The sequence below is a fragment of the Polyodon spathula genome, chromosome 6 (assembly GCF_017654505.1).
Source record: "Polyodon spathula isolate WHYD16114869_AA chromosome 6, ASM1765450v1, whole genome shotgun sequence".
NCBI lineage: Eukaryota > Metazoa > Chordata > Actinopteri > Acipenseriformes > Polyodontidae > Polyodon > Polyodon spathula.
The window spans coordinates 37,494,869-37,639,047 of NC_054539.1; the positions used below are offsets into that span (position 1 = coordinate 37,494,869).

The following is a 144,179-nucleotide window of genomic DNA, read 5'->3' on the forward strand; positions in this document are numbered from 1 at the left end:
CAGTGACCATCTCTCTTCCCCTGAAAAGCGCCTGCGCCTCTGCACTGGTGGTGGAGAAGGGGAGGGTGACCCAGGTGTGCGGGGGAGCTCCCTGGTCACTGTGGCGGGGGGGGGAGTGTGTCTCCTAGAGGACCTCTGTGGAGGACCTTGGACCATGGACCTCATTCTTCCCTGGCTCTGGGAAGGACACTCCATTGGGGATAGGGCTGCTCTCCTGCATTTAGTTCTATTGGAGAACTTTCTGCATGGAGAGCAGTCCAACTCACCCGCCAGTGCTTTGGCTGCGTGTTCTGGCCCCAAGCATCTGGCACAGTACAAGTGCTTGTCCTGTCTAGGCAGCTTCGCCTTGCACTGGTCGCACTGGTGAAAGCCAGTGGAGGACCCAGTCGATTGCACTGACATGGCATCTCTGTGCCAAGATCGAGTGGTTGGTATCGATTCAATCAGCGCCAAGGTTGGTGCTGATAGTAGCATGTTCGGTGCCGGTTTGTAGACAGCTCCGAAGTGATTCACCGGTGCCGAATCAGTCAGTGCCGGGATCGGCGTAAAGGGGTGCGCTGTCGAAGCCGAGCGTCGGTGGGTCGGGGCCGAATCAAGAATTGGGAGTCAATTCTTACAACCAAGAATCATTGTTTTTCTGTCACATGGTCACAATCAGTTTAAATAACATCTTAAGCCTTTTCTTATTCAACCAGACAGAGTAACTTAGTTCCTCAGGGTGGATATTGCCTGGAACTTCCTTTAAAAGCTCTTGGGAATTACAGCATACATAATTACAGAAAGTCTGTTATTCTATCAAGGACTATGTAATTAACTATATTGAAATAAATGTTATTATATTGTTTGTCAAAGAGCTCAAAATAGTGCTGGCAGAGGTCACAATTACAGCTGCTCAATCAAATGATAACAACTCTCAGACATTGCTCAGTCTGTGACCTATGCGTTTAGATCGTGCTGAAACAATAACAGAAACACGTTAGTTTAGTTACATTATAAACCTTCCTCTCATGAAACATAATAAGAAACATAACAAGAGCCTGCCTACATTTGGCTTACAAAACCGTCACAGGTACTGATAGGCCGTGCAAAGCATGTTACATGTCTCACAGGAGATTATTCTCAGTGATTTAGTGTTTTACTTCTAGAGGGGACACACTGAAACAGAGTACTGTTGTATTGTTAATTACTCACAACTTACCATTTTTTGTTTTGTTTTACTGCAATAGGAATCAAAATCTGGAACCTGTGGACAATCAGATAGTTCATAACAACAAGTCTACTAATAGGAAGTGTTTCCTGCCTGTGTTCTATAACTTTTAGAAGCAGGGACACACAAGTGATTCAACTTGAAGATAATGAATTTTACTGGCAATGGCTGTCTTTGTGGTTGGAAAGAATATTTAAGCAATAACTAGAGGGCACACTGAGTGTAGATATCAGTCTTCAAAGTGGATACCATACAAGCTAAAGTGAAGAAGGTTATACTAGCTAGGAAGACCCTTGCATCCTCCAGTTATAGCTATTATATGACATGAGTCCCTTCTTCTTTGACTTCAGCTGAATCAGTCACTAGGCTCAGCATGAGACAACTGTTACTATGCTGTCAATGGACTCTATAATTTTTGTTTATCCAGACTGTATTGTATTGTTTTATCGTGGGATAACAGAATTTGGAACAACAGGATTTTCAAAGTGAATGGCAGATACATTTAAATATATTGTATATTGGCTATTCACGTATTATTCTCAAAAAATGAAACCTGGAAGTTGGCCATAATGGAAGTCCAGTGTATGTTTTGTTGATCTGAAGTACTTAAGTAGATAAGCTTATAACCTGTTTTTGCCTCTGTCATTTTTTTTAGGCTTGCCACATGCATGGTATCAGGGAACATGAACATAAAGACCCAAACATTTGAGAAATGAGAAATCATGTTTTTGTATTTAGTGCATAGGTTTGTTAACTGACTGATAACTTAAAAGGGTTTGCCTCCAGCATAATGTCACCCTTTGTCTCAAATGGGTGCATGAATATGTGTGCATCCGCATTGTCCAAAAGCTTGCAGTACAAGAAAAGACAGTTTGCCTCGGTAAAGTAATTGTGACTAGATTAGACAGGAAGGGAGGGGCACATAAGGATCTGTCCTACTTCTTAGCACTTTTAGGTGGTTAACAGTTAGGTGGGCTCCTTAACCAAACCATTAATAGGAATGCTACAACAAACTTTGTATAGGTTAAAGGTCAGACTGTCAACTACTCAAAACATTGTGTAAATGTGTAAAACACATGGCAAATAATAGGTAAAAAAAAAAAAAAACTTACAGAGCTACTGTATAAGGTTGTGGGCTTTTCAATGTCTTGCTGGTGCTGGTTCAACAGCGATGTATATTAAAGAATTCCTCTGTTTAACGGTTTTTGACATCATTTCAAACATTGCTGTCATTTCACAACTGAGACTAGCCAGCACCTCGGACCGAGGCACAGCAGGTGCAAGAATCCCGAGGTCATTTCTACCTGCTGAGCATGATTAGATTGAGGGTTAGACATCTCTGTACAGGTAGGAAATCCTTAATGTAACTTATTGTATTACTTTAAAAAGAAAAAGAAAGAAAGGGGGAGCAGATTACTTTATTAAATGCAAAGATCTATCGGAGCTGTTCCACTGCATGTCTCTACAGCATAGTCATCTGAGAATTCCTCTCTATAACCACAGAGCCCAAGCAGCTCAAGAAGTGACTACCGTCCAGATTCACAGAATGTTTTTATTGGCATTAGTACCATTTCTGTTTTAATGTCAGTGCTAACACCCTTCTTCAACAAATGATTGAATCCACATTTCAGGCCTTGTTTTTAAAAACCCAGCTTTTAAAAAAAGAAAAATATAAACTCATCTTATAATGGAGCAGAAGGAAGAGGTCTGCCATTCTTTGATTACGTAGAAGGCATCAGAGAGTAAGAACTAAGCAGGGGAAATCCCATCTGCCCCATATCAGACCCTGAACAAATTTACAGTTTCCCAGAAGACATGTTTGTTAAAAGGTTTCAATCCACTTATTAGAATTATGTGAGGAGCATTGACCTGAACTGGAATTTATACCAGGAGATCACAGACAATACCTGTTGAGGTTAAGGTTTAATCAGCACGTTTAGTAGAGGTTACAGTGCTGCATTTTCTGTCATTTTACAGCATTTCTTTTAAAAGTGTATGTTATTTCCTATAACAATTTTTACAATTGTTAAGAGTTATACACCAAAATACTACACATTCCTATAAAAGAATATCCTATAGGAATCTTACTGAAGGTTTACAAACCACAAAAACTGACCTGATTTAAATGTTTGGTCTGGGTATCAGATCAGCCAATGTATAATGGGAAGGGTTGCATATGGCTGGACTCATGACCTGTTACAGAAAGTTACATATTGTTACCCTACTACATTCCAATATTGCAAATACACACCCAATGGGCCTCATTTACTAAAGGGCACTACATTTGGAGCTAGTGCACATATAAAGTAGTGAGTTTAACATGCATGATAAATTTAAATTTACTGACCCATTTAGTAACAGAAAAAGTATTAATTTACATGCACAGTATTTGGCTAATTTGCATACCGGTACCATACCATGCACACTACATATATAGTGAGCAATAATTTCATATGCACGATAATGTCAGAGACTGACCCATGACCACTGTTATATCAAAAGCCGCAGCAGTCCAGGTGTATCTTTTGGTCAGTAGCATATTGTGAAGGTGGAGGTGGCTAACATTGACTGAAAATAAGCGATCAACAAACACAGCAGCACTCAGCAGCAGGACAGGCAGAGAAAACGTAAAGTGAAACTGCACTGCTCACATTTTAATTACAACATGTACTCCTTGTCTGATGTAAAAAAAAATAAATAAATGTCTCTTTCCTTTCTCCTTTAATGCATATACAATAAAAGTCATGTTGTGGAAGGCATATTTTTCTTTTTGTTCTGCTTACTCGAGAATTATTGATTGATGAGACGTAGCCTCAATTCTCTTCCTTGTCGGCATTGCCATCCAGGCTCCATGGATCGGGGTGACAGTGCTATGTGAGTGTAGCACACGTCCTGTAAATCTGTCTTCTGTGGGAAATGTAATAGAACTGTAAGCTTTAGTAGGGATTTTTTTTGTGTAAATCGAAGTTTATTGAATAGTGAAGATGATCTCAAAGTAGTGAGTAGTATTTTCTTGATTTTCTAGATGTAAATAAATTTTCTTCAGATATTAGTTTGGTTTTCCCAGTATAGAGAAAAGCAAATTTAAAAATGCGGACAGAAACAAGCTCTTTAATACCCATTTGCACCTGGGTTTTTCCCCTCCTGTTCCTTTGTAGGTCCAATCACCACGGGACAACACCCTGTGGGTTACACCTGCGGAGGGTCCCATGTGCAGAGAAAATGGCGTGTTGTGTGTTAAAGTTATCTAAAGGTTGCTATTGAAGAAAGCAAACTGGTTCTGGCTTGATTGTGTTTATGTTTTGAACTTGTTCTTTTGTTCTTTTGTATTCTCACACTGCCTAAACTATGCTACCTTGGGCGTATCTGTCCCTCCAGCACTTGGTGATTGTAGTTTCTTCAGCTGCTAAACTGCTGCTGTTGTTTTATGCACAGACTTGTGGGTTTGGCCGATTTCTGCCGTCAGCACTATTTCATGCAATCTTGTCCTTATCAGTCAAACGTACGGCCCGCGGGGCAATTTTTGGCAGCCCGCCCATTACTTTATAAAATTGCATTGATATACTGTATCATTTTAAAACAACCTGCTTCTTTAATATAACATGCTTATTCAACATGTGGAGTCTACATTGTATGAGTGACATTTTCATTAAGCCAATCACAGCTCACAGAGGTAGTAAAATAGCCAATCAAATAGCACACAGGATCCATTTCCTCACACACATAAACACAGAAGATTAAAAAATTAATAGCCAAATGATAATTTTTTCACTGAATCATTTTGAATGTATTTTGAGTTTGCTGGAATTTAAAGAAACTACGGAATCTCAATGAAAGGAACTTTTTTAACTTCAAGAAGCCATGGAAAGTGCAGAATTTGGAAGAAACAAACCCTTGGGATTACAACAGAGGATGCGCCATATATGACAGAGCAAGATTGGATTGGCTAGCAGAGTGCTGGAAAAAATTTTAAAAAGAAATGCAAAAGTACCCATTTTCTTACACTGGATTCTGCATCAACAGGCACTATGTGGAAAAGTTGCAGAATTATAACACATAATAAGCATTGTTATCAAGTGTCTGAACAGAAGGTCTAAAAAGGTACATTTCATAGTGGTACTGTTTACTATTTCACATTTTCACAGCTTGCCAGTATCTTTTTTCAGTGCTGTTAAAAATGTTATATTTTGGAATATAATTTAAATATGGGGACTTAGCATTGTATACTCTGACATGCTGTTTGAGATTTCCATTGAAAGTAAAATACTCTACTTCCTCCATTATATTACATTTGTGATATTGAGTTTTTTTGTCAGTGTTCTAGGAAAACTGCTTCTAGTTAATGTGTTTTGTAGAAAGTAGCATATATGAGTATATTGGCCTACATACAATTTAAATAGACATTTTCACCTACATTATAATGCAATATATGTATATATTTTTTACAGTGCGGCCCACCAAGTGAACAATCTAAATTTAAATGGCCCTTGCTGCCAGATCCATTCAAACTAATTTTCATAACCAAGTAATTCAGCAAGATGTATTTATTTCGTACTAGTGAATCAGTGAATCAAATTAACAAATCTGTTTAATTAATTCACTAAACTGAATGAATAAAACAAATCGTCAGTAAAAAGAATCGACTGCACATCACTAGTTTTCAGTAAAATAGGTTTAAATTGTATCTATCAGTGGTTAAAGCCTGGTATCCAAACAAACTAATTATCGCTCACTTTAATGTGCACAATACAATTAACCCTTTAGAAAATAACTAAACGTTATATGTAGACTATTTAAATAAATGTAGAGGTACAGTGCATGCCATTAGTGGCTGTCCAAGGACTGAAGGCCTGGTCTGTTCCCTCAATTCCTTCTATGCTTTCCATATTCATAGTTGATTGAACTCTTATGTCCAGTATCCAGAGGCGGTCCACTACCCAACACATATTATTATTTATTTTTTTTGCCAATGCAATTTTCTTTAGTTTTTCGCATTGTCAGACCATTTTTTCTTGTTTCTAACATCTTGATTTCCAAACGATGTCTCTCCCTGATTGCCAGTGTTTTGTTCCTTGACTTCTAAATACCATTTTATAGTTAATAATCTCTTCAACTAAAAGCAATTCAGCTGAGGCAGCACATATGTTTTAATGGGAGTGCATAGAGGCTTGACCAAGGCAAAACTGCCTGGACAGGACACTAAAAGAAATATGAAACTGTGAAGGTGAAGATATTGCTGAAAGATGGCTATAGATGTTTTTATACACCTTTTGTGTTTTTTGTGTCTGTCATTTACAATCTGTTGAAGCTTATCTTCACTAAGCTGTAAAATGGATGTAAAAGGTGACCACATTAGCCAAGGTCAGAGAGGTTGCAATGAAAATATATACCGTTGCTATGAATATAGACCATTGTTACGGACCATGTGGGTTACAATGCAAACTCAAATCTGCCAGGTGAAAATTATTTTAAAACCAAGGTTTAATATGTATATATCTCTGATAGAAAAGGGTCTTTTGTTGTTATTCAGCCTCCCGACAACGGAGGGCGCTGGGCCAAGCCAAGGATCCCCTCCCAAAGATCATGTGACCGTGACGGAAGTCACGTTTTTCCAGGATGCCACCTTTGTGTGGGGCAAGTGTAGGTACTCTAAACCCGGCCACTCAGGTCAAGTGTTTATTAAAAGCAACTACCATTCATGATGATTGTTTCAACGGTCTCAGGGTGAAAAAAACAGAAAAGGACATTATTTAGTACAACATATTATTAGAACTGTTGTTTGTCCCTGAATGACATATAATTACAGTAAAACCCATCTCAAATTATTGGCTTAATTAGTCAAGATTAACATTTTTTTACATAATTTTTTTTAATTTTCCTACACTAATTGTAATGTAAAATTACTATTTCAAATTAAAACACACATTTACAAAAATGTGTGTGCCTTTAATGTGTCTGACACCTACAAAGTAATCATAATACATGTTAGGTAAGATATATTGTAATTATTACCGGTTTACATCCTCTAAAAATCCAGGTGTTATATCAACATTACAGTAAGCAGAATTATGAACAAGTTTATTGGGTAAAAAGGGAGACCGAGATACGTAGACAGAGATAGATAAATAGCTTAAGTTCAAAGTATGTGTGCAATTCACTGTATTCACAATTTTCATGTCACTGCTGATATTCCATGAACCCAAACAAATGTCCAACATAAAACCTAGTCAGTGTTTACAGTCAGGTACTTCCTGTTCCATTAGTCATCATCTGACTTTATTTCTTAACCCTTTAAGGCAGGTGCTGCATTTACTTACCCAGTCATACTGCAACACAAGAAGGGTTACTGTATCTAATACAACCAATAAAGTTTATTGAAAACTCAATAAAAACATTTTACAATATTTGAGTTACCAGTATGTATAAATGTTGAGGTCATTGTATAAACAAATATGTAGACAAAATTGTATTCTTAAGTGTTTATATGCTGTGTTTGGATGTGTGTGTATATATATATAATATATATATATATATATATATATATATATATATATATATATATATATATGCCATATGACATACTGCAAATATGCTGAAGATAAAAATAGTTTTCTAATAATTTCTAAGATCAGCCATGTTACAAGTGTGTGAACTAAGTTTGAGATTAGTGCAAGGAGTAAAACAAATACATTTTGTGGTAGCTGTGGACGCAGAAAAAAAGTGGATGGAATGTTTAAAATTATGTGGTAACACCCTTTTTTAAACATATTGTTATGCAAAAGGTAGAGATTTCTTCATCCTGCTGTTGAGTGTTGCCTTATATTTAGTTATTTGTTCACAATTACATACAAGACAAGCTGCTGTACATAAGAAAAGACAAATAGTATGTGATGGTAATTAGTTGTTTTACACAAGCTTTCATTAAAAAAGCATTGCTTGGAAATGTATTGGTGAGCAAAAATATAGCATTGCAAAAAATGACAAGATGATTCACTTGTGAAACCCAAAGTGTAATAGACATGTTTTGTTTAAGTTGGTTCATATAAACTACTTTATTGATAGTATGCAGGGTATACTTTCTCACATAAAAACACAAAAAGTGAGTGATATTGGCTTTTACTGCAGGTGAAACCATTTGTAGTAACATGGGATTAATAGGTATCAATTAGGTGATCTATATAAAGTAAAATGGCACAAGTTCAACCCTAAAATACATATATACTGTATTTCCCTTGTACATCTCAAGATTTATATGTAATAAAGTCAAGTCTGTGTTTGAATGCATTAGGGATATCCTGTTTGGGTATAATATCTACTGTCAGTGACACAGTACAATTAAACAAGGAGAGCTTGGTTTAATTCTGAATCTGATTGTCAACAGGAACATGAACACTGAAATGAATCGTATTGATCTATCTCTCTATAGTACACTATAAAACCAAGAGAACTACAGCAACCAAAAGCTTTCCAAAAGTTTTCTTGCCAAGTAAACAAGATTTATAAAAAATGGTTGTTTGACCAAAAAAAGTGTGTTTTTTTTAACTTGGCCAGTGTTTCAAAATTAACAAATTTTTATCAGACTAAAGCATATGTAACTGAAAAACAATTAAACTGTCAAAAACCTTCTCAAGTGCCATACATGGAAAGCTGCTGTATATAAAAATGACTATCTATCAGAGTATAGCTTAATCACAGTGGTGCCTGGAGCTCTTAGCACAGATTGCAGGGCAGTGTTTACATTTTGGTGGACAAAGAGCAATACATTTGAGAGCTACTGCAGAACATGTTTGGGCGTATCCCTACCAGAGAGCAATTTAACCACTTGCCTAGCAGTCCTGCTTACTGGCTGCGGATTGGAGAGATTTGGCAGCCTGCAGCAGTCTGAGCAATTCCGCAATTAGTGTTGGCATTTTGAGCATGAGATGCCACAGCTGATGTTAAAGGCTACAGTGATATCTCGTGACAGAGACAATGGAAAGGCACATGAGAAGGAAACATTGTTTTCATTTAAGATTGCTCAAAGAAAACTAATTATCACTAATACTTTGTTGCTGTGCAGAACACAATTAGAGATTTAAAACATTGTAAAGGTTGCATGGTTACAGAATGTAGTTACAGTAATTGCCAGAGAAAATGGCCTTGACAGAGATTGTCAAAAAAAGTTGATATTTGTTAGAATCATCATAAATGTAGTTTGTTTATCATGACTTGGGTTAAAAGATAAAGGTAATAGAACAGGATTGTGAAATTGATATTTCAAATGAATCAGGTAAGCTGTTCAGACCTGAAGGATTTACCAAAACGAAACAATGCATTCTAGGCCAGGACACAAGGGTTTAAAAATCAATGCACTGATATGGTTGCAGTCATTTTTTTATTTTCATTGTTTAGTCAATGAAACAGCAACAATGAGCTATAACTCCAATATCTACTTGAAACTAATTGTAGTGAGGAATAGAACAATTTGAGTAAACTAACTTAGAGTTTCTGCATTTAAGTCACATAATTGGACAGGGAAAACTGAAAAAGTTCATAAAAGCATAAACACTATGTGTAAGATAGGAGATACACAAGCAATTTTTATTGTCAATTCTAGTTGACAAAATAAAACTGACAATTTTATGCCACACACACACTGGGGTATTGACAATTATGTTAAGCAAATTTAAGATGGTGCCTTTTGCACTAAACATGTCTCAGCAGCTGTTGTATTAATTGAATTATTTTGAAAAGATGTTGATGGAGAAAAACTTGAGTATGGGCCAGAGAGTGACTCTGTTGCAGAAACAGACATGGAGCACATCATGTTGTGAGGCAGGAACTGCGTTTGGAGGATACTGCAGTATACAATAATTTTTTACGCATGGGACATTTGAAGATTTCTTGACTTAAGTGAATCCGATCATTGTAAGACAAAATACATATGTGAGGGAGTTGATTTCTACTGCTGAGTGTCTGCCAATAACATGTTTTATGTCAAGTTTGTCTGTTGCCTCTGCTGGTGATTTCCCAAAAATATTAGCTACTCCTTATATTCGTCTTCTTTTTTACTGTGGTTTTATATTCTGCACATCTGACATCCCATAAACATTTTCTATCATGAAAAAAAATCGATTGTCCGTAGCCATACTTCCTATTTAGCAGGCACATAGATACATTCAACTGAATTGCTGAAAATAGAGCAGTGGTCTACTCTAGCAAATTGATTGCCAATCAAAAATATAGTGCACATGGTCAATTTGAGTTGCCAAAAATAAATTGCTTAAAAATTTGTTTGTGTATCTCCGGACAAAGAACTTCAGAACGATAGGTTGCGGATGCAACCCCGGTTCCCTGAAAGAGAAAATAACCATCAGCGTATGGGACATTGCCGTCAGGCAGTAGGGATTGGCTGAGCTTTATAGCAAAGCTGCCGATAGGCCTCTGCGCAAGCTGCCGTGTAAGCCCGCCCCCCTGGGAGCTTACTATACACAGCGCGCAGAGACTCTCTTCCTCTTTTGCTCTTTGGGCCGAGAAGGCTTCAGGAGCAACCTCGCGGGTTGATGGTTATTTTGTCTTTCAGGGAACCGGGGTTGCGTCCACAACCTATCGTTCCCTTTCAATTCGAAAATAACCATCAACGTATGGGAACAGTGTACCCAAGCTGTCGCGAGGGAGGATTCTCGGCAGTAGGACAGACTTACGCCATAACGCAACTGCGTAGGCAATACATCTAGGCATATGCGGAGCTGCGCCTCAGTGTCTATGCTCGCAATGACACCTGTCCTAAGGTGGGGTATTAAACACTTACATTGGCATCCAGAGGTGCCATAGAGTGTAGTACAGATGCTCCAAATAATGGAGCAGAGGAATCCAGCACGTTTAGTCTGTAAAACCTCATAAAGGTATGCGGTGTAACCCAACTGGCTGCCGTGCAAATATCAGACACTGGCACCCCTCTAAAGAGGGCCCAGGATGTTGCCATACCCCTAGTGGAATGCGTCTTCAACTGCCCTGGCGGTGGAAGGCCTGCAGACTCATAGACTAATTTAATAGCATCCACTATCCAGTGGGAAAGGCGTTGTTTTGACAACGACTGACCCAACGTCTTATAACCATGGCATATGAACAGTTGTTCTGTTTGCCTCACGGTCTTTGACACTACTGACAGCAAAAATGCGGTTTTCATAGACATGAGCTTCATATTCACTGTGTGGAGAGGCTCAAACGGTGCCTTGGTAAGGGCTTCTAGCACCATGTCAAGGCTCCATGACGGTAAGTTGGTCATCCTTGGAGGTCGCAAGTGTCTTGCGCCTTTAAGGAACTGAGATGCTAGAAAATGGCAACCTGGTGATAATCCGTCAATACGTACATGGCAAGCTGATATGGAGGCTAAATACACTTTAAGTGTAGAGGGAGCTTTCCCTTCATCTAACAGTTTCTGTAGAAACTGTAATATTACTGCCATAGGACAAGATATTGGGTCATGGCCCCCCGCCAGACACCAATCTTGGAACAACTGCCACTTGTACGTGTACTGCGACCTGGTAGAGGGAGCTCTAGCTCTCTGAATGGTCGAGATCACGGCTGTCGAAAGCCCTAAGGCTGACAGGCACTCCCGTTCAGGGGCCAAGCCCATAGCTGCATGAGCTTGGGGTTGGGGTGCCAAAGCCGTCCTTCGGCCTGGGACAATAGGTCTGCTCGCAGGGGAAGCTCCCGCGGGTGACCATTCAGTAACTGCACCACGCTCGGGAACCATATTCATCGAGGCCACCAAGGAGCGATCAGAATCATTGTCGCTTGCTCTACCCTGACCTTCTCTAAGAGGGCGGGGAGCATAGGAATCGGTGGAAACGCATATAGGAGGACTGGCGGCCATTCGTGAGCCAGTGCGTCGACTCTTAGGGGGATGTCGGGGTCCCTTACTGAGAACCATAGGGGGCAGTGAGTCGTCTCTCGCAAAGCGAAGAGATCTACTTGTGCTATGCCGAACCATTCCCAGATGCGCTCTACCACCTGAGGGTGGAGACGTCATTCCCCTGCAAGAGGGTCTCCTCTGGATAGGAGGCCCGCTGCGTAATTGGCTCTGCCTGGTAGGTGAACCGTGCGCAGAGAGGTCAAACGCGGCTGTGCCCATAGCAACAGTCGTGCTACCAGTCGGTGAAGGCAGGGGGACCATAGACCGCCCTGGCGGTTGATATATGCCACAACCGTGGTGTTGTCCAACCGCACCAACACGTGCTCGTCTAGAAGCACCGGCAAGAAGTGCCGGAGGGCGAGGTCCACTGCTCTGAGTTCCAGAGCATTGATGTGGGCTGACCTCCAGGGTCCTGACCACACTCAGCAGGTCCCTGAGCCGTTCTAGACTGTTTCCCAACCTTGGTTGGAAGCGTCGGTCGTAACCACTTCCCTCCGGAAGATGGGACCCAAGCGAACGCCCTGGCGGATATTTGATGGAACTTTCCACCAGCGTAGTGCTTCCCAGCAGGCCTTTGGGATACTGTCAACCTGCGGTGTTTGTCTCTCCTCGGTTGTAACGCGAAGGCATTGAACCAGGCCTGTAGAGGTCTCTGGTGTAATAAGCCCAAGGGAAGGGCTTGTGAGGCGGCAGCCATCAGCCCCAGCATGCGCTGACACAGCTCCATGCTGATTGTTTCTCTCAACCCGAACAAGGAGAGACACCGTTCAGCGAGGCAACTCTTTGTGTCGACAGGGTCGCTTCCATGGACCAGATGGAACCCCACGAACTCAGTCTGTTGGCTTGGCATGAGGCGGCTCTTCTCTGAATTGACCTTCAGACCCAGCCGCTGAAGATGGTTCGTAACCATCACTGTGTGCTGTGCCAGCTGCTCCTTCGACTGTGTGCAGACGAGCCAGTCGTCCAGATAATTCAGCAGTCGGACACCTTGAGCCCGCAAAGGAGCTAAAATGGCATCCATACATTTGGAAAAGGTTCGAGGAGCTAGAGACAGACCGAATGGGAGGACACAAAACTCGTACATCCTGCTCTGGAATGCGAAACGCAGATACTTCCTGTGACTCGGGCAGATGGGAACGTGAACATACGCATCTGTCAGGTCCACGGTGGTAAACCAGTTGCCGTGTCAGACTGACTGGATGATGTGCCTGTGCATAAGCATCCTGAACATTAACCTCCATAGGTATCTGTTCAGTACTCACAGATCTAAAATAGGGCGGAACCTGACGTCCTTTTTGGGCACTAGGAAGTATTTGGAATAGAACCCCTGGTCGATCAGAGCAGAGTCTACTTGTTGAATGGCATGCTTCCTGAGCAGTGCCTGTATCTCCGCATTCAGAGTTGAGGACTGAACCGAGTCCTTCACTGCAGTTACGACCACCCCCCTGAAGGGTGGAGGCTTTAACTGGAACTGAAGGGTGTACCCGATGGAAATGGTCTTGTGCACCCAGATGTCGTTGGCGCACTGTTGCCAGAACTGGAGCTGTGGAACAGTATAGGGTTGGGCTAATAGCTGCCTGGGTGTCTCAGGGCTGCTTTGGCTGCGCACGCTCACGAGGGGACGTGACCTGCCACCTCCTCTAGGGCGCCATTCTACTTGCCGCGGTTTTGTAAACCCAAGCCGTACTGATAGACCTGCGGGGGAGGTCTTACTACCCCGTGGTTGCGCCTGCTGCTGTGGCGGTGCCTTGCGCCAAGGCTGTTCCTGGGGCCGCTTCGGCTGGAACTGCTTACCTGGCCACATCTTGGCCATTTGCTGCGACACCTCCCGTGCTTTGTCGGAGCATTGCCGCATCTCCTCCACTGCCGGACCAAACATGTGTCCGGGAGTGATTGGAGCGTCCAGCAAGGGGGCCTTGTCAGGCTCCTGCACCCTTGCCTGTGAGAGCCAGAGCTGTCTTCTGGCCACCACCATCGAAGCAATGCTCTTGCCCTGAGCCCGCGCGTTGAGCTGGGCCAACCTTACCAGCAGCTGACTGACCGTGCCTAGCTCGCTTTTGAGGGCCGCAGAAGGGCACTCAGGTAGGTCTCTAATTAGCGCCGCCTGGTAGACTGTCAGTAGACTGGCTACATTAAACAGTCTGACTGCCTCCGTGGCCGCAGAATACCCTTTCTTACCCTTCCATGAACTGGGACATATTGGAGGTTAATTCCGCCACCTCAGACTTGTCTGTGCGTCGCCTGTCTCGACAAGGAGAACGAGAGCGTCCTCTATGTTGAGGCGACCTGGAGTGTGACCTAAACTCCCGACGAGGGCGTGCCCTAGAAGGGGAGGGGCTGCTAGCCCGAGCGTGTCTGGTGGGGGACCTCTGACCAGCTGTGACCTGGGAGGTCGGGCTCGTGGAGAGCTGTATTGAGTGTCTAGTACTGATAGCTGGCTAGCCTGCTCCATTTTGGACAGGAGTCCATATCTTTAAGAACAGGATTAAGAAAGTGTGTTACAAAATGTCACTGGACCTTACGATTACAATTGCCATGTACTAGTATGAAAATTAGTATTAATTTTTTTGTCATTAAAAAGTCAAAGTAGGTTTTTGCTCTTTGCCTGACTGATAGGGATCAAATTAAGGTTGAGTGGGACTGATCAAATACTCAAAACTAAAGTAAGATCTCTCAATGAACGACCAGTTTACTTCGGCTAAAATATGAAACTGTGTTTTCTTAAATGTTGGTTTAACTATATACTTCTAAACTGAATGAGAAACTCCCAGGTCTGTCAGATGACATGAAGTACATTAATAATTTCTGAATAGAGTTCTTTGTTTAAGGCAACCACAGTGCAATGTAAACACAAAGCATCTGTAATAGGGCCTGCTGGTATATTTAAATGTGGGTCCCATTGTAAGAGATAAACAGTTACATCAAGTATATTTACGTTTAATATTTATTAGGCAATATGGTTAGTTTTGCCTTAGTTTTTATCATTACATTTGTTACAATTACATTCATGTCTCCAGCTGTGCCCTCCCCAAAACAATTTCTTTTATAATGTATATATTTTACAGGTCAAATTGACTTTATTTATACAAAAGTTATAGTTTCCAATTAGTCTTTTGTTGGCAGTAAAAGAAACAGAAGTTATATTTGTGGTATTGAAATGCAGACCTAAAATGTCCTTTAAATGCTTGTTAGTATATTTTATTACTAGGACAGTTTCATAGAAAATGTCTTCACTTTAGCATGTGGCTAGCCATAAGAGAACTGCAGATCCAAAACCACCACTGACGAAAGTATACATTTTTTGCAACCAACTAATAATGTTAAAATTCATAAAATATTTTGAGAAAACAGCCTCCAAATGCTGTTCTCTTATACATTAATAGTCTTGTCTAGCTGGGACAAGGTGTCAGGGAATGTTGTATCTTCACGAATGTTGTATCTTAAAAGCAGACTGGACATTTCCATCAGTGGATTTAGGAAATCAGGAATTTACTCCGAGGCTGTGTAAACTGCGCCTGCTACGGTGGTACCTGCAGGACTTCATTTTTAGGTTAAGCAGTGTTATTTTTTTTTTTTGGCTGTGAAATAATTCTGACCATCACAAGCGACATTTTCAGGCTCCGAAATTATTTGTATAAAACCACGTAGATAGGATCGTCGCTTCAGAAATCGCATTGATTTACTACAGCGTTACTCATCAACACAGTTACTTGTCTCATGTAAGATTAGCCTATAACCTACCCTGATAAAACTACTGTTTTTCTGGCTTGTAAGTCTGATTGCTAGAAATATCAAGAGCACAAAAATGTGTATACTGCATGATTATTGATTTGTACCGAGATCTGATGGTATTGTGTTATACTATATTACAGTATACTACAGTTTTGATAGAGCTAGGCTGACTGAGAAATATGTCCGGGTTTGGTCTGTTGAAAAGGTGGCAACCCTACGTGGCCTCCAAGACTGTGCACAACATCCCTCAAGGATAGGTAATGGATGCAAACCTGAATCCCTTGAGTGTGAAATAGGTAGTAGATGCAAATCTGAAAACTGAACGAATAGAAAAGTAGTTGCCCTGTTTATTGGAGAGCTCCCTCAGATAATCTGGAAATAGGTAGAAAACAGAAAGGTTAATTGGTGCATTGAGAGCTAAGCAAACAGCAGGCTAAATACTAAGCAGATAGTATGAAGAAAGAATGAGCCTCTGATTTGAGGTAAGTAATAGTGCATGAGCTGCCAAAGGATAGGTGTGGCCGGAGGTCCCCACTGACTTGTACAAATGAGACCCCCCCCTTGTCCGAAGGCAAAGGTGGCGTAGCTTGACCCAAAGTTGGGACAGTGAGATCACTTGACCCCCAAAAGAAAGGACCCCCGGGTCCATAGAAGTTCCCCAAAACTGTGTGACAAACAAGAAAAGAGACCATGTGTCAACGCATAGGAAAAACACATAAGACAACAAAAAGAGGGTTAGATAGATGTATGGATTATGTGTATGTATAACTCTACCTATATCTCTCACTCAGTGGATAGGAAACCTCTGGTCCAAACGAAGAGATAGCTCCCACTCTGAGCAAGCTAGCTATACTTTGTTGGGCTGTGGAAATGTCAGAAATGGAATAGCTAATATACAAGTCAACTGCTGAAGAGAATCAGCTCCCCAGACTCTTAATGAGATTCTGGTTGATTCTCGCCTTGGCTGTTGATGTTGCTTCCCGATCCTGAAGGAGTGAGAGGTGTAGAACTGAAGCAGAGGGCCTGCCTTGGACATCAGTGAGGCCAGGTGAGAAGAAAACCAATGTCTCAATACGACTGAGTGGGAAGGATCCATGAAGAATGGGTCTGATGGGAGGAGGGGTTTTCTGCATGCAAGGTATCTAGACATCAAGCTGTAAGGGCAGAGAGGAGATTTGATCTTTGACAGCTGAATGAACTGGCCTTGACAGAGCTGATCTGACTTGGAAATGCGTAGTAGGAGAATGAAGTCGGATCTGGGAACCAGTGAGAGGTCGCAGGAATGGATGCCGATTGATGGAACTGTGAACTCTGCTCATCTGAGGAATCCGAAGAAAGCGGTTAAACACATTGTCTCCATGAGTAGGTCGCTGAAAGGATTGAAGCAGCCATTTTGAAGGATTTGTTTGAATAAAATGTCCATGGATATATGTAGCTGCAATGGGGAAGATGGGGCTGTGCTTTTCATGATTCCTCGCTGTGTCAGGTGGACTGCCAGACTGGACAGCAAGATGAGGGAAGGAACTGACAATAAGTAATAGTGATACTAGATCCCGCTGATGTATGCTTAAATTGTGCCTGGAGCCAGATGGAGACAGTCTCTTCCATGAGCGATGAAAGCGAGCATCCAGCCTTAATTGAACGGAATTGGAAGAATCCAGTTTTGATCACAGAATGCTGAATAGCAGTTCCAGCCTGTGGTTTAAGATGACCTTGTGAGCGAGAGCTGAAGATCCATGGCAGACTGAAGGAGCTTGGATAGAGTTGAGTTTAGCTGAACTCCAGGTGCTGGAATAACGGGACCTGCAATGGAACTGGAGCTGCTGCTGGGTTCATCTGGTGGAATCTGATGATCTAGTGGCAAGATAAAGCATCGGCAGCGTTATTATAAATGCCTGCGATGTGGCGTGCTTGAATATCCATATGAGGCAGCGGAGTAAGCTCATGATGAGAGGGGAGGATGAACAGCTTTTGTTGATGATATGTACTGTAGGTAGATTGTTGCTGAAAAATAAGATTGACGTCCTAGGCAATTGATGGCCCAGAGGTAGGTAGCTACTACAACGGGATATAACTCCAGGAGCGCTGTAGCCTTGAGATCCAAGGCTAGGTTTTGAATTTCCAGAGGCCAGCTGCTGCAGAACCACTGTGCCCATGAAACCCCCGAATCCTGGAAACGAGGCATCTGTGAAAAGGGAAAAATCATGGGGGCTGATATGCAATCTTCGTAAAATAGTGAAAGCCCGTTCCAGTTTTGGATTAACCCTTTGCAGTCCTATGTCAGACCAGGTCCAACATTACAAGTTTCCCTTTCTAGTCCTGTCCAAAATCATTAAAAAGACGTAAGGCAAATGTCTCTAGTCATTTTTTCTCTGGAAAAAGCTGAGAAAACCTTTCAATGGCTGAATGAGACCAAGAGAAGCCAAATGAAGCTGAAAAAAAGGAGTGTATCTGATAGCCTTGTGCACCACAGAGATAACATGGACATAAACAAAGGAGATAGCTGCTTCTGCATTCAATGCTCAAAGAATATCACAGACATTTGCAGAGCTTTTTGAGATATTATAGTAATACAATAATGACTTTGTCACAGAGACGGCCAAAGTGGGCGGCATCAGAACCAGGAAATGAATACACAAAGCAGGATGGATGAAATGAAATGATGATGGCGCTTGCTTGCGCCGGTTTATTGTAAAATAAAACAGTTTAAACAGACAGAAAAACAGGACATGGCACTTTACGCCAAAACAAATAGACATAAACAAAACTAACTACACAGACAACACACGGTGAGCAGATATTTAACTTTACGTTCTTATTTACCATTATCTAATACCTCTGTCTCCAATCCCATTCTCCACTCACCGAACACCCAACCGTGAGAGGGTGAAAACATGCTGTTTTTATGCAGCTGTACCAAGACTCGACTGCTAATCATCATTCAATTGGAGTCTCGGTACAACTGCAAGTGTATTAATAAAGTGCAATTCCCTGTGCTCACATATTATTACTTTTTACTTGTACGTGAAGTGCTGTGCAATCCTCGTGCCTAAATACAAATATACATTTTAAACACTCGTGTTACACAGACCCATTTATATTCCATGTACCAATGACTACACACCAACATTAAACTCACAACATAACAGAAAATATACACAGGGGCGGACACTTCGTCACAGACTTGGATCACATTTTTGAAGAGTTTGGTGATAAAATGAGTGATCAGGAGAGGATTTATCAGTATGCACATCTATAAAGAGGTATGTGGAAAATAACAGCAAACGTTGTGGGGGGGCTTGGCTGGAAATCCAGTACTGAGTGTACTTTTGCGAATTTAATTCCTTTTAAACCTATTTTACTCTGAAAAAATATTTTAAACAGCGTGTGTAAAATAAACAGTGTGAAAATAAATTGGACCTGATGCGCCTGACAAGCGCTGAATAAATGGATCGCTAAGGGTTAATAACCACCACAATTGAATGTCCTACCTGGATTCGGCAGATATGTTTATTCGAGCCTCCAGGCTTCATGATGTAGAAGAGAGAGTGAGGAGACGATAAATGAAGGTTCTGCCCTGGAGGATGATGTGAATTGTGTAATTGAAGTGGCCCAGCAAGGATAGCAGGTCATGTTTTCTGATAGTGGTTGCGATTTGGAATTTAATGAGTTATTGAATATGGTCCAGTTTAGCGGGAGGGAGGTGGGCTTTGAAGTTAATTGTGTCCAGGGTGATGCCTAAAAAATCCAAATTGTGTACTGGATTGATGGTTTTCTTGTCCAAGAGGGGGCCACCGAGTGCAAAGAATAGCGTTCTGAGCTTTGTGATTGCTTTTGCTGGTGGATCAGAGGAAGGGGAAATCAGGAGAAAATCACTGAGTAGGTGAAGCAAGAATGGAACGCAGCTGGAGTTGAGTAATAGCCAGCAAAGGGCTTTGGAAAGTGAATCAAATATCTTAGGGCTGCTGCGGCAAGGACTGAAACTAGGTTTATGTCCTTGGCTTCAATGATTTGCCATCTGAGATAAGGTGCCAGAGTGCAATTTCTGACAACAGGAGTTTTCTGTGGATCTTTGAGAGTGGCTGTTGCCAAGTTGTAGGCTGGGACGTCAGCTGCAGGGACCGGAAGAGACGAAGGCCAGTGCAAGAGTGATGAGTGCTGAGCCTGGAGAAATGGCAATTGCTGCAGAGTTGGGAGCGACTCATTTGTCCATATCGTTGAGCCGTGTACTGATTGAAGCAATTGAAACGAATCTGGTATAGTAAGCAAACTTGTTAAATTTGCAGACGACACAAAAGTAGGAGGAGTGGCAAACACTGTTGCAGCAGCAAAGGTCATTCAAAATGATCTAGACAAGATTCAGAACTGGGCAGACACATGGCAAATGACATTTAATAGAGAAACGTGTAAGGTACTGCACGCAGGAAATAAAAATGTACATTATAAATATCATATGGGAGATACTGAAATTGGAGAAGGAATCTATGAAAAAGACCTAGGAGTTTTTGTTGACTCAGAAATGTCTTCATCTAGACAATGTGGGGAAGCTATAAAAAAGGCTAACAAGATGCTCAGACACATTGTGAAAAGTGTTGAATTTAAATCAAGGGAAGTAATGTTAAAACTGTACAATGCACTAGTAAGACCTCATCTTGAATATTGTGTGCAGTTCTGGTCACCTCGCTATAAAAAAGATATTGCTGCTCTAGAAAGAGTGCAAAGAAGAGCGACCAGAATTATTCCGGGCTAAAAGGCATGTCATATGCAGGCAGGCTAAAAGAATTGTGGTCTGTTCAGTCTTGAACAAAGAAGACACCTAATTCAAGCATTCAAAATTCTAAAAGGTATTGACAGTGTCGACCCAAGGGACTTTTTCAGCCTGAAAAAAGAAACAAGGACCAGGGGTCACAAATGGAGTTTAGACAAAGAGGCATTCAGAACAGAAAATAGGAGGCACTTTTTTACACAGAGAATTGTGAGGGTCTGGAATCAACTCCCCAGTAATGTTGTTGAAGCTGACACCCTGGGATCCCTCAAGAAGCTGCTTGATGAGATTTTGGGATCAATAAGCTACTAACAACCAAACGAGCAAGATGGGCCGAATGACCTCCTTTCGTTTGTAAACTTTCTTATGTTCTTATGTTCTTATGTATGATGGACTTCATGTACTTCAAAATGTTGTTGTTGAAAAATTGGATCTGTTTCGGCTGCATCTCCAGGTTGCTGAACTGGTGTGCTGAGAGAGGAGGCAGTGACCATGACTGGAGAGGAGGGGCGGCAGCAGCTGCCTGTCCTGGGACTGTGAGCTGGCAGATTTGCTGAAGTATGTCTGAGAGAAGGAGGAAACTTGGATGTAGCAGATATGAAGGTACAGAACATTTAAACAGTGCCATACAATGGCTTTCAGTTGGGATGTTGATGTTGTTTGACAAGTTGCCAATCTTTATAAAATAGCTGCTCTGGAGAGTGAGCCTGCTGGCAGGAGTGTTCTGATCTCCGTAGTGCTGGAGAAGAAGGTCTGGTTACTGGGTATAGGTGGTATAAGAAGTAGAAGATACTGTATTTCCATATAGACATATGGGAATGAGGAATGTTCATAATTTTTTGGAATGATTCATTTGTGTTGACGTACTGTAGTTATAAAGTATCAACATCTTCCCTAATACAGGAGAAAACAAAATAACAAAGTTCCAGTATAGGAACCTACTGATATTTTTAATTAAAGTTTGGGAGGAGGGTCAGACACCAATCTATTCGTCACAAATTGAATCATTCAATTTACGTATTAGCCAATTAAGATTGTTAGCACTATAAATACCCTCTTCACTTGCCTCTCAGTTGCGTTTCGATTTCATCGTAAATGCACGCATCACAGTCAATATTCTGGATTATTCCGTTTCGTCGGATGATGATCTGTTTGCAGTTTTCCCGGAACCGAGATCCACTCAACCAGTTCAACCAGCCATTCCCGAGCCAACTCCACGACAACTTCATTTGGCAGTATTTACCACTCCAAACTTCTCTGCCCAGATGTCTGCTTCTCCTGTCTGCAGTGGCTCCTGCCTGGCCACTCATTCCTCGGCAAATCCTGACATCAGAGACTGGACAATCCCCAGGCTCCAGCATTCTCTTTGTAGCAACAATATCACTTTTAAATCTACAGCATGAAAGGAGAGTTTGTTTACTTTATTTCTCTCCACTCTGCAGCATAATTCCCCTCGTAGGTGCTATGACGTAAGCACAGATCTTTGCTTTACAGTTCGCTCCCAGTGTTGCCAAGTCACACGACAAAACAAGCCCAACCCATGCCAGTATGGGTGTTTCTACAAATTCTAACCCATGACTCTCAAGAAACAAGCCCAAATCCGCTTATTAAGTGGACTTGAAACACCTCGCCCCACAACGAATGCATCACCACGAAGTGCGTCTACATCCGGAAAACTCTGAAGGCGGGACCACAGCGCTTGCACAGGCTCATTCTGAGCATTTTGGCTCCAACTATAACCTTTCAGGTTACCTCCCATCATAGCGTTACCATATTACAGATCCTCAAAAAGAGGACACTACCCAGGGGGGTTGCTGACAGGCGACCAATTTTTATTTAAGATTAACTTTCCGTTGTAATAAATGAACACGGAAAAACTAAATTTATACTAAATACTTTGAACATCTGAAATAAATAAATAAATAAATAAATAAATAAATAAATAAAAGTATAATGGCCTGAGTTTGTATGTGTTGAAAAAACTGTCAGTCAGTACTTGAAATAACTGACCGTTAGTTTTTCTGTTTCTGACAATTTAGTATGACACTTTTGGTGCCCATGCATGTTTCTCTGCAGAGCGTATCTTTCTCAGTGGGTGTTGAAGAAAGTAGGTTCGACCAGTTTTCAAGAGATTTTCAGTGCCGTTCTACAAACGACTTGCTAACCACGACATTGATCGTAGCAGGATCCCTTTCAGAGACTAAACAGTCCAGTTGTTTCTTTCCTTTGTCCACTGGCTTTGCATCAGTGAAAAAACACCTCTACATTTGCATTGTGAGAGGGTACAGCAAAGAACTGTGCAATACAGTATGTAACAGTGCTGAATGACATTCAACGTTTGGATTTGTTGAATACAAAAAAGAAGGGCTGTTCATGTTTCATTTTACTATATTTTATATTGAACAGTGCATTTATTTGAAGCAAACCTAAAGTATTGCAGAGCGCTATAAAGCAATAAACCCAAGAGTTTTTTTTTTGTTTTTTTTGCTGATCATGAAATATGCACTCCTGTCAGTCTATGAATGAGCCGCTGTATTTCCTCCATTTAAATAAGTTCGATCAAGCTCTGATCCAAACGTGATTCTGCTCTGAAGCAAGTTCATGTTAGGATCAGATTTTGGGCTCAAATTGAGCTCAGGGTCAACCCTAATTCTTTTAGTACAACCCAGTACGTCACAGAAGCAAGATCAGATCTGGGATCCAGTACAACCGGCCCTAGTGAACAGTTCAGTTGTCTGTGCTAGGAATTGCAGCTCTGCAAGCATCAGCAGCAACAAAGGGGCGAGCAGGTGAAATCCTGGACATTCGGTCATTTCGGGGAAGGAAGAAAAATTAAATAAATAAATAAATAAATGGACGTATGGTGACCCTATCCCCTCACTGCAGGCATCCAGCAGGCCCCTGAAGTGACCTCCCTGGCCACTATGGGCATCCAGCAGGCCCCCATTCTGGTCCCTTCTCCTCCAACTATAACTTCTCAGCTTCCCGGCCCTCACTGCAGCCATCCAGCAGGCCCCTGCAGTGACCTCCCTGGCCACTATGGGCGCCGATCCGGCCCCCATGGTAGTCCTTTCTCCTTCCCCTCACTGCAGGCATCCAGCAGGCTCCTGCAGTGACATCCCTGGCCATTATGGGGTCCAGCAGTCCCCCATGGTAGTCCCTTCTCCTCCAACTATAACCTTTCAGCTTCTCTCCCCTCACTTCAGGCATCCAGCAGGCCCCATAGTGGCCCCTTCTCTGTGAGATGCTTTCTTTTTCTTCTTTCAGCTTCAGCAGTTTATTCAAAACACTTACCATTTCCGAGTTCATTCTAGCTCAGCCATTTCAGGGACATCATATGGAAGTTCTACCCCAACCGCCGACGGGAGTTGGTTATTGTATGGCTATCATTTTAGACTTCTCAGTTAGATTCGGAGGTTCCCATTTCTTTGAATACTACAAAGTCTTTTCTGCCTAAGCCGCTGCCCATCTCCAACAATGGAACCAGAGCTTCTACTAGGGAGCACTGGACCAATACATATTCTCCTGTTTTTCATAGGTCTTCGGCTTCTAGTATGCTCGGCATGCAGTTCAACTGCTCTCCCCACTGACCCTCCACCCCATCCCCTCATGTCCCTCCCTCGCAATCCTCCTCATCCCCTCCAGATGAAAAGACAATCATGGCTGCAATACTGTATACTCTGGAGGCTGTCAGATTTGTAATAACTTCAACAAAGGAACCTGTACTATTCCGCCTATAACTTCCTTAATTTCCGCTTACCATAACTCTACCACACCCAGCATCAATAGTTTTAATCCTTCTCGAAGATTTCTCCCTGCAATATGCAAAAATCGACCACCCCGTATTTTTATTCAAAATTGCTGGGAAAGCCAGCCATGGATTTAAAGCCGATATATCAAACACATTTTTAAATCATGCCCATTGAGCCTGCCCTCAGGCACCTTTTTGGAGTACAGCGGCTTTTCAAATTTTATTTTTCTGTTCGCCTGACGTTCGGCTGCAAAAGCAGCCCATTGATATTCAATACCCTGTCCGAAGCACTGTGTTGGATCTTAATAACTACTGCATTCCTTTTGTGCTGCATCTCCTGGATGATTTTCTTCAGTTAGATTTTCCCCACGCTTGAAAATAATGATCCTCAAATCTTTATTTTCAAATCTCGGCATCCCCTTGGCATCAGAAAAGACCTTGGGTCCTCTCACTTCCATCAAGTTTCTAGGCTTCACCCTGGATTCCCAATCTTTTTCAGCCTCGGGTAGCAATTGGATTGTTTCTATTTCCACTTTTCTGTCCGGTCGCCCTTCTACCAAACGGAATCTTCTGTCTCTCCTAGGCCATGTAAACTATGCAATGAGGATAATTCGTCAAGAAAGAGCTGTCTCCTACCTTCTTTTGATCCCTTCTGTTGATTCCCTCAACGATGTCATACTCACGGATCCTTTTTACCGCAAGGAACTCTGCCTGTGGGAGTTCCTACTGAAGGTCTGGATTGGCATTACTTTCTTTAACGTTGAGTGTCTCCTGCTGCACGAAGACATTCAACTGTTCACAGATGCAGCTCCCTCTCTCGGCTTTGGAGGATACTACAAGGGGAAATGGTTTTCTGCTTCATGGCCCGAAGAATTCATCAGCATTCCTATCTCTGATCACTCCTCGTCATTGTACAAAATGTATCCAGTTGCTGTAGCTGCACTTCTTTTGGGTAATTCAGCTACAGTCCAAATGAACAAAGGTCGTTCATCCTCCCATCATATAATGATAATATTCAGAAGGATTATTTGGTTACCTGTTACTCATCGGTTCACTCTCAGAGTTCAACACATTCTCGGCCACCTGAATGTAAATTCCAATTCTCTTTCTCATTTCCAAAGGCAGAGATTCAGAGCATTAGCTCCTGAAGACAATCTCCTGCCAACTCAGTTTCCTCCCTTTTCAGAGCTGATATTCATGCGAGTCACCCGCTGCATTCCCTAATTCTGCAGGCTCAAGGAACAACTCTTCTCAGCATCACTCACTGCAAATATACTGGTCATCTTGGAATTGCACTCTGTACCCGTCATTTTCAATGCCTTCAGTATCATCCTATATTATGTCCCTTAAGAATGGAGCTATAAGAGTTTCCTCCATCAATATTTCAATTTCCAGCAAACAGTTTTTCTACAAACTCATTTTCAGCATCCCAGCTCTACACTCGGCAATTCATACATTTCTCTAATCCTGAAAGGGCTTCAACGACCAGAATCTCTTTCTCCCCGCTTGCTTACCTATCACCATCAACATACTCTCTTGGTGCCTCTCCTCCGCTCCATCTAGTCCTCACAATTTTTAGATAAACCTTAAAGCCCTTTTCTCTTAGCCTTCTTGGGTTCCTTAGGTGCTCCAAAATCTACATCACTTTCAAATTCAACCCCTAGATTCACCCCTGTATCTCTGATCTCGCAATTACCTCATTTGATACCTTTTCCTTCCTGCTCAAAAGAAGTAAAACTGTCCAGGAAGATTAGGGAACCCTTTCTATTTTGTTTATAAATAAAACTCCCATGTTAGCCCATATGACCGCTTTCTCTATTATCCATCTCTGTCTTTCTCAGGGTGAATCACCCTCAGACCCACTGTTTATTAACGAAAATGGAACAATCGTCACCCGCCATTGGTTCTTCTTTCACCTTTGCCAGGTTCCTTCCAGGTCCGGATTCACAACTGAGCAGTTCTCCAGTCATTCCTTCAGAACCGTAGCAGCTTCTTGCCACAGAGTTCCAGGCTCCATTATCAAATGGTTAGGCTGCTGGTTTACATTAGAACAAATTATGGATCCTAAAAATGCTTTTACAAAATGTACTCTTAAGCGTTAGTAGCCTGCCAGTGTTTTTTTTCCCAAAAAATGGGTTTTGTTTTCCTTTCCTGCGTGCTGATGATTATTTGTTGAAGGTTGGCTAAACCTTCAAGTGGGCTATAGTTAATATTAATCGCAGCAATGAGACCGGCTTATTCTTTTTGGGGGTCTTCGCCTCGTCCATTTTGCCGAACGAAAGTGTATATACAACATAATTTATTTTTTACAACTCAATTCAATTTACACATTCGCTAATTAAGATTGTTAGCACTATAAATACCCTCTTCACTTTCCTCTCAGTTGCGTTTCGATTTCATTGTAACCCACCACCTCCCCATCTCCACCTTTCTTAAAACAATTTCTATTTCTATTTTATTCTATTTAATCAATGGGGGTCTCCACCTCGTCCATTCGGCCAGGCAGTGAGCCCTCAAACCAAGTTAGGTTTGTTGCCAAATGAAAGCGTCTATACAACATAATTCCTGTAAAATTGTATATTCTGCATTCTCCACAATAAATAGTTGTACTAAAACATTTCGTGATTGGTGTTTGTCCTGAACTACTGAAATTGTATACTTCAGTAGTATTTACATGTAAAGATTTGATTATGTGTACATGTACATTCAATATCAGTATAAAGTAGGCTGAGTTGTACAATGCATGCCAAAGTCACAATGGAATGAATAAGCCTATACTAAAAAACAGTTTTTCATAAATACTTCCCTCACAAAAAAATTCTATGGTTTTTCTATGGTAACTATGGTTTAATTGCAGTCATTGTGGTACCTGTATTACATATTATAGTGACTATGTTTATATCTGTAGTACCTGACAGCTGACGTACAGAAACCATGTTTCTGAAATCATGGGTTAACTTATGTTATGTAATGGACCTCAGCTGTTAGGTCAACAATAACAATGAAGGACATGTTTAATTCAATAAGTATATGAAAACATAAACACAAATATATTATGATATTTAATTGTAGAGTTTTCCAGTTAAGGGAATTTCCTTTTGGCATATAGTCGTGTAAGATATTAAACCTGGCTGAATAAACCCATACAACAACATGTAGCTGAAATAGATCATTTACACTACGGTACAATTTACAAATCAAGCAACAAATACAGCCTCTTTTTGTTTTACATTAACTTCAATTATTTTATGCAGCTAACCTCTCTAAAAACATACAATATGGAATTCATGTAATAGGGATATTGGGGATATATGCACAGAGATATGAGCAAATAAATGAGACTCTAAAAATGACAATGAGCAATATGAGCAACTAAAAATGACTCTTCCTAGAGGACAGTGAAAAAAAAAACAAATATTGTGCTTCATTTTAACTTATTTTTATATTATAATGTTTCACAAGCACAACATGTAATTACAATGAGCCATAAGTACCTTCAGCCTTGATATACACCTTCCAGCAAATGTCTTATTGTTTGAGATCATCCAACCTTAGCATCTGTTTTTGTCTCCCATTTGTTGTTATTGTTTTATAGATGTATGGGATCAATGACCAGAATCGGTTCTGGACTAGGCTAAAGTGCAATTCAAAGTTGCAAAAGTAGAAACACATACTGTTGCGGCTGTTTTTGTGTCAGCTTATCACTCAGTTTCTCTTACAAGTTTTTATGGATGAAGTTTCATTGCCATTAGAAAACAGAAAAGGGTTAAATGTTGGCAATTAACAAGTACTTTAATGTTACATTTAATAATATGCAGGTTTGTATTAAACAATATTTGCTGTTATTAACTAGCTCAAGAAATGAAATGGCTCACAGGAATTATGGCATACTGTAGGTTTATCCAGTAATGGGTTACAACTTACAACTGAGTAATCTTGAAGAATGTGTAAACAAAGATAGCACTGTATGACTGCGTTGGCAATTACAAGCTGCCACGAGTACAGAAATAAACTGGGAGGGGGGAATAACTTATGCTATGCCAACTGTATGGCATTTTCTTCTAGGCAGGGCCATGTGTGCATTTTGAGAGGATGTCAGTACTTGACTGTATAAATGTTATGAATTGCATCAACAGCAGTGGTGGCCAATACCCCAAACACTGCAATCCATTTTGGTGGCTCTCAACGAACTCCGTGATCCACCAGCAGGCTATGACCAGCAATTATTAGCGGGATTTATAATAGTGTCCAATACCTGATAAAACAAAACAACAACAAAAATATAGGAAACGCGCAATCAACATATTTTTAATATTAAGCACAGGTAGTTATAAAACAGAAACTTACCAGCATTTTTCATCTGAGTTTTGAAACCTGTAGATAGGGCTCAACGCTAACTTTTTTTTATGCACATGTGCACCTAAGATGAAAAAAAAATGTGGGCACACACTGAAAATTTTGGGGCACACAAAAAAAGTACAGTTTTGCTCAAATGTATTGTTTAATATTTATAAATCTTTTTTCCTTTTTTTCTTACATCATACTTGTGCAGTTCAATACTTTTGCATCAACAAAATTATAACGCACAACTTTTTTTCCCAACTTAAATGATTTTTAATTGCTTGGTAGCACATTCCTCAGAATTTGCTACTTGCCTGTTTATGGCCATGATGGTCTGACTGACGTTTTTGGGTGTATGCCTCTCCGCACATTGTGCCGTTTTAACTTCTGGTTCCCTGTTAAAAAATCAGTCTTCCCTGCCATCAGTTCCCCAGCATCCTGACAAAATGTGCAAATCATGGATTTTTTTTTTTAACATTGTCAAACTTAAGCCAGGGAAAATCTTTTAGCCGCTGTGGTTGAACTTGTATTTTCTTTTGCTACTTACATCTATGAACACACTATAACTAACACAGCCCTTCTTGATGTTCCCTGTTCGCTTTCATCTTCTGACATACCTTCATTGCTCATTTCTTGTAAAGACGCTGACATATCTGAATTTTGTTCATCGTGGTTTTCTTTTGAAACTTCTCCAATCACATGAAAATAATTTGTTATTTTCCTCATCTTGGTTTGACAAGTTTTCAAACTGTCTGGAAATGAGTACCATCGCACCGATAAAGCAGTGAAATTGTCGGGCTATGGGACGTGTGATTAACGGTGGGCAATGGACACCAAGAAACTACATTCCCAGAGTACGATAGAAGTATAAGAGTTTAGATCCAAGTGTGAGGTGTGTGTTTTTTTTATACTTTCATCTGAAAAAAATCACTTTTATCCTTTAGGAATTTCTAGCCGCACACGTGCTTCTAAATTAAAATGTATGTTTGCACATGCATTTTTTTAGTCTCAAATGCAGAAACAGTCAGGATATTTTCATCTGTGCTACCTAACGACACAGGATGCTCTCCCCATCAGCCGTAACAACAAAATCTGTTGTATGATTATATGTTAATGTTTGTTCTGATTTGTCCCGAGATCCACCAAAAAATCTTTTGCAATCCACCCATGGATTGCGATCCACTTATTGGCCACAACTGATCTATAGCTATGGCCAAATGTTTTGCATCACCCTATATTATTTACTAATTTTGCTTGATAAAAGTCGAATGAAACCAGCTGAATAATGCTATGTTAGCATGTTTAATTACATACAGTTTTATAGTTCTCTATAAAGTAAGAAATGTAACCATTACTGTATGGATGTTTACCTTCTAAAGACCCCGAACCTGAATAAATTATACTAAAGCTGCCTGCGTCATCCTGTCATCAACCAGATTACATTTTTCTCTGGAAAATTTGTTTGAGGCATTTAAATTAGTACAGAAAAAAATGGAATGAAAAATAAGAAAAATATGTTTACTGGTGGATAGGCACCATAATATTCATAATAATGATGACTTACTAGCAAAGAAAAAAACAAAGGAAATCTGTGGGGACAGTTAGTAGTTAAAACCCCTTTTGTGACACTGTATCTTATCTGTGGTGACAGTAACTTGATTAATAAATTAGGCTCATAACGTCTTCTGAAATATCACCCAAAACCCTAAAAGGGTAAAAAATAATATATATATATATATATATATATATATATATATATATATATATATATATATATATATATATATATATAGGGCTTGCTAGTACATTGCTTGTACATTTAATTTGCTTCGTGTTATTGTGCAATGCATGTGTATATGATAACAATAAGATATTAATGCTTTGTTTTTAATGGTTCTGTATATTTTTGCTTGTGATGTGCAGTACACAATAAAATGAACAGTAATTCTAAATGAAATTGTCTATGTATATTGCAGTTAAGGCATGTGCAGTTAGACTGTAAAAATGGGGAGCCAACTCCAGCACCACGATATATCCGAATCTGCAGTATAACGAGTGGTGGGTGTAATAAAATACATACCTTAGCTCTTCATTGAACTGTTGCCAGGCAACCATCTTCAAGAAGACTTCCTTGCAAGTGAAAAAAAGGTTTGTTGTCATTTCTGGTCTCGTTACACCACTCTCATTGGTTGTTTATAAGTTGTGCATCAACAAATTACCGTTACTTCCCTGGGACTAGCAAAATGTTAATAAATAAATAATCGTAACACCAATTTCTGTGGCGCCCAAAGGATTTCATTTCCTGTGATTATTGTAAAATTGTAACAATTTTTTTTTTTTTTTTTGGTTCCTGGATAGTAAGTGTTATTTCCTAATTGCTTATGCCTCAAAAGTATAGAAAATGTTTATTATTCCCCACAGACTTTGCTTTTGTGACCAGGACAGTGATATTTTGAAATTTACCTATTTTCCAGATAGATTCAGTGCTGAGTAAACTTGGAGTAACTTCTAGAACTTTCTAGAACTTTCCAGTAATATAAATAGTAGTATAAATACAGGGGCCTTAAGCCCACCAGTTCAGTTTAGTTCCAGCTGCCTAAGTGGATACATATCTGCATTTTTCTGAGATAGCATCAAGAGGCTGCAATGGTGGCATTCCTGATGGGTCTCCAAGGCAGTTTTACCAAGTTTCCCTGCTATCTTTGCCTTTGGGACAGCAGGGACACCAAGGCGCACTACCACAGGCGGGACTGGCCACAGTGGACCGAGTTCTCTATGGGGAGGAACAACGTCAAGTGGGAGCCACTGGTCGACCCCCGGAAGGTGCTGATGCCACCATTGCACATCAAATTGGGCCTTATGAAACAATTTGTCAGAGCTCTAGATAAGGAGTCGGCAGCCTTCAAGTACCTTCAAGACTTCTTCCCTAAGCTGTCTGAGGCAAAGGTCAAAGTAGGTGTCTTCGTCGGACCACAGATAAAGAAGATCCTGGAGTGCAATGAATTCCCCAAGAAGCTCACTAATAAGGAGAAAGCGGCTTGGACCAGCTTTGTCGCAGTGATTCGGGGCTTCCTGGGCAATCACAAGGCTGAAAACTATGTGGAGCTGGTTGAGACTCTGGTGAAGAACTACGGCACAATGGGCTGTAGGATGTCCCTCAAAGTCCATATCCTTGATGCTCATCTTGATAAATTCAAGGAGAATATGGGAGCGTACTCGGAGGAGCAAGGCGAGCGCTTCCACCAGGATATACTGGACTTTGAACGCCGCTACTAAGGACAGTATGACGAGAACATGATGGGAGACTACATTTGGGGGCTGATTCGTGAAAGTGATTTACAGTATAATCGTAAATCTTGAAGAACTACTCACTTCTAAATCTTTTGTAGTCATTTTTGTATTACTTTAGTATAAATACATGTTAATTTGGATTCATATGTTGTTTTTTTCTGACTTTATGTGAACGAAAAGACACAAATTCGCCCGTTTTCTCATTGGAAATAGGTAAATTTCAAAATATCACTGTCCTGGTCACAAAAGCAAAGTTTGTGGGGAATAATAGCCATTTTCTATACTTTTGAGGCATAAGCAATTAGGAAATAGCACTTTCTACCCAGGAACAAAAATTGTGTTACACAGTGTAATATGGCCCCCAAAACAAAATATTGGTAGGCCCTGGCCTCCCTTGGCCCCCGCAGTTCCTACGCCTATGCTTAAATGCTGCTAGCTCTGTCTGAAGTTAAAAATAAAAGTTTTGTTTTTGTAAACGCTTTTATTATTATTTGAACTGTAATTGTGTGATTACTGTGTGTTTTTTTCTGTCTTTTTATTTTTACAGAAACACAAGCACAGCTGCTGAGCTCAGCAGATTTGCTTTGACCGAGATACGCGTTCCGGCTGAGATTGCTTGTAGTCTCTGCCACAATAACTTGCTGCCATCTTGCGGGACATGAAGTTAAGGTCATGAAGGGCAGGCAATGTTGCCTTCGTTGGATGTGAAGATTTAGTGGCACCAAGGCAGTTCTAGGGGGCAAAAAGGCAAAACATAAATCTAACCCAAGAGCACAAAGGTGATTTCATAGTCATTCATAAAGCAGCAAAAAAGAAATACTAAGAGCCTATTATGTTGATGAAATTGTAATTCAAACAAACACAAAACAATGTTTTCTGAATGAGTCACACCCATAGGTCACGTTTTCATTGTAAAAAGCAAATGGTATAAAAAAAAAATTAAAAACAACATAAACTTTCATTATGAAAAAATACAAAGGGTAATTTGGCAAAAAATAAATATTCAGGGTATTTTTTTTATTAAACTCAGCCACACACCACTGACTAATACCTAGATTAGATTAGAGGCTTAGATACAGCCTTAGTGATACAACAGCACAAACAAGCGATGTCAGTGAAGGGAAAGTTAAAGATAGATTTTCAGGTAAACTGGTTGAAGATTTACACATGGCTGGAGTTTGATAATGATAGTAGTCAAATAAGTTGCTCGAACTGCAGTGTCTGCACTACTGTGGTTTGCTAACCGCTGTTACAAAACCTGTACAAACAATGCAACTTTGAAAAACAAAACTCAAAATAGAAACTTTGTTAGGCAATGGAGAGTGTTCTACATCACAATGATGATCAAACAGCTGGATGTACATAATGTTAAATGAATTTACATTTGAGAGACTTCATTAGCTTCACAGTTCTTGAAATGTACAGTTGCAAAGGATTTAGGTTTGTTTTGGTGCATTGTTGTTTAAGCATACACATTCTAACCCCTTTCGTGAAAGCACACATTCTACTGGTTAAAAAAGCAGAACTACGTAAGGTATTGAGAATGTATTACACAAAAATAAATTAAAACAGAAATAAAAGCACTTCTTAAGATTGTGTTTTGTTCACTATTATGTCATCTCTCCTACTCATTTCATACTTGAACCATGTCACAGCTACTTGCTCGTTTATTTTTAAATTTTTTCTGGTGTAAGAATTTGAGCAAAACTAATAGTTATCTAGCAATAGTGTGTTCATTTTTAGCATTGGTGTTTTGGGGGGAATAACACAGAATTACAAAACAGCAACCTTCATTCATATCAGGGTCGTAGCCAACCATGACAAATCACAGAGGCACTTAGAATAGAAAGTGACAGTGTCTATCGAGGTCAAGCCCTCAAACCCCTACCTAAAATGACATAATAATATTCACAACCTGGGTCCTCTAAACTAGCATTGTATAGAATTGTTAAAATGTGCACAACCTGGGTCTGCTAAACCAGTTTACAAGAAGCTTCCACTAGCGGTTTAGAACTGGAATAGTAATAAGCTGGGGTTGCTAAACTGCACACCATGAAGGGAATGTATTATTCCTTATTATAATAGTAGGTTGATATGTACTTTTTTTCTAATCAACATTATTACTCATTGGTTGTTTCGAAGCCATTCAAACACGTTTAACTAATATAGCTGTTAGTTAAACATACAAATCATACTCTGTTAAAATTATACTATTAAAAATGTATTGAGGCTCTCTTACACATTGCTTTGCCGCAAAATAAAATGCATTTCAGCCTTGTGTGCACGCATTAAAAGTCTCGCTGATACCTTGTAGAACTGAACCGTATGGTGTTGCTGTAGTCTGCAGTCACAGTAAAAGAATTTAAAGAGCACAGAGGCATAGATACCAGTGTGACTTTTAATGAAATGCACACAACGAGGGATGAAATACATTTTATTTTGCCACAATGCAACGTGTAAGAGAGCCTAAATAAATATATATATATATATATATATATATATATATATATATATATATATATATATATATATATATATATATACACAGCTCTGGAAAAAATTAAGAGACCACTGCAAAATTATCAGTTTCTCTGGTTTTACTATTTATAGGTATGTGTTTGGGTAAAATGAACATTTTTGTTTTATTCTATAAACTACTGACAACATTTCTCCCAAATTCCAAATAAAAATATTGTCATTTAGAGCATTTATTTGCAGAAAATGACAACTGGTCAAAATAACAAAAAAGATGCAGTGTTGTCAGACCTCGAATAATACAAAGAAAATAAGTTCATATTCATTTTTAAACAACACAATACTAATGTTTTTTCTTAGGAAGAGTTCAGAAATCAATATTTGGTGGAATAACCCTGATTTTCAAGCACAGCTTTCATGCGTCTTGGTATGCTCTCCACTAGTCTTTCACATTGATGTTGGGTGACTTTATGCCACTCCTGGCGCAAAAATTCAAGCAGCTCGGCTTTGTTTGATGGCTTGTGACCATCCATCTTCCTCTTGATCACATTCCAGAGGTTTTCAATGGGGTTCAGGTCTGGAGATTGGGCTGGCCATGACAGGGTCTTGATCTGGTGGTCCTCCATCCACACCTTGATTGACCTGGCTGTGTGGCATGGAGCATTATCCTGCTGGAAAAGCCAATCCTCAGAGTTGGGGAACATTGTCTGAGCAGAAGGAAGCAAGTTTTCTTCCAGGACAACCTTGTACTTGGCTTGATTCACGCGTCCTTCACAAAGACATATCTGCCCGATTCCAGCTTTGCTGAAGCACCCCCAGATGAGTCCAATTTTCAGCTTTGCCCAACACCTGGTCGTCTAATGGTTAGACGGAGACCTGGAGAGGCCTACAAGCCAGTGTCTCGCACCCACTGTGAAATGTGGTGGAGGATCGGTGATGATCTGGGGGTGCTTCAGCAAGGCTGGAATCGGGCAGCTTTGAATCAAGCCAAGTACAAGGTTGTCCTGGAAGGAAACTCTGACAATGTTCCCCAACTCTGAGGATTGATTTTTCCAGCAGGACAATGCCCCATGCCACACAACCAGGTCAATCAAGGTGTGGATGGAGGACCACCAGATCAAGACCCTGTCATGGCTAGCCCAATCTCCAGACCTGAACCCCATTGAAAACCTCGGGAATGTGATCAAAAGGAAGATGAATGGTCACAAGCCATCAAACAAAGCTGAGCTGCTTGAATTTTTGCGTCAGGAGTGGCATAAAGTCACCCAACATCAATGTGAAAGACTGGTGGAGAGCATGCCAAGACGCATGAAAGCTGTGCTTGAAAATCAGGGTTATTGCACCAAATATTGACTTCTGAACTCTTCCTAAGTTAAAACATTAGTATTGTGTTGTTTAAAAATGAATATGAACTTATTTTCTTTGCATTATTCGAGGTCTGACAACACTGCATCTTTTTTGTTATTTTGACCAGTTGTCATTTTCTACAAATAAATGCTCTAAATGACAATATTTTTATTTGGAGTTTGGGAGAAATGTTGTCAGTAGTTTATAGAATAAAACAAAAATGTTCATTTTACCCAAACAAATACCTATAAATAGTAAAACCAGAGAAACTGATAATTTTGCAGTGGTCTCTTAATTTTTTCCAGAGCTGTATATATATATATATATATATTTTTTCAGGGATACCAAGATATTTATTAAGCAAGTGATATGCCCAACAACCAGTCATTCTGCATTTACTTGACTTTTTACATCTGCAATCCTCCCTCCCTCAGAGTGGAGGATTAATGCCTTACTCCCATAATGCATTCAGTTCCAACAACTTCATTACAAAGGGTCAAGCCATACTTTCATACAATGAGTTGTTTTACTCCTGTAATAAAAAATAGCATTAGTAATAATTGCAGAATGGGTTCTGTAGGCTGAACAGTAACAGGATTTACACTTTCCTTGGATATCTAACATACTCTTTTTCAAACAAGTCATACACTAAGAGTTTTGAATGTCAACCCGCTGATTATCTGTATATCAGGAACTGGTGGCATTTACAGCTAAAAAAACAAAACAAAACAAAACAAAAAAAAAAAAAAACCTCTTGGTTATAAACCATTTAATTTGCATTGGATTCTTTGCATCTTTTATCAATCAACAAGATAAAGCAGCTTGCGAACCACCAACTAAGTAGGACAGAGGGCTTAATACTTAATAATTTGCATTTTACAAAATGCATGCAGATTGTGAAAAGATAATCTAAGGTAATATGGTACTGTTACACTTTTTGAAAACCAGACTCAGATGAAGACAACAAATACAAACAGGCTTTGTATTATGTAATTGCACTCTTCCAACAGTGTAGTTTTCACAGGCTTGCGATTACATACTATGATATATATTGCCTCAATAATATCTACTTTCAAATATAGGCAGCTTTAAAGGTAATGTTCAGTAGTAGACAAACATTTCTATATGATGTTCAACTTCTTAATTAAAAACCATGAAAAATCTTGATTTATTTCTTATAGTTTTACCTCAGATAGTTTTTTAAAGGATTCCACGGAAGACAGGCGCAGAGACAAGTTATTTCTGTTAAAGATACAGAGATAAGTTACTGCTGTTACAGACATTTTAAAAGGATAGTATTTCTACAAAATGTGTAATAATCAATATTTCATTAGTTTAATTAGTCCTAGAGTCAGCCAGGGACTTTTTGATGTATAATTTTAAATTAAGTTTAAAATTTAGGTTTTAATGGTCCATATTATTGATTAAGAACTCAGAGAAGATAGCTCTGGTCTTTCTGACAATGGTGATCTAATTCAGTTTGGAAATACTTGACATTTTTAACATCAGCAGAAGGAACCCAATCTTAAACTCCAAATATATTGTTTAAAAAGGTTTTAAATATAACAGTGAGACAATACCGAGTCATGTAAATTCTGACAAATTTTGTCATATGATTATTTCAGAAGGTACTGAGTTACTTTCTTAAAATTCTTTATCACACTCATCTGTACTAGTGGTGGTTAGATGGACTCATGTTATGAGTAATCAATTCTTATTTTGAACTTTCACACTCCTACACTGAATATATTGGTTATAAACCTTTATACGCATGAAGTAAATACTGTATTTGTGGCATGTGTCTAACAAGAGTTAGGCTATTTTGTGCTCAAATCAACATTTTGAATGCATGAAAAACAAAAAAAAAAAAAACACTTTGTAACAAGGATTTTGACAGTAAAACATTTTGTATAAAATACAATGCCTGGTTAAAATGTACCCAAGCAGTACCAAAGTCTTCTGGGAACATGAAATATACTTTGTTTCCTGTGGTCTTTGCATACTTTTTTATGTAAAAATGTGGCTTTTGACTTATCATAGGTATACATTTATTCCTGGATTAGATTTTCTTATTAAAGTGTTTTGTGATTACATTGTATTAATGTGTGCTGTATATCTGCATTTCTGACTCAATACTTCTATGGTTCTTTCCTCTAGCACTGTACTTCACACTTGGTAAAGCAACCTGGATATAACATTGGTTCAATAAAAAAAAAAAAATAATAATAATAATTACTTTGAGTTGAGACTGATAACACCAGAAAAGACCTTAACACTCATCCTTTATTTAACAAAAAAAGCTATGATAGGTAAAGCGTTACAGTGAAAAACAGTAAGTCATACAGTATATCTATACAACAGATAAAAGCAACAGTAAACAAATCCATAGCCAGATTGGTTAATAAAAATTATGTGATGTGTATAATCTGGAAGAAAAATGCAGTTGATTGTTCTTGCATGAGTTTACAATATTACTCAGCTCAGCTGGAGATTCAAGTTCTGTTCCCAGAACATGTCTGCATTCAGTTTTTTGTTCTTTCATTTTTCTCTCTCTCTCTCTCTCTTTGTACACACTCACACTCACACACACACACACACGCACACACACACACACACACACACACACACACACACACTCACACACACACTCACACACACACTCACACACACACACATAGTTTTATATTTGCTTAGTTTTATATTATTAGTTATTAATACTTTTAGCAAGCATCCCTTGCCTTCATTTTTACATCTCTAATTTAAAGCAGTTAGCATTAGCAGCATTATCACTGCCCCCCTTTATGCTGCAGGTATTTTCATTTTCTTTTCTTCTTGGCAGTATGTTACTTTTTCCACTCCATAGCTTTGAAAGATTAACCCTTTCTTCCAGGGTTTAAAATCATTGGTTTTCACTCCTTTAAGAATTGCTGTACTTCCTCTACTCACTAATTGAATTTTAATCACCCTGATTCCCAGATATCTCTATTTTGGGATTGCATTGTCTAGAAAACTACTGGTTAGCTGCTGTTTGAACTAAATGTATTCACATGTGATAAGCAATGGGAAAAGGGTACTCATCTAGATTAAGACCATGTGTCCCACTGACACGATGTGCATTATTTGCATCTAAAACTGATGACAAATGATAACATACAGTATGCAATAATCCATTCTGTTCATCACTTCAAAAATGTGGTTGGGCTTCAAGATCATGACTGGTATATCATTACATATTGGTACAATGCCAGCTCTACTGAGTTGCAGAGGCTTTAGAGCTTCACATTTATGCACAGGCTGTAGCTTTGGACATTTTACATATTAAACTCTAGAATGAGCCCAGCGCTGTGGAAGAACGTCCCACAGAAATGTTGATAGGATGCAAGTATAAAATGACATTAAATACATACCTTAAATACTTCTTGGAGGGATTTGATAAGTTAATTGATAAGGATTTCCAAGTTATTTCTCACAAGAGTTGTCAATTGTAGTTCTTTACTTTTTAATGAATTGTGTGTTATTAACACCCTAGTTATTCTGCCTTTTAATCAAGGTGTTTGAATTGGAATGTTACCTACACAAATCCTTCAGGAAAATAGGTAGGAACCAAAAAAAAAAAACAAATCCTGGCACCAGCAGGTAAGAAATTTTCTCTAAACAAACAAACAAATATCAGATTGTAAGTGATTTATATGAAAGGCCATTCAAAACCACAGCGGTATTATTGTGTTATATAGTATTTACATTGTCTAAATGGGGGTCAAGAAGAATTACTTCCTTGTAGTGACCCCTGGGCAACGTCTCTGAAGGCAAAAAGCTCTGCATATCAAACTTACCATGCAATGCTTAAGCAAAGCAATGTTGGGCTTGGTTAGTACTTGGATGGGAGACCACCTGGGAATCCTGAGTGCTGTAGGCTGCATGTTAAGCTCATACAAATATATATGTATATATATATATATATATATATATATATATATAGTCTAAATGTAATCTGTGTGTTTCATGGGACTCTGTAATCTTTTTGCATATGGGATCACCAATGTGGTTTACGAATGTGTGCTTACCCCCTTTTACATTAAATACATTAACATAGTTTAAAACAATTGCATTATAGAAGAAACGTCAGTAGGGAAGGCAAAGATTTCGACTAACGTTTTTTTCAATGATTGATCAAGTCAAGGGTTGTTAAATATGTACTAAAGCATTATGTTTTTGTAAAGTTCTTATTTTAACAGTGTATATGTTGTACTTTAATTTTGAGTTCCAACTGCTAACACAAAAAACAGCGATGTTATTTAATAAGAAAATGGGGATCAGAGATTTCCTTTAACCTGATTGGTCAATGAGTTCCCTAATCTCTGTGAAAGGACCTTGCATGCCATCTTTCAATATAATCTCTGTTCTAAATCATTTCGACAAAAAACACGTACAGTATTCAACAAGTCTACCATTTGAATGAGAAGTGGTTGCAGACTGATTATTTTCATTAACTTTGTTTCAGCATATCATAACAACAACAAAGGCACTGCTGTGCGCTGTTCTCTAAACAAAGGCAGGAGCATATGAGCACACTGTGAACATGTTACTCTAATACATTTTAAGACATAATGGTAACTTAAATATTCACAGATACACGAACCAGCACTCAAATTTGAATTAAAAAAATAAAATGTTTTATTACTTTACATGTTTTATATTTAAGATGTAGAAAAAAAACAAACAGATGACTATACGTTCACTTTTGAAGGAGGTGTCTGACTGAGGAATTAAATTTTAATAATTGTAAAGGTCTCATCATTAATCATTTCAACTAGGACAATGACAGCCCACACATGGTATTCTGAGCAAACCGCATTATTCATGGAGTACTGATGAAAACATGAACTGTATATTCCTTAGCAATAAAAATTACAGCTGGATAAAATACAAACAGAAAAACTTGTGTTAATTAAATCAATTAATTAATTAATTAATTAATTATTATTTTTTTATTTAACCAGGAAGTCACGTTGAAATTCTAAATCGTATTCAAAATCAAACGAGACCTGGCCAAGAAGGCAGCAATACAAAATCACACACATGGAACCACACAGATTAACATGAACATTTAAAAAAATAATAATATTAAAAAGTAATTAATCAACACATTTCATTGGATTATTTGCAACTTTAAAATTAATTAAAACAAGTAAATTTATCAAAAATAAAATTTCCAACCTGATTTTTAAAATCTTGATAATGATATCTAATCAGACAGTTTTAAGTGTTTCTGAAGGTTGTTCCATGACCAAGGGGCAGAATAACTGAAAGCCTTTTTTTCCCAAACACTACATATTTTTGGAAATGAAGAATGTAATATTGACTGGGATCTAAATTGGTAAATACTAGTACTGGTGGTCACCAGAGCACTAAGATAAGATGGAAGTTTTCCCAGAATAACTTTATATACAAAGACATACTGTACCAGTGCTTCAGCCTGCATGAATAAAGTGAGGTCCACCCCATTTGCCTGTACAGCTCACAATGATGAGTTAAAGATCTAGAATTGGTTACAAATCTAAGAAATCCATGATGAAGAGAGTCTGGTCTCCTCAGACTAGATGTAGCTGTATGCATGTAAAGAATACCTCTGTAATCAATCACTGAAAGAAAAAAAGATACAAATGCTTTCTTTGACTCAAATGAAAAACAAGATTTATGTCTAAAGATTAAGGATTATCTATACGTATCTTAAAATTGAGATTCTCATCTATTTCAAAAACCCAGGTATCTGCATACTTTTACATATTCTATATAGTGACCTTCTAATAGCAACAGAACTCTCAAAAGAGGGCTTTACCATCTGGCAAGCCCCTTCTCTTTATGTTAAATGCCCTCGACATTAGGAGGCAGACCTTCCAAGAATGTAAAGCCCTCTTCTTCGGGTTCTAGTGCTTAAATAATAACCACAACAAATATGTATATGTATCAATAAGCCAGTTGAAAAATGTTATAGCTAAACACATTTTTGTAAATGTTGTGCACTTCCATATATGTACAGTTTTTATAGAAGCTGATGTTTTATGCATATTCATATTAAGAACTTATTATAAGGAACCATACTTGGTGGAATAAAGATGTTACTCTCAGGCAGCCCATTTCACTTCACTTGCTAGGTCATTTCACCTCAGGAGTGTTTCCATGGTCAAAACATGACAGTCATTTGGGGAAGCAGCTGGTTGGTTATAAACAAAACAGAAGACATTGAAGGGTGGGGACAATTTCTTTCTCTAAGGTTGAATGGCCTATGAAGTGTAATACTTCCTAAAAGTAAGGCATGCAAACAAACTTTCCTTAACCTTGATACTGGATGGTCTTTCCAGGATGTTTTTTTTACGCGAATGAGCAATACAATCCCTTCATCCAACATTTTAAAACCCTGTAATAGCCCTGATTAGATTATGAGTAACCAAGGTTTACAAACCCAGTCTCGTAACATCATCATTGGTCCTCTTATTGTTGTTCTTAAGACCTTTTTGTTCTTTGCTTGTTTTTTACTAACTAGAATTTAAGCTACAGTATACAGCTTTTTTAAATACAATGCTACATATAGTAGCATTACAATATTTGTCCACCAGGTGATGCAATGTGCCAATTACAAATCCCATATAATTTAAACAAAGGTAAAAAATACTACCTTAAAGGGCAAGTTATTTATACTCCAATAATCAGGCTGTTTGCATATCACTGTCAAGCCACATCATAAACGTCATATGTATATACCATTACACTATGCTATACTAATAACATACTTTTTATCACATAATACTTATACCAGTTACTTTAAATTATAGAAGTTAAACAAAATCCAGCCAATGTCTTTCTCTGTATAATGTATGCATGTGTTTTAACCAGGAAGATTTTGTTATCTATATGTATTGTATAATTAATAAATTAGCTGCCCTTTTAATCTGTACATATTCAATAAAAAGTTAAGTTATTATCATAACCCTGGTTCCCTGAAATAGAAATGTAACCATTCGCAACCCCAGTAACAAGTAACCAGGGCTAAAAAATTGAAGGAGAAACTCACCTCTATGCCTGTGTTGTAAGGGTCAACTCGGAAGCCGCCCTTAACACTAGTGCCAGACGTCTCAAATAATACCATTCAGGGGCCAGACCCAGAGCTGTGGGCTTTAAGGGGCAGGATGCCACAATGTCCCCTGTGCCTGACTGAGCAGATTGTGGCATTTCGGCAAGCTCTACGGCTGGCCGTTCAGGAGCTATATTAAGGTTGAAAACCAGTCTCCTAAGCCAAAAAGGGGCTACTTACAGCACCCTGGCCCAGTCCTGCCTGATCTTTTCCAGGCACAGCGAAAGCATGGCGAGTGGTGGAAAGGAATACAGAAGCTGCCAAAGCATCTCTTGCCAGCGTGACCTTACCAGAGGGGACAATGGGTTGATTCTTGGGAGGCAAAAAGGTACATCTGTGCTCTCCCAAATCATTGCCAAATGGATCTCACCACATCTGGGTGAAGCCTCCATTCTGAGGTACTGGGGACTTCCTTTGAAAGGATGTCTGTTGCCCAATTCGTAACCCCGCAGTGAGAGAAGGTGATGGTGTGCCCAAAGCACCAGTTTGCATGCTACCCGATGGAGGCCACCCTGGTGGTTTATGTAAGCCACCACGGTAGTATTATCGGTCCGAACAAGCACACGTCTCCCCTGAACCTGTAAAAAAAAGCTAGAAACACTGCCTGCAGTTCCAAGATATTTATATGGAGACCCTGCCAAGGGGGTTTCCATACTCCTTGCGCTCCCCTGCCGTTCCACACGACGCCCCAGCCGAGGCTGGACGCATCTGGTAACGCTGCCCAGCACTACGCCTAAGTACAGGTGAGCAGGCTTGTCCAGCGCAGAGACACTGTCAACAGACGCCCTGAGTTAAATGCATGCTGAAAACCCTGCTGTTGAACCAAGCTTGGAGAGAATGCATGTGCAGAAGACCAAAAAGGAAGTGTCTGGGAAGCTGCTGCCATCACGCCCAGAAGCCTCTAAAACGTCACTACTGTGAGCTTTTTGTTGAGCTGAAAAAGCTTCAGACAAGTGGCTATTCTCTGCACTCTGTCATCCGACAGTGTAGACAGCATGGACCTGGAGTCCATGCACACTCCTAAATAGGAGGCTATCTGTGAGGGTGTGAGCTGGCTCTTTGCATGGTTCAATGACAGGCCCATCCAATGAAGGTGGTCTGTGATGAGTTCCGTGTGAGCCACTGCCTGCACTGGAAGACAAATGAACCAGTCATTCAGGTAATTAAGTACTCTGTTACCTCTGAGTCTCAGTGGGGCCAGAATAGCCTACATGCACTTTGGAAAGGCACGAGAGATAGAGAGAGGCCGAATGGCAGTACCTGAAACTTGTACGCTATCCCTTGGAAAGCAATCATGAGGTACCACCTGTGCCCTGGTCTTATGGGGATCTGAAAATAAGCGTCTTTTAAGTCCACCATGAACCAGTCACCTGGCCTTACTGACTGCAACAGCTGCTGCATAGACAACATTTTGAACTTCCGTCGACTCAGATTGACCTGTCTGTGGTTGAGGACTGGTCACCATTCCGCTTGGGCACCAGGAAGTATCTGGAGTAAAACTCTTCTTCCAAATGAAGAGAATGAACTGTGCAAATAGCCTGCTTCATAGTAAGACTGTCACCACCTGAGACAACACCATTGTGTCTCGTGAGTCTGCAACTGTCGTTGTAGTCATGTCCTGAAAGAAGCGTGTTGGAATTGCAGAGAATAGTCGGTCTGTACAGTATTGAGCAGCCAGGTGTCTGAGGTGCTTCTTTGCTTGAGGCTTAACCTGAGGCTTTTGCCTTTGTGCTTGACTGTTGAACTTATTGAAGTTTCACAAGAAACAACTACTTATCTGATACGGTACCAGGCTCTCCTGTAAGGTCAGTCTTGAAAGGAAAAATGGCACTGAGATGTGTGTGTACAATCCCTTTATGCCCTCGGGTGTGGGCAATAACTGCATCACAGACTCGGTGAGCAGCTTTGTTATATCTTATTCAGGTTTCTGGGTCTTTAGGAGGTAAACACCCATTTGGTAATGGTTACATTTCGTACTTGAAAGGGAATTATTACTCCTGAATTATTATGCTGATATGGTAACTCTTATGGTAAATTATATTATATAAAACAAAACATAAAAACATGCAGAAAATAGTGACATGACCACATTTGTGGCCCTAGGGTATGAAGGGAGAATAATAAGCCTTTGCCATTTAAATTGTGGACATTAAAGATCCTGTGGTTAAATTACTAAAAATAAATGCTGGTAGAACCAATTTTTTCGTGGCCTTTCTGTACATTTATTTTGAGATACCAGCCTCATTTATGGAATTATTTTATTAGTTTTATAACACAATGTACAGTACCTTATTTAGCTTAATATCATTAAGTATACTGCTATACTGTTATACTGTAAGATATGCAGTTCTGATAATATACTGTGATTTATTTTTCTGTACAGTGAACCCTTTGTGCTTGAACATTTTAATGAATAGCAAAAAGAAAGAGAAAACAGGGAACTGTGTGGTTTGATGAGTCTGCTTCATGTAAAAAGAGAACTCTTGAAGGTCAGATTGGAGAAGCTGGGCCACACCTGTTAACTTATTTAACGTTAATAAGTACACTGTATGTTAGAAGCATACATCACTCACCTGTAATTAAAAAATAAATAAATAGAGCTACCAAAATCAGTACAATGAAAAACTTCCCCATGACCTAAAAGGTGAGTGTGACAGGTTTCTTCACATATTCCCTGATCCTGACACTCAATAAAGTGCTACATCATTTCCTAACCAATTTTCATCACCTGTGTAAGCAGTTTTTCAGTGTGCCACATACAATGGCCACAATAGCACAATATATAGGAGTAATACCAATTTTGCTGGACAAGCTGGCCATTGAGTTTTTGAGGAATTCCAAAGAAAGAGAGACAACAATTTAGGAAAAAACACTACTTTTATTGAATATATACAAAATATTTGAACACATCAGAGATAGCATAAACACACATTCAGGCTATTATACTTTGTTACAAAGCAAAAACTGCTATACTGAAGAACTAATCTGTTTTGTCATTTCCCTTTATTCCACACCTCTTTATAGTCTGTAGTGAATACTAAACTGATCTGACCCCTACAGGTTTGACCCATACAGACATAAAGTCTGGTGTGTTGCCATGGCTTTCAGATAAAATCTTTCCACTTCAAGTTTACACATGCCTATACAAGTCAGAAGCATGCTCCTTCTGAATGAGCCTGGTTTTCTTACCTCAAGTGACTGTCCTGATAAGGTTATGATCACAATTATGAACCTCAATTCAAAATAGAAATAGAAGAATAAATTGACTGGTTTAATAAGCTTATAAGTGCTTTATACCAGACTTTAAATAAATACATACATTTAAGAGCTACTTTATGTGCTACCTTTTGTTTTTGAAACAGAAAAAAATCTGGCTTCCAGTGTACAGGAGTTACTCAGCTGTGATAAATCTGTGCCTGCTGACACAAAGCAGCACTAGCTACTGTTTCTGACTTATGTTTTGAAGAAAACTGCTATAATTAGTTTTAAAAAAAATACAAAACTCAACATGCTGGTGTGGACCATGACACAAACAGGAAACACTTGCTCCAGAGCTTTCAGTTACTTTTACAAGCTGTAACAATGCAAGCATCTGACCACATTTCTATGCAATCATTATCAACATACCACTATAATTCAATTTGTTTTTGCTTTGTTACTTTTGTGAAATTTACTGACCTTTTTTTCTCCATTGACTCAGGGGCCAAGCACATAAATATTTATATTAAACAGTTCATGATTTATATTGCAGGGCTGAAGCTACTTGGTAGCCTAACAGTTTCAGATTTGATTAAACGTGTAGAATGACTCACTTACAACATTCTGTTTGTATAGGTATGGGACTAGCTGCACATCCAATCGGAATGACTGCTATTGTGGGACAGACTCGGTGCTAAATTGAGAAAGCTGTTTCCGATTACAGTACTTACCTTGACAATGCCTTTCACACAACTGGGTGTTCAAATGACCATTTATATATTTATATATTCCACAGCTACTCCTCAAGTCCTTGGTCTGCTATCTTCAGGGAACCTGAAAGGACAAGGTAAATCATTTTCACTTTTGCAGCACATAAGTAAAGATCAGTACTTCTATCTCAGGCATTAAAGGGTTTAAGTTGAACTCTCTGATATAGTAAATTACTTGTATTCAAATGAAAATACCTTTTGTTCCCATTGACATTTCCAAAGCTTTTATTTAATGCATGTTGGATCTGTCACTATTAGTCTTTTCGCAGCTCTTTATACTGTGAATAAAGTCTGTTTTGTTGGGAAGCAAACGTTTTACGATTACTGTACAATGAAGAGGTGACCAACATCTTTTCCACATGTAACACATTTGAAAACTATGAGAAATTGAAAATAATTAAAAAAGTTATGTATATTATTAAAAAATTTAGAACAACAAAAAAACCAAAAATGGCTATTGTAAGGCAAAATGTGTAAAATGCTGTTGAAATGTTCTGAAAAGATAACATTTTACTTACGTCATAGAAAAGGCTTATCCTTGTGAAGACAAATGATACCAGGTATGCAAATATATGTAAAAACTTATAAACCATATGTCTGCAGACGACATACCGACCATTACAGGTGGTAATGTCACACAGGGTGGGGGGTGGTGGGGGGGGGGGGGGGGGGGGGGGGGGGGGGGGGGGGGGGGGGGGGGGGGGGGTCCTATAAATTAGGCAATATCTCAGAGCCTAGACCACTTCTTAGGTCCACAACAGTGATTTTTCAGGTTTCTCAGGGATTCCTCTAACAGAAAACAATATGTTGTATTGTGGCAAGGCTGAAGTGTTTTTTTTTGTTTTCATTTTTGAAATTGTAATAGTTTGTGTTAATAATTTTGAGAACTGGACACTCCATCTGGGGCATTCTACCTGCTGTGTTTGGTTGTGGAGAGAGCAGCTGGTGATAGGCCAGCTGCAGATCCCTAACCAGCAGGTGGGGGTGTCTCAATATAAAAGGGTCCAGTTAATACACCGGGACTACTGCAAGGCCTCAGGACTCAGAGAGTCTACACTACTTAGTGAAATCTTTAAAAGCTGGTAGCATCATGTGATTTCTCTGTTGTATTTATATAAATAAAAACTGTCTGCCGGAGAGCCGTTCTCAAAACCATTTCCGTATGTCTCTCGTGTCTGTCAGCGGATAACCCACACCCTCTAACAACCACTGTTACATGTATACATTAATACCTCATGGTAAACTAGACTGAAAACTAAGACTCATTCCGTTTACTGTATCAGAACAATACTTATAAAAGTTTATCACAGTAAAAGCATAGCAAAGCGTAATAAAGCATAGCGAAAGCATGGTAAAGCACAGGAAAGCAATGTAAAGGTATGGTAAAGCATATTAATAAACATGGCAAACCAGGATAAATTAATATGTGGCATTACCATGGAAAAAGCATGGTAAAAGTGAAAAAATACCACGGTAAACTTGTATAAGGCATAAGGTGACAAATTCTGTAAAATACAAATTGTACTTCCTGTTCTTAATTTAACGGTGATCCTTAGTGATAATTTTTTAAACCCCGGATCACTACTTACAAAACACTGTACAATTCTCTGGGCAGGTTTGCTGCATCACCATATGTTACTGCAGACATTAAACTGTGAAGTGTTATTTCATATTCTGAAGGGTGGTTTTTAAAGTAGGTTCTGTAGCTTTATTATTTCTGCATAGGACTGGAGAGAGTTAGTGTAGGCTGTGGGAGGTTAGGAGGTTAGCAGGTTAGTATGAATCAGCAATAAGAATATTTTTAACTTGGAAAATTGAATCAAGCAACTTATTATCTGTTAGCCACTTTTTAAAAAAAATAAAATAAACAGTGGATGTTCTTTAGACATGGTCCATAAATGAAAAGCATGTGCTGAAATGTGTAGTTCTCCATGACTAATGTACAACTTACAAGAAACTTACAGTATTTGTAGCCACAATTGAAGAAAACCACGTTTTAGGGGTAAAATGATCAAATATCCAACTGCATTTGCGGTAAATCCATACCCTTAGTTCTGTCGTTCTAATATTAAGCTCTAAGATTTGTATATTTGGTCAATTAATTTGTATCCTTTTAATATAATGTGTTTGCCTATTTGGTACATAGTGACACAGAGGCATTCAAGAGGGAGGCTGTGTTATCTACAGCCAAAACTAACTTATACACAAGAGAATATGCACAAACTGGAAGATGAGCTGTATATCTAATATAACAGAATACCCAGAAGGCTTTACTGTGCTATGTAAGGCAATAAAGAACACAAGAATTTGAGGATTGTGAAGCCTGCATAACCTCTTTGGTTCTATAAGACCATAGTTCTGTAACCACAGCTATATTAAATTTGACTTTATACTGGACTAAAGATACAAGTACTGGAAAGTTGCACTACTTCATTTGGAAAATTGTAACAAAAAAACAATTGCAAAGTGCAGTAGGCTACTAGCCCTTAATACCTTTACGAAAGTACCCTGGTAAATTTGCATGATATTTTGGCAGTTTTCACATGCTTACACTAGGCATTTACCATAGTATTCCAATTTTTTCTATTTTTTTAACTGTGCTTTACCGTACCTCTCTGGGCTTTACAATGTTTACCTATGATTTGCCATGCTTCCATAATGTTTTGTTATACCTTTCAGTGCTTTTAATATGTTAAACCTTGGAAAATCAGGCTGGTTATTTTCAAAGCTTGGTGTGGATTAATGTTTGTTGGTAAAACAATTGCTGAAAGAAAAAAAGCAAGACACCTTTGCTTTGTTTATTTACTCAAACAACATGACTTGACTGAGAAGTTTTAGTGAGGACCTACAGGTCACATCAGGAAAAAAAAAATCTACAGCAGACTCGAGTAACATACCACACAACAGATTGTGTAATTTAAAATGATTTTAAAAAAACTCATCCGTGGTTCTGCTTTCCGTGATTTGAACAACATACTGCTCTTGTTGATTCAGAACTGTTTCTTATGGTTTTCAGTTCAACAGATGGTTTAAATCAACAGAATAGTTTGTGGTTAAGGGTGGTATACAAAGGTTATTCTACTCACGCATATCTTAACAACACTTTCACAAAGTATTAGAAGTCTCATCATCTGTACACAACATTCTCCTGATAGCTTCTGCCTCTTGACCACTATGGGTGTTGCTTTTGTACATACTCATGTGTTTATGACTTTGTAAAAGTGTCTGGTGTGTAATATAAAATAGCTCATGTAATAACTTTGAGGCACTGTTATGGTACTGATCATTTAAGACTGTACAATATTTCCAGCAGGATTTTAATACAGATTTGTGGCTGACACTTGAGGGATTATACGATTTAACTATATGCGTACATTTCTAAAAACAGCTGGTATGCAGATGTAAAATCTCAATATTAAACAGCACTGAGCCCATAGAAATTAAAAAAAAAAAAAAAACTGTGCAGATTTGCTGTGGTAAACATTTATAAGGGAATGGCCACTATGGACAGCAAAAATGGCATTGAAAGTTTTAATAGATCTGCTGGGATGTGGACCCGTCTTCATTGTCTACTGCCATTAACTGCTTCAGGGGAGTTGGGTGTATATATCTGCTCAAAGTTCTGTTCATACACTCCAAGCCCATACTTTTTGAGACGGCTCCTTTTGAAACAACTATACATTGTGCAGTCTTCAACATAGATGCACCAGCCAATTGTTTACCTATGATCATCCCTTTATAGTATCTGTAGTACCTACTGACTTGACAGGTGCCTGAAACTGACAGACAACAGGGAGATGTGGCTAATCACATAAAACACATTTAAAACTTAACATAACATCATACATACACAGGTCTTTTTCAAATAACGATACAACAAATTGTTAAAAAGTTAAGCTCAAAGCTGGCTCGCTGGATGTTCAAAATGGCAAACCTACAATGTAAGTGCAGTCGCTGCAAATGGATTTTTCCAAATATGGATTTGTATGACCAACACATGTGTGATAAGTATTATTTTTGTTGTCATTTTAGCTTTTTAAAACTGATGATATTTTTTTAAAGTGACGATTGTATTAGAAAAGGAAACAGACTGTATAATTTGACAAATCTGACTTGCGCCTCAAGATGTTAAACCAAAACAAGTGTCAGCAACTTTTTTGCAAAAATACAGTTGTAGTAATTACATTAAAAAAAGGTGCAAAACTTACTTAAAGCAACTGTTTTAATTCACAGTGCTCTATTACCTGCTATTGTGAAACTGCTCGCTCCTAACAGACTGTTCAATAACTGCTAAAATATGTTATGGGGCGCCACGAGAGAGCGCTCTGCTACTGAACGCACTCCTGGTTTCGTCTCAAAGGATTATGGGCCATAGAGCTGGGGAGAAATGTTTCCTTGTGTGTCAAAACACGTTCACGCCGTATTTACACACTTTTGTCTGAAACGGTCCCTCATACTGATCCGACAGTGAAACTGGGGATCAGGATTGCTGTCAATAAAGAGTTACATTTCCTTAAGCATCATGCCTTGTCTTTCAATCAACATTTTTACAACTTATTTTTTATTTAATTTTAAGAATTAAAACATGTTATAATAGCAGACTTTCCAAGTCTCACTTATTTCATGAACTTTTTACTCTCAGTTCTCTGCAGTTCCACAAGATAAGACAGAGATTCACAATGAAGTATTTAAATGCTATCTTCAATTTCATATTTAAAATTGCACTTCTAGTAAACATGGTCATTTTAGTGCAATTATTATAAATTATTAATATTGAATTACTTCAGATTAATGAATCTGTGAGCTCACTATGTAAGGTCAAACTATACAAGTAATATTTCAGAAAAATAGTTGACAGTTACAGTAGTTTAATGGCATCATATCAAACACATTTTCTTGAAACAATTGAAACATTTTCAAAACCCCCACCCCCAGTCCAGCTTTTTTCTGAGCAGAACATTGAAAAAAAGGATTATTTCCTTTCCTCTCAAACCACAGTCGGTTATTTCTTGACACTCTGTACTATATTTAATGAAAGTATCAGCGTGGTGCGTATTATTTATGTGGCAGTATATAAGCCCACATCCTCAATACTTAAAACAAAGTTTGTAAACACTGCTAAACGACAAGTTGAAATACCTGTTCATAACAGGGTACCTTATTTTTTAGTAACATATTTTGGTAATATTCTGCTATTTAAAATACAAATAATATATTAACTTAAAGTAAAATTCCCTTTATTCTGTTGTTCTCTACTACTATATGACATGCACATATTAAACTTCATAATTGAGACATCTCAAGAAATACAGAGCAGTCTAGTATATCAGTAGCATACACATCCACGGCTACAAACAAGCCATTTTACAACATTTGTTGACTTCTAGAGCTGCAGAACACTTAATTAGTCAATATCCAATCAGTTACTTCCCCAACTGACATCTAACTAGAATGTGGAAATTGAAAACTGAACCCAAACTACAGTACAAACTAAACAGACCACAAGACTAACATAACAACAAAGAAATCCATCCATCATAAACTGTAAGTGTAACCTTTTTATAACTAACATTAGATCAGCAGTGCACCTGAGGAAGAGCCATGATGAATTGTCAGGAAAATCATCTGCATTTTGTTTCATGCATCTTTTTAGTGGGAAATTGAGACTGTGCTGACGATATAAGCATTTGCTGGTATATTTGCACAGTGCAGATGTTATGATGACATTATTCGTTAGAAGGTAAGGCTGTTGATACAGAATACAGTACATGATTCTGGTTTACTTAAAGTACATTTACCGTTTTGTACTAGTTTACAATTAAATTACATATATATGGCTTATATTTTCTTCAATTGGCATAGCACACAACAATACTAAATTACAACAGTAAATGTATCACATGGCAATTTGTCAACTGTGGAAAACGGGCCCCTAATTTTGTATAACACTTAATTTTCCAGATGGAACTTCCATAAAAACCATAGGTATGCACAAATATTTACAACATAATGAATCTGATTAAATATTGATTACATAAATAGAAGTGTTTCTGACAAGGTAAAAAAACACAGGGATAAAATCACTGAAAAAGTGTACAAACTGTTCCGTGATTTTATTTTAGTTGTACAATGCACCAGATTTTCCACAGGGAGATAATGGGTGTTGTCAGTCATAGTTAATGCTGGCCATTGCATACTGAGTTAATAATGGTTTGTTTCAAAACAGATCACGGGCTGTACTCACAAAGGGTTAAATGTTGTTCGGAATCTGATAAAACAAGGACAAAGTGACATCTGTCTTAAGCGCATAAGGACAGTCGTCAATGGAGGCACAGTTTAACCAAATTGAGATCAATCTTATCACAAAACTCATTTACATAGGGGTAGATTCATTCTGCAAAACAAAACAACGACAAAATGTCTGCACAGGAAACAAACAAAAAACAGATGTAACATGCATGTCATGGCTAAAAAAACTAAATTAGGACCATAATTCAGTATCATTAAAAACATACAGTACAGTACATACACATGTGCTCAGCACAGCAGATTATTAGAAATTACAATGTATAGTTTCAATCAACTGAACAAGTGATTCCCAAGATGCGTTGTCAGTACAAAAAAAGATTAGGTTACTACTGTTGTGTTCTTTAATAATGCAAACACATTAATATTGAAAATAAATCAATATTTATTAATCTGAATTCCTGCACGTTAGGCAATAAACTACATTTGCATTACAATTATAACCTAAAGAAAACACTAAAAAAGTTGTCACTCACATATCCACATCTCTCTAATTAATGTTTGAAATACTACCCTTTTGGATGTCTGTACCAATGATGTCGCTTTTGATTTTTCTTAAACCTCTTGTATAGAGGTACAGACTCAGCACATCTACTTAAATGTAAATGTATCCAATTACATGAATGCAGTCTGTATTTAAAGAATGAACAGCTGCCACCACTTTGCACAGTAAAAAGGGCTGCAACACCATGCGTCTTTCGTTCAACAAATAGTGAGGCTGCACAGCTTTTATAGATGTCTACACCTGACGTATTGCATTCATCTGTGCAGAAGTATGAACCAGGATTTTCCATGATTCAGAAACAGCATGTTGTAAAGTAAACCTCTGTAAGTCGGTAAACTGCTGATCTCTGATGCTTTTGTTCTTCTGTCTTTATAGAAAGCAGATCTCTCACAATTTTTTTGGTATTTTTAGATGTCACCGATTTACATGCTTGCTCGCTCGCTCAGCTACTTAATTTGCTGACATATCTGCACATAAATGCTGTGTGCATACACAATCAATTTACAGGTATTCGCAGAATTGTCTTTTCAGTGCATGACATTCTGCTTTTTTTAAAGGCAATAAAGGAAGTGCTAAATCAAATGTGTTTTTACATCCATTTCCAAGATTTCACTGACTTTATTCAAATTCATGATTACCATGACCTCTGTGACAAAATCGCAGCATTAGTCATAGGTCTTTGGAACATTTTTTTTTTTTTTTTTTTTTTAATAAAATAAAACTATATTTCAATGCTCATACATACAGCCAACATTTATCAATTTACTGCGGACGGAATGTTTTTGCATAGATGCATTTGATGGAGTTTGTACTATGGCATACGACTGTCAAAAGACATCCCTTAATTACTGTTTTGTAATTCAAACAGAGTTGATCACAGGCTTGGGCACTTTGTATGGTGACTGGACTTGCATTTGGTTTTCTTATAGAACATCTAACAAAATCTTGGAAAATTATGAAAGATTTCAACAGGAATAAAAAAGTAATTTTGCAGATATATTTGGTGAGAAATTAAATGTGACTACTGTATTGGCAGTTGAGAATATGTCCCCAAATTAACATCATTCAGTTGTACCCTGTTGGTACAATACTGACGAAGAGAGAAGGCCAAGGAGAAGTGTGGTTTCTCTGATGCAGTACTGCTTGATGCTCGGACAGTGCTGCTTCAGTGAAAATGCGCACAAGTACATTCGATTACCTCACATGCATCAATACAAAAGACAGTTGTGACCCCAGCCAAAACGGACTTACTGAAAGAAAGGTAAAAGTGGCAAATAAGTAGATTAACTCATTGAAAGAGGGGCTACAAGAAGCTACAATTAACCAGTGTGTACAACCAGTTAGCTTTACCTGATATCACTGTACCAAAGGTGAAGCAGGCATCAGAACTGAATGTGTAACCCATAACTTGGACCGCGGTTACAAAGTATGCATTTTTAAGTAGGCTACTGGTTTCATGTGCAGTGGTGCTGTTTGCTATCATAGCTAAAGTTGGTTAATATTTAAACTATTCATATTAGCATGACTTTTGATTACATAAACATAGAAAATATCTGGCACTTATCTCCTTTCAAAAGCACTGGAATATTGAACTTTACTGAAAAGAAAGAACATGTTTATATTGTAAATATTAAACTGCCGATAACACCTGTGTTTGAGCAAAATGTCCAAAATAGCCACTATTAATTTTAGCAGCGATACAGAATATACAGGGTGTCACAGTAAGGCATCATAGGCATAAATTATTATATAAGGAGAACAAATTCAGAACACTGAGTGATGCTGATAGTGCATAATGTATGCTACTATTGCATATGATGCCTGACACAATATATTGTTTTAGGGACTTTCCCTTTAAATTTGACTTGCTTTCAAAACCAAAGATTTCTCTTTATTAATGCAGTAGTAGTAACGTAGTAATTTAGAATTCTCCTTATTGATAGTAAGTTAGTAAGTGAGAAATGCCTTCACAGACTAATGATACTACTCACTACTTATTTACCTCTTTACTACCACAAGTATACATCGTTATTATCTTGAAAACTAATGAAATTAAAATCTAATGCTGTTTTTTGGGTAACCATCATCTACTGTATGTACCTTTGTATATGTTTACCACAGTAAATTTGTACAGAAATTTTGCAATTTTCCCATGATTTGTTATGTTTTTAATATGCTTTACCATATAATCTGGGCTTTACAATGCTTTAATACACTTTGCTATATTTTTACAATGGTAAACTTTTATAAGGCTGGTCTGTACTTAAATAGACTTTCCAAAAGAAATAAACATATTACATTATTAGGAAGAAAGAATGGTAATTGTGAAGCTTAGAGAATACATTGAATGTAAAAAAAAAGAAAAAAAAAAAACATCCTTAAGTTTTGGAGAATATAATACATTCAATCCTTCATGTCTATTCAATAGCATAGCCACAATGGAGTCACTATTTATATACTATTCCAATTGAAATATTTATATCTCAGTTAACTTAAAATGTGCCAAATACTCATTGAAAATAAAAACTGCATTGTGAGTACCTATAAGTTTTATTCTAGGTTATATTATAATTTCAGTTTTCCAATGTTGCTGACACAATTTCACACTTGCATTTATACTGTGTTACTCATCACCTCATTTCAGTTAACCAGACTTTCAGTTTATACTACTTTGCCTCAAATAACTGACATACGTACTAAAGGTTTCTGGCTCTCTGCTCAGTTCTTGAAAAGCTGGTCCAGCTTATCTGGAGTGTAGAGGCTGCTAATGAGATCAGATAAAATAATGCTAGTGTTTAGAATTGTGGTCTTATTGTTTTACTGTTAAATTAAGTTTGGCTTTTTTTGTTAGTGCACTTTTGTGCTGTTGCTGTTAACAGTTAACATTTCAAAATAGGAAATGTTTTCAAGGTGCAATGCCTCATATAGTTTTAGTATTTTCTGACCCCACATTTCCCAACAGGTAAGCATTAAGTACTGTAGTAAAATAATTGTTGTAACTGATAGTACACTATAATAACTAAATGTACTTATGGGTGAAATTCTCAACAAACAAAAAGTGCAGGTCTGGGTGGAGCAGACCTGTGGTTCAGTTTTTTTTTTTTTTTTTTTTCCCTACACATAAACATTAAAAAAATTAAGACAGATTCAGTAACAATGAATAAATACTTCTGAAATGTATACATAATCGGTACACAGTTTGAATACAAAATAAGCTTTAAAAAATAACTGATAAAATATAACCAATTCACCATAAAGAAGCTGAAAATACTGTAAGCTGTGTACCCTCTGCATGCATCACTCAGTCATGTACTGTAATATAACCTGATAAACTTAAATTAGTATTAAGAAATATTACACTATGCAGTAAGCAATGTAGAGAGGAAGTTTTTTTTTTCATGATATCATAAAAAAATGGGTGATGTTATTAAAAAAAAAATGGTATAAACTGTGCTATGAAAAAATGATACAAAAAAATTAAAGTCAAACTGCACAATAGTGGCTGAAATACCCCTTTAGTATTTAATGTAACAGGCACTATTCTTCAAAACGTTATGTACAAAACTTGGCCATTTCAGTCTCCATAGTACTCTCTTGGGCTATGGATGCACAGGCTCCCCCCCTTGAGCTGTAGACACACCGGTTCCCCTTTCTGGGTGCTGGACACTCGTGCTCCCACCATCTGGTTGATGGACATTTGGACTCCTCCCACTTGAGCGATGGACGTGCGGGCTCCTCCCATATGGGTCTTGGCAGTAATGGAGTTTACTGTTCTAGCAGCCAAAACCATTCAAGGTGCACCAGAACACCGTCCACTCTGAACAGGCCTCTCAGAACCGTGGGTCTTCGTACGGGCAGTCCTCGCGGTCATACCCGAACCATCTGCACATGATGCACAGGGGGGCCCCTTCAGTCCTCCACTGCTCCTGTTCTGCTGCCCAGTTCAGGGGTCTCCGTCGGGTTGGATCCCGTGACCACCACCTCCTCTCGCATTCCTCCCGGAGCTGCTGTTGCTGCCTCTGCTTCCTTCCCCTTCTTTCTTCCAAAAAATATTTAAAAAAAAAAAAGAAAAATTGCACCTATAGTACCCTGTTCTGGACAGAGTCCAGAAGGTGCTAAATCTCACTTGGACACCACGTGTGACAAGGTAGACGGGGCGATAACGTCAGGCCAGAGTCAGACACTACACACAGGCAGTTTTTGGGTGCAAAGCGCACTGTGGCGCTGTGTTTATTAACACACAAATTTAATAAATATTAAAACACAAAACACTGCTCATAGAGCAAAAATAAAAGGTTGTACAAAAAAATCACAAACACAAAAACTAAACAAACACCATGCTTCCTATACACGTGGCACTTGTTTTTAGTTTTACTTTCGTTTCTCTTTCGTTTCTTTTCCAACCCTGTCCCTCACGTTCACAACTCTAAACACCCGCTCTGAAACAGGGAGAGCTGCAGGCTTTAATATTGGTCACCATCTTTCGAGGCAACAAATTAATCAATTAATTTAATAACTCGGGAGATGGTCACCTTCTACACAGGGTTTTGTGGGATGGGGCTTCCCCATCCATGCTGCCAAACAATTACAAACACGGCTTTGTATTTTAAATAAATACAAAATACATTGAAATCAAACAATAATAAAACAGCGTGTTTTGCCCTAAATACAAAATACATCTATTTTAAATAATAATCCACCTATACATTTCACCCATGATAAACATAAACAATACATTCTACACGCCTTTTTATATGCAGGGCTCCCTTCTACCTGCCACAGTCCTCATAACAGAAAATAGGATCACAATAAAACAAAACGTTGACACTATACGCAACATTTACCTTGCAAATTGGGCCTGTGTTTGGAAAGCGTGAAGCATTTGAGTAATGTACTGTATCCCTTGATTCTGACTCTGCTGAAAAGTGAAGCACTACTTTACTTTGTTGATCCTGCTTTTTATGTCATTCCCTACTGTCCCACACATCACATGCCTTGAGAAACTGTAGAGCAAATTCTAACAAGGTGGTAAACTGGTGCAAGGCAAAACCCATGTGATAATTATTTATAATATTTATAATATATTTATAATATTTATTTACAATGGACACTGACATGGATTTTTGCTTTCAAATTAATGTGCATTCGTGGTTGTTCAAATATTCAGATTTATTCAGATCAGTTTCTCTGCATTAGTAAAGAAAATCATATTACTCCATTACCCCTTTCACACAGACGATTTATGATAGCTCAGAACCGGCACTAAACTGGCATTTTGGTCTGAATTGCCTGTACCGTCACAGAGTCGTCATATTTTATGATGTCTTTGACCCCCTTGCATGATGGTTCAGAGATGGCACTCAACCGTCTTAACTCCTGTGTGAAATGCTATGCCGGCACTGAAGCACAATAGTGGGCGTGGATTGAAAGTCAACATCCCACGTGACTGCATGTATACTGGACGTGTTGGGTATTTTGTCATTGGGTGTAGCTTTCATTTTTCTCAAATGGCTGACCAAGAACGAGATAAAATGGAATGAGTGAATTCACAAATAGAAGGTATGGAGTGTGATGCTGTAATTTATGGGCGATTGCCGTTGCCATGACAAGTATCTGTTGTCTGACAGGTTTGAAAGTTGTACTTACATGATCCCTTTGGTTGTGTGAAAGTGTTATACTGACATAGACTGCGCAATTTCGTGCCATGTGAATGGGTATTTTATGGATTTTTTTTAATGTCTCTGAGACGGCTCAGTAGCGGCATTCTGTAAGGCATGAATAACTTAAAAAGCCAAGACTCAACCTTCTGGTTTGCGCCAGATAAATGTTTCTATAAAAGGGGTTTATGAAAGCCATTTTTCTTGTTATATCACACTTGGTGTGTCCATGCATCAACCAGATCTGCGCCATGAATCATGACTGAATCCACACAAATAATACTGTAAATCCCAATACATTCACTCAAAAAGCATGCTTGGCTGAATAGCAGTATGTGTGAAGACCATGGAAATGCTTTGCTTTGTTTATTTTGAAATTATTAGAAATATTTTGTATTTGTTATTTGTTGTTGCATTTGCGCCAAAAATGCAATAAAATAAACCAATTTTCCAACTTCACATACAATTGTATATGACTGTATGTACATCTATTATACAACAAGTGTTTAAGGATATTATGCTGAATAACATTTTGCTCTGCATTTTGTTCAGAGAAGCTACTGGCACCAAATGCTCTTGCATTTGAAAAGGCAGTTGGAAATCATTAGATTACAGTGTTAAAACTTAAATAGTGTACAATGCCACTTAATTTAAATAAAGTTAAAGATCCCCAAGTGAAATAATTAAACAAATGAAACAGTTTATTAAAAGGTTTACAGTTGTATTGCTAGATAATTCCTGGATGACCTCATACAAGTATACATCTGCAATTACTGTGGCATCATGACTTGTCTAATGAATGATCATCCAATATTCTGTATCTATCTGTCATCACTAACAAAGTTAACATAAAAACAAACAAACAAAAAAACATTGTTTATTTGTTCATTGCTAAAATGCAGTTTTAAGTCCACATTAAATTGATATAAAGTAAATAGTAATTATGTTGGGTTTCATAACTTTCAGTTTCATGGCCTTTATATTGTTCAGTTCACAATGTAATTTTTAAACTTTTAATTCACATATGTGCAGTACATCCATATCATTACTGACTTGGCTAGCTTAATATTGGATTTACAGGAAGAAAATGATTATGTAGCATTTTATTTACTTCACTTTTTCAGCATTAGGTTCTTATAAACTCAAGAAAGCATTTTTTTTATCAACATTGTTGACGATGCTTCTTGATTAATATGAACATTTTGTCTGACTAAAAGAAGCCAGCTAAGATGCCAGTGTATTTATTAACTATTTACAGAAAATGAAAAGGAGAGCCATAAAAAAAGAATAAAGTTTATGTCTTTGTGAAACATTTTAGTGCAGCAAGCACTTTCAATTTCCAAGTTAAACCCGGACAACTGCTGGTGGTGTCTTTATCTCAGAGTTCTTTTTTTTTTCTTTTCTTTTTTTAAAGGTCAGTAAACTTGAGACTCAGAAACCCTAGAGACTTTTGGGCTGCAAATTGCATTAGTGTAATACATTAAATCTGTCACTAAGTTTTAAAGCTTAACTTATTTGTAACATTAATAGTGCTAGTAGTCTGTGAACTATAAATCTAAATAATTACACAAGCCAAAAAACGAATTATGTTTGCAAAAGCTTTTACGACTAATTCTGAGCATAAAGACACATTATTGACTAAAAAACACTCAGTAAACATCCACATGACAACCCCCGAAAATGTAAAAAATGACCTGACTAATTATTTATAATAAATGTATTACATCAGCAGTAGCATTGTTCTAATCAGCTGGAGAACATCCAAAACCCTTGTTGTACAATAGTATACAAGCTTAGAACTACTTAAACAAGGGGGTTCTGGAGAACAAGGCAATTTGTTTTTGTAAGGCACAGCTGTGCTACTCGTGAACAATGTTGGACTCTACTCCTGCATTACACAATAAGCTACAAATTATACACATATATATATATATATATATATATATATAATATATATATATATATATATATATATATATATATATATATATATATATATATATATATATATATATAAAACTGTTCTTCGGGAGCCATTCAATGTTTTTTCTTACACATTATTACTGTTTCAGAAGAAAAATGTTTAGCTCCCAAATAAGTTAACTCCTTATTTTTAAAAGTGGTTTTCAGCAGGTTTACAGTACTTCCCATTTCTTATAAACCACACTTGCAGTAACAATTACATGTAATTTGTTATACATTTTACCTGTTTCCCTCAGAATGTAAAAGGTGATATTATAGTGAATGTTCCTTATAAAGTTAGCTTGTACTGTGGAAGGCTATTTAAAGGTGCAAGTCCTCATACAGGTTATTATTTTTGTCCCCTATTTTAATGGTGGTTCAGCCAAGTCTATATGTGTTCCCTACACCTGGGTGGTATCACAATGTGGCACAAAACACAATTGCGTGATGACCCCTGTCTTAAACATAATGCTTGAAAACACTGAAAAAGACAGTGGGTTCCTGTTAGTTGCATTGATCACTTTCATAACAGTATGCAATTATCAGAAATGTGCTGCATACAGCTTACATTATTGTACATTATTAAGCTGACAGAGAAATGGATACTTTAGTACACATAAAACAGGGCGTATTGAACTCTCTTGGTGTCAGAACATGAAACAGAATATAATTTTATACCAGAATATAACATTCTGTGTGTCTGTCTAAGAAAGAGCAATTTCAACTTTTAATTTATACCATTAAAATGCTTTAAAAAATACAAGATTTCAAGTTTTCTCTTTTGCCAGCATGGGATCTCTCAGCAATAATCCCCAAACTGACAGTCTCTCTGATCACCACATCTTTTGGTTTGTCTCGGATATATATATATATATATATATATATATATATATATATATATATATATATATATATATATAGGAAACGATGATATAATGACTTTTATTACGGAATTTAACAATACTGCCAATAACAGTAAAACAATTATTTTAAAACATTGGAACATTTTAGAATGCAATCCTCAGCTTGGTACATTTGTAACTACTTTGTTTTAGATGCGGTAAAAATATCAAAGACTCAGTTGTATTGTCAATGTATAAATCACCTTCTATACAGCCATTCATGGCAACTATTGTTGTGGTAAATGTATCCATTGCTCTAACACGTACAACACTAAATATTTTAATCATCCACATACAGATCAAAAACACATCATGGGGTTTATTAACTGTAATACAATGCATGTCATTTATATGTTGAAATTCCCATGTGGTTTAGGATATGTTGGACAAACCAAAAGAAATCTTAAGATTAGAATAGTAGAATATAAAGCTGCTATCCGTAATAATAATGAAGATTGCGCAATAGCTAGACACTATCAGGCAATGAAACATGGGTCAGCTTCTAAAATTTATAGCACTTGAAAAATGGCACTGCCAGTTAGAGGGGCTAATATTGTAAAATTACTATTAAGAAGAGAAGCTTATTGGATAGTCACGCTCAGAACTAAACCAGATGGTCTCAATGAATGTTTGGATTTGAGTTCTTATTTTTAATTGACACAGTGTAACTATTAATTATAACAACTGTGATTACCAATTAATATATTTTGATTGCTTCCACTGTGGATTGAATTGTTCTGTAAGATTAATTAAAATGAGAAGTTAATGTGACAATTGAAAATGAATTATGATCTGTTTTTAGATGCATGTCATTGATATTAAAGCACTTTGTGACAGTGGTCCACTATGAAAGGCGCTATATAAAATAAAGATTGATTGCTCAAGTAGACTGACAGAGAACTAACCCTTAGCTAGATCTTAAACATTGGGTTTCTAATTTAATTGTGATCATTTAAAGCGTTAATCGTAATGGTGATGTCATGTCTTGTGCTAATTAGTGCAGTTATCTGGATCTAGATTAGTGCAGTTACTTGAATGATTGCATCATCTCTGTATATAAACTAGGGTGGTTCCCTTGAATAGTCATAATAATTAACTACCTGACAAAGACACATAGTGCCGAAACACTTTGTGGTTTTTGTTTGTTTTGTTTATTCAGAAAAATGTTTGATCACAGCAAATCAGCAAGAAAAATAAGGTTTGTTCAACTGCACAAAATGAATGCTTGTGACCAACATTTAATTGAGACAGTTTCTTAATTATATATATATATATATATATATATATATATATATATATATATATATATATATATATATATATATATATAAGGACTGTGAGCGATTTAAAAAAAATGTGATTAATCTTAGTAATCTCGGTTTGAATTGCATATTAACGTGATAATTTTAACATCCATCTAATGATGTAGGTAGATTAATTTTACACAAAAATAATGACTACGCTAATATAATAATAATAATATAAAATAATATTTAAAAATGTTATTTTATTTATTATAAAATTTTACATAAATAAATTAATGATCAAATAATTAAATTTAAATAAAACATGCAGGTCAAGCTATTTGTCATCAGCATACGAACTAGTAGTCAGAAAAAACAAGTAAATAGGTTATTTATCTATTTTTAAAATTGACTAACACCTGACTGAATTTAAATTTTTTTTTTTATTTATTTATTTTTTTTTAATTATAAATCTGTAGCTACAGTAAGCACTTCTAGGAAATTAACTGTTCATTGTGAAGAGAACATAAAAGAAAACAACTTTGTCATCATATCCAATAACTGCAAACTAACAAGAAAAATTGGCAGACTTTACAAACTAAATAATAAAAGGAGCAAATACTTTGCTTAAAAGAACACCTCTTTGGCCCTGCTAGCGATTCGTTCACAACAGATACAGTACTGTTTTGTAACCTGATAACTCATCATCATCAAACTTAAATTAAAATGGTTTTTCAATCTTTTCAAATGTGATTTGTTACCGCAAGAGTGTTTTGAGGCACAGTGATTGACTGATTTCCAAGCGTGCACCTCCTCACTTAAAAATGGCAGGTAAACAAACTGAGAAATGCACCGCTGCTTTTCTTGCTACAAGAAGTTGGCAATTGTTCAAGTTCCTGAAAAAAACTTGAATGAGACACAAGTCGCCAGCAATTTGGTGTTTTCCATTCTGGTGAGTTGCATCACCATTCTGTTAAATCATGTTGTGCATGTCTTGAACATTGCTCCTGTACAGGTATTCATAATTAATCTAGAGCAGCTGCTGCATTTTCAAATGTGTGTAGGGGTGCTGTGTTAATTTAGCTTAAGTTAGTTTATTAATGTTAGTTTGTCTGTTAATTTATTATAGTTTACACTTACACTTGCCTAGTCTCTTATTCATTTCATATATTGATGCATGTGCATCATGACAAGTAATAAATATGCATTTACTTATTGATTCATGTTCTGTCTGGTGGTCAGCTCTGTCTTAAAGAACACTTTGTTTGCGTATTGAGGGGTTTTCTCTTAGCTGGAGACTTGTGTGTGTGTGTGTGTGTGTGTATATATATATATATACACACACAGACACACAGACACACAGTGCACTATGTTTATAAGAATCACTGACATAAGAATCAACAGCATATAGTGATCAAATTCACTAGGACCAAATCATTCCTAAACTAACCAATGTAAAATACTCTGGTTGTAAGAATCAAGCAATCCGCTTATAAGAATAATTTCGGGGCAAACTGACTACATGTAATACGGTACTCGATCAAGTGCAATGAAGTGCACAGCCAATAAAAGCTGTTATTGAATTTGATCACATCTTGTGTGACTAGGCACGTATGCAGTGTGGATAGTGTAATGATGCAGGAAACACTGCACTGTTTGTAATCAAATGTGACTGTGCCACTGAATTGTGCAGGTACGATTTTTTGTGCTCTCTGTTAGTGAAAATTTGTTTCAATAAAATGAATACACATTCATTGAATACATACTGAGTGCAGCATATTGTTATAACATCTCAAAAAGCTCTGCAAATGTCTGATATTCTTTGACCGCTTGATACAGATGCAGCTATCTTGTTTTTTTTATGTCCGTGTTAGGTCTGTGGTGCAGGGAATGGGCCCAATCTTCGATCTTCACGTAATCCCCTCGCTAAATTTGTGCCTCGCAAAAAAATAGTGCTTTGGCACAAAATTAGAGATATTCCAAAAGGGCACAAAGCAGTAGCGAGACATTGGAATATAGCAGTTTTTGGAGCAATTTGCAAATCTGTTTGTGCCTCGCAAAACCGTCTAAGCATTCACTACCATTATAGCAACTGCAAAGCGAGAATGCAGAATGATGGACAGTCACCATTAGTAATGACATTATCCTGACAAGCTGCTATCATTGGTGTCGCCACAGTATGTACCGATATGACAGCAGACGAGACCACACAATATATATTGCACACATACATACGGACCATTCAAATACACAACTGGCTCCATAGCTAGGCGCTGAGTTTTCAAATTATTTAAATGAATACCTTGTAGCTTCCCATAGTAACCATAGCCTCAGATCTCATTCTTTTTTGCATTTTAAAATCCCAAATCTGCATACTGAGGTTGGTAAAGGATCATTTGCTTATTATGCCCCATGGTCCTGGAATGAGTTCCAGTCCAAACTAAAGCTGCAGACCCAGATATCTTTATTGCAATTTAAGAGTAAACTGCATGATTTCGTGACTGAGAGTTGTAATTGTTTTAAATAGTTGACTACTTTTGTGTATTTTGATTTTTGTTTTAAATGTGATTTGCCTGTGTCTTAATTGTATTTTATTGTGTACTTGTTCTTGTCCGATTGACTTGCTGCTACCTGCTTGGCTAGGTCTCACTCGTAAAAGAGGTTTTAATCTCAATGTGAATACAAGGATAATAAATACATATATATATATAATATATATATATATATATATATATATATATATATATATATATATATATATATATATATATATATACTGGTATTGACTGTTGATCTACTAATAAATAGGAAGATATTGCATAGTCAGCAACCAGTTTGGAGTCATTTAAGTACTAATATTTGTGCACAGTTTTTGCAAAGGCTTTGTTGGGCACACAGGCCGTCGTCTTATATATTATAGATTATAACACGTCGACTTGTGTATCTAGAAAAAAACTGGTTTTCTCTAGAAAGAGTGCAAAGAAGAACGACCAGAATTAATCCAGGCTTAAAAGGCATGTCATATGCAGACAGGCTAAAAGAACTGAATCTGTTCAGTCTTGAACAAAGAAGACTACGTGGCGACCTAATTCAAGCATTCAAAATTCTAAAAGGTATTGACAACGTCGACCCAAGGGACTTTTTCGACCTGAAAAAAGAAACAAGGACCAGGGGTCACAAATGGAGATTAGACAAAGGGGCCTTCAGAACAGAAAATAGGAGGCACTTTTTTACACAGAGAATTGTGAGGGTCTGGAATCAACTCCCCAGTAATGTTGTTGAAGCTGACACCCTGGGATCCTTCAAGAAGCTGCTTGATGAGATTCTGGGATCAATAAGCTACTAACAACCAAACGAGCAAGATGGTCCGAATGGCCTCCTCTCGTTTGTAAACTTTCTCATGTTCTTATATTCTTAATAAGGTGTCTAGAAGGGCGAGTATTCCGATAATATCCTAATACTAAGTGGGTATTCGGTATCACGTATTCGGAATACTGGTATCCAAAATATGGCCGGATTTATTCCGAATACCCTGTTTCCATGGCATGGAATAGCTATTCAAATTTCCCACTATTCAGAATAGAATCCTGATAGAACAGGACAACTGGAACAGGTACCCCGATAGCAATATGGGTGCAGTCAATTGCCCCTACCATACGCGGCAGGTGTGCGACCTCATAAAAAACCCTGCATTATCATCTCCCTGTTTGCTGTGGTAGTGGGGAATTTAATATGTTCGTCAGCACGTTGCAGCAATGCAGTTATGAACCTGTCGAGGTGGCAGGACAGGGTGATCCCCACTGTATCACTTGCTACCTTCTGGAAGGTCCTGGTAGTCAGGATACACATACAGACAGACACTACCAATTTCTCAGACAAAGCATGATTGCGCAGGTTTGTTCTGGCCAGGTTATCAAGCAGCACTTGGCATAGATGAGTCGAGATGATATCTGGACATGATTTGCTCAATGCTGAGCTCCTCATATGTGTGCCGAGGCCGGTGCACCCTTTCAGCATATCTTCGCCTATGTCGGGGTTGCTGTTGCTGGGTATGTCTTGCATCATTCACATCCACATGTCGACGAACAGGCTGCATGCTACCCACGTTTCCCATTATTGGAATGGTAATATGCACAGACTTAACGCAGTCCTTTTCCAATCCTTATTCTGCGCGTCACAAACCTGGTTTTGTGCTTGGAGCATACCTTCGAATATACCAGGATCACGCATACTGTCGGCCACTCCCCCCATATTGTGCCGACAATATGCAAAAGGAAGTTTCGAATATGGCAACTTGGCACAATTTCGGCACAACGGCCATTTGCGAAGCGCATAACCCTCTGCATGATGCGCACACTATGTGTATTGCTCAGATCCGGCCCTTTTTTTTTCAGCTCCAATCAGTCTCACTTGGCCATTGATAAGTTTTCTCTTCTTTTCCCGTAGAAAGACCAGAGACCTGCACTTGACATCTGTTTGATGATGAACATCGGACTGCAAACGGAAAATTGTAATGCCGGACTGGGTCAGAAATAGAACCAAAAAGGGTTAAGTTGAAGAGCAAACCAGACCTTATGCACTAATCCAACAGCGGTGTCAGGGGACAGTGCCTCAGTTTGCCACAGACACTTTAAATCCAAGCTGGTAATTCGGGGGTGGTGTCTGGCCTTGTCTTTACCTGCTTTTCTAAAAGTTTTCACGACTGACAGGAATACGTTCTTGTTGGTTTTAAACTCGCAGTCAGCAGAGCTTCTACTGTTAAAATATCTATTAGTCCAGCTCAGAGTTACAAAACTGGAGAATGAATACTGGTCCCTAGTTCTTCTTTCACTGGCATAACATTCCCTTCTATTGATATTTTTTTGACTTGTTTTCTTAAAATGACTGTTCATATTTTTTTCTTTAAACCAATCTAAGTATATTAACAGCACATGCTATAGTTTTTTTTTGTGTTTTTTCAGTCTTTGTTTTCTTCTATTTTATTTAGCTGTTCTTCATCTACTGTTACATGTCTACTCTTGACAGTTGCTGGTGCACTTATTTTTTGTATTTTTTTCAGATGGACTGCTGTCTTCGCTCAGAAATCATTAGCACAATCAGAGGTTGTTATTTTTCCAAGCCGTGTTTTATATATATATATATATATATATATATATATATATATATATATATAATATATAGTAGTGACATCAAAAAGTGATAATTATACTGTACATTCAAAACGTGACAAAGGCAATTAATGACATCTTTTCTTTTTTAACTACTGTATATAGGTTTAATGCAATGGGAGTTTTATGTCCATCCCTGAGTAGTTACAGAATGTTAACCTTTCATCCTGCAACTATTCTACTTTCGCTTTTTTTAAAAGCTCAAGAGACTTAAGTCATCATTACAGTTGCCCGTATTCACAAGGGATGTTAGATTCCCTTATTTATTTATTTTTTACTAAACAGTTAAGAGTATGGAAGAGGCTGCATGCGGCCTACACTTTTAGAAAAAGAACTATAAATACAGACAGTCACAAAAGGGAGTCATGGAAGGAAGATTAAAGGCTTACTTGTGTCACACAGACCACAGTAAGGAAGGCACTGATGTAATTGTGGTATTATTAATGAAACCATGCATCACCCACCTTTATCAACATATTCACTGCTTGCCAATAAATCTGTCAACACTGGATACAATTAGAGCAAACTGTTTCACAATGTAATGCATCTTAAGATCAAATTAAATAAATAGGCTGACATTAAAATACATTCTGGAACACACCAACTAAGTAATGGATTTTAGAAACTTTAAAACATTTATAATGGCTGCAAAAACCTATGAATTTCAATGGAATCCTCTATTTTTCCTCTGAAATGTTTGATTGTAACCTCACTCCAAAAACAATTACTCAAAAGACATCATGAAAATTGAAGGTCAGTGGGTGTTCTCCGATCCCACTGCCAAGCCAGTCGACTCCTTACACACCAGAGTTTGGCAGCAGATGTCAGAAGTCTACCAGACCTTCAAGCGCAAATGCCAGCTTTGAAGCTGTCCACAGCTAACCAGGTACCTGGCCAGTAGGGTCGGCAGTAGTCCCTGACAATTTGACCAAGACTAGGGCATACATTTGTAGTGACTTTGGTATACAATTTATTTATATATAAATTAGTCTCTAGACGGACGGACGCACTGTTAAGATCATCCAAATGTTAGTAACGGAGACATACCATAATAGTTTGATATCATGTAGAACTCAGATTCCCTTAAGATTTGACACCACACAACGAATCAGAAATATAAAACAATCATTTATTTAAGGAAAAAAGTGCACAACTAATCTAATATTACAGAAAGGAAAGGCTATTGGTTAGAGATATGCGTGAATAGTAAAATGCAGTTCATTAATTCCATAGTCAAATGATTACAACGACCATAACAAAATTAGCATACATGGTTAATATACTAATATTGAATATGGCTTATCACACAAAGTGTCTACTTCTCATTAGTATTTTCAATACTTGTTTCTCGTTGTAATCGATCATGTCAATATGCACAAGAATTAATTCAACCTCCCATTCAGAACGGAATCCAACATTCCAGTACCTAATTTACCAAATTAGTTTTACCGTCTTAACTTAGTTTAGATGTGATGTACCAAACTAATAATATGTTATCAACCTCAGTTGATTATATATTCAAATATATTCAAAACTCAGAAATGGGGCAATGATGAAATTCTCTGTATTTACGAGGCAACTCCTTTTGAGTTGCACATTTCTAACAAACATAATACATTTCTTACACATTCTAAAACAGGAAGTTATATTTTTTCCTAGAACAATTTCCACTTAACTTCATAGCATTTGCTTCAATTTCTTTCTCGATTCATAAAGTATTTAATATCAGACATGTTGAATACTTATCGATTTCCATATACAGAAGTCAATCTGTGCTGATGAATACTGCAGCTCTCTGATCCACAGTTCCAATGCAGACAGCACTTTGCTGTACGCATTATTGCATAGGCTCACAATACAAATAGTTCTTTTCAAATGGAGATTAGCTTGTTGATCTCCAAGGCTTGCAGAATCAGTTGTTGTTGGCAGTTTTCCCACTGGGAATAGTTCCGTTGATCAGACGTAACTCAGTTCAGCTAATGCGTTGAAATTGAAAAGTTCTATAGTTTGTATAGGTGTTCTTGTGGTGATTCTCTTGGAATCTTCCAAAAACATAACTGATGGCTTCACTTCAGTTTGTTTCGTGCAGATACGTGGAAACAAAGACCCGCTTTCCAATTAATGCAGTATCCCATTTACTGATCCAGTCTCTCATAGGACAGACTGCAGAAGTTGATTTTAGCCATTATTCAGAACATTGGTTCTTCCTTGCCTTCTGTGAATTTGAGCATGTGTGCTCCCATGACTCTGCAACTTTCTTCAGCTCACTCACACTTCGAAAGTCAGCGGATTTTGTGATTCTCTCTTCAACCCTGTGATTGGTTAGTTTGGTTATTTTGGGCCGTGACTGAGTCCACGTGAAGTGTCTTTCATTGATTGTTCTCGTACCGACGCGGCCCCTTGTTCTCCATTGGTCCGCTATTTCGCCCCGTCAGCTGGATTTACGACAAGAACTGTTTCTCGTCTTAGTGTCAAGGCACCCAGAATTGTCTGGAAGTTGCCTTCACCAAAATACTACTGGCACCGAAATGACTCATTCAGTGATAAGTAGAGATAAAACACTTGTCCAGCAGTTAGTTTACAACTTTCTAAAAACATTCTTTGTCAGTGGGGGAGTTTGGGACCAGACCAAGAAGACATAGAGAATGGTTTAAGATCCCCTCTGTATATTCCAATTCAGTTACTTTCATGCACAGAATGATATGATGACCCCCACTCTGACGCGACATATTTATAATTCTAAACTGTGCGTATGCACATTCAAACAGAAAGTATGTGATTTATCAACACAGAACTTCGCATGGACTCACGCACACTCTGGACCATGTTTACAATCGTTGTGATAGAATGATGGTACTGTAAGATAAGACCAAACTCCAACTAAAACAGCTAAAGATCCGCAATCAATACACTATCTAAAATAATAAACGTTCTGATTAGTTTATATTATTAATGCAAGTATTTCTGAAATTGCAGTGTTTGCCACTTAACTATTTCCTAAATGACTGCCGTTATATACCAAATATACTAATTATTAATATAATAAATTATTATTGTTATTAATATTTAGGCAGCAGTAGGATCTAAATGTTCGTAACCCCCATCATGATTATTAGTTAATAAGCAGAAGGTAATGTTTTTGTGACTCCCTTGTTTCAGTTGAGCACTGGTAATTACAGTGTAATATGACAAAGTGTAGCAAGTGTGTAAGCTATTAAAACACACAGTAATATGTCAAAACATAATTTGAAAATGGCTGACCTTGCCCTTCTGCAAGACCTTTTCAGTGAGAGAGTGTGACTTTTTCGCAGCAAATACAGAAGCACTTTTTGCAAGATACTGCTTTACAAAGGCAGACCTAATGGTATTGTGTGAGATGTTGGGTCCTAGGTTGCACAGACCAACCAAACACACACATCCTATCCCTGCACATGTTCAAGTTATGTCTACTACTATTGGCTTTTTGGCCACTGGTAGATTTCAAGGGCAAATTGGAGATGCGTCTTGTTTAGCACATTGATGCCTGGGGTTTTGGACGCAATCATTTCACTATGTCCTCGGTACATTCAATTTCTGTACAGGCAAGAACAACAGATTGGAGTAAAAAGAGATTTCCATTCAATTGCTAAGTTCCCTAATATGATCAGTGCTATAGACTGTACTCATGTACCAATTAAAGCACCAAGAGAAAATGAATTGAATTTAGTGAACAGAAAAAAATATTCCATTCAATTAATGTGCAGGTTATATCTGAGGCCCGTCTCTGTCTTAATGTGGCTAAATGGCCTGGCGGAAACCACATTTAATTTATTCTTCAAAGCAGCAGTGTGGGCACTCGTCTAGAAAACAGAGCAGTGACAGACGGCTATATTTACCATATGTGGCTATATAGAGGCGTTTTAAATGCAAATTACCGCATGGAAACAACTTTAATGACATTGAGATTTATTAACCACTATTATTTTGAAACATATGTACGAGTGCCTTACGCAAGATTGATTAATTATGCATAAAACAATTCAAAATTTTATGCACACGAACAAACCAAACAATTTATTCACGCATTAATGATAAATATAGGCCCAGATGAGCCAGTTTTTAATTATTAAACAAAGGATAATTACTATCTCAGATTACATTGTTATTACACTATAATGACACATACCGTAGCTGAATTGCAACATAATGCTTACACAATTAAAAATGTAATTACATGCACAACTAAAGCTTAATTACAGAGTAGTTCGATGCACAATGTAACATGTTACGAAATATTGAAAAATCTTTGCTTAGATTCTATATTATCATTTTGTGGATACATATCTGTTGAACGTTCTGAAGTACCGTAAAAACTAGTCTACAAGTCACACTGGTGTATAAGTTGCTCCCCCCTTTTAGGACCCCCTAAAAACACCTAGAAAATAGACTTACACAAAGTTTTTTTTTTTACAGTAATTGCAATAACAATAGTTAATATAAATATATAGGCCCTGGTAATTAAGCACTTAACCTTGACAACTATAAGAGGCACGTGATGTAGCCAAATATGACATCTACTCTAATTCCCCTTCCAAGCTCAAAGCAGTCTTTGATTTACCTGTTTTACAGTCAACTAATTAAAGTAGCAGAAAACAGCTTTAAGCCTTAACCCTTAGCGGTCCATTTACTCAGCGCTTGTCAGTTGTGTCAGGTCAAATTTATTTTCACACACACTGTTTATTTTTCACGTGCTGTTTAAATTTTTTTTTTTCATAGTAAAATAGGTTAGAAGGCACTGCATGGCAAAAGGACACTCAGTACTGCATCTCCAGCCAAGCCTCACCCCTTGTTTGCTGTATTTTTCACATACTTCTTCATAGTCGTGCAGTCTCCTGATCACTCGTTTTATCAACAAACTCCTCGATAATGCGAGCCAAGTCATTAATTTATTACTATAACACCTCAAAAAGCTCTGCCAATATCTGTGATATTCTTTGTGCGCTGCAGGCAGAAGCAGCTATCTTCTTTGTTTGTGTCTGTGTTATCTCTGTGGTGTAGGGGATATGAGTATTGCTCAGATCCCCCCCCCCCCCCCCTTCCCCCCCTTTTTTTCGGCTTCTCTTGGCTCCTATCGGTCTCACTCATTGAAAGGCCATTGAAAGGTTTTTTTCTCTGCTTTTTCTGGAGAAAAAAACTGACTAGAGACCTATGCTTGACATCTTTTTGATGATGTCAGACAGGGTCTGACATTGGACTGGAAAGGGAAAATTGTAATGTCAGATCTGGTCCGACAAAGGAACATAAAAGGTTAAATCACATGTACACAGTTCAGCACCTTTTCACCTTGCTTCCTGATGTATCTACTTTATTCCAAATTGTTCCTAAAAAAGTGCCCACAGCCCGTAACTAACACATAATTAACGAAGGAAGCTCAGTTAAATTTAAAATAAGAAAGACATACAGTACAAAGTAGCATACTATTTGAATCATTTGAACCAACTGACACAAAACTATGCTTTTAATTTTTTTCTCTTTCATAACAACCTCTTAATTGAAACTATCTGACAATCACATTGATAACAATCAATATATTACATTATAAACTAGGGATATAAAAATAGTCCTCAGGCATGAATTAAAAAAACACTTGCTCCAGTATAAAATCTGCAATTGTTTCTAAAAGGAAAAAAAAAAACAACAACAACAAAAAAAAACATATGTTACAGAACTTTTATGTTAATATAAGAGTTCACAAGTAAGCCTTTTTTTTCTGAGACCAATTCTTTCTATCAACTGGGTGTGTGGAGTAATGTGTGACAATAATGACCCATGGATTCCACAAGGAATGCAGATACAAACAAGAGCTTTAAGCAGATTGCCTGCCAGCATGTAGTAAATTATCCTGTACACTGACAAATACTTCAGCCCAAACATTTGTCAACTTTTCTGGCACTTTGCTCAGGAGTTGCAATACTCATTTGTATCATACCCCTTTCACACACAAATACTGCTACTGGGCCGTCTGCTTTTAGATACCCATTCACTCAGCACAAAACTGCAATCTATGCCAGTATAATACCGTCATGTGAGTAAAGATCAGTCAACAGATCTTTTTCATGGCAACGGAATCCAAACAAAATGCAAAACAAAACAAAAGTAGTGAATTTGGCTCCACTTTGTTTGTTTTTGATTTTCAGTTATACAATCTAACAACCTGTTAAGTGTCAAATTGCAGGAGCTTCAGGCACAATGCAGGTTGCGTATTTTATTGCAGAGGCAACAATACAATATATTTAAAAGAAAGAGTCCAACTTTTCAGGTAAAAGCAGAGCATGAAAATACATTGGCTGCTAGTATTTGCTATATATAAAGGGTGCTCGTGTGAGCGCTCCACTTGGGTAATGGAACGCCAACATGGTGACGTATTTTGGAACTAAAAACATTTCCGCATACGAAAAAAATCATTTGAGTACCTGGCTGAACAAATGCATCCGGTATACAGTTAAGTGGGATGTTGACTTTCAATCCACAGCCACTATACCGATCAGCGCCTGCATAGCATTTCACACAAGCAGTTAAGACAGCAAAAATATGATGGCTCTGTGATGATATGGGCAATTCACACAGACCAAAACGCCACATCAGTGCCGGTTCTGAGCCGTCATAACTTGTCTGCGTGAAAAGGGTGTTAATTCTAACGTTGTATTTAGCCACCAAATAAACTGTCGAATTAAGGGTGTTTTCAATTTTTTTAATAATTAAAATGGTTGCTAAAAGGGATACAACTGCAGAATATTCATGACTGTACTGAGCAGTGTCTGAAGTTTAGGGAGGAACTGAGAGTATTAGAATGTTTTAGGAAAAGCAGGCAAAGCCTATATCGGACAATAAAGCAATGTCTGACACAACATATCATTCCTATTTTACATGTAGCATTACTTTACATTTAGCAACTGTGTGGTTTGAGGAAGAACTAAAATTGGCTAGTGACATTCTAGAAGGGGTATATTAATCTCTGGGTGACTACTGACTGTCTTATCTTAAATTCTAAAAAAAGGCCAATGCAGTGCTCCAGCCACGATTGCCAACTTGGCAAACACAGGACTCACCCTACAATTCATTGGACGGTGCTTTTACCTGGTGAGCCACTGGCGACCCTCCTTGAATATTGGTTTACTTTATTGTTCAATGTTTTCAGTAAATTTTGTCCACAAGTGCATGTCACAAAGACGGCCGGAGTGGGTGGCGTCAGACCAGACACAGGAAATAAACAACAAGAGAGGTGGAGTTTGATGGAGTTGAGAGAATGGTCTCGCTCAGCATTTAATAAGTGAACAGACAGTCAGGAAATAAAAAGGTTGTAACAAACATAAACACAGGACTCGGCACTGGTTGCCAAAATAAACAGACAAACAAAACGGACAAATGCTTAAACAAACAATGGACTAACAAACAAACATGGTGAGCTTCTATTTTTTAACAATTACTATTATTCTTATTATTTTTACCTCCATCTCCAATCCCGTTCTCCAGTCACCGAACACACAACCCAGAGTGGGTGAAAACATGTAGCTTTTATGCAGCTGTACCGAGACTCGATTGCGAATCAATCATTCAAGTCGCGGTACAACTGCACGTGAATTAATAAAGTGCAATTCCCTGCGCTCACATATTATTACATTTTACTTGCACGTGAAGTGCTGTGGAATCCTCGTGACAAATTACAAATATACATTATAAATACTTGTGTTACACGACCCGTTTATATCCTATGTACCAATGACTATACACCAACATTAACACACAACATATAACAGAAAATACACACAGGGGTGGGAACTTTGCCACATATACCCCCCCCCCCCCCCCCCCTTGTGCAAAGCACATATGGCCTCAATGACCACCTCCCCCCTTAAAATCCCAAAAGTCTCGCTCAACATCCTGGGCCAAGAACGGGGACTTTAAGGGGTTGATGGGCGGCAATGTTGCCAGTAGCCAGGCTGCTACTGGCCATGCTGTCAGCAGACGTGCTGACAGAGGGGAAAATCTCTCCTCCTGCTGTACCACTGGCAGCGGAAATGTTGCCAATGGTGCGGCTCTCAGCAGACGTGCTGACAGCTCCCAGATGGAAAAGCTGCTGGGGTTGGTGGTCTTCAGATCTCTCCCAAGATCTCCAGCAGCGAAACTGCTGCAGGGGAAGGTGGTCTCCTGACCTCTCCCCCCTTTATAACCGGCAGCTCCCTCTGGAGGGACTCCAGCCCCCAGAACTCATGCAGCGAAATTGCTGCAGGGAAGGATGGTCTCCTGACCTCTCCCTCCTTTTTCATAGCCGGGAGCTCCCTCTGGTCGGGCTCCGGCCACACTGACCCCTGCGACTAAGAAAATGAATTTTCCACTTGCAGTATCCCTGGTCTGATGCTTGGAGGTGCCAGAGTGGGTGGTGTCAGGATTTAAACAACAAGAGAGGTGGAGTTTGGTGGAGCTGAGTGAATGGTCTCGCTCAGCATTTAATAAGTAAACAGACAGTCAGGAAATAAAAAGGTTGTAACAAACACAAATACAGGACACGGCACTGGTAGCCATAATAAACAGACAAACAAAACGGACTAACACTTAAACAAACACAGTAAGCTTCTATTTTTTAATGATTACTATTATTCTTATTATTTTTACCTCCGTCTCCGATCCCGTTCTCCACTCACTGAACACACAACCCAGAGTGGGTGAAAACATGCAGCTTTTATGCAGCTGGACCGAGACTGGATTGTGAATCAATCATTCAACTGGAGTCGCAGTACAACTGCACGTGAATTAATAAAGTGTAATTCCCCGTGCTCACATATTATTACGTTTTACTTGCACGTGAAGTGCTGTGGAATCCTCGTGACAAAATACAAATATACATTTTAAACACTTGTGTTACACAGACCTGTTTATATCCTGTGTACCAATGACTATAGACCAACATTAACACATAACATATAACAGAAAATACACACAGGGGCGGGCACTTTGCCACAATGCAATATAATACAGGTACATAATGCAACAAAGCTGCAATGCTATTTTTGTGCTAAAGAAATCCAACTTTTCTGAAGAAAGAAATACTGTAGCTGTGACAACAAAAACATTCACATTGTACAACCGCCCTATAAAAAACATTATATATCTTTTAGAATTGGTCAAACGGCTACATTCGACAGTATATAATTAACATTATTGTAATAACTGACAAGCTGATGCTGCCTGGCACATACTGACAGGGGCGCTGGCTGCAGTTCGACTTGTGCACCCTGTGTATATATGAGGGCATAGTGCAGACAACACACATGAGAACTCTAATGTAACGGGTTAAAATTAAAAAGATAACATTGAGTTTCAAATGTTGTTTATTTTCCTGATGACTCAAATTACTTGCACGCCTCATCTACAAAGAACACACAATGCACAACAGTAAGAGGCAGCCCTTGCAACAAGTATGAAGAAATAGTTCTACAGTTTGCTTATCTAACACAGTCACTATTTTGAATATATGACTATGAGGGCCATATTTATGAAACATTAACACAAACTGATGCAAGGCAAATTCATACAAAAAGATTTATCTGAGATAAAAAGCATTGTGAAGACTCCTTCTTATCTGTCCATTCTTAAAAAAAGAATGTGACATACTTGAAACTGCATGCCCATTGCTTACGAGCACCTTCCCTCTTTCTGAATGATGTACATGTAAAAGTCTGGAGAGACCTGTATTGGTAAGAGTATTATACTCACAGATCAAGCAAATGTTCAAGTTAAGGAGTTGACTCTGCCCGCTACAGTAAAATGAGATCTAGTCTCTTCCAGTTTGTACACTGAAATCTCAAAGCTAGGCTGTGGATAAAGACTCAAAGTGTTAAAGGGCACCTGCTTCTTATGTCTCTTGAGTAGGAGGCTGTTGACATTCATGAGACGCTTATGTCATTTGGGTATATAACTATTATATACTGATGTGATACAGTCAACTGAATGTCTTCGTATCAGATCATTTGTACAATATGGCTTATATCAGACAGATTTTATCAGATGGAAATGATCACATTAATTCTGGTTATACTGTTTAATTATTCTTATTTAAAACAGTACCTTACATATACTGCACACACTTTACAGAAATAAATAATTTTTAAAGATAGAATTAATAGAATATTTTACAGTGTGTGCATGGCTGCAAGAAAAACACATAGCCTACCTGCTAATTTTGTTTTCTCTTGGTATGAGTCAAACTTTCTTGCAAAAGCAATTAAAATGACCTAGTGTCACATTTAATTAGATATTATTGGGGGACATACATATCCAAATGTACTGCATAACAGTGTCTGTATTAGCGGGGGCTACTGCATAAGGTACTGTGTGTGATACAGGCTGATTTTCCCCCAGTTAGGTCAGAGCGCACAGTAAGCTCACTTGTGGTAAAGCTGTTTTGACTTGTCGTGGAGTGGATATCAGCTTGTAAGGTGCAGCAACCCATACACCATTCTATATAATATAGTTTGTATCAGACAGAAATTATTTAAACATTAACTATACTGTTTAATTACTTGTATTTAATGATACGGTGCTCCCTCTATTTTGCTATCAGACTTACACATTAAAATATTGAAAACAGTTTATTAGTGTTTGTCTTTTTCTTTGTTTTTTACAGTAAAACATGGCCTAACCATGCATTACTGAATAGCGGAATTTCCTGCGCTCCAGAAAAGATGCGTGAAGGGTGCTTACAGATTGAAAAAATATGAATTACACAGCATATTTGAGTTTAATGCATAACCAATATGCATAGCAATTTTGCATGTCATTAATATTCTTGCAGCAGCACTTGGAGGTGCATTCAAGAAGCAGCAAGATCCTCCATGAACACACACCAGCGTTGTGTCCAGCGTGTCTTGCATTGCTTAATTTCTGTAATAACTAGTGTCCTCATCATTGTGTCTAATGATAATGATTAAGCTGTAAAAGTGTAACTTTTGATTATTGGGATCACTAAAGTAAATGTTATATTCTGTTTAAATTCTTGTTGTGTGTGCTCTTTCACATAGAGAAATACAGAAATAATTTAGTTTCCTTACACACGAGGTCAGAGAGCCAGAAAACCCTCTTGTGGCAAATTCGCTGTGACAGAAACCTATACGATATCCTTTATTAAAACATACAAGTTTATACAGTCTGAATACTTTTTTTTTTTCAGTGCCTTTTATTTTCGGAATGTGTACTCTGTGTTATTATACAGTACATATTAGTCTACCAAGTGAGGCAGTAACATCCAAAACACTAGAAACAATGTGATTCTGTCCTGCTAAAGTAGATCCAAGTAAGAACAATTGCTGCGCAATGAAGGGACAAGCCTTGATGGGCCGATCAGCTTTGTCTCGTTCCCAAATTTGTCTTGCATTCTTATTTCTAAATAGAGTGGCTAAGAAAGCGGAAGAGGGGCTTAACCTCTTCATTAACTAATGCCTCAGACTGATATTATTCATCCTATTCTAATGTATAGCTTGAGTCACATCGAAAAAAGGTCTATTTGCATATGAGAGGTTTCTAACACTGTACGCATCACTCACCAGGGTTTGATAAAGAAGTAGTAGTCATGAATTCACACAATGCCATTTCCAATCCAATTGTACCCCGCTGCTTCCTGTTTCAGGTATCAGAAATTCTGAAACAAAAACACAGAGATGGACTCAACGCCATACCTTGTGCTTAGAGATATACAGGAGCAAATAAGTAATTGGACAGTAGGTATTAAATGATATCTACAGTACTGCACCATTTTGTTGGTCAAAGTCCTGAAACACATTTATGTTTGGTTTTCTCCTCCACATTTAGGTAGAAGGTAACAGGTGGATATTAAAACCCTCATACATATAAGCGGTGGGAATGTGAGCTTATCTGTATTGCCCATCAGTCCATCTTATCCCTGGCTCTTTCTTACCTGAATTGTGTGATGTTTAGTGATTTGGACTAGGCCACATAGGACTAAGTTGAGGCCACTTAACTCATTTCATTTATGATGATTTCAGGCCTCCTGAGGTGTTAGGGTAGATTGTTAAGATACCACTTAAAGACTGTTATGTTTGCTTACATTCTCATATAGTGGTAAGCTGCAAGGATGCAAACCTATCAACACCCCATCACTAAACAGGGCTACTCCTGCTTTGCCTGCGACAGGAAGAGGTTATGAATATCACAGGTCTGTTGTACTGGTTTTAAAGAACGATTTCCCCCATTGTCTCAAAAGGTGACAAACTTCTAAAATATTTACCATTAAAAAACTATGCTAAACCATAAAAAATACTGCTTCCAGTAATTCAACCAGAAATGAAAGGGAACAAGCAGTTAAAGTATTTTCATTATTTTTAAAATCTAGGTCAGGCTTCATGAATAAATAAAATCATTATGTGCATGTTCATCTCTTTATCTAAAAGTATGATGAAAAAAAATAAATCGTACCCGGAAATTCAAATGAGCTATTAGCAAAAAAAAATATGTTTAAAAATAGCACCTTAGATGGCAAACAAAACAGATTAAACAGGAAGTGAGCTGTGCATATCTAAATACAAGCTCTTGCAATACCAAAAGTTTTGAAAAACAGAAATACTGCAACTAAAAGGTTTTCTTTTTTTTGGCAGATGTCCTTTGAAAATTTCGTTGAGAAAACTGATGTGAAAATGTCACTGATGAAAGCACTGTGAATAATAAGCAGTTTTTTTTTAATGTACTGACAAGCTCAGACTGTATAAAAATGCAAACCCTGAAACAGGTATTTTACTGGGTTAGATATATACACTTTGTATCTTATCACACACACACACAAATATGACAAGACACAACAACATAAAACAGGGTTCTAAATATTCCTTAAGTTAATTTAGAAATACCCAAGATTCAACGTAAACCTGAAACTCGTGCCCACACATGTTACTGATATTTTCCACCTTTCTGAACTGTGTCTGAGTCTATGGGAACTGCCACCTAAATGTGGTTTTGTCTCGGTTAAGGAAAAAGGTGACAAAGCCAATCCATTCTAGACTGCAACTAATGGAAATTCTACAGTAACACAGCAAAGTGTGTGCCTTAACCAAGAAGAGATGGCATATCATTTGCATTGCAAAATGTAAGTACTGCAGAAATTTGTGCAAGCTAGTGTTACACATTACATTATGTCAAAATGTACACAGAAATAAAGATTTAAATGTACTATTTAGAATTGTATGTTGTTGTCAACATTTATATTTATTTATCAGCCACAAGAAAGCAAAATGGTGGTGTATTTGTGCTAACCCGATTTTTTCATAGGCATTAGTTGTTGCTAAAAAAGGTTAAAAAATGTTCCTATCGAAACTTAGTGTGGGTTGTGAAAGAACATTTTAATGAAGAAAATTTCCCCTCGGCTGCTATTTTATTATCACCAAAGCCATCAAGTTTCAGAATGACTTATTTATATTTATTTATATAAAAAAACAACTAGATATGTAGAGCAAAACATTAACTGTATCCTTATTTCTACATTTAAACACCTGATTTTCAAAGAGGATGACCGGGTTTACCTTTTTGCAGTACATCATTATGAACAACACTATATGCATATTTACAATTTGGTATGGTACAGCATTTAAATAACTTCCAAAAACATGAAATATGTTTAAAATGAAACCTACATTTTTATATTTGAATACTGCTGTTATTTATAATCAAGCTGTAATAGGTAAGCATATAATCTACTCAATAATAAATATTAATATCTATTACTAATAATATAATCATAATTGATTAGCTATTATATGAATAATAATTTAAGTGGTGAGTGTGTGATTGTTTGACAAAACAAAATTTTATTTTTAAATTACAAAAACAATGAAAATCCTTTGTTTTACAGCATTCATCGTCTGATTAAGCTACACTTTGATGAGTACTAAGCAATGTGGTTACGAGTCAATTGCTTTGTAGATAGACTTTGTTGTTTCTAAACTGGCTTTTCACATTCAGTCGAACACCAGTACTGTAAACAGAAGGTTTATGTACGATACTCATTGTGCAAAACAGGAATTACACGCAAGACTATATCTATATCTACCAGTCAACTGGTACAATAATAAAGCTACCTGCTAAATCACTTTATTCATATTATGATAAGAGAGCAGTCACTTTGTGAATAATGAGACCATTTGTATCTCACTACAATGACCTGGATTGTTCTTAGAAAACAATTCTGAATACAAGATAACCTGCACTACAACATACATTTCAATCATTCTACACTAAACAAAATATGCATGAAAGAACAGTTTAAACAGTTATTTTAAACCATTTGCCATCTCAATAACGGTGAGCAACAGTGACTCCTACGTAGTATGAACCTCAGCTAACAATATTGAAACCAACAAAATCTAATAAGAATACCACACATTTGTTCACAGGTTCCTTATACTTCTAGTTTCTAATGATACAATAACCTGCTACTCAAAATGATTCAATCATACTGCTTTGAGATACAATCAATATATTAAAAATTAGGTCCTGACAAAACTGCACCTTTCATTCTGAAACCACCATTTTATCGGCATGCATTTCATTAAAAAAATTACCATAGACAATTAAATTTGACATTCTTGCATTTTCACATAATGGGTATTCAGGCAAGTCTGCTTGTACAGCACAGCAATAAACAGATTTTTTTATTTTCTGTAGTCTTTTAATTTTACTAAGGTGCACACTTAAAAAATGCTATTGCTTTAACCCAGTAGAGAAAAAATAACTTGAAAATTATTTAACCAAAATAATTGACTTAACATTTAAAAAAAATTAAACAACCTTTAAGCAAATTCAAGTCAAGTGTATGACAGTGATTTTGATCTAAAAACTGTTTTTAAAAGTATGACTGTACGAGGAAAAAATAGGAAAGGTTTCTTGAGATCTTAATATTATCTGTTACCCACGCACAGAAATGTGAATTAGTCTACAGTGACGCATTATGAAACTAACGAATACACCCTAGACCAAATAAAGTTTAACCCATTCCTCAAAAGTCTCGGGTCCGATAAAATCACATATTTACAGACGTGTTGTTGAACTTAAACGAGAGTCTGTATGAGTTCTCAGGCAGGACCATGTCTGTATATATTGTTGTATATGTTTGGTCAAATTTTCCACCCCTGATTTTTATCTTAAACTCTCAAACATGTTTTCATACTTTAAATAGTCTTTATGTCCAGGCAAAATATTGATTAAATAATTCAAGAAAATTGTTTGAAGTTTCACCCTGTGATGCAATATCAAACTTACAAATTATCATTCGTGATGCAAGAAAATACACACAGAAATTCACTTAAAAATACTGTCCTTGAATTTCTTAATGAGAAGAAAGTTGCTTTGAACATTTTTTGGTTTGAATTGTATTATTTTTTTATTGATGTATTTACTCCAAATTAAAAAAAAGACAATTTAGCCAAATATATATATATATATATATATATATATATATATATATATATATATATATATATATATATATATATATATATATATATATATATATATGTCATGTTGGTTTTTGAAATACCTTTTGTGGCATTGTAAAAAAAATTATAAAGCAATAAATAAGGCTTCTTTTAAAATGTAATGAAACCAAGCCATACTAACACAATAGAAATAAAATATAAATAGAAAGTACAATATAGATAAGACTGTGTTACATATGTAGGTGTACTAAAAAGCCAAATTGATGAACATTGGTGTACTTATTAAAATAAAACTTGCTTGGACATACTAAAATGTTGTTGGCTATTAATTAAGGATGGTTACTTATGGTAAAATAAAAAAGGTGTTATATATATGTCTATTTTACAAATTCTTGCAAAATAGACAGACAGTTTTGTGATAAGCACAAAATTTTGATATACAGAGCGTGAATATTTTTTAAGATAAACAGCAATCTGCTATATATATATATATATATATATATATATATATATATATATATATATATATATATATATATATATATATATATATATATATATATATAGCAGATTGCTGTTTATCTTAAAAAATATTCACGCTCTGTATATCAAAATTTTGTGCTTATCACAAAACTGTCTGTCTATTTTGCAAGAATTTGTAACCACAAGTGGGTGTCCAAATTTTTTGTCATACCTATACAGAAATTAAACCACATTAGTGAAGGTGCTGTTTTGTATTATTCTCCCCACATCTCTCTTTTATTGTTAACATTAACCCAAGTTTCAGGGAACTGTCTCTTGTTTTGTTTTTAGCTGCAGTTTCAGACCTTTTGATACAAGTCTTATTGAAATGCAGTATTTCTTAAATCACCCAGACATTTAGTGTTTTTCAAGATGTCAATCTTAGCAATCAACAGGCAATGCAACACGAATAGTTCTTAAATAGGTCATATATTACATAGAACTATCTTTTACTTTCCAAAACAAACTAAACTGTTCACTAACTATATTTCCTGTTTAATATACAAGTGCTAAAAACCAATGACATGCTGAGTGTTTTGTAAATGTGCCAAAATGAAAGTGTTGTTAATGTTTACAGACCTCTGATCAGTGAAGTTGGTAATATAATAAGAGCTAATCTGAACACAGCTAACATTGCATATTGCACAGATCATGAACAAAAATAAAAACTTCAATCAAAGATTGCAAATAGAGCCCAGTACATTAAAGCCTGAACTTTCTTTTACTGTTTCACCGCATGACCACAACTATAAGGAAAGTAACTGTGTGAAGAAAAAAAGAAAAAAGAAAATCAGGCCCCAGGGTCTTCTACATGCAGCATAGTGCTAGTAAAAACACTGAATAGGGTTGTATGTGTTTTGTATACTTTCAAAACTACTATTTAACATGCACACAAACACACAAATACATTTACATTATGTGATTTTCAATACAATGTATAATGGGTATGCTTGCGGTTTATATGTTAAAATAACTATGAATTGTTGAAATATTTGATATTTGTTCAGGTATAAACTATCTCTGCATCAGACGACAGCTGAAAACAAAACTGAGAAGAGTTTGTGGTTTTCACAGAAAAACGTTTATATATATTTTTTTAAAACCAGGCCTTTGCAATATTTTGGAGAGGAATTGCTATTCTGCCTGACATTTAAACATCCTATGAGGTTCTTTGTATCAGCTGTGTTTACCGTTCAAACCAAGCCCACGCGCATCCCGATTAGTGGCACAGTGCATCAGTGCTTCAAATCTGTACTTTGGGGGCACCGTCAACATTTTTAGCTAAACAAACTGAAACTCTGAGTAGTTAGTATGAGCAGTTTAGAGTCACAAAATATGTGTTATATATTGTGGACACCTACCATGACCCAGAAATAATTTTCTATCTATGCTCTGTGTGGTCTGTTCCTGTGAAAATGTGTATTGTATTGCAATGCTGAAAATATAAAAGAATACTGTACAAAATGTACCTTATTATACAATTCATAATATATACTGGCAGCTGATATCCCATGCTATTTATTATTGTAGTACTTATAGTATTCAAAATATATCATGTTCATTCCAAATGAACAGAAGAATGCTACCATTGTAGAATATCGTACGAGGGTCAAACTACATGAACCTGTAACTTGCTTTCAAAAAGTAAAAAATCTTCAAGTGCCACTTTTATTAAATAAATACATTTTAAAAACCCTTGTTATTGCTTACCAACTTATAATGAACTCCAAGCCTACTGAAACACCTGTGCATTTCAAGATATGAAGCTGTCGAAAGCTCCAATAAAACACACTATGGCTAGAAAAAAGGATATGGTAATGTTAGGCCCAATTTATTTATTTATTTATTTTATCTTGCAACCCTTAAAAAATAAAGGTAACATAAAACATTTTCTGTTTTTCAAGATTTTAGCAATCAACAGGCAATGCAATGCAATACATGAAGAGTTGTAATATAGGTCATACATTATATAAGTATCTTTTACTTTCCAAAACAAATTAAACTGTTCACTAACTATATATTTCCTGTTTAATATATAAATGGGAAAAACCGACAGAGCAAAAATGCAAAATGTGCAAGGGACATACCTCCAGCCATACGAATACTAACGTTTACTTAAAATGTGGATAAGACGTCACACAGCACTCTATAACCTAGGCAGTGAAGTCTGCTGTCTGTCTAAATGCTGTTATTTTGCTTAAGGATTTATTATTAATTATTATTCTACATTAACCCACAAAAATAATTGATTCATTTACTCATTGCCGTTCTATGAGGCTTGTCATGCATATTCATAAACCTGTTCCAGCCCCTCTGAACCTGTGCGTGAGCCAGCAGGTACAGAACGATCGTGGCAAAGATGACGGACAGATGAACCAATCAAAATTCTGAACTTTGTGAGGAGTCAGGAACCAATTATATGGTTCTGACTGAATAGGTTGAATTCAAACAGGCAAAGTTTTGAATTCAGAAGATATTTTGATGGGAAGACTCGATGCATAACCGATGCAACATGGAAATAACTGGTCAAGGCTGATTTATGACTAGAGATATGTTCATAAAAATATCAAAACAATCACGATTATGTTGAAAAAGAGATTTCAGGAATACGTACAACAAAGCATGAAGTTAGGGGAATTAATGTGTTGTGTTTTAAACCCTACAGCCTGTTCAGTAACTCTTTATTGGTGGCTGTTTTTCATTTATCTATTATGTTTAATAAACCAATACTTATAATGTAATGGTGGTACTGTACATATAGTAATCCTAAAAAAAAATAAAAAAATAAAAAAAATTTACATCTCATCTACAAGATTATACAATTCATAATATATACTAGCAGCTGGTATCCCACATTATCGATTCCTTACAGTGTTCAAAATGTATCATGTTAATTCCAAATGTTTTGACTATGAGCCTTTCTCAATGACTTCAAAAAAGTATATTTGTATATGATCACAAGTAGTCTCATATCCAACTCATTTTATCCAGGACATGGGGTACTTTTGGAGGTTGATATAAATGTTCTTAATGTTCAACCAAGACTAACTATGTTAACCATGTTCTGATGATGCTGATGGATTCTTTTTCATTTTCCCAATGCACCACATTCTTTTAAAAATCAAGATAAATGTAAAAGTCACAACATTTAGCAAGTTGCATTTCAACTGGTCCACACAGTAGCCTACAAGCCACAAACCTTCAACAAAAAACAAGTTGATAACCTTTGTTCTTATTTTTGGACTGTTACCTGCCAACTGATTTTTCAGGAAGATGTGCATTACTTGTCCCACTGCAGTCTTACTAAAACAAATATGTAAGCTGAATTTCAATATGTCTGCTCTCAAACATTAAAACATGAAAATTAACTGATGGGTCAAGTAAAAGAAATAAAAAACAGAAAAAAGAAGTTTGCATCCCAAAAAAGGCAAAAGACTAGTTTAAAAAAAAAAATGGTACTTACTTTTTTGCATCAGAAATACAAATTAAACAACTTCAGTACATCAGTCATACTGACCTACAGTATAATAATATTTTCTTACATGCAGTCTGCTGTTTGTAATCTACAAGATTAAGTTCCAAAATATTTCAATACAATCACATAGTGTTCTACATTAATAACACAACCCCCCCCCCCCACACACAAATAAACAACAATACATGTATTGTATGCCATTTCTCGCAGTTTAATCCCTTCATTAAGCCTTTAAAATATATTCATACAACTAGTAAGGACCTGGGATATTTTAGGTTTTCAGATTTGAATACAAGAATGCTCAATAATTAAGAATAAGTTCTTTTTTATTAGCTTAGGTCTAAACAAAAAGCATTCAAAAGGTCTGGCTAGCTAGTTTCTGCTCAGTTTGTTATCAGCTGCCTAAAAGCTGCCAACTAAAACCAGTTTTATAACAAATGCAACAGGAATTTCCACACCAAAAACATATTGGCTAAAAAAAATATATATATATATATATATATATATATAAAATATAATATATATAGTATATATATATATATATATATATATATATAATGTATATATAAGACCGTTATGGCAATACGTTATGTATAAACTAAGAAGCTACTGTTCCAACATTAAAGATTTTGTGAAGTGATATCTTTAAGTAAAATTATATTTGTCATATTTACCTATACATTTCACAGGCTTAGATGGATTCTATTCTGTACATTTATGATCCACTTAGTATCAAGACGCTGGATTTTATCACAATCACACGCTGCTACATCTAAAAACCCAAAACACGAGCCTAGTAAGGATTTTCTTGTATCACTCAGCGCAGTCTGATAACAATACTTTTTTTTTTTTTTCCAGTGACTAATACTGAAATAAGTGAAAAAGGATCTGTATTTCTTTTTTAAAAACCACAGCCAGTGGAACTGTGGTCCACCAGTGATTCATTAAACGATGGCAGACCTACACCATCCTACGGAATTTATGATCTATGAATGCTGCATCACACTTCACTTTTTCTTTTGCAATATTTCAGCTCAAAGCCACTAGAATAAGCAGAACATTAAATGATATAGAAAAAAAAAAAGAATTATTTGCAAATTAATATAATACCAAATTCTTCAAATTACAGTAAAAAGACTGCTACAAATTTATACTAACTAATTTTAATATGTGCAGTAATATTCTCAAATATGTATTCAGTTAGAAGAAATTTTAAAGGAAATATATGTGAATGTTTTTATACAGTATATTGACTTATTTTCAAATAAAATCAACTCCAGCCAGCCACAGCTTCCTTATAAATGTCAAATGACAAGATAATGTACAGCTATGGCCAAATGTTTTGTATCACCCTATAGAATTAACACATTTTGCTTCGAATGAAAACATGTTAACATATTGCATTACATATGGCTTTGAAGTTTTTATACTTAAGGTGCAACTGACAAGTTGAAAAATATGACATTTCTAAATCTAATATGAAATACTGTACTTCTATTGTGGCTTCCGTTATCATTTTGTAGTTTCTTTGATTACATTACAAAAAAAAAAAAAAAAAAAGTCTCAATCCTAAAATTCTAGGTGTTGCTAAACCTGAGGCCATAGCTGTAGATGTCTTGTTTATGTGTTTCAGTTGTTATTTTTCTATGTTGTTCAAACAAATTCAGCAACAGATGTAACAAACCTGCTTTATTCCTGTATCAATAACTCCACCTAAAGACATACAAAAGTACTACAATGGAAACCACTGCTAGTCAACATTGAGCTAGAAAGAGAAATAAATGGCACATGGTACACTTGTGTGCAATCAGATAAGGAAGTATGCAATTCTTGTTTTCATTTTTATCATTGAAGCCTTAAAAAAAAAACTATTTTAGGGTGTAGGATTTGCTACCTTCAATGACACAAGTACTGGTGAAATACAAAAGTATTTGTAAAAGACAAACTACATTTAAATGACTTGCTTGAAAGTACATTTCATCAGAAGGAATATATGCTCAAACAAGTATCACTATTTTTAATTTACATAAACAGCATTTTTTCTTTTTGTGTATAAACTCTTCCATTTTACAACATGGAACACACATTCCAAATTAAGTAACGTCATTGGTATGCACGACTATGACCCCAAATGGGCTAATTTCAATGTAATTTAAGCACTATTGTGAAGACACTTTATTATACAACCTTTTTGCTGTCCAGAGAAGGTTCAAATGACAACATGTTTATGACAACACACATACAGTTCAGCAGTTTTTTTTTATAGTGTTTTTTTATATTTTAGGAAGGGTATTTGTCTTCTCCAAAAACAGGACTAGCTATTGTGTTACATAATATGAAAGAGCTTAAACTGTTAAAATTCCAAATAATTTCAAATTGAAAAAGGTTAAACACGTTGGTTAATACGTATGTTTGCAGAAAAAGACAGCAAAGGTATTGATTTAACTGGTGATTTCTGCAGACTGAACTGTGTAACTGTGGCCTCGTAATGACCCTGATGTTTGCACTTTAAGACACCTTATTCTGCCATACCTGCATATACACCCCTCCTATTATGTACTGTATTTGCATGACCCAAGCACCACGTTACTGGATCCTCAGCTGATGCACTATTGCATCACTGATATGTTATTGTAGATATAACTTGTAATCCTAACGTGTTGCATCTTATTCCACATTCCAGTAGTATAATTTACACTTACTCTAGATTATACTGTATTTAAATATTGACTTTGCATTGTAACCCTGTACTGCCCTGTAACACACACACACACACACACACCTATATATATATATATATATATATATATATATATATATATATATATATATATATATATATATAGAGGTGTTCTGTTCTTAACTTACTTTTACTCAGCCTCCATTTACTGTATGCCCTCTTGTGCTATGCTCTATGCTAATTTTGTACTAGTATCTCAGGTTTACTGTATTTATCTGTACCCACTTTCCCTACTTTTTTCTAGACGAAAGAGATTTCATTAGTTTAACCTGTCCTCATGTCATGAAATCCTGGGATCAGCCTCGCTGCCCGTCTCTGTTTCTTCTCAAGGCCAATGATGTCTTTATGTAGTGAGGTGACCAAAGCTGCACACAGTGTTCTAGATGGGGTCTAACTAGGGCACTGTTATCTTAGCACAACCTCTCTAGACTTTTTGCAATATAGCCTAACACTCTATTTGCCTCACCACAATGGCAAGGTACTTTTAATAATAACTCCATCACAACCGAGACCCTTTTCAAAGTCCTCGTTCCCTATTTTCATTCCGTTCATTTTATAATCTGGCTTATTACACCCAATACGCAATACTTTACATTTCTTAAGATTAAAATGAATTTGCTCAGGTACAGAGAAGGTCCAATTCCTATGAATTAGCAGAGTCCACTACTCCCCCAAGCTGGGTATTATCTGCAAATGTAATAATCTTACAATGTGTATCTAGGTCCAAATCATTTATATAAATGACAAACAATAAGGGTCCATGTACAGGCTCCAGTGGTACTCCACTAAGTATATCCCCCAATCCAATTTTACACCTCTCGTAATACTGTTTTTTAACTAGTTCTGTATCCAATGACATGTCGTCCTCTGTATTCCTGCCAATTTTAATTTACTTATACATCTTTGTCAAAGTCTTTTTCAAATCAAGGTAAAATTATATCAGAAGTGTTAAGTTTTAGTTAAGCATGACCTGCCTCTTCTGAACCCATGCTGGCTATCCCCTATAATATTGTTGCTGTATAAATAGTCCTCAAGCTTACCTCTTAATATTGCATTAAAACATTAAAAAATATATTTGTTTACTACATCAGATACTTTACAGTCTTCATAACCCTTTCAGATCATTGGAAGAATTTGTTAAAGGTTATGTTTGGCATCCCTGGCAAGATTTCTTTCTAGATCTCTTTTGGCCTTCCAAACAACCATTTTTACGCATACTCTTTTTCAATTTTCTTCCCAATGTTTTACTCTCCCTTCTTTCCTGTAAGTGATATGCAGATTTATTTTTTTTCTAAGTTTGTTTTCTATTGATTTGTTTAACCATCTTGGTGACTGCTTGTTAAACCTGGTCTTTTTCATTTTAGGTATATACTTGTCATCCACTATTACTTTTAATCAGTTCCATTGAGCTTCAACTGTCACATCGTCCAATTTCCCTGCCCAGTCTATTTCTCTCAGTTCCTGACTCATCCCTTCAAGGGTAGCTTTTCTGAGATGATACACTTTAGTTTGTTCACCCTTTTTCCTGGAGTCCCAGGTCATTTAGAATGGAACTATGTTATGATCACTTGACCCCAATGGTTTTACTACTTCTATGTTACATAGCATGCCCTGGTTGTTTGTGAACATCAGATCTAAGATTGCTTTGTCCTTTTTGATGTGTTTGACACTCTAGAGCAGGAAGAAGTCATTTACTGCATCAGTCAGTTCAGTTTCTACGCTATCACATCCCTCTGGATTTTCCCAGTTTATATTGGGAAAATTTGCAATCGCCAATGACTGCAGTTCTTGCCCTGACATGCACTTCTAATGGCTTTGTATAATAATTGCTATCACTTCTATTCTGACTTGGGAGTCTGTAATATACCCCAATAGAAACACTTCAGTGCTTTTACCTGTCAGCTGTACCCAAATGTACTCACTTTGGTTAACAGTGTGAGATAAATATTTTTGTTTGTTTAACATCTAGCCCATTCCTAACACGTAGAGCTACACCTCCTCTCCTATCCATTCTATCTGTTATGATTAGTTTATAGTGCTTGTGGATTTCTTCTCCATCTTCAGGACTAAGCCAAGTTTCTGTAATTCCAACAACGGCATACTTTTCCGTTGACATGTGTGATTCTACTTTTAACAATTTTATTTATATATATATATATATATATATATATATATATATATATATATATATATATATATATATATATATATATATATATATATATATATATATATATATATATATATATATATATTAGGGCTGCTCTGATTAACAGATTAATCGGACCAATTAATCAACTAAAGAGTTTATCGCAGATTAATTTTTTTTTACAATTATTTAAAATAAACATGTATACCTGTGAACGCTACCACAAATTGTTAAAAAAAATGGAGGTGTACAACACAAATACCCAAACTGACACACTAAGGGAAGGGATATACTCGCCACTAAGACAGAAAAAGAGGTAAGGAACAGCACTGGCTACAGCAATCTAGGATGTCTACGAAGGCAATACACAAACATGAGCATTCCAAAGTCACTTGCGAGCCACTGTAATACTCCAAACTTTTGGACAAACCCGGATTGATGTTCAACTGGATGAGCAGAAGCGTAGGGATACAGTATGTGGTTTCAGGTATGTGACTGTTGTTCTGTGAAAATGTGTTAAATTTACTAAAATAAAAATAATAATAAAAATGCTTTTAATAAGACCAAATTCCCATTGGGCTTTTTTTTTTATTATTATTATTTTAGATTCTATAGACTTTTTAGTATTACTATGCAAGACAGCCACTATAAGACCGTTATCTTTATTTAAAAAAAAAACTGTGCACAGATTAATCTGCTTAATCAACTAATGCCCATAAATTAACCAACTAAAAATGTTAAATCGAATGACGCCCCTAATAGATATAAAAAAAATAGTTGTCCCTATTGAGCATCTAAAAGATGAAAGGCCAGAATTAAAGGTGTGTGACTGGAGTAAATTACAGGAGTAAAAGACCTCTTACTCCTGTAATTTACCTACATAAATGACTCAATACCCTGTTTATCCTGTTTTTAGAAATGTATTTTCAGGAGTGAATTTACTTTATTGGAAAGCCCCTGCTTGGATTTGGCACGTGAGGTACCAATGTGTACTTTAGAAATTGTTTGTGTGCATGTGTCTTCAAGAGCTGGTGAATGCTACCAAAATTATTTCCCTCCAAACTACTGCTATGGTTTATATTAAAACTGTATAAACAGTGGAATATCTAAATGCTAGTACCCTTAAACTGTATATTAGTTATTATTGTGTTTTCCACCAGGTATGCTGTATAGATCCCCTTATTAACATCACTAAAGGCAATTTAAAAACTGCATAATGAAATTGAGGTCTGCAAAACATCACAATTATAAATATTATGGTGCCGGTATTAAGACCTGCCGCTGTTTAGATAATTAAAATAGATCCTGATGTCTCCATTTAATCTAATGCTTTTAAATATTTTGCCAGGCTATGTTGACAATGCATTTCACATGCACATTACAGCACAACAGGGTTCCTGTAGGACATGAATTTCATGAAGTACATAGAAAAACAAAACAGTTTTGCTTACATGCTATAGGCTACAAAATGACAAATCCTTAAAAGTTTTAGGAGGAATACAAATTTGCTGTTTTTTTTTTGTTTAGTATATTATTGTCTCCTCTTACAAATATACAAAATAATTTAATAAGAAAGCCATCTCACAAATAGAATGGTACCCTGAAATGTTCTGTTTGTGAGATGGATAGTTTGTTGTCTGATAACCCCTATCACTTGCTCACCAAATATTTTAGTAACCCTAAATAGATAATCATCCTTTCTTTAAAGTTATACAAATATGCTCCACTTACTACCAATGCAGAATGACTGGGTATGACATTTTCTTTTCTTTTTACAGTCAACAGTAGGTTTCTGGCCAATGACTGAAAGGAAAACCCTACATTATACCAGTCGGCCCTCACAATTCAGGAAACACATTTTTTGTGGTAAAATAGAGAACAAATGTTCCACCCAGTCACCCACAAAGATATTTAGTAAGTAAGGGGGTGTAACCGGGGGAAGTGTTACGTGTGTGGGTCGTCACTGAATAATAATGAGGCAGATACAGAGCATTGGGTGCGCAGATTGTATTTAACACACAGGCTGTCACTAAGGTACCTGCAATAGTAGGCCTAGTTTCAGATTTAATAAAGAAAAGAAAACGAAACTAAAAATAAAAGTTTGCCACACAAGACGAGAACTAGTCTCATTAAAAGAGACGTCCTGCTCCAGGAACTTACTACACTACGCAAACCCTCTCTATATTGTTTGGGATAAGCATCCCCTAAACTGAACTTCTACTGTTGCTCCCAAAGTCCCAGCCTCCCAACGACTCTGGGACATTGCAATGGTCCTGGCTGAGCAGATTCTTCACAGGCACTGTGTTGCAGTTGAAGCATTCCGTAGTAGTTATCCCGTACACACGCTCCTCCTGGACGTAAACAAAGTGCCCCTCTGTATAGCATGGCACAGCCAATCTGGACCTCCCGATCAGCTCAGCACTGGGTGAGTCTACCTGCTCAATTGGTTGCCTAGCAACACCTATGCTGTTCCGCATTAGAGAAAGACTGGAGTAGCTGGGACTTAAGTAGGTCAGTTTAGGTGATTTGACCCAAACCAGTACAGTGAGTGTTTCGTAGAGTAGGTTCCTGGACTGGGAAGTCGTTGACTAAAATGTCTTTATCAAATTAAACCAAAAAATAAATAAATACCAGAATCTTCTCATACTTTTTTGTATAGAAGAGCGATGAACAGCTGCTTTCCAAATACTTTCTATACAGTTTTACTTTTCCATTATTTAATCTACAGTATAGCTTTAAAGCTGCTTGATTGAACAAGGAAATAATCTACCCAGTGAATAAACACACTGGTCCTTGATTAACAGCTGTTTATGGCAAATATATTTTTCTGTCCCCTAAAATTATAGCAACTAGAAATGGGGGATGTTGTGAATAAAAAAGCATGCCTGGGGCTTAATGTAAGAAAAATGGCATCTGTGATGGACCATTTTAATGTAAAATGAATATGTTCATATAGCAGTGGTTAAAAAGATGTGGCAGTGAAGTGGTTATTTTTTTTACTGGACAACATCTGTGTACCAACTGTAAAAAGGATATCTCAAAGTGTGTGGTCTGTATCATGTATTTGGCCTGTGGTTAAACAATGTGGCAGTGAAACAGTTTATTTTTACAGGACATCACTGGCAATTGATCTTAATTGAGAAAATCATAGATTACAGCTGGGTATCCCTGCTGCTCTGGATAATAATTCCAATAATTTGCTCTGCTGTTTCAGTATGACATCTAAGCATGACACATCACCATTCATCCTCATGACCCACAGATTATTTAGACATAAAGACCCAACAGTGATAGAGCTGTGTCAGGACATTGTCATGCAAATTACCCAAGCAGACCCTAAGTGTGACTACATGCTAGCTGGTTACAGCTCAGAACCCTGCAACCTTAAATCCAGTTTCATACAGTCATTACAAATTACTTACTGTATCACAAAAGAAACATCAATTTAACAAGAACATTGTTGTTAAAACAATATATTATTATGATCAAAGACCCCCTAATGTAATCTCTCTGATTATAAAATAATCTTTATGAAAGGACAATTTATTTAACTAGAGCACTCCTTTTGTGCAAGTAATTCATACATCTGCATATCCTACCCCACAACTTCCAAGTGAAAAAAATATTCTAGAAATTTGTAGAAAATTAATTAAAAATAAAACCTGAAATAGCTTGGTTGGATAAGTGTCCACCCCTCCTGTAATAACAATCATAAATTAGCTCAGGTGTAACCAACCGCCTTCAAAATCACACACCAAGTTAAGTGGCCTCCACCTGTGCTAAATTGTAGTAATTCACACGATTTCAGGATAAATTCAGCAGTTCCTGTAGGTTCCCTCTGCTGGGTAGTGGATTTCAAAGCAAAGCACCAAGAGTTTCACCATGAGCACCAAGGTGCTTTCAAAAGAACTTCGGGACAAAGTTGTTGAAAGGCACAGATCAAGGGATGGGTATAACAAAACACAAAGGCCTACAATATCCCTTGGAGCACAATCAAGACGATTATTAAGAAATGGAAGGTGTATGGCACCACCAAGACCCTGCCCAGATCCGGCCGTCCCTCCAAACTGGATTATCGAGCAAGAAGGAGCAGAGAGGATACCAAGAGGCCGATGGCAACTTTGCAAGAGTTACAGACTTTTATGGTCAAGACTGGTCAAAGTGTGTATGTGACAACAATATCCCAAGCACTCCACAAATCTGGCCTGTATGGTAGGGTGGCAAGAAGGAAGCCATTACTTAAGAAAGTCCACCTTGAATCCTGTTTGAAGTATGCAAAAACACTGAGGAGATTCTGTAGCCATGTGGCAAAAAGTTTTGTGGTCTGATGAAACTAAAATGGAACTTTTTGGTCTAAATGCAAAGCGTTATTTTTGGCACAAATCCAACACAGCACATCACCCAAAGAACACCATCCCTACTGTGAAGCATGGTGGTGGCAACATCATGTTATGGGGATGTTTCTTATCAGCAGGGACTGGGGAACTTGTCAGGATAGAAGAGAAAATGAATGGAGCAAAGTACAGAGAAGTCCTTGAGGAAAACCTGCTGCCCTCTGCAAGAAAGCTGAAGCTGGGACGGAAGTTCACCTTTCACCATGACAACGACCCAAAGAACACAGCCAAAGCTACACTGAAGTCACTAAGCAACAAAAAGGTAAATATCCTTGAGTGGCCCAGTCAGAGCCCCAACCTAATTCCAATCAAAAATCGGTATCATGACTTGAAGATTGCTGTCCATCAACGCTCCCCAAGGAACTTGACAGAGCTTGAACAGTTTTGTAAAGATGAATGGTCAAATATTGACAAATCTAGGTGTGCAAAGTTGGTAGAGACCTGTCCCAACAGACTCACAGCTGTAACTGCTGCCAAAGGTGCTTCCACCAAGTATTAACTCAGGGGGGGTGGAGACTTATCCAATTATGATCTTTCAGTTTTGTATTTTTAATATATAATTTTTTTCTCAATAAAAACTTTTTTCTGCTTAACAGTGTGGAGTATGGTGTGTAGATAAGTGGAAAAAATCCTAATTTCACTTGTCGCTTACAAGGGCTTGAGTAGTGTAGTTTAAAGAGGGGTTGATTTGAGGAACGGAGGTGCTTGTGTAACAATTAGAGACATAAAGCTGGACAGCTTGAGAAGAAAATAGCTGGACAAGATGTATGCTGTAAAACACTCTGAACTCTCACGTCTCACCGGGTCAGGCCGCATACGCAGCGCTGAGCGGCTATTGAGAATGAGAGACAGAACAAATAAAGACAAAACTCTCAGTCCAGGTTGTCAGCCAAGCGGCGTCTCTTAGCTGCTGGTTGAACAAGGAGAATGAGAAGACAAACATAAAAGACAGTTGATGAAAGACAAAAAAGACAAAGGGATAGATCCGTCACTACTCAGTGCAGCATCCTCAGGCAGCGTGGCTGTCAGCTGGGCAGCATGGAGAGTTAGGATAAAGTGTCTCGGGTCCTAGTTGGAGAGACGAAAATAGAGAACCCAGCCCCCCCCCCCCCCCCCCTTGATGGGGCCCAGCTCGGCAGGTGGGGACTCGGCCAGCCAGAAGGGGTAGAAAGGTGCTCAGACCTGAAAAGAAACTAGAAAGATGGGATAGCAAGGTTGTGGCCGTGGTGAGGCTAGCGCATGAGCTGCGACAGGATAGTTGTAGCCGGGGGTCCTCCAGGGACAGCAGACACTTGGGCAGGAGGCTGACCTGGTCAGTCAGAGGAATGAAACTCACTTCCCCCCCAGAGGGATCCCTGTGTAGACTGAGCGGTATTAGAAACAAGAGGAAGTGGAGTAGGACAAAAACAAGCACAGACAGAGGGCTGAAGGCAGTGCTGAGTGGATAATAACAAAGAAAGAGATTGACAAGTGAACAGACACCCCTCCCACCCCCACCCCCACCTGGAAGTAGTTTGCTTGTCTAGTCCCACCCCTGCTGAGTTCTGCCAGGGAGGCTAGAAAAAACTTGGAAGCTCACGAGAGAGCGCTCTCTACAGCATCCACCGAATTACACCTAAAGGTTAACATTTAAATGCATGAAACTGAGGCAGTGACACAACAAAATGTGAAAAAAAAATATATATTTTATATATATATATATATATATATATATATATATATATATATATATATATATATATATATATATCAACTCAGCAAATAATCATTGAGAATTGTGAACGTCACACCAATGGCAATGACTGTAACTTCTCAACCAATTTTCAGAATCCTTCCAGTAACTGTAGTGTTATTCTGGTATGTAAAGCAACATCATACGTCACTTGCAAAAGAAACAATACAAAACAGATCTTAGCTGCTCTAGTTTTGGCTACTTGTTCAAATAGAGCAGTCAGGTTTGCACTCCAGCTGGTTTGTGAAAGGACAGTGCGTTGGTGGGGACGCTGTCTGGGACTTGGAGCTGAGACTGGGAGGTAAATCCCCACCTACACACCAGTTTCAGTTGAAAAGTTCTGCAAACAAAAAAATGCAAGTACATTTTTTTTTGCAACTGTAAAGAAAGAAAAGGGGTATGGGGCATCTCAATGATCAGATACGCCCAGTGGGTTTCGTTTACCTAAAACCACACGCCTTAAATTTTGAGCTTCTAATATAATGCATTAGAGAATATTCTCTCTGCTGGGAAAAGGGTCAAGACCAATAATACATAATATGCTATATTTGTTAACGCAGTTAACAAAAAGGTAATGTTTAAATGGAAGTGCTATGTCCCTAAATAATCTGAATGAACAATCTGAAGATGTAGTGAATGACTGAAATACAGCTAAATGTATGAAAATAAATGTTCTATTCTTTTTCCCCTTACTCTGGTAATTTAGTTCTAAGGTGGGGCTAACTAGAAGACTAGTCTATATATAGGAGGTGTCTTCTGATAGCTGAAGGAGAGGGCATGTAGGCAGCAGTGTGGCTTGAAACTGAATGTCCAGTATTTATTTGTATTTATTTTCCTCGCTATGTGTCTTGCACCTGTCAACAGCCAAAATAAAGCTGCACTGTGTGACTATATTTTGGACTTCTGAATACTTCCTGCTATTACACCAGACACTAGGTCTCTCTCTTAACAGGCGATACCAAATGAGTCTTTAAAGTCTAGGAACTGAATTTTCTTACGGAAGTTATCTTCCATTCAGTTCAATGAAGAAGAACTGTCAGGTTATCTGACTATAGTCTTGGGGAAGTTACTTTTAAAAAGTAATCTCTTGCAGTAACAAGTTACTTCAACAAAACTGTAGTGAGTTAGAATAATGTCTTACTTTGAAAAACTGAAACTACAGTAGTTATAGTTACAGTTACAAATATTCACAGGCATAGTTTACATTTTACAAAGATATTTTTTGGTTTGGCCAGGCTGCAGCTTGAAATATTTAGTTAGAATATTGAACGCACTCGTTCCCTCATTTTCCAATGCCATTTTCTAGCAGGATGATATGAAAAGTGCATTCATGTGACATATAAGGTTTGATTTCCATGCTATGCATTTGCCGTAGTCCTTTTTTAATGTAACTAAAAATTACAACATATTTTTTTCACATAAAATGTAATGGGTTATCATATTTAGTTATCTGTCTGAAAAAGGAACCATTACAGTTACAAGTTACCGAAAAATGTAATCAGAATACAGCAATCGATACATGCGACAATTTACCCTTAACACTGGTTATAAATTGACTGCTTTACTCATAACCAGCAAAGGCAGAAGATATAATAAAGTTGTAATGTAATTGTTATTTCTGAAGACACAGCCTGCTCCAATGTATATTCAAAGTATTTTCAAAGTATATTCAAAGTATTCCACCATGAAAATATTAAATTATTCTTTTCCAACTTGTCAACTTGCTAGCATAATAGCGATAACCATGAGCTAAATTAACCTGATGACTCAATTTGGGAGCCATATCAACTATATAAATACATAATAACGGAATTATCACAATTCTTTAAAAAATACTGTACAGACAGTAAAATGCTTTTTGCACGTGATGCTTAAAGTGTTCAGATTTGTACCAACAATATATTGAATGCAATTCAAATAGCTGGAGTAACAGTGGCAATACCCAAGATTTCTCATCAGTTAATTCTGTTCTGTAGAGTCATTGTAGTTTTTCATCACTTTCTTTATTCAGGCTTGACTGGAGACACTGTCATAACTAGACATATGAATGTACTGTACTGTTTTCATATGAAAGCTCAGATGATGCAGCTAAAAAAGCAGCTGGAGTAATTACACAACCTGGACCAATATTTAACACTACTATCTCCACTACACAAGAAGGTTAGGGTCATATTCATAAAGCATGTTTATCTTTTAGACATGTGTAAAAAAAAGGAACCTGGTGGTTATTTTAAGTCGCTTATTCATAAACCATGTTTATCTCTGCACGCGTGCTCTACATTTTAGATGCGGCTAACCAAAATAAAATATAATTTGTTAAACAAGGGTAGGGCTTGTTGAACCTTGTTTTAAATAGTAAGTTGCAGGCTATTTCTCGTTACATGTCCCCAGGTGTTGCTACAACAGTTTAAATAACTTACCTGTAATGTTTCTTTTCATTGCTAACATCCTGACAGCTTTTTAGACATAACTTTAAAGTCTGTTTCAAAGCTGTTTTCAAAATGGCTGCTCTAGTGCACTGATAGTGTAAATATTATTTCCCACATTGTCAAACAGGTAACACAGCAATAACAATCCATGATGTGGTACAGAACAGAAAAGCCAGAGCCCTTGTTATGTTTTTTTTTTCTTTAAATCGCTTCCTCAGTGATTTAGAGGACAGATCTCAAACCCCAGTGCACTAGAGCGGACATTTTGAAGAGTTTTGAAACAGACTTTATATCTACTGTATAACAATGAACAATGAAAAGAGAAATTACACGTACGTTATTTAAACAGTTGTAGCAGCACGTGGGGACGTGTGATGCTGTATTTTTGGAACCCTGCTACTTACTATTTAAGCTCTTTCAGTCACATTTATGTTGCTCTAAAACAAATATCCAGCCATTCTTTTTTTATATTACTAATTTAAACAATCAAATTTACTGTTACAAAACAATTACATGCTTTTCTTTTTTATTGTTTTCTTGCAATTGAATAACATATTAGAAATATGTTATATATTTCAATATTTTATAACTTAGCTGGGCGTTTACCAAATACGACTGATAGCGACAGTGTATGCATGGCTACATCACTTGCTAAATTATTTTTGAACCCAAAAAAGTAGGGTTGCAACCTATAAAATAGCAAGTATTTATTTGCACAATGCAGGCTATCCCTTGTATCATTGCAACATATATTCCCCTGTTCCCACCCCAAGTAATCTGTTGAAAATAAATGCTAATTGTCTTCAAAATGAAACACTGCTCAATGAAATACTTCAGGCTGGTGAACATCGTTTTGCGAACTGTAGATAAACAAGAGGTTTATCTGTTTCCTATTCTTCATCTCTGTCTTTACAAAACTCATATCTTGGACACTGTAGGTGCCTACACTGTAGGTTAGCCTGCTCAAACAGCCATTCACAATAGAAATGTCTTGTTATTATTGAGAGGAAAATAAATATATACAGTAATAAAAACAATTATTTTTTTCCATATTGTTGTATATTTTTCATAAGTATATTGGTTAAATAAGTACATTTACGGCAGATGCCCACGAAGGAATAGGTCAGTAGCTTTGGAATCCAATTTTGTGAAGTTATGCTATATAAGTCTCTCTCTCTCTCTCTCTCTCTCTCTCTCTCTCTCTCTCTCTCTCTCTCTCTCTCTAGTTTAAGACCATAGCCAGCTATGAGGCACAGACATACCAATAATTATTTATTTAGGCTCTTTTACCGTTGCTTTGCCACAAAATAAAATGCATTTCATCCCTCGTTGTGTGCTTACATTAAAAGTCACAGTGGAAGTTTAGCTGACCCAGTCAATTTTAACAATTCTAATAGTTTAGGAGGACCCAGGTTGTGAATAGGGGTTTGTCACTATGTATGTCACTGGAAACATCAATCATTGCTAGGAGTGATTCGCTTTGATAATCGTGATACCAGAGCCAACCGACATGAAAGAGACAAAGTAGTTGCTATCAGGGAAGTGTGGGATAAATGGATACGAATTATGCTTTTGCTTTACAACACCAAGGGTCAAATATTACAGTGGACACTGCCACTTTAGACAGTACGTGCCTAAAAGCCAGCTAAGTATGGCATAAAAATATGGACAACTTGCTATGCTAACCACAGATCTGCATAGAATATGAAAGTGTACACAGGAAAACTACCTGGATGTGAACAGTGCTGGAAATGACTCAAGGACTCCAAGGTCATAATGCCATGAGTGACAACTTAACATCCTACAGGCTTGGTGCCAGGATACTGAAAGTTGACCATGCCTGGAACCATGAGAAAAAACAAGCCTGAGCTTCCAAATACAGAACCAAATTGTGCATTCTTCAGAATGTGCTTTTATAGGAAAGACAGCAGTTGTTTAATACTGTCCAAAAAAATAATGTTATTGTGATGAGCACAATGCAGAAAGGATGCAACAGTGTGTACCAGAGATATAATTCCTCTAAAGAGGAAAATGACAACCTGGGTAAACTGAAAGAAACCTACACCTGCCAACGCATGACTGCCCGCTGACTACTGGTTATCTTCTACAAATTGGTTCATGTGTCAAAACACAATGCATTTGTCCTTTGGACTGATATCAATGCAATGTGGAATGCTGGAAAGCTGGATGGATGGAGCATTTTCCTGGAGATGTTGGACAAGGCACTAGTGACATCCCTCATTCAAAGCAGATCAAGAATGCCAGAGCTCCTGCAGCAGCTGGTCTTATCCAGAATTTTTAAGCAGAAGGAGCCAGTGCATCTCTGCTTGTAGCAACTGGCATTTGCCCTTCAAGCAATGACAATAAGACCAACCTTACCTGTGTGAAATTCAGAAAGTATCTGTGCAAACACTATATATCTACCTTATGTCGGTCACGTGCAATGTGATCTCACAGTTCTGTCCTGCATTTACAAAGGAATCTGAGAGCACATATCACTCATCCTGGGCAGAAATCTTCTTCAAATAACTCATGTCCTATTTTGTATATATTCACATTTAATGGGACAGTTACTGTATAAAGAAATTGTATTTTTTTAATACTTGACATTCTGCACTATGCTCAAGCTTCATTCATTCCCTCCAAATATTAAGGTACCGTAGTCTCTGCATATAGGAACACCTCCTAAGAGAATACCCTTGCGGTGAAACTGATTTTTCCCCATTGTAAATGCTCCTGCTAAAGGAACCGGAACTTTGCTTAAAAGAACACCTTCTTGACACATGTAGCGATTTGTTCACAATGGATACATGACTGTTTTGTAACCCGATAACTCTTCATCATCAAACTTAAATTAAAATGGTTTATTCAATCTTCTCGAATGTAATTGTGAGAGCGTCGAGGCACACTGACTGGTTTATTCAATCTTTCCAGAACTAGGTAACTGATGGCCAGTTAATCCCTTGACCATGATAAAAAAAAACAGCATTTTTTGCTGACTGGGGTTGGGTGTTCAGCAAGTAAGAACAAGAAAGAGGAAAGAGAGGAAATATAAAGAAACAATTGCTATGCATGCTGGTTCTACACCAGCAAGGTTCTTGTTAAGAAGCAGGGTTTTCAATTCGTTCTCAAGTACATGGCACGTCTAAGGTAGTAGTGGGAACCCATCTCATCGAGACATGTAACGCCGAGGGGGGAGTGTGCGGGAGGGGTCTTTCCCACTGGAGGGTTTGGTTTAAAGGGATTAAAATCTGTTCATGTTGACTCAAAACTTAATTTAGGCACTCTATGACTTGACAGACAAAAGATAATATACCAAAAATATATTATAGCACTAAACCCAGAAAATATGGCAGGAGCTATGAGATCAGGTTAAATGCATTACAACCAAAAGAAAAGACCGTAAGAGGGAATTTATACAAATTGTGTCCAAACTGTCATTGATGAAGGCACAACCATCATCTATTGCAATGGTTCTCTTCTCGTATGTGGTGCTTGAGTCCCCTCTCCTCCACACACATGTACCGCTAAATAAAATCCAACATGCCACTGGCTTTTCTGTGGCTTTTCTCACTTTCTTTTGCACGAACCAGCCACCAATCCATCATAATAAGAGCAAACTTAACACCGCAAATAATAGTTTACTGATTTTATCCAACACTTACCAAAGTGCACACCAGATGGCAGCAGACTTCATTCAATAATATGCAAGCTTAAATAAAATGCACCAGTCAGATGCACAGTGCCATCTAGAAACTTTGACATGCCAGGAGGTGTCAGCAGTAAAACTTACTTTAATTTAATATATTATGTTTATAAATGTTTTCCACAACCTTTTTACATCCCCCCTGAGGGAAGGGGGTGGGTGGCAGTGGATAATCTTCGTCTCCTGACCCAATCCTTCGGCACACATTGTGCGCGTGGGCGCAAACATTCTGCAGCCCTGTGTTCAGCTTTACTGTTCAGCCTTACTTCTGAGAAGCTATAGACCCACACATATTCAAATGAGAAATTCACTGCATGGTACAAAAACTGTGATGAACAATAAATGGGTCATATTTCAAAACTAGAAATAGACACCTTTAAGGGTTCTTCTGTAAATTATTTCTTATTAATTTTGATCTCTGTGCAATTAACTGCCGCAAACTTTCCACGTGAACATAAAATCTTTGGCTGCTGGCTTTGCATCTCAGGGAGAGATCCAAGCAAACGGGATGGACTGAGGCAAGGTTAGACAAGTACGGTATGCCCCTCATAGGGAAGTTGCCAACAAAGGTGGTACTGTATGTGGCACAGTGGAAAGAACGTGGTTCATTTACTGTATATAAAGGAGTGTTTAACAGTTAAATCTGTTCTATAAAATACTTTGACAAACGTGACTATTTTAATATAATTTCTTCTGTTTTATAGAACATTAGTAATTCTAGAGATTATGGTCACTGAAAGAAAAAAAATTATACCATTCTGAAAGGGCACTGAAACTGCCATCTAAGAATATATGAGCAAATACATTAAATGAAACCAAGTGTATTAGCTGTGAACAAAGCAGAGGCAACTCCCACAAATTAGGTTTCTTATAAACCTGAAAAAAACATGTTTTTCACACTAAGATACAGTAATATATGACATGTACATGATTTATCTCAATATAATATTTCCTTATGACAGATTGTTTCTGCTAGATATCCAAGTGTATTGTAAAAAGACACCAACTTTCTTTTTTTTGGTTTCAACATTTCTAAGTAAACACTTTATTGATTTTGCAGACATATCAAGCTTCCAATATATAAATAAATCTTTCACCTTATAAAAGAAACAAGCAATACACTTTATCAGCACATAAATAGCCACAGGACCCAAAAGAAAATACATTCAATCCTGCAAACTGTGAAATTGCATTAAACATGTCTGGACATGCTGTGAGCTATTGTAATTACAAGCTGTATGTGGAAAAACAATAGTATGTCTTTTGCATTTTACAACACCCCCATTGACTATTGTGGTAAAGTGTGAAAACAAATTAAACATTCTCACAACACTGCATCTTTTTAAAATAACTTTCATTACACAGTGCAACCATATGTCTGTGCAGTTCGTTCCTAATATTGATAACTGGATAATATTAATACAATTGCTGGCCATAAATAAACAGAACACTAGCACATCCAAAATAATACAAAAGTAACTCCTGAGACAATTATAGAGTTCCCATTCAGAGACAAATGATTTTCACTACAATTAGTTTATTCTCCTTTCCCAAGAGGTTTGCTGTTAAATGTCTTCTTACGAAATCAAGTTTGCATGACAGAAGAATTAAAGATAACTCAGGAATTTCAAAAATCATAATAGTAATAGAAGTTCAGTCATTTTAACAAGCAATACCCTACCTACCAACACCCACCCCTTAAACTACAAATGTGAGTTTTTGTGAACAAAATAAAGCATCGGTATCAGATTGAATGGTTTGTAAACATGAAGTAAAATGAGTATGTGAGCAAGACAAGAGGTTAAAAATACAACCTGTCATGGAACTTAATCACAGAATACCACTGTGGCTAACTATAAAGACCATGTGTAAGCATGCGGTCTATATCACTAATATGGCCAAATAATGTATTTTTACTGGATAACACTGGTAATGGAAAATCAAAGAATACAGCTGTGTACCAAACATTGAGACAATAACTCAAATGTACTGTCCCAGTGCAACTCTAAATTCAAAGATCACATGACCTCAAAATGGCAGCCATATTAGGTTAGAGGTAAATGTCATGGTCAGCAACACATTTAGCATGAAGGGTTTATTCAACTCTACAAATATGAAGAAGTCACTACATCAAATGGTTTCGGAGGCAACTGTCAGAAAAGGGTTCATATTTCTTGTACAACCTCGATCAAACTTCACCTTGGGGATTTCAGAATACATATGTGTACCAAGTATAAAGACAATATCTTAAAGCATTAGGTCTTTATCATCTGGAAACCAGATAGTCACATATCCCCTTATTGTGGCCATCCTAGGTCACAGGTTAAAGTGCGGGATGCCATTTGATTTTGCCCGCAAAGTTTCTACAACACTTAAAAAAATCTTTCCATATTTTATCTTTAGCAGAAAACGTTACAGGACTAAACATCAGATGCTTTGTAGTCACTCAGTTACTACTTTATTTTGAGGGGTAGATACCCACAAAATGTAGCATTTAATGAAAATGAGATTAATGTTTTACATGACCGGGATATCACCAAAGAAACATGGGGCCAAATATTCAAACGCCTTGCGTGTGTCGCAAGCGGAGTTGTAGAGATTATTTTCTGCAAGTCCTTTTTGCGAAAAAAGTTGCGCTTTTGAGTGAGATTCAAAATAGATGCTACATTGGAAAAAAACGTGTTTGCGAGTTGTTCTCTCGCAAGAGCTTCTCCCTTGAATTTGAGGGAGGTGTCATGAATAATCCCGCAAGTTCACCATCACGCGCTAAACTCAAAAGTTAATTTGCTTGCAAATCACTATGTTGCGTAGAAATAACTTAAGACTGGTTACACTCCTCTTAATTATTTTGCAGGCAATATTTCAGGACAATCTCTGTTTCTTGTTAAATAATGAACATGGCTTTCAGACAGCTATATTTGCAAATGCTAGTAGTGCAACAGAAAAAGAGGAAATATCATGCAGGCAGAATATACAGACAACATACAACATTCCTTGTCTATTGAAGAAGTCCTTAGTCTATTTATACTTTGATTAAACAAAAACATTTTGGTTTATTTCCAACTCAAACATTGAAAATTACTTGTGGTTTATTTTAAGCATTACTAATTACTAGTGCTTAAATTTGTAAAGAAAGACGTGCCAGAGCACAAGCAATGACAATAATACCAATCTCAAGAAGCGCACACTCAAAATCATAACAAATTTACTATATATAGACACACACACACACACACACACACACACACACACACACACACACGTAGGCACGTAACCCATGAGGCAGAGAAGGCAGTGCCACCACCTCTTTGGTGGTGGGGAGGGGGACACAAATATGTATTTTGTCAATCTTTCTGTTGCACCAATTAGAAACACTACAATTGCCAAACCCCTTCCTTTTTTATAATATCTGCCCTTACTGTGGCACCACAGCATATACTATTGTATATGATGATCATTACTAAAAGTAACACATAAAAAAATATGCGTTTGGTGAAATGTGTCATGTGACCGATTATACGTCTAATATATTATCCAATGTTTAACCACTTCTTTAGAGTTTATATGCTTAAATGTTTAAAATTTCCATCCCTGGGGCAAGGCTCAGCTTCGCATTGTGCACCTCATGAAGGTTGTCAACCGCTTGAAAGACAGCAGGGGCAATTGCCGGGTGGCCCCAGGAGGACTCCACTTCCTGCAAAAAGTCTGGCAGTACCGGGGGAAGTGAGCGAAGTCACATAGCAGTCATGACCCTGTTAAAGAGGGAACATCTGGGCTTCATTTCCAGTGGCCAGGGTACATGAAGGGCTGCAGTTGCCTTCTTAACCAGAGTATTGGGCGCCTCTGACATGGAGAGGGCCAAAGCAAGAGAAATGGCATCAGAATTGACGTTCTCAGATGGGGGAACCAAGCACTGGGCTTCCAAGTCCCCAGAGGCTGTGAGGGACAAGGTGTCCTCCTGAGCCTGCTGAAACCCATGCGCGGCTATCCTTGGGGGGTCGGTGCAGCAGTGGGTTCCCACAGAGTCCCTGACAAGAGGTACGGTGGTTGAACAAAATTTTAGATTTTGACAAATAAAATCCAAAACAGATTATTACATTTCGTTTTTAACTAACTTAAACATATTTGATATCAACATGCACACAAAAAAGTACACACCAAATTCAGCTACCTTTTCTGCCTGGTGGCCATCTTGGATTTGAGTTATGCCCTCTACTAACATTGAAAAAATTAAATATATAGTAAAAGATCAACATCATGTATTTTAATTCAATTAAAGTTTAGTTAAATTCAAGAAACTGGTTCTCACCGGTTGATTACCGTGAACTACATTCTGTAGTAACAACATCTTGTTATACTTATTAATGAAAACATTTAATTAATTAGGCTGAGTGGTTCTGGATATGTCCTTCATTAGCTTAACAAATCAGAGGATGATCTTTATCACCATAACTTTGATACCGAAACGAACATAGAAATGCCCATATCAAATTTCAACGCAGGTGGAGGAGCGGTTCTCCAGATAATACAAAAATATGATGTACAGGAACATACAGGAGAAAATGACCCCTTCCCTCTACCGGTAATCCTCCTCATTGTCATGAATGATGACACACAGATCAGAAAAGTAAGTGTACACATCATGCACACAGGCTCCAACTAGCAGCACATGAACACCTAAACGGCCCGACCAACTGATAGAAATATGAGTCTCATTAAAAGGTAATGGCATGCTTTTTCATGATGACTATTGGTTGTTTTGTTGTTACTTTGTATGTTGTAAAATGTTTCATCGCAAAAGACAATTGCATGAAGATTTAAACTAGTCATTTTTTAAACACTGCTTAGAATGCTTTCAAAATAACCTCAGAGCATTATGGGCCGTATTCATAAAGTTTAATGGCAGTTGTTAGTAATGGCAAATCTTAGTAAATTATTGTACTGTAGCCTTAAATGTAAAAACAATCTGGATTTTAAAAGATGGCAACGCTTGACTGTGGTTAACTTCTAACTATTGTTATCTTTCAAATGAATTTGGTCAGTTTTACACTGCAGGGCAATATAGGGAAATATATTTAATCAAAAGTCTTTTACAGAAACCAAAACTGTTATGTGCAAGTAAATGCACTGATAGATTATAAATTGCAATGAGCCTGATTACAATAAAAATGTACCAAAGATGCCATTCCAGATCATTAACCATGGAACTTCATTTGGAAAATAAACATTTATATAGTACATTAAACACATATTATAGTGCCATTTAAATGTTATATTGCACTTAAAAAGTTTCGAGTTCAAATGTATTTGAACTAGATCAGTGGTACTCACCTCTGGCCCTTGAGATGTTTTCCATTCCTGGTCTTTATTCTAACAAGGTCCTAAATTACAGTAGTTAATTGCCTCTTAACAGCTTCAGTTAACTACATTAGAACCTGCTTGGAGTAAAAACCTGGACTGGATTGGACCTCGAGGGCCAGAGTTGTGTACCAGTGCTCTAGAGCAAGTATTCGGTAATAAACATCACCATTCAATATTTTTTGTTATGGCATTTTTTTAACAGTAGGAAAACTTGTTCATAAGACATCAGCTCTGATATTATCAAACAACAAAATATATTTTGGTATGACAGTTGGTATAAATCTAAACCCCATTGCAACTAAACTGAAATGACAGCTTAACCACAATTACCCAGTAGCAGTCCACAGAGATCTAAACATACAGCAAACAGCAACACCTAACTTCTTAAACAAAAAAAGTGTCAGCTTTTAAACATTTTTCTTACCTTCATGTTATTTTTCTCATCGGATGTTCAGACTAAAAAAAAATATGTCCATGGTCCCTAAAAATATCAATACTGGGATTTAGAACACAAAGATTTACTGTAAACAAGTCTCTTATAACATTTATAGTAAACTAGTCTGTCAAAACGAATGTAAATAAATGAAGAACTACTTAAAAAAATGGAAATAACATGCAAAGCAAAATTATTTCTAATATCTAAAGACTGCTGTACAATTATATGGCAAAATATACCAGTCTAGCATCTCTTTTCTAACAGATTAACAGACTTAATCTCAAATCTAAAAACACTGTTGAACGTTTTTTTTTTTTTTTTTGACAAGAGGGTGGCAATGATGAACCCAGATGTGTTTTCTGCCTAGCAACAGGACATGTGTAGACTGTGCTGACTCATTTTAATCAAAGCTGCCCACGCAAACCAAACCTTTGCTGACTGTACCGAGAAGATGTAGCAGCTTTAGATGGGGCCATACCACGCTAAATTTCCACAGAAATGACTACTAAAATGTTCTGCAGTGTAAAGAAGCCCTTCTAAAACTGTCAACATTTACTGTAACTGGGTTAACCAGAACTGCAGGCGTGGGGTATCAAACACCACCATGGTACAGCGCTTCACACTTGCTCTGACATGATTATGTATCAATACCTTTCATCATCTTTCTAAGACCTTGTGTTGGAATTATTGCATCCTGGGAAAGGCTTAAACATTTTACTGTATAACAATTTTATAAGAATTACATTTGTTGTATAAAATGAAGCAGACCGCAAAGACATTTGCCAAACCAGTACCTCTGTTTAACTGAGAGTGAAATGTAGTTTTACAAATGCATCATTAGAAGCGATCAAATGCAAGCAGATATACAGTATGGGAATTATATGCTTAATATGCCTCCCTAGAGTGAATGGCTTTTGACATATCTTGACTTTTAAGTTTAAATATTGACTATAAGATTTCTCAAAAGTTGCTGCTGAGGTATAGGCAGAGGTGCATAGATTACTGCTGAAAAAATATATCCATGTATACATAGTTTAATTGCATTCTTTAAAAAAAGGGATTTATTCTTAAAGACATACAGAACATTTTTAAAGTTTGTTAATTAAATCAAAGCTGTTTAAACATTACAAAGATATGGTGCTACTATAAAAAAGCAATGTAATAACTTCTAATCTTACTTTCTGTAGCTCGAACAAAGGTTACATTTATATGCTAAAAATATATTTGAGAAAACTTAATGATGAATATATGTATGAGTTGTTTATCAGCTAGTTAGGACTGTTTGTCTCCATGAAATATTGTATACTAATTTAAGCACTAGTTAACAAAAATATTCTAACAGATTTATATTAGTAATTAGGGTACAGTATATACATTTATTCTTCTGTCTCTATGCTCTACATCTGCTGACCAAACAGTTTACGTAACTATTTCTTAGATTACGTGTCAGGAATGTGTCACAAGTGTCCACCTGATACAGTACCAATAAGAGACAATGTGGTCACCCCTTCCAGATACTATATATGTTGCAAGCAATTACATATTTCAGTTAGTAGGATTACTGAAACTAACTTATAAGAAAGCACCATGTACTGTCAGCCATCTAGAATCAATAAGCCATTTGAATTCCAATTGTCTGTATCTTCACAAACTAAACTCAAAGATTGTACAATCAAAATAATCTCAAAAAGCTATTTCTACAACAAAAAGTAATATAATTCAGACTTTAGATGAGAGATAAAACATACTAAAGTAATTCTTACCAGAAGACAGAATTTAATGGATCTTCACTTCAGGATTCAAACCTACATAAAAAAGGAGGGAGGGCAGAGAATATGGATACACATCTCCCAGTTTCACTTCACTGTGGCTAACAAAACTAGCTGTTCCCCCACACACAGAACAATGTACTTGATCTTCCCCCAAGAAGTAAAGATGTCCAAATGAGTAAGAACAACAGTTGATGCTCACTGGAACAAAATTACTCATGTATGCTGACTCACAAACCACTACTTCCTTTTGCTAAATTATTTTCATACCTCAGAGTATGACTGGTCAAGTTCTCATGATCCCACTATCTCAAAGGGCTGCATATGCTGGAAAGGAGTCTTGACTGATATCATGGATGGAGACAGGCTTTCAACAGTCTTTCAGGAGACCCTCCCCATCGCCTTTTCTTCCTATCAGAAGACTTTAATTGATTTACCTATAAAAGAAAAGCCAGTAGTTTACAAGTAAAGGAATATGCATTCAACTTACTGATGTGCTGTGTGATTTAGTAGTAGTGATGACTGGGCTGCTAAAGGAACCTCATGTAGTAGCAGTGATGACCAGGCTGCTAAAGGAACCAATAAGCTATTTAAGCCACTATCATAACTAAAAGACATAGCTTCTAATATGTATATTTTTGACTTATGTAAAATTAAAATGTGCTATTCGTCATGCTATCCCACTGACAAAAAAAAAATGAATCAAGAAAACGAAAAACATTTATATATTTCCTTAACATATATTTTTGACAATGGAAGATAAATCTGTAGGTTTCAACGTGTCACAGCTCCAGGAACAACCATATTAGTTTAGAAGAAATAAGAAGCTGGGAAACTGCTAAAAAAAAATCGCTGGGAAAATCAGTTCCTATAAATAACATCCTTCCTGAATATTAACCCCAAGGTTAATGCTCTTGGTAGGGACAGTAGGGGGGCGTGGAGCATAAGGAGATAGAACAAATTGAAAGCTTAGAGTGCAGAAAAAAATGACTTTGGTGAAAGGTGCTTATACAGCTGCTGCTCGATTTTTTTCTGCATTGTGTGTATAAGGTTTGAAGGCTGGTTAAAGGCATGCACATCAATACAGTTAACTTCCTATGATGTATTTATCTTGTATTTACTGAGGACACAGTTAAAGGTGGTATGGTGGTATGGTAATCAATTCATTCCAGGCAACTGAAAATGATCCAGGCTAAAACATGACACACATGCTATTGTTTTTTTAACTTTGATGCATCTATTTCCATATTGGGTTTAATATTAACTTTTGTTTTCCTTGTTAAATAATAACTGGCTGATTAAGTGCTTGTTTAAATGACTGTCACAGTAGGTGATTACCGTACAGGAGTCAAACAGACAACATATAAAATGAAAGCAGAAGATCAATTCCATCTGTTTACAGATACTTAAAATGATATGAGTATTATACCTACGAGTATTATGAGTAATTGATAAATGTCATCATATTGTAATGCACACCTCTCACTTAAATGACTGTATTGTGGTAAAGCAACAGAAAACTTACAAGAATAGCATCTGCCAAATATGTCAAGCATGTGATTTTTTAGAAGCAAGTCAAAATAGTAATTGATATTTCACGAAAGTAGTGACTGAAGTTTCACATCAATATTTCAAAGTAATATTTTAGAAGTTACCCTTTTTTCAGTATTTGTTTCATTTGAAGGTTACAGTACATACTAGTCTCTTTTTTGCTGACAATGTACCCAATGGCATGACTGTATAAAATACAGTTTAAACAGATCTTTTTCATTTAAAAATATTGAAATCATATTAAAAGGGCATTGGTAGCTCTCAAGATTTATCCACTTTTTAATCTCCAATAATAAATAGGTATTACTCCTCTATTTGTACCATATTTTAAATGCTCCATTATTAATCTTTCCTATCGAAACCAACTCTGCACTGCAGTTTTGCTGACAGGGGTTGGTTGTGTTGGATAAATATCTAAAGAAGACAACTGCTAGGTGCATTAGATTTGCACCAGCACGGTACCTATGTTATTTTCCGTGTTTGTTTGTTTGGCCATCGTGCCTTTTTGTCTTTTGTTTGTTTGTTTGATTTTATTATTTAACCCACCAGGCCATCCGTGACATATGGTGTAACAGTGGGATTATAACAGCATACAAGTACTCAGGCCTGGAGAGGTACTGCGGGCGCTGCAAGAATACTCTACATCCCTCGAGGCAGCACAACAGGAGGGCAGCTGGGACGACTATCTAGAAGACCTGTAGGTCTCGAACTGGTGCCCTGTCTGTACCTCACACTAGAGTACCTCACACTGAGTGCAGCGTTGCTGCTGCCAGTACCATCGCACCAGTCTCCAACATCAGAGGAAAAGCATCACCAGCGTCAGAGGGAGAGCCACACCAGTCTCCAGCATCAGATGGAGAGCCACACCAGTCTCCTGCATCAGAGGGAGAGCCACACCAGTTTCCAGCGTCAAAGGGAGAGCCACACCAGTCTCCAGCATCAGAGGGAGAGCCTCACCAGTCTCCAGAGTGAGAGGGAGAGCCGCACCAGTCTCCAGCATCAGAGGGAGAGCCACACCAGTCTCCAGAGTCAGAGGGAGAGCCACACCAGTCTCCAGAGTGAGAGGGAGAGCCGCACCAGTCTCCAGCATCAGAGGGAGAGCCGCACCAGTCTCCAACATAACAGAGGGAGAGCCTCACCAGTCTCCAGAGTGAGAGGGAGAGCCACACCAGTCTCCAGAGTCAGAGGGAGAGCCGCACCAGTCTCCAGAGTCAGAGGGAGAGCAACACCAGTTTCCAGCATCAGAGGGAGAGCCGCACCAATCTCCAGAGTGAGAGGGAGAGCCGCATCAGTCTCCAGAGTGAGAGGGAGAGCCGCATCAGTCTCCAGCGTCAGAGGGAGAGCCACACCAGTCTCCAGCTTCAAAGGGAGAGCTGCACCAGTCTCCAGCATCAGAGGGAGAGCTGCACCAGTCTCCAGAGTGAGAGGGAGAGCTCCACCAGTCTCCAGTGTCAGAGGAATATGACCTGCTGCTCCCACCTATACTGCCAGTACAGTACAGTACTTGTACACTTCCAGGTATAATGGAAGCCTTTTAATGTTATATTTGTTAATATATGCATCAGTGTGTCAAAACACCACAGTATGGTACTGCACGTACACACTTTTAATCCGAGAAAGCACACAGACTGGGGGTTTGCAAAAAAAAAAAAATTTTTTTAGCTTTTTAATGGTACAGTAATTTTATTAATCACTTGCTTGACATAGTTTGTAAGATGTGTACAGTACAGTATCTAAAGCAACTGAATTTGATGAGTTGATTCACACTGGGGGAGGGGGGTGTATGTTTTGGAGTGGCTGACACAATGAAGATCTACATCTGTCTAGCGTCGTACTTTGATGTAGAAAACTTGGTGATTTGGTGAAGGAAGGGGGTTAAAAAAATCTGATCGCTTTTGATATCTCCCCTTTCATGTCGGGTGTAATATATTGAGATATTGTATGATGCGCCCCCTGCCTTGTGCGTGCAAGACTCTCATGGCTTGCTGTAGTTCATGTTAAGTTGTTCTGTGTTATGCTTAGGGGTCTACTTAAATCGCGGTAAATTTACGTATTTTTCACAGGTAGGTTGAGGAATAAAATTAGGATTTTGCGGGCATTTTGCAGACCTGTTTAAACATTAAAGACATCCAAGTAGACAGTATTTCAGAACACTATACAGCCTAAAAAAGTAGTGGTACTTGCTTCCTTAGTAAAACAGAGTGCTGTCATTTGTTAAAGGCAAGCATGGCGCATCCCCCTGCAGTTGACTTGCCCATACATTGAGACTGCACATCTGCATCCACTGAATTGGTGTTAAGGCAAAGCTTTGCCAAGTTATACAGATGTGGAAATCGATTAGAAACAGCCTCAAAATTCAGTTACTAAAGGGCATCTGGCATGCTTTAATAAAGGCAATGTATGCAGCATGTGCACTGTCCTGTTATTTGTCCCATCCAATAATTTATTTTATTAGTACCGTACCGAGTCAAGTAAGCAGCAAGTTGAAGCGAGGTGGATGTGCTAGATCGTTTTAGTACTGATTTAACTTGCAGACAAGAATACTTTTTGTCTGGGCTGACTTTCCAGTTTGGTTTCTGAAAGCTGTTTATTTTACGTTCTGTTCAGCAGCCTCTGTAGTAGTTTTGTTTAATGTGTGATTCTGAAGCGAAACAGTAGGGATGGGCGTTACCACTGATTTTCTTTTCAATCCGGTACCAAGTAATACCAAGGCTAGTATCCCAATACCAATACCGATACCGATTATTTTAAAAGTCTTCTTATGTACATAAAAAGGGGAAATCTTTGTGATTTCTACAGTGAAAACTGGTAAATGCAGACAACAAAAATTATATTTGAAAGCCTTTGCATTAGTATTAAATAAACTACTCATGATCAGACTTCTCTTTTTGTTTTCTGTTTAATAACAGCAATTATAAAACACATGTTCAATAACGTTCAACAAATGTTCAATTATATTATTACCCTTTTCAGGTGTTGTTCTTCACATCACTTCAACTGAAAATTTGGGCTAATCAGATACCCTGAAGTAAAATCAACAACATAAAATAAAAATCTCTTAAGAAGAAAAGAAGAATAAATGCTGCTCTGATTTCTAGGAACACATACATTTAGCTTTATCTTTTAATTTAGCTTTTAATTTTTAACACATAAACTTCTTACGGCACCAGGCAGGATGCACTTGAGGTCAACACTTGAAATGTAGGCTACATAAAGTGATTGTCAACCTCTACCTTGACTCTTTCCCCATTTATAGGTTTTTGTTTAGAAACAACAGCATGTTGACATTTTCCCCCTTCAGTCTGTTTCTTCTTTTGCTCACTAACTCTCCTGCCTTTGAAAATAAATTATTTCTGAGGGTACGGATGAAGCAATGAATCCCAGGTATTTTGCTGCAAGTCTGCTTAGGGATGGGAATGTTTGCTCATGCTCTTGCCACCAATGTAATGGGTCCTGGTCCCAGGGAATTAACTTTTCCTCTAAGTAACGGCCCATTTCAATGAGTGCATCAGTACCTGTTGAGTGGTGCTGCTGGGCAGACAGAACTTGAATGTCAAAATCCACCCATATCCCTCCTTTTGCTGTAGCTGGGGCAGAGCTTGGGGTAGATGCAGGAGTCACTGGTGAGGCAAATCTTGGCATAGGTGCTGAGGTTGAGCCTGGCGGTGGTGACTCTGAAGTGGGCTGATGGACTTCCTGCATTTCAGTGAGCATTCACTTTTTCATAGTTTCCACATTGTCTCTGTCATGAAATGCAAGGTTTTTAAACCTTATGTCCAAGAACGTGCTGGCTGCGAGACTGTGAAAGGTTTCAATCCCACGGAATCTGCGTTGACATTGCAGTGCCAGCTCTGTGGCAAGGGAGCTACCTTGACGCTCAGTGGCTGCAGCTGCTCTGAGAAGTACTGACACAAGGGGAATCACTTTTGAGACAGAAACATGTTTTTCGGCTGAAACTTCCCGCATTACCTCTTCAAAGGGTCTCAGGGCCTCAGTGGTAAGGTGGATCATGGATAGCTCTTCATTGCTTAAGCATAGGGTGTTCTTTCCAAGTAGACAGAGGGCTGTGGTAACTGCTTCCCTCTGTTCATGGAGTCTCTCCAACATGCAGAATACAGAATTCCACCTTGTTTCTACTGATTGAATCAGTTTATGCTCTGCCACCTTCAGTTTCATTTGTATTTGTTTGAGCATCTCTGTGGCTTTCGTGCTGTGGTGGAAAAAAGATAAAATGCTACTGCATTTTTCCAGGAGCTGAACAACATCAGGAACAGCTTTAATTCCATCTTTTACCACAATGTTTAAGGGGTAGTGCTTCCACCCAGCCTTGTGCACTGCAGAAACCATATTTGCACCATTGTCTGTAACAACTGCTACCACCTTCTGAGTTATGCCCCATTCATCTGTTATTCTTTTTTGCTCTAAACTAATGTTGTCAACTGTATGCTGTCCATAGAAACTACAGGTTTCTAAAACAAACTCCTGCATTTGCCAGTTATCAATGAAATGACAGGACTCAGTCAAATATGCCTCTGTGGACCTTGAAGTCCACATGTCTGTTGTGAGAACCACACTGTGTGCACGTTGACAATTTGCCCTTACTTTGTCTTGACAGTCTTTATACATGTCGGCAATTGTACCCTCCATCAAGCGTTTGCGGCCTGGGATTTTATAGCACGGATCAAGGGTCTTGACAAATGCATTAAAACCTCTAACTTCAACAATTGAGATTGGCTGGAGGTCCCTCACAATCATCTCTCCCAGGCTTCTTGTAACCTCTGCAGCTCTTTGGGAGTCATCTATGAAAAATAAAAATACTTATGTCCTACAAGCTACACTACATGCAGTTATGTCTTTATACTGTATGGGCAGTATATAGGAGTAACTCTCATTCAGCCTAAAATAGTTAGACTAAGTAGCTACAGGCAAATACTTAACATTTAAAGTGTGTAATTTAATTAATGTATGAAGAGTTTCATTCCAAAATGCATTATTCACCATTTGATAAAAGTGACACCTTTGTGATAAAATGATGGCTGGCATAAGAGTTATATTCACCAGATCATTCCTGAAGATATTAGCAACCTGAGAAATCCTGAGCAATGGATATCAGTTTTTAATGATATTAACCTTAGTCGGGGTATCAAGAGTATTAGTGTATATGTACATGCACCCACTGTAAAATTATGCTCCTCAAGAAATAAAAAGTATTAACTGATTTCTGTTCAAATGATTAAAATAACCTAATATTATCACTTAGATACCTGGATAATGCCTGCCTCTCTGAAAGGCTTCTGTCAGAGAACTCAGCTTCACTCTGTCACTAGACGAGGCGGTATTTGTCTGTGTTCTCTCCCCCTCCTCTAATCGCCTCCGCTGCAACTCGTCATGTTCTCGTGTGTGACTGATTTTTATGTGTTTTAGAAGGTTTGTGGTATTGCCACAATATCTTACACACTTTTGACATATGTCACATTTTGATTCATTGTTTTTTATTGGAGTGAAGTGACTCCAAACGATGCTTTGTTTTCTTTCGGCCATGAAAGCAGAGCAGCACTGGTAACTGTGTTCACCCTCCTTTATGTGACTGACTGTGACTGAGTGACTGCGTGTGTCTCGGCGTGCCAGTGTATAGGCTATATGAGGAGCGAAGGGAGAGGGCGGAAGGAGAAGTAGTTCCTATCCTAAACAACAATGTGCTACATTTCATTTTATTTTATTTTCACTTTTCAATATCTGATACACATTTAGTCTCATAAAAAAAATAAAAATTAAAAAAAAATCACTGGCTAAAGAAAGCACCTGGTATCGATATTTTTATGTGAGGATCGATTCTCAAAAATGAAACGTCAGGATTGGAAGTATCGATACTTTGGATCGATCCGCCCATCCCTACTAAACAGAGATCGATCGTATTTTTTCCAAAGACAAATTAAGATATGCAAAATAATTACCTCAATCTGCATGTACAGTTTCTTTGGGAAATATCTTTTACCGAAATATACTTTGCTTTTGTCGTCCATTTCTACTATTTTACCTCCAGTGCTGAAAACTAGATTTTAGCAACCTAAATGAAAACAATGTAGAACCTAACTTTGTCCCACTCCCTGCTGCACATTACACTTCACAAAAAAAGCAGTACAGACGCGCTGATAAGCTGACTACAACTTCTCATTTCAGTAGTAAACAACAATGTTGGCTGCTTTTGGAGATTTTTTTTTTTTTTTTTTTTTTTTGTAAATGTTATTTGTCGACATTTGTATTTGTTTTTTGCTTACGTGCAACGCATACAGGACGGCGAAGGAATAAAAGAAAATGCTTCTACAGAAAGAAGATGCATAGTTTGCGTCTCTTGCATTGTGCAGTTGTTAATTTAAACAAGGTTTTTTTCTCCATACTTGTCCATATCCATTGGCCCCTAAAAGAGGTGAATTTCACGGTGACCCCCTCAATTTCACGATTTCTGCAAAATCGCGATTTAGGATGACCCCTAGTTATGCTTAAGGGCTGTGAGGAGTGGCTTTGAAAGGCAGACAATAAACCAGGGTATAAGGATTATTTGACATACCTGTACTGTGGGTAAAAGCATGTACTGTGATTAAGATAAGATTTTCACCATCAGTGAATTATCAAATAAAACAAAAATATAATTACATGTAAAATGACAACACATGAAATGTCCTCATCTTGTACTGGTATCTTTAGCAGAAATATTTCCAATAGTTGCAGCTGGTGTCTTTTGTTAAACTAAACTGTCTTCTAATGAAACAGGTAGTTTTGTCAATAAGTCAAAATTACTTTCATACAATTGTTCAAGTATATAAACAAAATAATAGATAACATTTAATTAAATAATGTACACAATTAAAATTCTTAAATTACATTGTTGACTTTTGTCACCCTTGGGAAATATATTGTTAAGAGACCCACTCATTGCTTCTCTGTTTTAAACCTGCACATAGCTGCACGGTAAGTGGAAATAAGTGATGACTGTATTTACAACTAATGTAGGTTGCATAAATACGCACACAATTAAACATCAGATGAGAAGTAGGATATTTAAATTATGTGTATTTTAACAATGCATTTTACTATAAGGCATTTCTTAAGCAAAGGGATTGTTCAACTTTTTAATATACTTGATAGGCTTTGGCATATTCGAGCTGCTACCGCAATCATAAAGTACAGTATAAAAATGACTAATAGTCCAGCCGAATGGTGAAAAATTGTGGTTTTTATGCTAAAAGCACCACATTTCTGCACCTATATAGAGTTTGACCTACTTATCAATATTAGCTATAGACACAATTGAAATTTTTCAAAATGGCCACTATTTTCAAGATGGCCTCTGTTTATTTTTTAAGATTTAGACTTTTACAGATGTTTGGTTTGTAAATTACATATTGATCACTGTTTTTGGTTAAAATTTGCACTAGATAGGTAATGAACTATCTGGTATATCTATATATTTTTTAAATGGTTAATATTTTCAATATGGCTGACAAAGATTACTGAAAAATAATGATTATGGCCAATAATTAGTGAGAACTTTTCATATTTCATATAATTATTGCTCCAGAATTACACAGAGAGTAAATATAAAGCTATGGTGTATCTTTCTTCCACTTTGACTCTCTTGAAAATCTCAAAGTCTCACATGTAACCCGATGGTAATTATCCCCTTTGGCTTATACCCCTATCTTTTTAACAAAATTCTTGTACTTGACTGACCATTGTGACTGATTGGTAAACAGTGTTTTTTATTCAGGAACAGAGTTTGTTTTTATGTACAATATTTCAAATGTAATTCTAGAATTGTTTTGTTCTTCCAATGCTTATTCGCGTTCACAATGTCCTCGACATTTGCACAGTGCTGTACACAACACCTGTGCTCTCACACGTTTGCAGCGCCCCTACATCCCTTATCCACTTTGCATCCACACTTTAAAAGAACATAAGAACATACAGTAAAAAAGTTTACAAACGAGAGAAGGCCATTCGGCCCATCTTGCTTGTTTGGTTGTTAGTAGCATATTAATCCCAGAATCTCATCAAGCAGCTTCTTGAAGGATCCCAGGGTGTCAGCTTTAATAACATTACTGGGGAGTTGATTCCAGACCCTCACGATTCTGTGTAAAAAAGTGGCTCCTATTCTCTGTTCTGAATGCCCTTTTGTCTAATCTCCATTTGTGACCCCTGGTCCTTGTTTCATTTTTCAGGTCAAAAAAAAGTCCCTTGGGTCGACATTGTCGATACCTTTTAGAATTGTGAATGCTTGAATCAGGTTGCCAAGTAGTCTTCTTTGTTCAAGACTGAATAGATTCAATTCTTTTAGCCTGTCTGCATATGACATGCCTTTTAAACCCAGAATAATTATGGTTGCACTTCTTTGCACTCTTTCTAGAGCAGCAATATCCTTTTTGTAGCGAGGTGACCAGAACTGAACACAATATTCAAGATGAGGTCTTACTAATGCATTGTACAGTTTTAACATTACTTCCCTTGATTTAAATTTAACACTTTTCAAAATATATCAAAGCTTCTTGTTGGCCTTCCCCACGTTGTCTAGATGAAGACATTTCTGAGTCAACATAAACTTCCAAGTCTTTTTCATAGATTCCTTCTTCAATTTCAGTATTTCCCATATGATATTTATAATACACATTTGTATTGCCTGCGTGCAGTACCTTATACCTTTCTCTATTAAATGTTATTTGCCATGTGTCTGCCCAGTTCTGAATGCTGTCTATATCATTTTGAATGACCTTTGCTGCTGCAACAGTGTTTGTCACTCCTCCTGTTTTTGTGTCATCTGCAAATTTAACAAGTTTGCTTACTATACCAGAATCTAAGTCATTAATGTAGATTAGGAGTAGCAGAGGACCTAATACTGATCCCTGTGGTACTCCACTGGTTACCACACTCCATTTTGAGGTTTCTCCTCTAATCAGTACTTTCTGTTTTCTACATGTTAACCACTCCCTAATCCATGGACATGCGTTTCCTTGAATCTCTACTATGTTCAGTTTGATAATTAATCTTTTATGCAGGACTTTGTTAAAAACTTTCTGGAAATCTAAATAAACCATGTCATATGTTTTGCAATTATCCATTATCGATGTTGCATCCTCAAAAAAAATCAAGCAGGTTAGTTAACACAATCTCCCTTTCCTAAAACCATATTGAATGTCTCCCAGGATACTGTTACCATATAGTAATTTTCCATTTTGGATCTTATTATAGTTTCCATAAGTTTACATATAATAGAAGTCAGGCTTATTGGTCTGTAGTTACCTGGTTCGGTTTTGTTTCCCATTTGTGAATCGGTATTACGTTTGCCATTCTCCAGTCTGTCGGTACAACCCCTGTGTCAAGAGACTATTGCATGATCTTGGTTAGCGGTTGGTAAATAACTTATTTCATTTGTTTGAGTACCATTGAGAGGATCTCACCCAGCCCAGGAGATTTGTTTATTTTAAGAGCTCCTAGTCCCTTTAACACTTCTGCCTTGGTTATGCTAAAGTTATTTAAAACCGAATAGGAACAGGTTGACGTGTGGGGCATGTTGTCCATATCATCCTTTGTAAAAACTTGTGAAAAGTAATCATTTAATATATTTGCTATTTTTTTTTCTTCGTCTATGATTTTGCCATTTGTATATCTTAGACATTTAACCTCCTATTTGAATGTTCTCTTGCTGTTTTAATATTGGAAAAACATTTTGGAATTGGTTTTAGCCCCCTTAGCAATGTTCATTTCTATCTCTATCTTGGCCTTTCTAACTTCCTTTTTGACTTGTGTTTGCAGTTCCGAGTACTCTTTCTGTGTACTTTGTTTTTGGTCCCTTTTAAACGGTCTTTAAAGTGCCTTTTTTCGCTGAATATTTTTTTTTAAATTGATCTATTAAACCATTTTGGCAATTTTGTTTTAGATTTAGATTTGTCTACTTTTAGGATGTAATTGTTTTGCGCCTCTAGTACGACATTTCTAAAAAACAGCCATCCTTCTTCTGTGGATGTTTTCTCTATTTTACTCTTTATTTTACTAATATATTTCTGTTAGTCTCTGTTTTATACCTTCAATGTATAACAGATTATTTTGCTCGGCATCTGAATTTGGCAGTGTGACGGAGTGTCCCGCCCTTTTATGTTTAATTGTGTTTTATATTGTATGTAGTGTGTTAATGTTGGTGTTCATATATAAAATAGATGGGATACAAATATGGGTTACGAGCACGAGTGTTTAAAATGTATATTTGTATTTAGGCACGAGGATTGCACAGCACTTCACGTGCTGGTAAAATAATATGTGAGCACGGGGAATTGCACTTTTATTAATTCACGTGCAGTTGTACCGAGACTCCAATTGAACGATTGATTAGCAATCGAGTCTCGGTACAGCTGCATAAAAGCAGCATGTTTTTACTCACTCAGGGTTGTGTGTTTTGTGAGTGGAGAAGGGGTGTGGAGAGTAGTATTAAAAACAAAGAGAAGGAAAAGTAATTGATTTCACTCACGTTTGTCTGTTCGTCCACTGTTTACTGTTTTGTCGTTTTGTTTGTCTGTTTTATTTGTCGTCAAGTGCCCTGTGCTGATTTGTTTAAATTTTTTGTTTATTTTATTATTTAATAAAACGCTGCATGCCGTAGCTTCTCAGGGTCACCGCCATTACATGTTTTGGTTTCTGTGTTCTTCTGGGTCTAACGTCACCACTACTGTCATCCTGGTCACAGGCGGTCTATAGCATTCTCCTATTATTATACCCTTTGAATTTTTGTCCATTATTCTGACCAATATTGATTCGGCATTGTTTTCTTCGTCCAGATTTAACACCTGGGCTTAAAGACTGTTTCTAATGTATGGTGCTACCCCTCCACCTCTTCTCTTCTGTCCTGCCTGTCTTTCCTATACAGTGTATACCCACAAATATATTCGTCTCCATCACTCTCACAACCAAGTTTCTGTAACACCTATCACATCATAGTTACTTGTTAGTGCAGTAGCTTCAAGTTCTAACATTTTGTTTATGATACTTCTAGCATTTAGATAAATACATTTAATGGCTGTCTTACCGAGTTGTTGCCCTTGTTTTGATGTGGTCTCCCTTCTGTTTTTTTTTGTTTATTTCTGCCCCCTTCCTTTCTAGTTTAAATGCTTCTGAACCTTTTCTCCAAGTAGATTGCTCCCCTTTTTATTTAAGCGCAGTCCGTCCTGCCTATATAGATAGTCCTTGTTGTAGAATGCAGTCCAATGTTCAAGATAGGTGAAGCCGTCTTGTGTGCACTTTTGTGTTTTCAGCCATGCGTTTAGATTATTTTTTTCCAGCTATCCATAATACCACAGTTTTGGTCTTGTCTTTTAATTTCTTTCCTAGCTCTTTGAATTTCTTTTGCAAGGATTTTGGTCTGTATCTTTCAATGTTGTTTGTACCGATGTGTATGACTACTACCGGGTTGTCTCCTGTTCGTTATAGGAGCCTGTCCACGTTCTCAGTGATGTGCGTGATAAAGGCTCCTGGAAAGCAGTACACTGTTGTAGTAAGGGGGTCCAAACTGCAAACTGAACTTGCTGTGTTTCTCAATATGGGGTCCCCAACAATCATGACCTCCCTTCTTTTTGCTGTCTAGCCACCACTGTTAATAGGGTCCTTGATGTTGTTCCTTTCCAGCTGCTCTGAGCTTCAGCTTGTTATCAGGCAGGATTCTGATGCTTGTGGAAGTGTAGTCCAAAAAGACTCCCACATCTGTGTTGGTCCTCTCATCCATCCCCATTCATCTGGGCAAGGCATCTGAAGAGAAGGCACCAATGCATGTCCCCAACTGTGTCCAGCATGGTATGCAGCTCTTTTAGCGTGCTGAAGTAAAGCTGCAGCAGTTGGAGGAATTGCATCAATTGACCTGCCTTTGTTTGTAATGAGCTCTTTGCGAGCCACATTTACTCTTGTGCATGTGCTTCCTCTGTCATACATAACTATGACATTCCTTTCAAGCAAAGGCATTACTTCCTTTATGGTACTGACATTGGTCAGAGCTTTAAAAGCTGGTGTAATATCTTCAAACACTTTCCTCTGCTTGCAAAAGCAGATGTCTGGTCATATCCAGTGAAGGCATGAAATGCGAAAAGAGATTGTGCTTTCTCTTAGCCCAATGATTCGGAAATGGCATGTCCAGGAAGGTACCTGAAGTGCTTCCCAACTCCAAATGCAATCCACAGTTCAATCAGGTTTATATGCCAGGTCACTGCAATGGCAAACACCAACACATCTGTGACAGCTGTGTGCACCATCATTTTTCTGTAGCCTTGCTTGGCAGGATCATCCACTAGAGGAGGAGTATGGTGTCAACTACTTCATGACTGCATGGTGATAGGTCACTAGTATCATCCCATGATTTGCTGCAGAGCACCTCTTGTCCTTTACTTGAAATCATCTGCAGCTGTTGCTCACATTCAATTGTGACTGTTTGCTCAGCCAGGTAGTTGAAGATCTCAGATTTGTTCTCATCAACCCTGAGGAATGCTTCCCAATTGCCTAATAGTCTGGTATTAGGCTAGACACGCCTCCACACACCTTTACCTTGTTTACTGCGTGTCATAGCTTTGAGGCTTAAAGGTACATATTAATCCCAGATAATGTCTACTCTGCTCACATGTTGTAGTTGTTTTTTTTTTTTTTTATATATATATATATATATATATATATATATATATATATATATATATATATATATATATATATATGGCCAGTTTCATGTCTGGGGCAAATAACTTTTAAGCCCGTAAGACCTTTTGGGCAAATTCTTGAAATGTCTTGGATGCACCAGGCATGGTGATAATGGCTGCACCATCAAGAATCAAAACATCAACAATGTAATGAATCCAAACTGTAATGAATCTTTAGGATGTTTTGCATTGCTATTTGCATGGACCTTATATGCTAAATATCCCTTCACAATAATCATTTTATCAAACACATACTCAACAAATGTATGTTTCTTTAGGAATTTAAATAGCTATCCAGACATATTAAGCACTATATTAATTAAACAAATGTATATAAGAGGCTTGTCCACACCTTAAACCCCTCATTGTGTATGTGTAGGTAAAAAGCCTATGGGTGCAAGGATTAGTTATGAGCACAATGTTTTTAAATCATGTATCAGAGTGATGAACAGCATATGTTATACTAATTATATGCTTTATAACTAAAAACAGTGATCAATATGTGATTTACAAACCAAATGACAGTATCTGCATTTTGTGTACGAATGGCAGCCATCTTGAAAATAGCAGCCATTTTGAAAACTTTCAATTGGGTCTATATCTAATTTTGATAGGTAGGTCAAAGTCTATACATGTGCAAAATGTGGTGCTTTTAGCATAACACCAACATTTCCTTAAAAAATCTGCTGGACTTTAACTCAAATGTAAAGCTTTGAGCTTTTGGTATCACATGCTTCAGCATATGACACCTGCTGGTGAAACACTCTATTTCAGTAGTAATCTGTAACAAACCAGTTTCTAGTCAGATAACGCCCTCTAGCGTGCAGAAGATGTATGAAAGGTTAACAAAACTGCATATCGTACTGACTTCAGTTCTACCGTACAGAATATTGTGCCATATTGCGAGATTTTTATAGCTGGTTTTCGCTACCACTTTATATGACAGAAATATCAATGACAATTTGTTAATACAATACCCCTGTCAAGGAAATTATTATCTTTAAATGTTGGATTTTAAGCATTTTAACTCCAATGCTTCTTTACACCATGATGCTCTATCTTCTCTTCAATATAAATTACAATCATCAACCAACATCTGCAATAAACTTGAAATGAGGTTTGCTAATATTGTAATGAACATGTACAGCAGAGCAGTTTCCTTATTAAAGCAGAAAGAAACATGCTAATTGTGAAATGTGTTTTCTCTAGATGTTAGATAAAATGATGATTCAATTTCATTATTTCCACCTTTAGAAAAGTGTATGCTCGTTTACATTCCAACCCTCCCTGAGGGCTTCAACTACCCAGTAACTGTGTCCCTCCTGTGGCAGGACGGTGTGGCAAAGTGGTTGGTAGGGGGAACGGGTGTAGCGGTGATGCGATGCAGGAGTGACAGGCAGACAATGGTTTCCAGTGCAAAGGTGCTTTTATTTATAATCTAGGTCTGGTGACCGTAAAATAATAAATCCCCGGCTATACACAACAATGTGTAAAGCGCGGGGAAAGCAATAACAGGGCACAGTCCCGAACAAAAACAAACACATGGTCACCAGTCCTGGGTGAGTGCAAACGTGCTTATGGTGGGTGAAGACACAGTATTTTGTGACGGTTCTGTGCAGAGGTGATCCGGATCGTGCTGACCCTGGTCAACAGCTCCGGATAGGTGAATTAACTGTCTGGTGGTGCAAAACGCAGACAATTACAAAACAGACTAAACACAATACACAACTCTTTTCACTTTCTGCACGAGAGCTCCTCTCTCTGTCCTTCTCTCTGCTGAGCTTTTACCCAAACGAAGGAAAAGATCAGCGTTACCGTGGCCCCTATATGTACTCCCGCATGACATCTAGGTAAATGGTTGCAGCTGCCTTATTACTTGCAGCTGCCCCTCGTTTACCTTTCAGGTCAATACGGTCCTACAACAGAGTCTCGCTTCCTTCCAGGCTGACCGACTTCCCGGTCCTGGAAACGAACTGTCAGGCCAGCCCTTCCAGATACTTCTCCTCTCGTTCTTTAGCGCCCTCACAGGTCGGGAGGGAGATTTAACACCAGAACTCACTGTATTTCTGTCACAGTCGGGTAAGATCATTACATTAACACAGTAGCATATATCTACTGTATAGGAGGTTTAGTTAAGTGCATTGTTGATTTTAGATCATTTAGCTTCACAGACTGAGAAAAACCCTGTGTTTCTCAATGGTCATCCTGTCATGTTTTCATAATGAAAAAAGGGATTCAAATCATAAAGAAGGTATCTGTATAAAACTGTTCTGCGCTTGACGGTAGTGATTTTTCTGCAGATGCTAAGCTATTGGCATTACACGAGAAGAGAAAGAACAAACACTGTGCGATATAATATGTGGCTTGTCGCCAGTGGCTGCAAATTAAAAAAAAAACTGTAGGACATATTCCCTGAATATGATAATACATGAATGTGTATTAATGATACAACTGGAGTAATTAATGAAACTGCTGTGTCTTAGGAAAAAGAGCAAACTGTTGTGTCTTAAGAAAAAGGGCCCCTTGGTTCCTGGCAGAAATACTGAACAGAAGATGACACAAAATATAGATATAAACAATTCTCAACTGCAACAACAAGCTGATAGATGAAAGGAAGCAGACAAAGGACAAATCTCAAAGATTTGTGAGTTAAAAAGGCAAGATACGCAAATGATCTCATGAAGTGGCCACTCAACAAAGGAAAAAAACTATAAAAATCCAAGCAAAATTGAACGCTAAACAACGTGCTGTCACTCTGTTAAGCAAAGCTGCAACTCCGGGACTCTGCCTGGAACAGACCCAAGACGAGGAAGCAAGCTGCAGCGAGTCAACGACCACAAGCAAATGTCTTTAAAAGTAAACTTGCCATATACTTAATCTATATACCATTAATAAGCTTAATTTGAAGATTGTTTGCATCATCTTAGTTGAGCCTGTGTGCTTGGATGTGGGCGTGTGGGTGTGTGAGCAAGCTACTATGTCACAGCCTGCTTGCTTGCTTGCTTGCTTGCTGGGGTGTGAGGAGACAGGCGGTGTCATATTTCAATTGCCTGCTAGTCAAGTAAAGGCAGTGAGAGTTTTGAATGGTGTTTGTGCTTAGAGACTAACAGATTTACTTTATGACTTTTCTAATTTCTGTTTATTATTTCTGTACTTAATAAAATACTACTATTGACTAACTATTCCTTGTGTCTGCGCGTGAATGTGTGTTTATAGTAAATCCTCAATCTTTGTAACACATCAATTTAAATATTGTTAGTAAGAGAACTAATCAACCCAGATAAACATTAAATTATCAATTATTGAATTGTTCCTACAAAACCTACTGCTGGCAGTTGTTTTTCAGGCTACTCTACTTTTTGATTTTGCTAATTTTTTAATATATGATTGAATTTGGTCGTTCATTCAAATGCGCAACAATATAACATACTTATTCATTTAGATCAAGCATGAGAATGGTGTGAGTAATAAACACTTAAGGGCCAATGTACATCTAAACAAAAACAATTAAAGCCTACTGTGGCAGGGCTTAGGCCCTGCAACTGTAAATAGTAAGATTTTTTGTTCTGTGTAAATAAAGTTTGTTGAAATGTTTAAGTTTGTGTTAAATGTGGCAGGGCTGGGAGTTAGAATATCTTTATAACAAGACCAGTATAGAAGAAGGCCAAGTGTTAATTGATTTATTGATTAATAATTAACCCTGGCAACCTGTTATAAAAGTTGGAGAGCCAATTCTTTGTTCTCTATAAGCTGGAGGTGAAGGACTGTGAATCTGTGGAGAGACCACACAACTGTGTGTATATATCCAGGGTGAGGAACCAACTACACAACCACCGTGTGTCTAACCAGGGTCATGAGTGCCACTGAGGATCACGGTGTGTATATCAGGATCATTGGTATTTAAAATAGGGCTTTGTTTAGGGGATTTTAATCCCACCCGTCTAACTGAGTGTGTGTCAGGGAAAAGGATCCTGGAGCGGGACCTCCTTTCTAGTGGCAGCAGCACTCAACCACTATTTTGGCATCTTTAGTTTAATTAGCTATGTTTTGCCCACTGTGTTTTATTTTGCCATTTTCTTTTACATTCCAGTTTGTGTAGGTTGGCCCGTGCTCTGCCATCGCTGGTACTGGCACGTAGTTGTTTTTGTTTGTAAATAAATATGTGCAGCTGAGTGGCGTGTCAACGTCAACGTCCGTATCTCTCCAATCTCTCGTCTGTCAGTGGATACCCACACCCCTATTATACCTATACACAGAATTCAGATTTTACATTGTTTGCCTCGCCTGTGGTGTTCACTTAAATCAATCAATTTATTTATTTATTTATTTATTTATTTTCGCTCTGGTTTACACTGAAATGTACTGACAAGATGCACTATGACAGAAAAAATACTAAACAGCAGACTCCCTAAACTTATTCTGTCAGCATATCCCTCTTCTAGTAAATAAGTCACCATATTTTAAACCTATATTATAAATCTATCTTTATAGCCTATTTAAAAATTAAACATTCACAGCATTTGATTGCATGGAGATCAAATGTGAAACATACACGTGAGGCTTGTCTGAGCCGCTGGAGAAAGTGTTTAACTTTACGAATTACAATGTGGAATTCAACCACTGTAAAAGACTTTATAGATTTTATGTGATGCAGAAGTGGGTAGAGGGTTTGGTGCTTTTGACACCTGTTGCATTTGAAGGTATTAGCATATTAAAATGGCAGGACAGGTTGTGATTACAGGATATTCTTTGCCCAAACCCCCACACACACGCAAACACACTACTAAACACAGCACACGTAATTAACAGACACACAAACATTATATATGTTTACACTGCTTAGGAAGAATACATTTTCAAAACAATGCATTGGGATGCACATGTCTTGTCCAACTGAACAAAATAGACTGCTAACCATGTATATATGAGTAAATAACAAAAACTTGTTACATTCTTGATTACAACAGAAATGAGTAGCAATACACAGTGTAAGTAACAGAAGGCTTTGCATCCAGTCATTTACAGACTACAAACATTACGATTATGTAGTATACTGTAAATCCCCTTTTATTTACAGGCTATTAATTTGATCAAATTTTGCAACGTCAATATAATCAGTCTCACTCTCTTTGACATGATCTTATCATTTTACCATATCCTTAAGAGGGCTAGTCATAAATACACTGTTAAATAACTGATGGAACAGTGTACAAACAAGCAAAATATGTTTCACTCCCCATTTGTGGTCATGCGGGGTCCAGTTTTGATCTTGTAAAATGATTTAGCTAATCTAAAGGCTGCGCTAGCCACTTCAAATACTGTATTGTATATAGGTCTAACATAGTCATTAACAGTACACAAACTAACACATTCCACCCCACCATGGACATATTAAAAAGAAAAGGCTTGGGATCTAAATAAAAAATTACTGCATCTAATTTAGCGTTTTCCTAAAAAATCACTAAACAAAACAAGAGGGAGCAGGTGTAAACTTACAGAATAAATCCATGCACACAAACTACTCACCTTCACAAGACTACATGGTCTATGAGAATGTCTGTCATAATCAACACAGCCATGCAGGTTAGCATCTGAAATCCATTCCTGTATGACAGTACCAGTCACATATTTTTGTAGTATGTTAACTGCATCTTTAACCTGCGGAAATAAAAAAGAAAAACCATCACACATAAATTTTACATCTGTGTAAGGTGGCTGTAGGTCATCATAGTGATTTACGTTTTGTGAAAGCTCTGATGGCTCTAGTTTTGAATTTCAGGATTACACTGACATTGAACTGTATGTCAATGTAATCCTGAAATTCAAAACTAGAGCCATCAGAGCTTTCACAAAACGTAAATCACTATGATGACCTACAGCCACCTTACACAGATGTAAAATTGTAAAAAAACAAACAAACATATACTCCTGATTCTGATTCTCACAAAATGTCTGCAAAACAGCTATCTTCTTTGTTTGTGTCTGTGTTATCTCTGTGGTGAAGGGGCTATGTGTATTGCTCAGATACGGCCCTTTTTTTCGGCTTCTCTCGGCGCCTATCGGTCTCACTCGGCCATTGAAAGTTTTTTCTCGGCTTTTTCCGGAGAAAAAACAACTAAAGACCTGTGCTTGATGTCTTTTTTATGTCAGACAGGGTGTAACATCGGACTGGAAAGGGAAAATTGTAATGTCGGATCTGGTCCCACATAGGACCGCAAAGGGTTAAAACGTAAGTAGTAGGGTTCTGAAAAATATAGCGTTGTACGTCCCCATGTGCTACAACTGTTTAAATAACACAGCTGTATTGTTTCTTTTTATTGTTAACATCCTGACAACTTTTTACACTTATAACTTTAAAGTCTGTTTCAAAGCTCTTTTCAAAATGTCCACTCCAAAAAAAAAAGTAGATTTTCTGGATTTTCTGTTCTGTACTACCATCATGGATCATTATTTCTGTGTTACCTGTTTGACAATGTGGGCAATAATCCTTGCATTATCGGTGCACTAGATCGGCATTTTGAAAAGAGCTTTGAACAGTTATAACTGTAAATAGTTGTCAGGATGTTAACAATTAAAAAAATAAATAAATACAGGTACGTTATTTAAACATGCTCTATATTTCTCAGAACCCCACTAACTGTTTAAGGTATTGTACTTGTGACCTGTTCTGAAAAAAACAAGTTAAAAATGAAATGCCCTATCCACTCTGCTAAAATAATGCGTGATGCATGTCTAAATACAATCAATTCATTCAAAACGTGTCAATCGTGTATTATATATGTGATGTGAACAGGGTAAATGGATTATATTTATCTGCTACCAGTCCAGTTTTTTTTTTTTAATTTCCTCAATATTAAGTCACTACTGAAATGATTTCTGTCATATGAAGCTTTGTAAAACACCTGTCATGAAAGGGAACTTAAGCGAGAAAAATCACAGAATACAGCTGTGTAGGAAACCAATATTGTTTGGTCTTTATCATCCGGGAAACCAAAAAATTACTGACCCTATTATAACAGCCACCTTAAGGGTTTCATGTCAAAGTGCCAATAGATTTTACTTAAGGAGTTTACATAACACATTTGCAAAGAACAACTCAGGTTTCAAGCAGGTCTGCACATGTAGCATGTAGCCCGAAACCTTCAAAATGAGGTATTTTTTAAAGCTATTTGATCGCTGCTTGCTGTTATTTTAATGCTATGTTTTCTGGTCATGCATTTTAGCTTGAGGTCTCATGAAGAAACTCAATTGACCGTGATCTGGGGAGTGGTGTGGCTTCATGGTTACACAGTAGAACAACAGACTTTCCAAATTTTACAATAAACAGGTAACCAATTTCCTTCTTGGGTTGAATTACAATTTGAGTCAATTGCAAGATGTAGGGCTTGTCCTGTAGCTCGTGGCTGTACATGTAGCCCCGTGTAACCACTAAGCTCATCACACCCTAACCTGCCCTATATTGCAGGCTTGCAACCGAAACCTACCAAATTCAGGAGGAGTCATTTCAATATACCAAACAACAGTATTATTCATATTAACACTAATCTCTTGCCAAGAAACCTTACTATACAAATGTATCATTTCTTGGTGATTAGTATCTGCCCTACGCTAGACAGTTTTACCACTCAAGTTGTTTTTGGTGGTGACATTTAATCATATAGTACAGTAATTTCTTTTCTGCACAACAAACTCTCGGAGTGTAATCAAGATGGTATATTTAATGTATATGTGCTGTTAGTAATTGAATCATTAAATGAAAGACCCTTTTTGAAAACCAACCATGGACTCTGTGGCCGTCTTTTTAATAAGTTAATACGTTTTTATGTTATAGTAGGTTCTATGGTAAACTTCTAACAAGTATTGGGACTATATGTATAACTTTGAAATAAGTTGTTTATCAAAAGAAAATATTTCATTAAATATGGCAGAACTTTAGCAGAGTGCTGTATTATTGTATTACTTTAACCCCTTCTCTGCTGAGGCCCTTATGATGCTCTGGAACTACAACAGTTTTTTTTACAGAAAAATGACCATATGCTACCTTCCAAATACCCCAAGTATGTATATATATATATATATATATAATATATATATATATATATATATATATATATATATATATATATATATATATATATATGTTTCTGAAGTTTTCTTTGGTGCCACATTTTTGTGGAAAGTACAGCTATTATTGTGAACAAAGTGCTACTTTTTCATAAAATGTATTATCACACTAAAATCTTAATGTTTTATGTGCTAGACTGACACCAGGCCACTTCGACTTTTTCACTTTGAATTATGCAGCATTGGCAAAAGTACACATTTGTTGAATCTGCACAAAATACAGATTTTAGAAACAGGTAACATAACATCACCCTTCAATGGTTTGTTACCCATAATCTTTCCACAATCTAATGTAATGTCACCATTTGCAGTAAAAATCACTTGTTTTTCACAATATTTGGAACTGTGAGCATGACAGCTTCCACTGTTGAAAAGACAGTGGCTTTATATTGCCCTGAGTGTCCCGAGTTAGATACTAAATATGTGTACTGGAACTGATACAGCCTCATTGTAGATGGTGGTGAGGAGGTACACATCTCTTTTTTGTCTGTGTATTTAATTGCCAGCATTTCCTCAAAAATCTTTGAGCCAAACATCCAGTTTTAATGGCTTACCAAAAAAGTTTCTGAAGGGACATTCATAGTCACACTCTCAACATTTTCTTCTTCAAAAGGATTCAAAAGTCCTGCTGGTTTACATTCATCAAAATATTATTTATTTTTTTAAAAACACGATAGTAAAACAAACAACGTGTTTCGACACCCAATGTGTCTTCATCAGGTTCACATTGGTAAGGTGTCCAAACATGTCTGTTTGTTTTACTACTATCCCCCACCCCAGTCTGCGGCAGGTAAAATGAAGCCATTTCTCTGCCTTGAACCTCCTGCAAAAAAATCTGCAAGCCCTAGTAAACTACCTGCAGCTCTAAAACACTGATTTGGAGATCCTTCCATGGGGGGTTCCACACACTTTTCACAAACCGGCCATTCCACACAGACCCCCGGCCCAGGCTGAACATGTCCGTGGTGACAACTTCCATTCTGGTGACACTGCCCAGCACTGCGTCTAGGCATAGATGGGCCGGCTGTTTCCACCAAGAAAGTGCCTTTAGATAGTGTGTGCTGAAAAACCCTGCTGTTGGACCAGGCCTGCAGAGGGTGCATGCGCAGTAGACCCAATGGAAGGGTCTGGGAAGCTGCTACCATCAGGCCCAGAAGTTTCTGGAATGTTCCTACCGTAAGCGAGGCTATTGTCTGCACTCTACAGTCTGCCAGAGTGGCCAGCCTGGACCCGGAGTCCAAGCACACTCCGAGATAGCAGGCTGTCTGGGTAGATGTGATCTGGCTCTTCGCATTATTCACCGTAAGACCCAGCCATTGAAGGTGGCCAGTGACAAGTCCCGTGTGGGCCTGTGTTGGAGACTGGGCACAAATTTGCCAGTCATCCAGATAATTGATTTTGAGTCTCAATGGGGCCAATATAGCTTCCATGCATTTTGAGAAGGCATGTAGAGCTAGGGAGAGGCAAAATGGCAAGACACAGAACTTGTACGCTATTAGGGAAGGTATCGAGTCGGAACCGCTTCGGTGACTTTAGCACTGGGTCGGCACAGGTATGGTACAGGGTCAGAACCAGGATGATTCGGTACCGGTTTGGTTACTTTAACACTGGGTTGGTACAGGCACGATACCAGGACATTGCCGGTACGGTACCGGGTCGGCAGCAGAAGCAGGTTGGTGACCTTGGTACCGTTCAGTACAGGTCCACCGGTTCACAGTCACCGCGGGAGGAAACATACAGGGATGTCCACTTGTAAAAGTCACTGGAAAAACCACTCAGTCAGTACCAACATGAAACTGAGGGAAGCCTGCTTGTTAGAATGGACTAAGCCTTCGCAGTGGTGATGCTAAAAAGCTGTCGCCAAAACAGCACTGTGGTTGTAATTGCAAGCAACAACAAACTGTAGCAAATATGCTGAGCCCAGGCCTGCGCGTAGTATCTGTAAAAACAGAAAAAAAACAATGAGAAATGTTAAAAAAACAAAACGGTAATGAAACAATTACATAAATAATATGAAACATCTCTGTAACGGAGAGATCTGTGCTGACTCTGCTGGCGTGTTCACGGGCTGCAGGAAGAGGGCGGCAGTCGACATACAACTGCATGTGAGTCATGGCAGTGACACGGGGAGGTGGGAAAGTGGGTGTGTGGACTTTCCCCCTCTCTGAATGGCTGAGAGGCGCATCTTGGGAGATTGTTAGCCCTATAAATTAACGCTCTGTTGTTTCCTCAGATCGGCCCTGTTAAACGCACAGAGTGCGTGGAAACGCTGGTCCACGACCGAACGGAACGGAGGTTCAGAGCGAGACAGTGAGGGAGGGGAACCCTTGGGCAGATCCCTGAATAAGGATAGCTGAGCAGGCTAGGTAGCCGGCAGCGTAGGACGGTGATCCGGGTCGCACGGGCAGCGGCGACCGGGATATTGCTGCAGAGTGCAGCACCTTTTCTTTGTAGTTTTGTTACTGTTTTATTTTTCCTGTTTCTTTGTGCCTTCGATTTTTGCAGTATTGTTTTGAAGTACCTGCGAGTGCGCCTGAACTGTTTACCCTTGCTTGGTATTCCCGTGGTTCTGTTTACCATAGTTGGTAAGCAGATCACGGACCAACATCGCCCTCTTCGGGCTAAAGAAACCCAATGCGCCCCTGAAATAAAACTGGGCACCTGTGTGGTGTTTTCAATTACACCTGTCTGTCTCCTGGTCAGTGAATTACCCACACCCCTTCCACAGTCTCGTATAGAGCTAAAAAGCAAAAATGAGAAATGAAATAAGCTCTAGTCAGAGTTACGCAGCCTGGAGAAGGAGTGACTCGAGCCGCTGGCTTCACGCAGAGGAGAGAGGAAGAACTTTACAACAATACAACAATACATTCTAGAGGTATGACACAGGCCCAGTTTTTGGGATGGAACCGTCTTGCATTTTGATTGGTCCACGTCTGACACATGAATATGTCATCACATGAGTGGAAAAGCTTGCAGGTATTTTTAGCATTACGATCAGAAAGAAAGAGAGCGAGAGATCTGCTTTCCACAGCCTTTCAGTTAAAATATAACGTGGTATTTTGCCGTACCAATATAATAAAATATGGGTTATTACTTTATATGAATTATCATGTTATACACAAATGAATATATATATATTTTTTTCTGTAGTGGTGTACTGTTTCCTTTCAAATAGCATATATCTATAATCGTTTGCGCGATGTATTTTAATATCAAATATATACACCATTGCAGTTTTGTTACAGGATACATTAATTTATCTCAAATGTAATCACAGTTTTAAATATAGACTGTTCTGGGCCACTTTAGTTTTTTTATAATGGGATTTGCCATAGGGAGGGGGTGGTCTCATCGTACCTCATATCTCCACGATCCCTAGGGCAAGGAACTAGGGAGCACTCTCTTCATGTGCACATGACTCTCAGCTAAATAAAATCACAGGCCATGGGTTCGTACGCCCCAAAGATGTTTTATAATGGGATTTCCCATAGAAATTTTTCAGGGTGCTATATCTCAGGTTTCGGTGGTCCCCGAGACTTGAAAATTGGTACGGGGGTCCACCACAGGCCTGTCGATCCCTCCAAGCGACGTGTCCCCAGCTGGAAAGGACCCCAATTTAGACTTTTTTTTGCCAACCTAGAACCTTGACATGGCATCAGGCTGAAAATGTGAAAATTTGTTGAAAATGTAGCATTTGAAAATGCTGTGAAAGAGGGGCCCCAGACATGACCCTAGGAAGTTCAACCCAGGTTCTAGGCCCCAGGGTCATTGAAATATGACCCCGAGAAGGGGCGTTTTTGGACATTTTGGACAGGGCGTATCTCCGGTTCTGTGGAGGTTAGGAACTTGATTCTTTTTGCGGCGGGGCCCCATGGGGGCCTATATACTGTACACTGCATAGGAAAGACAGGCAGGACAAAAGAGGCAGAGGGGTAGCACTATGCATAAAAAATAGTCTTCAAGCCCATGTGTTAAATCTGGAAGAAAAAAAAAAACAATGCAGAATCAGAATAATGGACACAAATTCAAAGAACATAATAATAGAGGCATGCTACAGACTTCCAAATTCAGGCACCAAGCAAAATAATCTGTTATACAAAGACATTAGAAATACGTGCAGCAAAGGAGAAGCCATATTAATGGGGGATTTCACCCATATACAACAGGAAACCCAGTGGGAAGCATAACAAACGACATTGAAATGGTAGAAATGACAAATGACTGCTTTCTAACGCAATTTTTCAAGGCACCAACTAGAGGGGAGGCATGCCTTGATTTAGTCTTTTCAAATAACAAAGACAGAATAACTAAAAGGGAGGTCAGAGAACCATTGGCTCAGATCACAACATGGTCTCATTTGAAGTACTTATTAAACAACCCAAAGTAATGACTAAAGCTAAGGTGGTCAGGCCAGGGCACCCCAGCCACTGCTGACACCCAGGCACTTCCAGCATTTCTGTCGGCCGCCTCCGGGACTCTCCGGCAATGGGACGTTCAGCCCTGAGATGGGGCTGTGTAGCACAGCCGGACTGACTCGCCGTTGCCGCAATTATTTATTTTTTTGTTTTATTCAGGAGTACACTTCCTAATTACAGTCCCAAGTATGTGCGTTCTGTTGGCATTGTCCTTAATGGTCAGTTTAAGAAATAAGCTATTTTCTTAAACATCTTAAATTACAATGCCTGATTCTTTGTAACGGAATATACTGTAGTGAGTTACGGATGGACTGACACGCTGTTGCCGTCTGTTGGCGGATCGGGTGCCGTGCTCGGAGTCGGCCTCTCCTGGAAAGGGGCTGCCTTGCAAATGAGGAACAGAGGACACTGGGATTGGGAACTGTTTTGGGGACTGTTTCTCAGGGCTTCCACCGCTAGAGGGAGCAACGAGACGTGATTAAAAACCTGCACACTCTATTTTGTAGTTTTTCCTTAAAATGTTTTGGTTTTCCTTTTACCTTTTACTTATTAGTTTTTGATTTAAACACTGCGTGTGTGATTTATGAAGACAGGGCACAATACCATTGCTGACAGAGTGCCCCCGAATTGTCACAGAAGCACCTGCAAACTGAGCATGGACTAATAAATCTGGGCGCCTGTGCCAGTGTTTCATAATTGAGCTTTGTGTCTGTCTTGTGTTTTCCCACACCCTTCCACAGGGCCCTAAAATAGTAAAATGAACACTGTTGATAGACAAGATAATATTATTCATAAAAAATAACATTAATAACAGCTATTGGCAAGTATCCATAAAACTCCCTGTTTATTTCAATGTCTGATTGTGAAATATTGAAAACAGTGAATTAGTGCAGTAAAATCTGTTAGCATTTACAACCAATGTGGTGTGGCAGTGTGCCCCACCCCTTTTCTTATCTTTGTGTTTCGAGTTGTCTGTTATATATGGATATGTGATGCATGGAATATAAATGGGTCTGTGTAGCACGACTGATTTAAAATATATAGTTGTACTTAGGCACAGAGATTGCACAATCATATTACGTGCAGATTAAGTATGTGATAGTATGTGAGCACGGGGATTGCACAAATTAGTTCACGTGCTTGGATTCAAGTGAACAATTAATTAGTAATTGAATCCCTGCACAACTGTATATATAGATGCACGAGTCACTCACTCAGGGTTGGGTGTTCGTGAGTGGAGAGAACGGGAGAGAGCGAGAGGAGAAATAATTTAGTAAAAATAACAATTGCTATATGTGCTGGCTTTCAATCAGCAAGACACTTGTTTGTTCTGTGTTCGTTTGTTTTGTTTGTCTGTTTTGGCTACTGTGTTTTATTTTACATAGTGTTTTGTTAAACCTTTTTATTTTACTTATTTAAGAGCTCAGACCCATTGCTCCTCAGTTCTGCCCGCAGTTGCTGTGTGTCTTACATTCATTTCCTGGCACACACCCACAGCCAGCCTATTCACACATGACCATAACAGTGAATTAACAGAATATGTGAATTGCAGAACAATGAAATACAATGAACATGATAAAAATAAAGCCTGCTGCAGTATGGGTACTTTGTAATAAGATCAGGGATTTTGAAAAAGATGCACTTGTTTTGAGGGATTGAAAACTCTTAGTAAATGTTTATTGTATATTGTTTGTGAGTACCAGGCCTGACTTACACCAAAACAGTGAAGCTATAGGACAGTAAATATATGTATTTATAAAACAGCATTTTCTGGGGGCCCCTCTAACTATTAACGGTGTTAATATCATCATTTTGATTTTAATAAATGTGTGCCAGTTTCACTGCCAATGTGTGTTTCACATTCAACAGCTCAATCATAAGAATTATGTACAGCACTCATTATATTTGCCAAGCTAATACAATAATTTTATACAAATGTTATATTAGATAGTGCCAATAATGAATGATGTGTAATTGTGAAATTCATGAGAGCCAGCTATAGTGGCTCTCAAAAGTATTCACCCCCTTGGACTTTTCCACATTTTATTGTGTTAAATCAAAATTGATTTAATTAGGAGTTTTTGCCACTGATCAACACAAAAAAAGTCCATAATGTCAAAGTGAAAAATCAAATCTACAAATTGTTCTAAATTAATTACAAATATAAAACAGAAAATAACTGATTCCATAAGTATTCACCCCCTTTGCTATATCCTGACGAGAAGGGCACTAGTCAGAGAGGCCACCAAGAGGCCTATGGCAACTCTAAAGGAGTTACAGTCTTCCACGGCTGAGCTGAAAGACACTGTGCATATGGCAACAATAGCCCAGGTGCTTCACAAAACTGGCCTTTATGGGAGAGTGGCAAAAAGAAAGTCATTGTTGAAAAAACATCAAATCTCAGCTAGAGTTTACCAGAAGGCATGTGGGAGACTCTGAGACCAAGTGGAAGAAGATTCTATCTTCTGATGAGGCCAAAATAGAGCTTTCTGGCTTCAATGTTAAGCACAATGTTTGGCGCAAGCCTAACACCGCACATCATCCTGAGAACACCATCCCTACTGTGAAGCATGGTAGTGGCAGCATCATGCTATGGGGATGCTTCTCTGCGTCAGGGCCTGGAAAGCTTGTGAAGATAGAGGGCAAAATGGATGCAGCAAAGTACAGAGAAATCCTGGAGGAAAACCTGTTGTAGTCTGTGAGAGACCTGGGACTTGGGAGAAGATTCATCTTCCAGCAGGACAATGACCCCAAACATACAGCCAAAGCCACACTGGAGTGGCTTAAAAACAAAAAGGTCAGTGGCCCAGTCAAAGGCCGAACCTCAATCCAATTGAGAATATGTGGAAATAGTTGAAAATTGCTGTTCACCAAAGGTCCCCATCCAACTTGACGGAGCTTGAGCAATTTTGCAAAGAAGAATGGGCAAAAATTGTAGTGTCCAGATGTTCAAAGCTGGTAGAGACTTATCCAAATAGATGCATGGCTGTAATTGCTGCCAAAGGTGCTTCTACCAAATATTGACTCAAGGGGGTGAATACTTATGCAATTAATTATTTTCTGATTTGTATCTGTAATTAATTTAGAACAATTTGTCGATTTTATTTTTCACTTTGACATTATGGACTTTTTTTTGTTTTGATCAGAGGCAAAAACTAAATTAAATCCGTTTGAGTCCATGTTATAGCACAATAAAATGTGGAAAAGTCCAAGGGGGGTGAATACTTTTGAGAGCCACTGTATAATTATATGATTTTGTGCTTCTTGATTATGTCTTTAGTTAACAGTGCAGAGATTTTTACACAATATCTTTTATTGTTGTAATCATTTGACCAAGTTTGGCTTGCAAACATATATTTTAATTAATGCAGTCACTTTACTACTTAACATAATTCAGCTGCCTGTTTAATAAGAAAAGTGAACACTATTTTTCACCTTTTCACTTGAACCGGGACCATCATTGATATGCTATATACATGCTATAATATACTTGCAGTCGACCTTATATAACATATATTCTAGATAATATATATATATATATATATATAACGTCATAAGTCTAATAATAACTGTATGACATCATATGATATGTATATATTATATATTATTATTATTATATATATATATAATATATATATATTATGATTATATGTTGATGATAGTGACCCATTAAGAATAACATAATAATAAACCCCTGTGATTTATGGTATTTACTGTTATTTATTATTATTATTATATTATTATTATTATTATTGACACTATCACTGGTAACTGGGTTACTTTATTTGACTGTTTCAGCTGCTTTACGGATATTATTTTGGTCACTTCTTTCTTGATATTTTAAAACAAATTGGGCCTAAATATAAATCAGCACAACAAACATAAAAAGGCAACTGTCTGTAGGCAACTGTATTTTCTTTAACGTTTGCTGCAGGTAGGCTATACTGAAACAAAATGTTTGGAACTCAAATCAATGCAAAATCGTGTCACTACATAATTTTTACCTTCAATACTCAGTGCTGGTATTAGAAAAAAATAATATGTCAAAACATACGCCACAGTTCTGCCAGATGGAGTGAAGTCATTAGTGGGTGTATCAAAAAGAAGAAAACATACAAATTACTCATTTATAAACTACTGTTCCTGGCTTTTTATTCTTGCTAACATAATATTATTCTAACCACAAAAAAACATGTTTTCTTCCTGTTTGATCTCTTTTAGCACTGTCATGTAATGCTCAGTGCTCAATTACAGAAAGTATGATTATAAGTTTCTGCACAAAAATGTGCCCAAACATTTTCAACTGATTTATAGTCTATGTGCTTTGTTTTAGTAATATTAGTTAATTAATTTAGTAATGTGACCATCAGAGTAGCTTCACTGTAATATGCACTTCATAGGTAAAAGAAAACATGTCTGGTAAGATATACAATTCTTAACTCCAAATAAATAAATTTTTAAAAAAGAATATAACTACTATAACAACTATAAGACAAGTACTTTTGTATTAAAATACTTTCCAACAGCGGGA

The 144,179-nt window shown here is 37.5% G+C and overlaps 1 long non-coding RNA gene across 1 annotated transcript; it reads right to left on the minus strand.

The window, feature by feature from the left end:
- Positions 1–45,930: 45,930 nt before the first annotated feature.
- On the minus strand, positions 45,931–112,985 carry LOC121317166. The gene is made up of 4 exons (XR_005950488.1): positions 112,834–112,985; positions 111,059–111,115; positions 80,230–80,324; positions 45,931–46,970 (listed from the first exon to the last, which is right to left on the minus strand). It is a non-coding gene; the product is annotated as an uncharacterized LOC121317166 (long non-coding RNA).
- Between the last annotated feature and the right edge of the window lie 31,194 nt (positions 112,986–144,179).